This window comes from Panulirus ornatus, chromosome 58, assembly GCF_036320965.1.
Source record: "Panulirus ornatus isolate Po-2019 chromosome 58, ASM3632096v1, whole genome shotgun sequence".
NCBI classification, from domain to species: Eukaryota; Metazoa; Arthropoda; class Malacostraca; order Decapoda; family Palinuridae; genus Panulirus; species Panulirus ornatus.
Window position 1 is genome coordinate 11,528,883 of NC_092281.1, and position 144,179 is coordinate 11,673,061.

General features: G+C 40.1%; 4 protein-coding genes across 26 annotated transcripts in view; 2 read left to right on the forward strand and 2 right to left on the reverse strand.

The window, feature by feature from the left end:
- Positions 1 to 18,441, reverse strand: part of LOC139766502 (transcription factor MafK-like) — a 24,289-nt gene extending 5,848 nt beyond the window's left edge. For 2 of the 9 annotated variants that reach the window (XM_071695174.1, XM_071695173.1), the window contains exons 1-3: positions 18,286 to 18,441; positions 13,054 to 13,132; positions 7,664 to 7,717 (exon numbers count right to left, since the gene is read on the reverse strand). In XM_071695174.1, the coding sequence (XP_071551275.1) occupies positions 7,664 to 7,717; positions 13,054 to 13,059 (60 nt within the window). In that variant the 5' untranslated portion in view covers positions 13,060 to 13,132; positions 18,286 to 18,441. Of the gene's footprint in view, positions 1 to 7,663; positions 7,734 to 13,053; positions 13,133 to 18,285 lie in introns of all 9 variants that reach the window. The other 7 variants (XM_071695179.1, XM_071695178.1, XM_071695170.1 and 4 more) reach the window with 6 other exon arrangements.
- Positions 18,442 to 21,539: 3,098 nt separating this feature from the next.
- Positions 21,540 to 36,287, reverse strand: LOC139766500 (uncharacterized). Of its 2 annotated transcripts, none has more exons than XM_071695165.1 (6): positions 36,225 to 36,287; positions 32,905 to 33,014; positions 31,730 to 31,796; positions 29,007 to 29,194; positions 27,564 to 27,743; positions 21,540 to 27,048 (listed from the first exon to the last, which is right to left on the reverse strand). In XM_071695165.1, the coding sequence occupies exons 1-6, from the start codon at positions 36,241 to 36,243 to the stop codon at positions 26,203 to 26,205; spliced, it is 1,410 nt and encodes a 469-aa protein (XP_071551266.1). In that variant the 5' UTR covers positions 36,244 to 36,287; the 3' UTR covers positions 21,540 to 26,202. The 2 variants fall into 2 exon arrangements, with proteins under 2 accessions (XP_071551266.1, XP_071551265.1); XM_071695164.1 differs by having other exon boundaries at positions 36,148 to 36,286.
- Positions 36,288 to 36,796: 509 nt separating this feature from the next.
- On the forward strand, positions 36,797 to 119,913 carry Gyg (glycogenin 1). 11 transcript variants are annotated; one of them, XM_071695181.1, is made up of 8 exons: positions 36,797 to 36,865; positions 107,784 to 107,922; positions 109,606 to 109,780; positions 112,468 to 112,739; positions 114,175 to 114,352; positions 117,689 to 117,736; positions 118,129 to 118,209; positions 118,956 to 119,913. In XM_071695181.1, exons 1-8 carry the CDS (start codon positions 36,802 to 36,804, stop codon positions 119,106 to 119,108), a joined length of 1,110 nt encoding a protein of 369 aa, XP_071551282.1. In that variant the 5' UTR covers positions 36,797 to 36,801; the 3' UTR covers positions 119,109 to 119,913. The 11 variants fall into 11 exon arrangements, with proteins under 11 accessions (XP_071551282.1, XP_071551286.1, XP_071551287.1 ...); XM_071695189.1 differs by lacking the exon at positions 36,797 to 36,865 and adding an exon at positions 39,462 to 39,509; XM_071695188.1 differs by lacking the exon at positions 36,797 to 36,865 and adding an exon at positions 91,450 to 91,501.
- Positions 119,914 to 124,215: 4,302 nt separating this feature from the next.
- LOC139766505 (protein ERGIC-53-like) overlaps positions 124,216 to 144,179 on the forward strand; it is a 32,652-nt gene continuing 12,688 nt past the window's right edge. For 2 of the 4 annotated variants that reach the window (XM_071695192.1, XM_071695193.1), the window contains exons 1-9: positions 124,216 to 124,392; positions 127,744 to 127,898; positions 130,278 to 130,447; positions 130,980 to 131,079; positions 133,070 to 133,612; positions 136,686 to 136,820; positions 137,359 to 137,492; positions 139,432 to 139,534; positions 140,876 to 140,975. In XM_071695192.1, coding sequence (XP_071551293.1) covers positions 124,239 to 124,392; positions 127,744 to 127,898; positions 130,278 to 130,447; positions 130,980 to 131,079; positions 133,070 to 133,612; positions 136,686 to 136,820; positions 137,359 to 137,492; positions 139,432 to 139,534; positions 140,876 to 140,975 — 1,594 coding nt within the window. In that variant the 5' untranslated portion in view covers positions 124,216 to 124,238. The remainder of the gene's footprint in view (positions 124,393 to 127,743; positions 127,899 to 130,277; positions 130,448 to 130,979; positions 131,080 to 133,069; positions 133,613 to 136,685; positions 136,821 to 137,358; positions 137,493 to 139,431; positions 139,535 to 140,875; positions 140,976 to 144,179) is intronic. The other 2 variants (XM_071695194.1, XM_071695195.1) reach the window with 1 other exon arrangement.

A 144,179-nucleotide genomic window follows, 5' to 3' on the forward strand; every position in this document is an offset into this window, starting at 1 on the left:
TCTTTGTTCACCTTACCTCTTTTAGGGTATCTTCAAAAATAAAGAACTTGTTTTTCAGTACAAATTCTGTTTGATATAAGATCATCTAACCAGTGGCTTATACGAAAAGCAGACCCAATTATTACATTGGAATATCAAGGGTCAATCGAATATATTCAAAGGTGCATGTCTATGGGTGACGGTTGGCATACATTAATCTAAAACCAAACCAAACATGATCTTTATACAGAGTACAAATAAGCTGGTTTTACTATACCAGAAACTTCATGCTTATCACAGAGAAGTTATATCTACACTACATAACAATACTGGGTCATAAGGTATCATGCTCTACAAACCCCTACAAATACTCACATCAGAATATGGGAATGAACAAAGAAATGCTAAAGTATTGCTGATAAATTATCTCACTCATTTGCCCACTCATATGTCAATCATAAGCACAGTCATTCAGTCTTATATCAACTTTGAGTGATCAGAAAAGCATTCACCAATTGCTGATCTTATAAAAAAGACAAAACGAATCCCTGTATTCTAATCCAACTGGCAATTATCAATTGATTTAAACAGCAAAAATTAATTAAGGGTCAGAGATAAAACATGACAATGAAAAGAGAGAATTACGTTTATGAAAGCAACATATCTGAGAGTAACATGCCCCAAATATAATAAGTCAATCAACATGCCTGAAGATAACAATAACCGAATATAATAACAGAATCAACATGCCTGAAGGTAACAAGAACTGAACATAACCAATTTACTATCAGACACTTATCATATCCCACTTTAAACTCCACCTCTGAACAAATCTACAAACTTCATTACAAAAAAAACAATAACCTTTTTTCAAATAATTCATTAAGATACATCACATACTATTCTTCCCACTAAGTTACAACAACCCTAAACTATGATAAATCATCAAATTATAAAAGATGCAGACTCCAACTGTTACAGAAACTAGTTTCTCTAATCCACAAACCCATGTGTAAACAGAAAACATGTGCTTTCACATAGGTGTTATGAGACTCAGCCTCTAATGGGTTATACCATGACACCATGAATGGGAAGCCACCTTTGGCAAGGCTGAACCATTGTGAGTTGGTGGAAAGGAGTAGAGTCATGTCAAGGACCTTCTCATTCCAAAAGAGCCCATTTCTTTGCTCCTGCACATAGCGCAGCTTCAGAGCTACAGAAATTCCTTAAAAGGAGTCCCAGTGTTGGATAATGATCACAATACTTTTACGTGCATGCCAAAAGATGATTAAATGGAATTTAGCAAGAGCTGATGCTGCTTGTATTCAATCTTAATATGTTTTACATAACTTATGATTACTATCCATATCCACTTCTCTATAAATGTTTGATGCACAAAGAAGGACCCTTACACTTTCAATCAGTGAAAACTAGTTCCTGATTTATCTCCAAATAGCTAGTTTCCTTCCGGTACTATAATGACTTTGAAGTACCTACATGAGTGATAACGAGGCTGTGTCAATAGACAACAATATAACATCTCTGAGTATAAAATGAAAATCTTTACCAATTCAGAATCCAAATCACACACAAGTTTTCATAATGACACTTGCTTCTTAAGAAATTTAGAAAACATACTGAGCATAATATACTCATACAATAAAAAAACACTGAATATAGCTTCTCAATAAGCTGAATCTACTTGGATCTTAAAAAATATACAATTCTGCAATGGTTTCAGACCAGGTGAACAAAACATAACCCTATCAAATCAACATACCATTTCATAAACTTACTTTTGTAAATTCTCTTCTATGTTCAGCTCCAACACACATTAAAATATCAACAAGCTGGTTAATATATGAATAAGGGTAAATGTTAAACTTTTCCCTGTGAAAGTCTTAATATCCACTGTACATCCTGTCTGTGGGATATTCTCAATTATTCTATATCTCCAACTTTATTACAATTAACTAGAACACAATCTTCTAATCTAAATAATATAAAACTCAACCTGGTGAAAAACTGCTTTCTTGCGCAATGCACCTTTTAAGTTAACCTGCTCCACTGCCAGCCATATGGGGTATGCCAGGAATACTGTCTGGTGTATGTAATGAGATGTGAGGTATTTTTGGAGGTAATTTTGTTTAAAATAAGTATAATTACTAATTGTTTTCATTACTAATGTCTATTCTAATTTGTAAGTTCCACAGCTTCACAAACTATTACGTAACCAGAAGTCCATATTTCAAACAGGCCTCCTTGATATTTTCACACAAGTTGACATATGTATGGAAAAAATTAGGCTGTAGCAACTGGTAATAATGCATGGGGTCCCATCATCAGCATTAATGTCTGCATATTTCACCTAATGGTACAGGCAGGTGATTCAAGAATTCTGATCAGACACACCAGCCACAGCAAAAGGGTGAATGAAAAACAAATAAAACAACACTTTTAGTAAATTTCAAACTTTCTTTCCAACACCCTCCAGCTCATCTAATGAAATACTGCATTCAACTTGGATGAAGTGGGGATTAATGACTAAAGGATGGATCTCAAGACAGCCATCACTTCCAGGCATACCTCTGTAAATACCTAGAGATATGACTTAGTGAGCTATGATTCATCACATCTCCTATACTCTTATCCACTTTACAAGAGGATATTTCCATAACTGGTGAACTCTGATGCCACTTCTCAGCCTATTAGTGCCTTACCCTTAACAGGTCACTTGCAGAAGGCAATGCTGGTGCAGTGTTTCACAGGCTCCTACTGACTACTTCTGGCTATTGTGTCTATATACTGTTCCTGCCTACTGCTTCAACTTACTACTACCTAATGCTCCTACCTTATGTTCTTACCAACTTTCTATCTTATCTATCTTTTTCCTACTTAAGGCTCCTGCCTAGTTTTCCGACCAATACTCCTACCTATTGCTCCTATCATTTTGCCTAAAGGCAAAAAAAATAAAGTTATAAAGAATGAGTTGTGTGAATCAAATGTTGTGTGTGACAAGGAGAGACTGTATGTTTGTGGACAGAACACCAGCAGTCCACATGTATGTAAGGCACAATGAAAAAACAGCTACCTGGGTCAAAAGAATGCAATTTCACAATTATTGTAGTGCTGACTCACTACACAGCCATCACTGACCCTCAATACCCAGGAGAGTAGTACTGGTAATATATCTCCCTGGTAAAGATCTGTAAAATAAAGGCCAGTAAGTGTTTAAGAAAGTAAGCATTCAGGCGAGGTTCAAAGACTTTCGAGAGAGCAGAAGAGACAGCAATGCGGTAGCAGTTGGAGGGGTTAGAGCATTCTCCTTTCACTCCTTTCAGAAGGATGTGTAGCACCATGCAATGCTTCCAAGCAGACAGAAATGTTAGGATTTCTAGACAGAGGTGAAACAGGCATGCAAGGATTGATGCTAGCTCAGAAGCACACTCCCTTAGAACTTGAAGAAGTATGCCATCTGAGCCACAAAACTTGTCCACCTGGAGCTGGGAAAGTACTTGAAAGATATTTGTGCAAGGAGAATATAGGAAATGGCATGAGTTTAGTGGGAGGAGATGGGAGTGGAGGATTAGAGGCTGAATCATCCAAAACTGAGTTTGAGAAAAGTAAGTTACCAAAAAGAGGAGCTTTATCAGTTGGCGAGTTAGCAACATATTAATATGGTCAGAATTGAGTTGAAAAGATGGAATTAGAGAAGATGTGGGAGAAGTTTTTGGTTAAGGACCAAAGGAGATCTGTCATTAATGAAAGAAATCATGTCAGCACATATTCTTTTAATGAAGGTGTACCTGACTGCAAAGAACAGTTTTGCCCTGATTTCGAAAAGAAGTGAAAGTATGATGTGTTTCAGGGGAGGGAAAAACTTTCATGCATCAAAGCAAGAGAGATCAAACCATGATTGGGAGGAGTGGGAAGATGTAGAAGATGAGATGCAGGACTCCATCCCCACCAGACAAAATCTGCTGTGCATTCAGTACAACAAAAGTTATCCCAACAAGAGATGTAGTTCCCATCCCAGTGAGTCAATAAAGATGAACCCTTTGAGCTTTCCCAGTGTCAAATTTGGTATTTCAAGGGGGATGCCAAACTAGAATCCACAGAAATAAAAGTGAGGTCAGAGGACCCTCAGGGAATAAAGATGCTGTATGAATAAGAATAAACACTTCTAATGTTCTATGTCATTTCCAACAATCTTCATGCCCTTTATACATGGGTCATCATCCATCAGTAAATTTAGCCTGACCCCTCGTGTTATACATATTTGATGTAATTATGACAAAATATTTACTTTCTCCTATATGATAAAGTTCTCTAACCTTAAAAAGAAGGTTAAGTTCAATTACTACTGAAATCAGCCCAGCATATGTTTTGCACATCAACAACACCTTTCCATGCTGACTTCCATAACTGAAAAATTGCAACAGCTCACAAATCACAGAAATATACCAAGTACCTCATAAGATGCAACACTGCTGTGACAATGGTAACCTATAGTCAATCTGAATTTGAAATAACCCATTCACAACTCAGTATATATATATATATGCAGACACACATAAGAAGATCTTTCTCAATAAGATTTCGGTAACCTTTACAAAATATCACAGCCAGCCATCAGCAAATTTAGATTTACCTTTCATATAAAATTAATGCCATTTATGACTGAAAGATGACTTGTTTTTGAGGTCACAACAACAACTCAAATACATGAACAGAAACCTACTACCTCCAAAGTCCTCTAATGCCTAAGATGGAAGCAGAAGACAACAAACATCAAACTAGTTTCTTCCATAACTACTATATATCATCAATTCTTAAGCAAACATCCAGCAAACAAATAGACAACTCTGAACTAAATTTTTGTTAATCCCTTGACCTCTCTCAAGTTTCACATGTAATAAGTTCCCTTTTCAAATGAGCACATCACTTACCTACATGCATTAAAACTTCGGACAAAACAGCTTAACCCTACACACTTAAGACATATTCATTCCCTGAGGCCAATTTACACAGATGCAAAGAAATCTCTGTAAAGCATGCTCTTCTATACCAATCAAATAAGACAATGATATTCATGAGAAAAAGCTATAGACATCCAATCTGCCATCATTTTATTGTTTTGCAATGATTGCACAGACATCCAATCTGCCATCATTTTATTGTTTTGCAATGATTGCACAAGTTTTAATTCTTCTGCACAAGTTTCAAGTTCTTAATACCTCTATGTTATTAAAAAAGCTTCATATAATAGTTATCTTATAACTACAATGAAATTCTTAGCATAATCTGAAGTTAAATCTATTCTGAAGTACCGAAGATTTCTGTATATGAATTATGAAAATGTTAGCATGTCATTTTTTATGTGATAGACAAAATAGAACACACAATTTAGAAAGTCAGGCTGTCTTACAGATCAGCTATGTCTTCAGCATTTAGCCTGTGAATTCTCACTGATCACATACTGAGATGACAAGAATCTGTATATCCAATTGCACTCTCAGTTAACTCAAATACCACATACCCTGAAATACTTACCTCCATATAAAACTGCAATCAGCTCTTCAGTTAAACATAATTAATTAAGAGATAGAATGCTAAAAGAGTAGTTGCCCTGATAATCACAACCCTATCATACAATAAAGTGGTATAATGATGCTCCAATACCATCATGAGTCTGTCAATATAAAAAAAAGGTCTATATCTGTGTAACACCACCTATAAGCTTTCTTTACTATCATACAACTTTTTGAACTTTCTCAAACTCTGCATTCACCATTTTTTCACTTCGCTTGTTCCATCCATCCTCCAACCTATTACAAGAGAAGTAGTGTATTCAAATCTTTTATGCTCTCTTGCTAACCAGTTTTTATCCATTTTAAAGAACTCTTCAATATTCTTTTGAAAGCTCAAAGATGTAATCATGTCCCCATTACTTTTTCTTTCTTATGATAAAAGTACCAAGTTCATCTCCCTGTGAACTTTCCCTGACAGATCTACATGTCTCTCAGAGTAAAGTGTTTAAACCAATGATACATACATTAGAAAAATGAAAACAGTAATTGTTTTCCATTGTGGGTAATGCTAAAGCCGCTATCATCTACCTGTGGCTCATATCCTCTAGTTTAGATACAATACTTTTGGCCTCTAAACTCCAGTCTTTGTACCATTTCTATGCATTCCATCAAGCAGGAAGACAAACTCACAATGTATACCCTAACTGGCTCTAACACAAATGGGGAAAAGCAGTCAGGTGAAAGCACAGAATCAATCTGTGGGGTTTTGCTTTGGATGGTGGGCTCTGGTTTCAGTGCCTTTTACATGACAGATAACGTGGTATAAGAGCAAATGAGGCCATTATTTCGTCTGTTTCTGGCACTGTTTTGCTAAAGCAATAAATAGCAAAAAGCATGTAGGGCGAAAGAAAAAAATAAAATTCCCTTTCCAAAGTACTTACTAATACTTCTGACAACAGCTTCTGAGCTTTCCTTCCCTTACAGCCCTTCTAAGTAAGTTTTCTAGCAAGAATCTGGCCACTTTGTCCATCCCTACAATGTTCTCACTGGTTTACTTTCTGTAAATTGGTGTCAAACTATGTTCATTTGACTCATGCTTATTTCACCTTTAAATGTAAAAAATATATGTTCATGTACTCATAATCCTAATGCAGCTTTCCTTTTCAATAAGTCACCTGTCCTTAAGAAGTCACTTCTTATCACAGCAAAGTTGATCACACAAAACACTCCCAGACTTTTTTAAATCTGAAGAAAAGCAATGTAAATTATTTCAAAACAAAGCCTAAACACACAAGCTAGAGCTAACTCTATTATCTAACATCAACTGAGAAGTGCTTTTAAGACAATCCTTAATGCACATTGGGGCTGCTTGCTGCCACAATTAAAAAGGATGATCAGTCAGAAAGGTGGAATATAAGATTACTGTTATGATTTTTGTTATCCCAAAATACAACTGAACATGAAACATAATAATATTAGTATTTAAATAAAGAATAAACAAACCAAGAGAGATCATTTGAACAAGATTATCTGACCCTAAAAGGAGATACTAACAGTCTACTGGTAGTAGAAAGGGCAGAAGTAACGAGATTCAGGATATGTGAGTGTCAGTTAAAGTTCAAACATGTTGTAAGCTACACAAGCTCTAAGAAGATTCTGTGTTCAGTATTATGCTCAGGTGAGAAATGGCTCATTCCAGGTCATAAGTTTAATGAGCTACTTAGTACAACATTATCATGATCAATCTACTGCTAACGGCCACATTGCAAGACTTCTCACTAGTCTTCAATGTGACTGGTCAGGTAGGATATAGCTCTCACATGAAACTTGTGCAATAACTATGACTAACAGCAATGAATGTCACACTTGACAACAAAGTAGGCAGATAGTTCTACAGCAAGTCTCACATACAAAAACAGAAATGATCACCAGCATATGCAAGAGATGTACTGAAGTCCATCAATAAACTCTATATACCCACATTATTACCCTCAACATCAAGGCTTACATCATTAGTTTCCCTCATATTCCCCCACTCAGTACAGTAACAACTGAATAGGCAAGCACTTTCAGAGACAGAATACGTATTAAGCTGACTGACTTTAGTTCATCTCCTGAATATCTGTCTTCAAACACAAGTGCGTGATTCATACCCAGGCATCTTCTTTGTCTGAGGCGTGCAGAGATGAACCAGCAAGGGAGGTATTCTGTGAAATCACACATCAGTGTGGAAAACAACATCAATGATAAAAAAAAGGAAAAAGAAGAATACTTCATCATATTGTACAAAACAGGTTGGCTTACTCAGAGAGCAACAATTCATCAGGAATATGTATGTGATTTACAAATATCTCATAACTCTAGGAAATCTACCAAGCCTGGTGAAGTTGAAGAAAACTAAGAAAAAAAAAAAATGGTAAAATCATCTGTGTCTACAACAAAGCATGTTTATAATCTAGGCAAGTATGAAGAGAAATAAAAGATTTATCTAATTTACCGTATATACTCGAGTAACCAGCAATCTCAAGTAACCGTAACTCAAGATTTTGGCCATAATATTCTTCATTTATCATATACCTCATTTAACAGCTGACCCCAGTTTAACAGAGGCCTAAGAACACTGAAGTGATGTGAGAAAAATGCTTACTAATCTAACAATAAAACTTAAGACACAAGAAAACTCCATTTACCATTGTAGACAAATTAAATTAGTTAACACATTTACACAGTATGTTAGAGGCCCATATGTAGGATTATTTATGGGGAGGTGAGTCTCATTCAGCAGGACTTAATGCATTATCTAGTTATACATGAAAAACATATCTGTATTAATGATATAAATAAAACAGTAACCATTTCGTAAAACATTATGTTGAAAATGCAACAATATCCTCATCCACATGGGTAAGTATGGTTGGTAAACAAATTATTAAATGGTCTGCTGGTAATCCCAATGGTACCAAAGCACCAACCAAAACTAATTTTCTTTTTATAGACACTTCTGGGATGCCAATTTTCATCACAATATGACTTATAAACAAAAAGGTATTACAGAAATGTGCAGACTAAAATACAGTTATACATTGGCAGAACAGTGCATGCCACCTTCACTGCCCCCCAGAATGCTGTTTTCCCTAAGGAACACTTTTTACCCCAGATGAACACTGCCCTTCTGCCCCAGTTATGGGCCTGCTGTTTTCTTGAAGTTCAGTTCTCCATTAATAAGGCAATTAAGCAATATTTCAATAACATAACGTTAAAATTATTTGGTAAAGTTTTAAAGGTAAATGCAGACTTTGTTTTGTCAACAATACCATAACTATTTCACTCACTACATTGTTAATACATTATGGTATATGTTAAGTCATTCATTAATCACAAACACCCTCGCTGTCTAGGGAGTAATGTCATCACCTTTGCTACCTGCCAAAGAACACTGGTTCCCCTAAGGGAACACTGGGCTTCCTCCTGGCTATGGCTCTAGTTTTCCTGAAGTACAGTTCTCTATTCATAACTTAGATCAGAAATCTTTCATGAACATTACAGTAAAATTAGTGGTCTACTTTCAAAGACAAACATAGGCTATACTGTCAACACTACTCAGACCACTTCACTCATCAAATTACTCACACATTACAGAACATGTTAACTCATTCATCATACACATTAAAAAGAGTCAGTAAATTACAGAAAGTTAGAACTTATGTACATTTGATAATACAATGTATCAGCCTAACACTATAGACCATTTTATAAACAAATCCCTCATCTATGAAATCTCCAGACTGGCTATAATGCCATCTATTGGTAGAACACCTTACTACTTATCCTCTTTGAAACATAAGACAATACCATAACATTTTAATACTGAATACATTTTTCCATATTCTTTTTATGTTACAGCTTTGCCTCATTCTGTGGACTAGTAGTAAGGTCTTTGTAAGCTAGCTTAGACCTTGACTATTGTAATGAAAGGACTGTGAATGGTGATGGTTGCTTTGTAAAATTTAATAATGATGAAAATTCTTTGTTCCTCCATTCTTTATTATTTTATATCAAATGGATGTCTGTTTAAGATTGAGGACTCTTAACTGGCCGTGCATTTCTAACTCTTACAAACATCATTTTTGAAATAGTCGAACCCCCAGTTTTAGACTACAAAGTTTCTCTCAAATATTTGATGGCTACATGGGTATATACGGTATCACACAAATTTTAATGACCATCAAAGAACCTTTGTTATCCATATTCACTTAAAATGGTTCATCCAATGTCAACTATTTTTTCATGCATGCACTTAACATGACTCTCTGAGTTATAACAAATTTATTTCTGTAAACCCTTATTGCTCATCTGGTGTGAAGCATTCATATACACTAAAACCTCAATACTTTAAACCCCAGGGGTAAAGGTAAGATGCAACACACCCAAAAATTCATATGAACAAGTAAAATTTACACAAATTATTTGGCTAATTTCAAATGAACATTTAATCTGCAAGTACTATACAACAAACAGTTTTGACAATCAATACTGATAGTCGGATATAAATAGTAAAAGTGGTCAATATCAAACTAATTTTCAGTAAAAAGTGGGTGAAACAGATAGGTGCAGTAAATGTATGGCAAGGTCATTCAGATATTGGCACTCTTAAGGGTGAAACAACTCGTCTTGTCATTAATTTGTCAAACTACAACACTTACTCTTTTGTTTGATTTATCAGTACTATTCATAATTTTATCCACCCTTTTGAATGTATTCCAGTGCAAAAACTTGCTCAACAGTTCAAGAGAAGCTATCGAAACTGCACACACTAGAGATAGGGTTAGAACTGAGGAGTAAAATCAGACCCATTCTACTCTAAAGGCTGTAGGTATGGGTAAAAAACCAGGGATGACATGTAATACGTGGGTTATGGTCTTCGACATCAGACTTAATTCAACCAAAACCCCTCATGATTAATTTCAATGAGTTAAATGGAATTTTAACCTTCATTAATTTGTGTGAAGTATCAGGGAGTGGACTTAACATCGAATGGAACCATGGAGGCGGAAATGAGTCACAGGGTGCGGGAGGAGGCAAAGGTTCTGGGAGCGATGAAAAATGTGTGAAACTAGAGGATGTTATCTCAGAGAGCAAAAATGGGTATGTCTGAAGGAATAGTAGTTCCAACATTATCATATGGTTGCAAGGCATGGGCTATAGATAGGGTAGTACGGAGGTGGGTGGATGTTTTGGAAATGGAATGTTTGAGCACAATAAGTGGTGTGAGGTGGTTTGAACGAGTAAGTAATGAAAGGGTACGACAGATGTGTGGGAATAAAAAGAGTTTGGTTGAGAAGGCAGGAAAGGGTGTGATGAAAGGGTTTGGACATATAGAGAGAATGAGTGAGTTGACAAAGAGGATATATGTGTCAGAAGTGGAGGGAACAAGAAGTGGGAGACCAAACTGGAGGTGGAAGGATGGAGTGAAAAAGATTTTGAGCAATCAGGCCCTGAACATACAGGAGGGTAAACTGGACGAAGTGGTACACCAGGGTCGACGTGCTGTCAATGGACTAAACCGGGGCATGTGAAACATCTGGGGTAATCCATGGAAAGGTCTATGGGGCCTGGAGGTGGATAGGGAGCTGAGGTTTCAGTGCATTGCACATGACAGCTAGAGACTGAGTGTGAACGAATGTGGCCTTTTTTTGAAGTCTGAAATAATAGATTTTCGTGTGTGTGTGTGTGTGTGTGTGTGTGTGTGTGTGTGTGTGTGTGTGGGGGGGGGGGGGGGGGGGGGGGGGGGGGGGGTTCCTGTAGGGCTGCTGTCATTTGTCTATCAAAGGGAGAAGTCATTCTACGCTAATATTTTCCTATGCCTCATTTCCAACTTCTCAGATTTTCACAAGACCCAACTCATTGCCATAGATACCTCTTTAAAAGTCTTAATTGTGAATAAATCCTGAGGGTGAAGTTGAACCCTACACCTCCAAGAGCATACATCTTTTATAGGGTCTCAATGACCAATTCCGTCAGCTTCATTAATTTGGTTATTCACTAAGCTGGCATGGATATACTTGTTCACCATGTGGCTTATAAGTCCAGCAAATTAGGAATTGCAGAGAAAAAGCTCCAAATGAAAATGCATCATTTGTTTTTAAACTTTACCACATTTAAAAGGTTATGCTAAGTTGACACATTCCATTATCTTAGACAAAACTAGTTTCCAATGGACATTATATGTACATATATGCTGAGGTAACTGTATTCAAATCAAAGATTTCACTTTCATTTTCTTTCCCTTGACCTGATTTAACATGATACCAGGTCAGTGTACTGTAATCAACTCTGAACATATATAATGATTCAAATAAACAAGAGCTGTTCACTGCAAAATAAACCTGTCACCCAAAAAAAAAAAGAACTTTATATAATAAGGTGTTTATTGCTTGGGCCGACAGCTTGGACTATGTTAAGCTTATGACCAGCCATCAGAACATTTTTTGAAACCAACTGCATTACAAAGTCATTTCTACTTTTCTCTAGACAACTAATAAACCAACAGAAAAGTATATCTAAGCCCATGTTCATGAGAACCTTTTGTGCTAACATTCTATCTCTGACATGCTTCTCCTAAACTTCTCATCAAAAGTTACAGATGCTTGAATACTGTAATTGTAACACTGTTGTCTAATAATCCTAAGATAAAATTGGCATGTATAGATTTTCCTTCAATATGATTTGATTTATTTTCAAAAATGTTTCCCCATTTACAAAAACAATGAGTGAACTAAATCCCATATATTCATAAACTATGATTAAATTGCCACAGCCTTTTATCTCTAAGAACCAGCTCTTGCCATTTCTCCAATTCTGATTGATATTAAAAAACTCCCCTCCTATATAAATAACAACAGTTATACAAGTGAATTATATTTTCTCATGATCTACCAGGATCTTTTAACTACATATGGCTGATGTTTGTGACCTAAACATCAAACTAAAAATCATTTTTCTTAATTGTTGTAAGATTCATATGGACCTGATTACGCTTATCATCTTTTTCACAAAAGTCTGGTGTGATTCACAATGATATGAATTATCAAAATTTAAGAAACAAACTGTCCCCTTCATCCTCCTACCAACATTTGCATGTGATGAACCCAGTTTATTTTTGCAATTAAAGAAGTACTACATCTCTTTCCTAACCATAAATACCAATATAAATACGGGAGTATCAATAGTCTATACCAATAGTCTATACATTTCCAACTGCAACTTGGTATAGCATTGTGTTGGTGATTCAGTTAAATACCTTCGAGTCAGCTACTTGTGTCAGTAACCAAAGCAGGCTTTTTGGGATCTAAATCTGCATATTAAGATCAAAAAGTTATGAACTCCAATACAATTTACAAATATAATCCATTACAGTACTATCATATTACTGTCATGATTTGATTTAATGCAAGCTTAGTGCCAAAAATTGAGACAACTCTACACATTCCTTTGTATTACATAATATATCACAACAGGACAAACGAGCAGTCACTTCACTAACCATCATTGATGTTCTGGAAAGCTGGTATGATGGTAGGCTAAACTTCTAGTTGTTTTGTTTAAACAGATCAATCCTGGTTCTGTAATACAAGAGAATCTTTAGATGCTAACACAAGCAGCAGTCTCTTTGTACAGTTCATGTGGCCAGCATTCCACAAGGATCTTTTAAAGTTTAAGGCATATGAAAAAGTAAATCTAAAATTTCTTTTTACATGTATCACTGATAATAAATCTCCATACATCAATGAGATGAATCAAATTGATGCTTATAACATAACATGCAGCCATAAAGTATAATAATGGATATATAAACATGCACATATGAAGACTGATTATATCAACAAAATCTGCAAACCACTGAGTTTTGGCTACAATATAAATTTACCACTTTCTACAGGACTAACTTAAGTTAATATACAAACAACTTGTGCTATAGTAGTTTCACTCAACCTTATAAAGACAAATGATTTACACTGTTTTACTTGTTTTACAGAAATCATAGTGCTGTACTTTACAGTGGTGTTTCTTCATATATTCATTTTTCAAGCTCAATACTTAAAAATGTTTAATCCTTTCACTCTTAAGCTGTGTCTATTTTAACATTCCCCTAGCCTAATGCTTTCTTCCCAAAATATAAAATGTTACAAATAAGAAAAATTACCTCATATATAAATTCAATATAATGTGTAAAAGCCAAAATATGAAAGAGAAAAACTCATTCGTTAGTAACTGTAATTCCTTTGTGGTATAACAGTTTGTAAGCCAGTTTCCCACATAAATGTCATCACAAGGCCCAAATAAAACTTCATAAACTTCATCATTATAATCATATTCTTCCTACATCACTAATTTTCATTAAAATTGCTTCTTATTTTTTCCGATGTTACTGTGTTTATGTTTGTGGCTGCCAGATACATAGGTGTCACTAACAGCTGCCAGATGCATGCTCCAATATGTGTCCTTTAGCTACAGTGTTTGTGGGGTAACTAACAGCTGTGAAAAATCTGAGGATGAATTGTTATTACTGCTAGTGATATATGGTATCTATATTTGATATGGCTTATGAGGCTGCCCCGGTAGATCTAAAATGGGGCAGGAAACATAAGCAAGTATATTTCATGTCTACAGGGCTCTGGTCCCAAGTGTACAATGTACATACATGTACAGTACTTAAAAGGTTAAAAGGATGTGCCACAACGATCATGCAAATACATTCCAGAGTAAAATAAAAATTCAAAAACTACATGCCATCTAACGTAAGAACTCGAAAGGGGTTCCATGGAACACTTGTGACTCCTGATGTTTTGCTGATTTCTTACATATAAATTTCACTATTTTACATTATCTAACCCCATATTTTCCCATACCATTCAATTCATTACCCAATTAGGTTATTCAATATTGTTGAATATGAAAGTATCTGTACAGAATATTATGCAAAAATCTAATACAAAGTTTAAAGTAAAATTTCAATTTAGGTCAGTTACAAATATAGCCTTGGAATATAAGAAATGATAGCACAGTGTGTGAACAGAATGAGAGTAAAAGAATATAATTAGGATAAAACTCAACACATATAAAAACCTCACAAATTTAATCATACTTCAGTATTTTCCTAAATTTTCTTTGATATAGTCAAAATATACAAATAATGATATAATCGGCTGCAACACACAATAAGGGGAATAATGTGCTGGAATGTGTGTGTGCACACAAAAGCATGCAACATCAAATAACTGAATGTATATGTGAAAATTAAAAAAGTTAGATAAGATTTTCATATGTTCTGTTGATTCCTAGACATGTTTCACTGACTTCAAAATTTCAACCTCACATCTTCCCTGGTTTTCATGGCCTTCCCAACTACTGATTTATCTATCATCACAGTCTATCAGCCCAGTCCTCTGTTCTTAACGCTACCTCACTAACGCAGGAAGTGGGGAATAGTATGAAAGAAAAAGAAAGATATTTGGGAGACCAAATTGGAGGTGGAAAGATGGAGTGAAAAAGATTTTGAGTGATCGGGGCCTGAACATGCAGGAGGGTGAAAGGCGGGCAAGGAATAGAGTGAATTGGAACGATGTGGTATACCGGGGTCGACGTGCTGTCAATGGATTGAACCAGGGCATGTGAAGCGTCTGGGGTAAACCATGCAAAGTGTGTAGGGCCTGGATGTGGAAAGGGAGCTGTGGTTTCGGTGCATTATTACATGACAGCTAGAGACTGAGTGTGAACGAATGGGGCCTTTGGTGTTTTTCCTAGCGCTACCTCGCACACATGAGGGGGGAGGGGGTTGTTATTCCATGTGTGGCAAGGTGGCGATGGGAACAAATAAAGGCAGACAGTATGAATTGTGTACATGTGTATATATTTATATGTCTGTGTGTGTATATATATGTGTACATTGAGATGTATAAGTATGTATATTGTGCAGGGGTGGACATGTATGTATATACACGTGTATGTGGGCGGGTTGGGCCATTCTTTCGTCTGTTTCCTTGCGCTACCTCGCTAACGCGGGAGACAGCGACAAAGCAAAATAAAAAATAATAATAAAATAATATATATATTATCCCTGGGGATAGGGGAGAAAGAATACTTCCCACGTATTCCCTGCGTGTCGTAGAAGGCGACTAAAAGGGGAGGGAGCGGGGGGCTGGAAATCCTCCCCTCTCGTTTTTGTTTTTATTTTAAATTTAAAGGCCTTAGTGATGTGCCAAAGTTTAAATGTCCAAGTGGCACTATTCTTAAATGGCTGAGGTTGTTCAACCCTTTAACTGTGCAATTCCCCAGAAATTCTCCATCCTAAGTATGCAAAACAAACTAAAAAAATCTAAAACTTATCCTTCCCTTAACTTCATGCGCCTATATCATATTCAAGATAATACTCAAAGCAGCATTATACTTTTGTCTATGCAGGTGTAAGTGGGTGATAAGTGGAATGGCAGGGGGGGGGGATGTGCTCATGGCATGGTTGTATCTTATCTATATAAGCATGTATACGATATCTATAGTGTTTTCCCAGGTGCGATGTTTCATTTTACACGCCTAAAGACATTACACCCTTTACTTATCACATACATTTTCTATATATATACATATCTTTATACGTTAGTTAAATACACAAAACTTTGCTTACATTAATAAATGAACATCTAACTTTTTTTCACCAAAAATAGCAATATTGAAACCAGAGAAACTGTCTATTCTATTCTAAATGTAAGATAATGAGCACATAAATATGGAATCATGCCCAGAAGACATGCAAACTGACTTGATGGTATGTGGGTGACTGAGATAGGAGAATTGTTCCCGTTATGACATTAAGTTGCTAGTGATATCTACGGGTAATTAAAGGAAGTAGACATGAACTAAGATGTTGAATGATTGCAAGAGCCAATAAAACATCATATTATACAAAGAGTAGTAGCTTCACAGTACATAATATGATGCATGGAGGAAGCAGTGAAAGGGTGTATATGACATACTTGCTTTTTAGTACTTTAAGTACGGCTAAAAATTTATCATCTGTGGGAGACAACTTTCCTTAAATAATCTATCTAAAACGGGTTAAACATACCTTACAAAATACATGAGACAGTGGCTGGGAGGTCCACAAAGTGTACACCAACAGTACATTATCAAATGAAAAGTTATTTTAAGTTAATGGTGAGCAGTCAAAAACTCCTCTTTTAACAAATCTGGATTTTTTTTTTTTTTTGTAGTAATTTTGCCAGCATGATGGAACTGGGAGGTAAAATGGCATTTTGGCAGTACTGAGTGTTCTCCCTTGTGTTACTTCATTACTGGATTCAATTTTTCCAAAGAAAGAAAATCTTTTATAAATATTGATATTCACAGAAATATCATTTCTGATAGGCAAAAAGTTTATTTCCACTTTACCCAGCAACTATAGAAGAGCTTTCATCTATCAATACTTTGAAGTGCAAGGAAACTGTTTGTATAAAACAGTCTAACCAATCAAATTTACTGAACCCTAACCCCCTACCTATAGCATAACTCAAAAAACAAAACAGGATAAGAACCAACAATAAATTCAGTAATTAACAGGCAAAAGGAAGGTAAACAGTATCATCACAGTCCCATCTTATCAACTGGAGCTAATATTTCCTCTAGCCAAATAACCACTTCAACTGGATTACTAATATAAACTGCTTCATAAACTGCCAGTTCCGCTATGCATCAAACCTTGATTTGGACACTGAAAGATTTTGTTCTGCAACGGTAGTGCACGATGATAGTTAAAGAACAAAATAAATTCTGCTGAGTGTGACTTTGAGCATTTTATCTTATTCTATGACATTAAATAAGGCAATAATAATAAGAGTTATGAATATCAAGGAAAATGAGGAATCAACTAATGTATAAATACTTGTAATAAATCAATAAAACCTATGAAAACATCATTCAACTTCTCCATGCAGCAAAGACGTGTAATTTAAATCATATCATCATTAACATGGTCTGCTGCTAACTACTTGTGGGAAGGTTGAGTGATGATGTAAATGCCCAGACAAACTCTCATCTGTTTGTTGACATGCATCTGCAGCTAGTAGAGCAAGGCTTAATTTAATATCATGGGTGTATCTGGTATAGTTTTTCTTGAATACTGTTTAAAAGTACAGTAAATCTCTAATGTTATGGAGGTTTGGTTGAATCTTCTGAATTTATGAAAAATTGTTTTACATGTGCTATGTCTATTGTTACATAAACCCCACAATTTTCTTAATATTCACAGCATTCACCAATACCATATTATCTTAAATTATAAAAATATTATGATGTTCTGCAATTTCAGCTCTATACTCAAAGCACTATCCTACCAAGACAGAAGTACCCAATACTCAAATCTAATTTTAGTATGGCTTAAGCAGTAAATTATCATTGGTTTATTCAATGAAAGACAGATGTCAAGTGTAATGCCACATGGCTGGCTCTCCATCTCAGAGAGTACCTTTGGGTAGTTTTATGCAAACCAAAGATTAATCTAAGTACTAATTCCAACATAAAGCTCGATTTGGCTTGAAGACCCTGAGACTCAGCCCCTACATTCTGCACGACCTAGTACCAGACCTCCGGACCAACGTGAAACATGATACCATATGGTGTTCCATCGGACCCATTCACCCCGGGTCTACCCTAGGCTGGGAGATTAGACCATCCCATCCTGACGGCACCCGTATTAACCCACGTTATAACAGGTCTCACTCACCTTGACGGTCCTTCTCTCCATCTCTGGGGTAGAGCAAGGGTGGCTTGAGCCCGGGGAGACGAGAGCAGCGGCCAGACCCGGGAGGACGAGGAGGATGAAACTGCTGACTCACGCAGCACCACCGTCCACCACTTTGTTTACATTGTCATGCCTCCCAGGCTCGCCAACCCTTTCGATAACACCAACTCTTACGTAGTATTAAACCCTAGAGCCTAAGCTTACCTTTATAACTAAAAAAAGATCAGTCAGTCTCTTTCAATTCATTAGATAGTTAACATATGCTGTTTTCCTGACAAAAAAGACTCACTCCTCGGATGGTTCATTACACAAGGCTGCCAACTCTTCCGGTACAACTGCCGCATTCCAAACGCAAATAACTAAGATTTTATAGGTAACCTGAGATGGAGAGTTCCTCTTACGGTTAAAAGACTCCATTATTTGCCTAGATATATGATCCGGAGGATATCTCTTTCTACCTAAATACTGTAATTGAGAAGGTTATCCCCGTGGTATATATCATTTGGTGTTATTCTCGTGTTATTTGGTGCAGGTGGATGTTGGTGTGTACTGGTGTCTGTACGTGTGTGTGTGTATAGATGAGCATGAACGTGCTGGCGCGTGTGCAGCCAAGCTTAACAGCACTTGCGAGGTCAGACGCTTTTATTACGGTGAAAGTCCAGTAACCAGAAATTTCAATGAGCAGGGTGACGGGAGGCTGGTGAGGCAAGGGCTGAGCAGGACCCCGCTGGGTAACACTGCTCCCATCAACCCAGTTTTAATGCAATCAAACGATCGGAGACCATAGTGCTTGCCGTATCATCTTAAGTTGGGTCACTCACCTCTTCAGCATCTGTTTATACACACACGTGTCTTTAGCACGATTAAAGTGAAGTGACACAGACATGGGCTAGACATGGATACCTGAAGTATGGTTCACTTTTCTTCCTCGGCGAAGTATTAGTCTAGGTGGATTGTAGGGTCGACCAAAGGCTACCTTTGACAGGTACCATACGAGAGCAGCTTTATCCCTCCTTGCCCACTCAATGATTGGAGGCATTTGACGTGAGGCACTCCTTGCCTTCTCATACGTTGGGACATATGACATTGTAATGCTTTGTATGTAGTAACATCATTTGTCATATGTACAAAAACGGCGCTCAAAGCATCATGTATCTATTGATATCATCTATCAAGGTCAGAATGAGTTACTTTACGAATAAAGTATGGTTGCGAGACATGGGAAATGGATGGAAATGTGCAGAGAGAGATCTCTGGAGGCATTAAGATGAAATATTTTGAGGACAGCATGTGGTGTGAGAAGGGTTGATCTAATAAGTAATGATGGGGTGGAGAAGAGGTGTGGTAATAAGAAGAGCATAGTTTAGAGAGCTGAAGAAGTTGTGTTGAAATGTTTTTGATCATATGAAGAGAATGAGTGATGAAGAGTTTAACATAACAGATATACTTCTCAGAAGTGGAGTGGACAAGGAGAAGGGGGAGACCAAATTGGAAATGGACGAGTGAAGTGAAACAAACTTTTGAGTATTCAGGGCCAGGACATGCAGGAGGGTGAAAGGCATGCACAGGATTGAATGAATTAGAATGATGTGTACGTGCTGTCACTGGACTGAACCAGAGCATATGAAGTAGTCGGGGGAAACCATGGAAAGGTCTGTGAGGACTGGCTATGGATGGGGGGTTGTGGTTTCAGTGTAGTACACATGACAGCTAGAGAATGAATGCCAGCAAATGAGGGTTATTCTTTGTCTGCTCCTGGCACTGCCTTATTAAGGTAAGAAACTGTGATCAAGAGTGAAAGACAAAGAAAGAAAAATAAATCTTGATAATGTTACATTCAACATGCATCATATGAGGGGCAACATTTTCTTTTCTTTTAATTGGATAATTGTATAACTAGCATTTATTATTTTTTCCTGGTCCTTTGTCATGTAGAAAAGTACAAAGGATCAACAGGTCATTGGTAGATAAAATATCAAGTAACATGTGTTTGTGTTGATGTTGGTTCCTCTCTTTCAGATCACCAAAATGGCTTTTGTGGAGTATGGTCTATGTGACCCACCTGTGGTTATTTTGGTGAAATTTTGTCAAGGACCTCAACATCTCTGAAGCAATTGTCAGGATGGGACATAAATCTTTGCTTTTTATACTTCTTTCCTTTTATTTTTTGTTTCTGTTTGATTATTGTAGTTGTTGATAGAGTAACATCGTCCTCTTAACCTGTCAAGTGGTGTCCCTCAGGGTTCTGTCTTGTTGTCTACTCTCTTTTTTCTGTCCATAACTGATCTTTTCTCTGCTTCCAATCCTATTTACCTTTATGCTGATGATCCCACCCAACTCACTTGAATTCACTGCCTTCTCTCATCACTCCGACATTCTTTTATGTGCACCAAACATATTTCCTTTCTTAATTTGGTCCTTTGTAACATCATAGAATGGGAAAATGGTAACTTGATTAGATCCACTGGTGCCAAAATGCAATTCCTTATCGTTACATCTTTCTAAATCATTATTCTTTATATATATGTGTGTGTGTGTATGAGTGGATGGACCATTCTTTGTCCGTTTCCTGGTGCTACCTCGCTGGTGGGGGAAACAGCGATTATTATAAGAATATATATATATATATATATATATGCCTTCCATTATTCCCAATACTTTGCTTTAACTAAATTATTTATAGTTTAATCTTATAGCACTAAAAATATTATTTAAATTTGATTAAGTTATTGGTCTTGCTTAGTAGGTATCAAAAACTGTATCTAAGCAATACAGTAACAAAATTTTATTTTAGTCTTTTGAGTATGATCTCATAGATTGCCATTCAAGAAACAGTTTTCAACTGTTGAAGGTGTACAAAATTTTTCTATATTTTTGGGAGGCAACAGGTTTCTACACTTTTTTTAGTATTCTATAGATTCTCAGAATTTTGTGATGACAACATTGTAACCACTGGTCTGTTGTTATATGTATTCCTGTTATGTTATTAGGTGAGAGGAAAAGATAAAGGAGTCAAAGAGAGAATAAACAAGTATGAAAATGGGACACTGCAATACTTGAATGCCATTTGAATATATGTGGCAGACCAACAACCAAGGCACCAATGTGGGTGTGGTATTTCAAAAAAAACAAAGTTGTTGTACTATGAATGAACATGACCAGATATTACCTACTTAGCCTTAAACAGTTTAATTCTGGCTAAGAAGGTGAATAAGGTAGGAATGAAATTCAAGAAAGGTAAAAAGACACAGATTAGCTTTAATGATATAATGTAAATACAAAACCATTTAAACATCAGTTGCAAGAATTACATATGTTAATCACAAGAAAATCAGAAATTATGCCTGACACCGTATCAACCAACTCACATGTTCAACCTAGGCAATGATACAGAAAATATGTATATATTTTCATAAATCAAAAATAAAGTTAATACAGCATCATTATACTCCAATTGTTACAAGGCAAGTGTCCATACATGTGACAGTAGTAACCATATTAGCTAGATGCCATTCCACACAGCAGTGTGAACTACTACACACTATGTAATACCATTATCATGCCACTCTACATGAAATTGTGACAATCTATTCCTCTATCATCATCATTTCATTCCTAACACTATGGAACAGATTAGTTACCCAGAGCTTCTGATATCGCTCACACACATTCTCAACAAATAAACAATATAAATGGTGGCACTCCACAAAGCAATGTGATACTGTGCACAACAAAGGATGACACAGCATACAATACAAACTGGGTAACACTTCATATATTAATGCAATGTTGCACATCATAAAAATATAGTGACAAGTCACATACCAATGTGACATAGTACAAAACACATAGCTGTGTGACACAGTGCATACCATAACATACCATATGACACAGTATGCACCACACACAAGATGAGACTCCACACAGTAACATTACACAATGCAAACCATACAAGTGTAAGGAGCTGCATAGTAGTGAAACATATAGTAACACTTCCATTAATGAAATGTAAAAATGTACAGCAAAGCATGACAGTCTGCTTTCCAGTGTGATAAAATTTACAGCATAGAAGTAGGCTGACACTCCATATAGCAGTGTGACAGAGCACAGGATAGGTGTGACACTCCCCACAAGACCATAGGGTAACTATCTGCCAATTTGCACAGTGCATGTCCTACATGAAAGGTGATGTTCCACACCACAGGTTGAGACGACACATAATACTGATACAGTACATCCCATACAATAAGAGCAGAGTGACACTGTAAGAATGACAGTGCACACCATACAAGGTGACACACTTCACAGCAATATGACATCACACACCATACTAGTAGGACAAAACCTAAAACAATATGACAGTATACACCACACAAATAGGATGACTGACCACTCAAAGAATGTGACTTTATACACCACAGGGTAAATCTCCACACAACAATGTCATTGAGGTGTACACCACAGAATGACACACTACAAGGCAATAAGAGTGCACAACACAGAAAGACACTACACACAACAGTGTGATACACATTTGAAAGGATGCTACTCCATACAGTAATGTGAAACTGTGCACCTTAAGGTAACACTCTACACAGCATAAGACATTACACATCATAGGGTGACACTATACATAGCAATGACACACTGCACACTATAATGTGACACTCCACAAAGCAATGTAATATCAAACAACGTAGGATGATACTCTGCAAAGCAGTGTAACAGTGCACACCATAGGGAGACAATTGACACCAGTGTAAAAGCATACATCACTGAGTGAAATCCTACACAGCAATGTAACCATACCATACTGTGACAAATAATACACGAGTATGATAATACACACTATAGTGTGACACTCAAGACACTACACAACAATTTAATAGTATACACCACACAGTGACACTCACAGCAATGTAACAGTGCACACCATGGCATGACAACCCACACAGATTTGTAACTCTACACTGTAATGTAACATTGCACATCTTAAGATCACACTCAGCACAGTAATGTAACTGCACATTATAAGGTGATACTCCACAAAGCAAAGTGATGCATGGAAAGGCATTAATTAACTGAGGGTATGAAACCACAGAAATGTGGCAAAACAGAGGCCATACAGTAACTTGAGGGGTACAGACCACAAAGCAATGAGAAGCAGTGCCAGCCAAAAAGTAAGTCATAAAGGGATGCTCCACAGAAGAGTGTGACACAGTGGAAGCCACAATGTAATCTCATGAGGTGAAACTCCACAGCAACAGTCACGTGACTGTGGACGCCATTTCTTTAATCCATAGGGTGACAGTCCACAAAAGTGTGACACTCTGGAAGTATGAGTATCTTGTGGAATAACTCAACAAGGCTATGTGAAATCATGCAGACCATAAAACTGCAGTGACATTCCACACAATGCTAGAGTACACACACCATACATATTTGGCAGTACTCCACACAGCAATGACACAGCAATAGCCATACAATCACTAACATTACATACCATAATATGACATTATGCATACTATACAATCACTTTGAATATCATTTACTGGTACAGGCAGAAGTTCTCCTGTCCAAATTCCTACGAAACAAGCAGTGTTTCAATTAGGAATAGTTTTCTATTTTACATACCAGTCTTTCCAAATGGGTCTTCTAGTTTTAAATGTTACATGTGTGTAATAATGTAAATATACACCAAATAAAATAGTAATACTATCTCTTGACCTCACTCATTATTCTTTCCTGTCTGTGCGTCAAACAAGTGTAAGATAAAGCAAGGCATACATTGACAGTTGCATAAGATGAAGTGCTAGCGATTGGATACTTGTTGAATATAGGCAGAATAAAGACAAAAGCCATAGAAATAGTTAGAAAAACCATTAAGCACTACTATCATACATTCAAACTTTGAAAACTTAAGACACCAATTTGATGGAAATATTTAATATGTGGGTTTCAGATTTTGGATATTTTTAGACAGTAAATAATCAGACTGGTGGTCTTAACAGTACCAAGTAATTATCAAAAAGCGTCTTTTATATTATCCTTCAATTTCCTGGGTATCACTCTTTCATGAAGCTTTGGACAAATTAAACTCATGAAACATGGTCAGCAAAAATACAAATGAAAATAAACTAACACAACTTACAAACCTGTATAAATCAAAAAAGGTTTATAGAGCCCTGGGAGTAAAAAATTTCTGGAGCTAACATCATTATCAAAAGGGATAGAGAGAGAGGCATTGCTGTACAAAACTTAATAATATCCACCATCATATTTATTTACGATATTATCTATCTACGTAACCATTAGCTCCTATCACAAATTTCATGGATGGGATCAAGTACATACAGCTTCTGAAGCATACAATTTTTAACCCATGGTTAGTGTGCTATAACACAATATGGACTTTCACTCTTACATGAGCACTTCTTGCAATTTTGCTTTGCAATATAAACTGATTTAAGTGAAAGCAATATTTATATACACAGTAACTTCACTCTCAAAATGCTTCCACTTCCCAATGTTTCTCATCTTTTCTTCCACCTAATTCTAACTATAGCATACAAGTTATCCATTTCTATCACTCTCATCCCTGACCTACAAAAACTTAAGTTTCACATCCATACATATACATATGTATATACATACATATACTTGTACGATTCTTGCACACTCAATGCTAAAATTTTCTTGTGGTTAAAACTTCCTGGAAAGCATTCATATTCACTTTATAATATGCTTTTTCACCCCATACATGTCTGGTAAACCTACTTCTTCAAAAATTTCCATACAAAGTATACAAGAGCCAAAATCTTGTTTACATCTTCCTTCCTAAACCTATCCTCTTCTTTGCTAGCAAGAGACTTGCTAATTTTTCGACATGATCAATAACTTTAACCGTTAATTTTGTCAAATATCTAAAAAAAAAAAACCCTCTGTAATTTTTACAATTACTGGTAATCTCCTTTTCTTTATATAGAGTAGAACAAGTACTGCCCTTGTTCAATCACCAGACACCTGAGTATCTTTCCATGATTCCATACACCTTCCAGATTCACCCTAAGGTATTTTTACCTTCACTCTACACAATCTTGCTCACCAATGCATGTATAACCCCAGCTTTCCTGTTCTTTAAAGCCTTTATCTTTTACCTCCACTTCTGTAATGTCTTCTCACTTACTTGGTAAAAATTCATTTATATTTTTTACCTCTTCATGAAAAGACCAAACAAGACCATATACCAGATACATTCTTGCATAAGTGTTAACCTTTTTATAGAATGTAAGCATAACTAATTTCAAGAGCTAAAATATTACAATCACTTAATTCATTTAGAACACAAATTATTACCCATAAACATGTCCCAGAGGAAAAATAGTTAAGTTTACTGGTGTATTTATCAACTTGACATTTTTCGAGGCACTAAGGTCAAAACTCAAGCCAAACAGTACACTTATGGTAATTTTTGAATAATTCAGGCCTGGATTTCCTATTCCACAAAAATCATCCTTAATTAGACTTGCATACCTATAAGACCTGTAATTGTTAGGCAAAAGATATTTCCTAATCTGAAGTTCAATCATACAATGAACATAAAAAAGACGTATAAAACATGGTAAGCAGTTATAAATACTATAATATAAAATAAAGTATAGCATACAAAATGCAAGTTATCCTCAGTAATAAAATATAACTTTACAATACAAAATATTATTATTTTGTTTTTTGAGGACAAGGCCCACAGAACTACATATCATCTAAAATACTTTGAAAGAAAAATTTCTGCCTGTACTACCTTATACAAATTCAAAACTCTAAGTAATGTGATTTAAGTTTATATTTCAGCTCTTTTCTACTGCCTTTGTCATAAACATGCTACTTTGAAAACAAATCTCAAAAGCCTTTTCTGTAATACTGGGTTGACTGAGCTGAAGGTGGAGGTGCATGATGGGGAGGAGGCCCAGGAGGATGTGATGGTGGAGCTTGAGGTGGTGGAGTTGACCACTGAGCTGTTGAGTACTGCCCTTCATACTGGGGCCGACTGCCATATGAAGTTGGAGGTGGGACAGTAGGGGCTACACTTGAGTATGGAGGAGGTGGAACAGTGGGATTTGGTGGAGGAGGGGCAGCAGGGTTTGGTGGATATGTATACTGGGCAGTTTGGGTGCTATATGGTGTAGTGAAAGAGGTAGAATATGGAGGAGGTTGGGAGTGTGTTGGAGGAGGCTGGGTGTGGGCCGGGGGTGGGCTTGTGAATGTATGAGTTGGTGGTGGATGAGTTGGAGGCATATGAGGAGGAGGAGGATGGGTAGGTGTGGGATGAGATGGCCCAGAATGCTGGAAAGATGAGTGAGAGGAGTGATCTGGAGGGTCCTGCAGTGGGACTGTAATGAGATTAGTCCTTGCTGTGGTCATGACAGGAATAACAGGGATGTGATGAGAAGTTCCTTGGTGACTGGAAGGTGACTGGTGGGCCTGTGAGTGACTAGTGCCAAACTGCCCAGATCCCTGACGAGCAAACTGAGAAGCAGAATATGAATCACGGTGTTCATAGGCTTCCTTTCCAACTCTGGGGTCTGACATTGAACGTGGGTCTTGTCTAGCTTCCCCTCTTGGGTCCCCTCTAGGCTCACGGCATTCACCTCTTGGGTCTCGGTGGCTAAGGCGTTCCTCCTTTGTGTCTTCTTTGGGGACTCCAGGAACTCCAGACATTTTCATATGGCGATGATCAATGTGGGCCTGAAATCAGGACAATGTTCATCATTGATCATAAATAGTATGAGTGTTCACTGCTGTCTATAATAACAATGGTAATACCAAGGACTGACTTGGGTAAGTGTTATCTTATATTGTTTATTTCTCATTACGTAAAGATAAGAGTGTTTTCATACAACTTAATAAAGGGGAGTCATACAGAAGTCGATAGATAACTCAATTGAGATGTGAGAGGGATAAATTATCCTTCATGCTGTCTGCATTCAATCAGCCTTATTAAAGCTGCAAACAAATATATTCCCCCCATTTGTAATGACAAACCTTACACTACTATTTTCCTAAAAGCTTCGGCAATATGTCTATCCTTCAAAATTCATGTGACACTCAGCTTCCATTCTACCATCAATGCTAAAAGTATAACTCTTATATCTAAGCTCCTGCAATTTCTCCACATGTTGACCAACCAATCATATTTCAAACTCTGACTCATTTTTCAAAAACAAAACAAAACTATTTCTGCATTTAATAAAAAAACATACCTGTAAATCTCTCTGAGACAAATAAGTGCGCTTGCACACAGCCTTATTGATTGTGTAGTTACACATGAATACTGTGCCTAAGCCAGTTTGTTCCACTCTGGCTACACGCTCCCCACATCGAGCACACACCCGGTCCTCACTTCGAGCACACCACAAACAAAAGACATGTTTGCACGGAATCTGTGAAAATTGGTATATTTATCATAATAAACCTGTCTGGAGTTAGCAGCAGTTAGATTTTGGGGAACTGGTACTTTTAATAAAGAGAATTTTTTTCTAGCACTGTGTTGATGTCTGAACTAGAAAAGAAGGCACAACCAACCAGACATAATAACAAAGATATAAATATGGCAACCATTTGATTAAACTTTAATAGGTGTCAGCCAATTACATCCCAACGTTTTAACATGATAGTTTGTAAAAAAAAAACACACACACACACACACACTTAAAAACTAGCACTAAGCTGTCATCTGTCAACTTCAGCTATGCCAGAGATCAACTGTTACTCTAAAAATAGGCCAGGACAACCATATAAGAATGAGGTGAGTGAGAAGTATATCACCTTCCTTCTATTTCATACACTGTCAATAATCATTAAAAAGTCTCCTTTCATCAGAATTACTTTTCTGTCATGGACAGCAATATTCCAGCTTCTGATTAGCAGAAAAATGTAAGTTGAGGAGTTCCTCCAGTTACTGGATCAGACAACTGAGTGTATACTTGCTAGAAAGATCTGTATAAGGCTAACTACTGACTGATCATTTGCAGTGATTTTGGGGACACCTATCTTTTTTTCCAGGTTTATTATGTATTCTTAAGAACAAAACATTTCTGGGAAGAGAAATTTCCCTCCCCCTAAAAAAGTAATCATTCTGTCTAGAACTGCTTTTCCCACTAAAGTTAATGCAATCAAGTTAAAAAGTCTTTAAAAGATATGATAACTGCTTCTCAAGTGTGGTTGCTACACTTAAAGACACACAAAAAGGTAATAGAGAAGGTCCTCCTGAAGGCAATAAACATGGGACCAGAATTAAGAAAGCTGAGTTACAGAGAAAGGTTAGAAACCTTAAATTTGCCAAACTTGAAAAAGAAAGGAGTGAGGGGGTGACCTAATCATAACCTTGAATTTCTAAAACAAGTAAAAAAGTGAACAGTTCATCAAAAGATGTAGGGACAGGACAATCAAAGGACATAGCATGAAATTAAGCAAGAAACTTGTTAAAAATGTTGACAAGTACTTTTATGGTATACAAGTGGAGGATGAATGGAATAAACTGACTGAAGACACAGTTAATGTACACAGCATACATAAGTTTAAGAAGTTGCATGATAGCAAAGGATGTTCAAGTAATGGTGCCCCATTAGTAAGAAGGCCCTACCTATCCAGTTCAAATAGGTCAACAAGGTAACAATCTAAATATTACAAACTTTTTATCTTACCATTCGCCCATAGATAAGTATTGGTTTGTTACAAGCATCACATATATGGATCCTAGGAGAGAGCACTTTTTCTCCAATCAAATTAACCGGGTGATCCCAAGACAACCGTAGCATAGGTGCAGGTGGGCCTCGGTCCAATGTTGTGAATGTTGGAGCTTCCAGAGATGATATGTCACAATCCTGATCATCTACAGGGAAAAGAAATATATCAAATGATAGCAAACTAATCATTACAGTGCAAATATCAAAAGAGCAAAGGGAGTGGGACATCATCCCATAAAGGATCTTTAAATCATAAATAAGCAATCACTGACCACTGAAGACCTCCCAAGTCTCTAACACAAAATTCTACTGTTTAATAACAAAAATATATAATAAGAGGATTCTATTGACGTGTGTATTATGATTTAGTCTCATATCTACATATCTTTATATAACAAAAAAAGACATTTTAACTATTTGTTCCAATATTTCACGTGATAAGGCGTGAATATCAAAATATCTCCTGTAATGCAAGAGTAACAAAATACTTTCAGGACATTCTTCCAACAAATATATATGAATTTCAGAATCAATATTTTTTGCTTTTCTAAAATCCTAATCTTACAAAATGTGATCTAGAAAGTCATTCCTCTTAATAAATAACTCTGAATCATTAACTTTCATTTTCTTTAAACATTATTCTGAAAGACCATGTCTTTTAATGATAAATAATTTAATAAACTAACATGATAGGTAAGCATTTCTGATAATGGTTTACTGATACAAAACACAGGTCTCTGTTTCTGTTCTAAATATTCATTAGTTCAACCATTATATCCTTCTTATGAATGAAACAGAAGCTTTATGTCTGGATGTAGCAATACATATGTTTAATTTCATAAGCCTTCATCAAATTCACTGTTTATACATCCTCTTTTCAAATGCAGCTGAGGATTATTCATTTAATGATCCAATATTATGAGTATCATCAAAAGAAAGCCTAGGTTCTTTTCTCAACAGCTTAAAGCATTTAGGCTCAAAATTCATCGTGAAGGGCTTCATTTTTCCATTCAGTACGAGCATATTTATCTCTCACAATACCTTTGGGTTTCCCTACTTTCTACTTATACATAGTTGCTGAGGAAACCCTGATCATTTCTCATATCGCTAGTTCAACGTGCTAACAAATATCTAACTAATGCTCCCCTTACAAGATGGTCACATCAGATACAGTCCTTAGTGAATACATTGTGTTTCGAGTGGACCTTTCAGACCCGCATGTATGAAAATGTTTGACAACTGTAGTTCTTAGGGAAGATTTCTGTATTCATCAGCCTGTTGTCAATGGAGAAGCTGTAAAAGATATGGAGAGATATAAAAATAATACAATATGAAGACAAGTTTTCCCATACTCCATCTGAAGGTTGCATCACTCTAAGTTGAGGAAAAGGGACAGCCTTGTTAAGGAAAGTTTCACTCCAAAGAAGTCCATTATTTCCCTGCTTCTGACTGTAGCACTGCTTTGAAGCTGAATGATTGCCAAAAACAGGGTACTGGGGTTAATTCATTTCATGCCTGCTTGTTTCTGACTTCAGTGAGGAAGTGACAAGAACAAACTAAACAACTTCATCTCCTGACGTCCACAGCCAATTCCCATAGACCAGCTCCATGGTTTCTCCTGACTGCTTCATATACCATGGTTCAACACACTGACTGCACAGTAGTGCTTCAAATAATACATCTATCCAATCTACTCTATCCCATGCATGTCTCTCACCCTCACAAATGTTCAGGCCCTTATAATTCAAAGCCTCTTTCACTCCACCCATCCATTTCTTCTCATCCCTCATACTCCTTCCATTTCTGCCACGGATACCCTTTCTGCTGGTCTTTCTTCACTCATCCTCTCCAAATATCCAAATCATTTCAGCATACTGTGGTCAACAACATCAATCAGACTGCATTTACTTCCAAATCTTGCTCTTATACTGTTATTCTGTACATGATCCACTCTCCTCACAGCACATTCTGTCTTCAGGTATTTAATTACCACATCCACAATCTTCTGCTGTTTTGCTAGCAGGATTGAAAGACACATCCATATAAAATATCAGGACAATTGTACTTTCAAACATACCCATTTTTGCACAAACAGGCACTGACCAACCATTCCACACATTCCTAAATGCACCCTGGACCTTCCCCCCCTCTCCCACCATGACTCATTTTAACTCACATGGTTCTGTCTGCTGCCATATCCACTCAACCCATCTTGTCTCAACCCATTGCCACACTTCACTAAGTCACTTTTATTCACATAAATTTTCAATTTCGTCCATTCACTCTTTTTTCCCAAACTCTGATACCAGTTTCTGCAGCATCTCTCTCAAGTCTACCAATAGATCTGTGTCATTTGCAAACAGCAACTGACTCACTTCTTAGGCCCCCCCCCACCACCTTACACTCAGCATGCTGCAGACCCATCCCCTCTCCATGACACTTGCATCTACCTCCCTAACCACACTGTTAAAAAACAGAATAAACAACTATAGTAACATCAAACACCCTTGATGAGACCCACCCTCACTAGGAACCACTCATCCTCCTCCCCTCCTTCTCGCACACGCACCTTACTCTCCTGAAAAAAATTCTTTTCTGAATGAAGCTGCTTTCTTGTCACACCTGAGATTATATATATAAAAATAATACGTGTCCAAAACAAAAATAAAAATCTGACTTACACTGTTTTATCTTTGGTGGCTCATTCTCATCTGGCGTTGGTTCTTCTTCATCTTCTTCACTCTCTATCTGTCAATCAGTACCAGAGATATTAAAAAAAAAAATGTGACATAGTGCTGTTGGTTTACAGTTCTGAACATCGACAAAAATTCAGTTGTTTTTTTATTTAATAAGCAAAGAAGTTTAAAAAAGAGCTAATGCTTCAATAAGAATTTCAACATCAAGTCATTCATAACTATGAACTTTTAGTTTGATTAAAAGAAATCCTTTTAAGGTGGTTTTACTCCAGAAAATTCCTCTAGTATGATACAAGGTTTTCAAAAAAAGTTATCAGTATTCTGCACAATATCAAGAATCTCTGAACTCAAGAATATATAAATCCAATACCAAAACAATAATCAGCTGTTGAGCAATAATGTGCTACCTTAGTTATAATCACCAATCTTATCAAACGATCTCTTCCGAGGGTTGAATTGCAATAAGGACTTTCATGAATTAAGATAAAGCTCGGGGAAGAGTATGCAAGGATCTTAAATGATGCAATTCTTGTCCTACTTGTTATTTCTGGATGCGAAACGTCAATTTTCAAGTTAATGTAGGGGTAAAGAAAAAAAAGCAGAACAGAAATGGATAACTACATAATACACCAAGATTTGGAACAAGCTTAAGGATGAATTAATGCAAAAAATGTGTAGTATGAAAAAATCATAAAAGTACATGGACAGAAATCATAAGGGATAGTATAGCTAAGATATACGGAGGATCAGAAAGACACAGGGAGAAACCTGAGAGTATGGATGACATAATGAAATGAGTGGATGACCTAAAACGGGATAGGGATATTGCAAAAGTTATGCGTGGAAATTGAGTCGTAGTTTGTGCTTGTCTTCTTTATGGTAGAAGCAGTGTAAACATGTAAAATCTTGGGATATGATGAAATGGTGTTTGAAGTGTTGTAGTGATATCTAATGTCAAGAATGTAAGTGGGTTAGTATGACTTGAGTCTGTCCGGTGAGTATGCTTTCTGATTGATGTAAGTCTGGTTGGTTGGAGTTTAAGACTGAGTAGGAAGGTCAGTTGTTCATATATATATATATATATATATATATATATATATATATATATATATATATATATATATATATATATATATATATATATATATACGGATCCTCACCATATTCCTCTTTTTAACACGAAGCCCTCTTGGGTGTCCCTTTGATCGTCCTCTTGGTCGACCCCTCCCTCGGCCACGGCCTCGCCCTCGTCGTTCCTCATAATCCTTAGCTGAAACAGATGCTTAATTGAAAACCCTGTGGTTAACAGGGTTAAATATCTTAAGCTTAAGATCTGAAGAGAGTTCAAGAACATTACTCAAGTCTTAAGGAATTCTTTTATTTGTTTAAAACAGTATTTAGTTGGAAGATCCAAAATGTTTCATTATAGTATATCCAATGCTTTGCATCCTTCTTACACATCATGGTGGCCTCTATGAAAGTCTCCATGCCCGTGTTATTGTTGTCAACTTTACCTATATACTCTTCATCAATCCTTCCTTAGAAGTTCCATTATCCCTTTACCCAACTTTCTCAATTAAACCTTCTATAATTCCATATCTTTTCTGTATTACTGTCTATTACAAACTTTGCTTTTTCAAAAACATTCCAATCAAAAACCGACATACTATCAGAATAGTAAAGAAATTATCAATTTCTATTTTTCCATTTTTATTAAAAAATCCTAGCCCCTCAATTCACTCGCTCTCTGCTTCATAACACATTCCTGATGCATTTTCCCAGCAAATTGGAACACAGATGGTGTCATTTCCTCCAAACAGTTTCGATAAATGTGGTTCTCAAATCAAATTTCTTTCCATAATTTGTTTTTATTATTCTTGAATGAAATTAAAAAGAGAGCATGGGTAAATCATTAAGAGGTCCTTATACCCGTTGACTGAAGAATAAAACTATATCATTAATATCTTTTAGCAACTATAAGTATAATTTCACTCCATCTTTCCACCTCCAATTTGGTCTCCCTCTTCTCCTCGTTCCCTCCACCTCCGACACATATATCCTCTTGGTCAATCTTTCCTCACTCATTCTCTCCATGTGCCCAAACCACTTCAAAACACCCTCTTCTGCTCTCTCAACCACGCTCTTTTTATTTCCACACATCCCTCTTACCCTTACGTTACTTACTCGATCAAACCACCTCACACCACACATTGTCCTCAAACATCTCATTTCCAGCACATCCATCCTCCTGCGCACAACTCTATCCATAGCCCACGCCTCGCAACCATACAACATTGTTGGAACCACTATTCCTTCAAACATACCCATTTTTGCTTTCCGGGATAATGTTCTCGACTTCCACACATTTTTCAAGGCTCCCAAAATTTTCGCCCCCTCCCCCACCCTATGATCCACTTCCGCTTCCATGGTTCCATCCGCTGACAGATCCACTCCCAGATATCTAAAACACTTCACTTCCTCCAGCCTCTCACCATTCAAACTCACCTCCCAATTGACTTGACCCTCAACCCTACTGTACCTAATAACCTTGCTCTTATTGACATTTACTCTTAACTTTCTTCTTCCACACACTTTACCAAACTCCGTCACCAGCTTCTGCAGTTTCTAACATGAATCCGCCACCAGCGCTGTATCATCAGCGAACAACAACTGACTCACTTCCCAAGCTCTCTCATCCCCAACACTCTTCATACTTGCCCCTCTTTCCAAAACTCTTGCATTTACCTCCCTAACAACCCCATCCATAAACAAATTAAACAACCATGGAGACATCACACACCCCTGCCGCAAACCTACATTCACTGAGAACCAATCACTTTCCTCTCTTCCTACACGTACACATGCCTTACATCCTCGATAAAAACTTTTCACTGCTTCTAACAACTTGCCTCCCACACCATATATTCTTAATACCTTCCACAGAGCATCTCTATCAACTCTATCATATGCCTTCTCCAGATCCATAAATGCTACATACAAATCCATTTGCTTTTCTAAGTATTTCTCACATACATTCTTCAAAGCAAACACCTGATCAAATTCAGCTAAATTAATTCAAATTTAGGGTACTTTTTAACCTATACATTAGTAATTTACATTAACCAGTTATTCAACTAAATTCTTCTTTTATCAAGTTGGTAAAATCATAGCTGAACACGTGCCGAAAAAATGACAGAAAATGGTGATTCTGATACCTATGGAATCCTTACAATATTTAGAGTGCATACAGGGTGTGGCATTTCCGGTGAAGCATCTCGATCTCCATCACCTTTTAAGTTTCCATAAAGTGAGCAAGGCTTTACAAGGGAAGTAAGGTAAAACCACTCAAAGTAAATAATCAATAACACAGTCATAATGCTCATTCAAATCCAGCTAATAGTAAATTAACCAGAGAGACGCCTATGGCATCCTGAAGTCATTCTTTTATTTCTTTGTGGCATGTGCGAGGACATTAGGAAAGTAATCAACTTTCTGGCAGATGACAAGAAAAATTTGCCTGGTGCCTGTTCAGATTCTAAAATGCTATATAAGGCTCATTTGTTAATACGGATAACAAATGAAGCTGTAATGCAACAGAAAACTTGACTGTTGAGTCTAGAAATGCCTTCCTTTATCATTGATGTATTCAACTCGTAACGCTTGAGCCCAAATTATATAAGTGTGTCGGGTGAGTTCAGGTATTATCATAAATCAAGATCTAAAATCAATGTGTAGAAGATCCATCCCTATCAAGATTAAGATTCCTATACTTTAAACATCTCAGCTCATTACTTACCTCCCAAACTTATGGGTTCATGGTGCTTCAAAGTGAAGTATATGTTTTGATAACTATGAAATTTCACCGATGACATAATCCACAACTGCCATGGTGAAAAAGGAAAGTTGTCTTAATGCATTTATACTTGATAATATTATGGCACAACTATTATTGAGCCCCATATTTTTCGTCCCTTATAAACCTACCACTTATGATTTTTCTAATATCGAAAGATCAGTCTTAAGAGTGATTAAGGAAACTCTTACTCTCTGACATCACTCTTTACAGTGGAAACGACGATTTTGTAGAAGGGCACATCATGTTTCAAGAAAACGCGGTTCCGTATTTCATATATATATATATACTTTCTTTCTTTCATACTATTCGCCATTTCCCGCGTTAGCGAGGTAGCGTTAAGAACAGAGGACTGGGCCTTTACAGTAACCCTCGATGAACCAGGCCACTTCCATTAGTTTGACATATATTCATCGTTCTCAAGCCAACACATGCTTCGCTTTCCACATGGGACATTAACCTGCCAATCATTGTGTTCAATATCTTCCATCATGGTCCTACCCTTCAACCGTAACCATATCAACATCCATCTCATATCTAATGAACTTACAGTTTCCCCTGCGTCTTGAGTTCATAATAACCTTGCTCGAAGTTAAAGAAAAGGTGATACGAAGGTGATTTTCTCACCTTTTTCTTCCATAGGCATGATGATAGACACTACCGGCCAATTGCTGTAAACAAGACTGCCAACGCCAATCGATTTGTTTACTACCGGATCGTAAAACAGAGAATTATAAAGATTTATAAGAATCATAACCAACAGACAATAACTTATCATATGTTTTTAACCATGATGTTATATTGTATTAAGTTATCTTTTTTCGGAATAAAAAATGATAGTGCAATATGCCATTCTTACAAAATTGTATATAGAGTAATACGGATATAAATCTACTACAGAGGCAGATGCATTCATGTTTCATTCATAATAATGAAACTATAAAACTAAGCATGCAATCAAGTATTTGTGCATTATTCTATACTATGTATTACCTCAGAAATAAGTTGATATGATATAGGCTTAGAAACAAATGTAGATAACCACAAATCATATTGGAAATTTGGTTACTTTAACGACCACCTGAATTAATGTCTGATACAATTAGAGAGAAATTATTTCATGCAATTATAAAAAACAAGTTATACAATGCAAGAAAAGTTTCTTTTCTAGAAAAAAATTGAAACCTTTTATCCCGAAGTTCGAATGATATCAGGGACAAGCGTGAAGGTCACAGACGTCACTAGCAAGTGTTATCGGGTCGCTAATAGTAAGTACAGAAACTCTCCTATTTTCCATTTTTCTTGCTCCAGCAATGATACACAGCCACATAATGCTTTCTCTGAGTATCTCGTATGGCTTTTCACTTATGGGTATGATTGAATACGTATGACAAGAAGCAGGAGGGAAAAATTTAATAGGAGAGGTATTGGGAGGATGGCACAAACAGGGGAAAAGCCTTATCTGGGATGAGGGTGTGAAGACCCGGTCAGTGATCGCTCACAGTCCCTTATCTGTAGCCTGTTGACGCCATACATGGTTCACTTCAAATAGAATTACTGAAACTGCCCGATTTTTGTATATTATGGAAAACGTGAGACCTGAACATCTTATTGCATGTGAGTCTTACGTAATGTCATGGTAGCGGAAACCAGATTTTCCATTTTTTTTACCATGGAATTGATATTAGTTTGTCAAAACTATCGTCGGATGTAATGTATTACATTTGACATGAAACGTGAGAGGCCTCAGTAGGAGCGTTAGGGTGGTTTTAGACTTACCAGTTGCTGATGTCTTGGCTTAGTCGCCTTACCAGTTGCAGATATTGTCTTCGCCTAGTAAATAATATCAGTTGCCGATCTTTTTTTTCTACATCTATTGTTTCAGAAGAGGGAGACTGGATAGATCATATCCATACTTTAGACTCCATATGAAATTAATTGGGAGAGCATGTTATAAATCATTTATTATTTTTTCGTTTTCATGAATGAAAGATGGATTAAGTGTGCAATTAGCCTTACACTGCACACTTACTCATGCTGAGCGTATGTTCAGGTTGCTTCAGTAGACAAAGGCATCCTGATTATGATAGCACTTCCTTATTTATAACTTTACACACTGAGTTGCTCTTTTACATAAAACAACAGTCTTTGCAGAAAGTCAATAGTTATTACCAGGCATTTTTATCTGAAGCACTTCTAGCAGAGAGCGGTTCATATTGATTGCCTCTATTCTGTTTGCCTTTATTGCTATCAAAGATCATCAACTTATGTCACTCATCCTCCTTGACCATATCATCTTATAAGGTTTTCACTTACAAGTTTTTTTCACATCTAATTTTGAATATACTTCATGGGTTATCCATCTCTGCAATTCTCATTTTTACCTGTATGGATCAAGGAAAATTTAGATTTCACACTGATGAAAGCTTTCCTTTATGCAAGCTCCTTGCACTCTCTACATCTAGATATTTCCCATTCACAAGAATTCTCAGCACATCTCCAATCCAGTCCACCTGCATACCTTTGCCCTCATCCTCAGCTTTCCTCAACTACTCCATAAGATCATCTCTTCTAAATACTTAAACTCATAAAAGATTTCTCTTTCTTCTCCAGTCAAACTAATATTACATGGCAGCTGCCCGCCTCTTTTTGATTTAGCTATCAAAAAAGCATTAACTACAGAAAATAGTTATGGTAGCTTCTGTTCTGTTTCATTATTTTTCAGTTCTGCCTAACAGTTGTCTTACCTTTCTCTCATCTGTCATAAATGCATTAAACAGCCTTCATAGCATTACATGCCTTGTTACACTGCCCTTAAACCATTTCCCCATACTGTTTCCTAACAAACACTTCTTCCTCTTTAAAACCTTATAACATTTTGAAATTTTCCATGCACACCATGTTTGATTAAAACTGATGAGTACTGGGTGGCACTAGGAAGTATTTTTATCACTTGAAACACAAAATCCTCCTTTAGAAAATATTTTCAGCCTTGCCAAGCTGAAATACTGTGAATATTCAAATGAAAAGTCATGTATACATCACAACATAGTGCAAATATGTTATATGTATAATAAACCGTGCTATGTAAAGAAAATTCTTTTGATTTAGGACTTACTAAGGATCTGGTTTTGTTAATGCAATGTAGAAAGTGTATTTTCATAATCTGTAATGCATCAAAGCACTGGTTATTGGAGATGTACTTGCGGGATGAAGAGTTAGATGCTTCAGATGATAATTGGCTGTTAATTGAGATGTTAGCAATAATCCTCACTTTAGAATAAGAAACTGTAAAATGAGTGAAGCTAGGTTTAGTGTTTGTGATTTCCCATACATTAGATTCAGTTGATCAGCAAGCAGTTGTATAACTTATTTCCCAAATATTGTATAGATTTGTTAGTAGACATCCTGTTTTATGCAAAACTGTAGCAGTACATGAGTAGTTCAGAAGGATGTAATGTTATATTTATAGCACTCAAAATATTGGATAATCATTATTAACACATACAGTAGTGCATTGTCTCATGTATGACAATGGAAGAGCATCAGTTCAACTCTTAGTTCATTAATTTAGCTTTGATGGTAAAGCTAATGAAGACCATCATGCAGCTTATTGAAATGATATTATTGAGAAGTTGAAGACATTGAGAAGAAGGTTGCCCATGAGGGGAGCAAGCAAAGAGAAGCAAGCGTAGGTATGAGATGCTGGCAATGTTTGTGAAAATTCTTCACTGAAAATGCTTAAGAAAGAACTTTGTATATAAACCTCTTATGATGGCTGAGACAACATGAGTGACAACTGAATGACCTGATCATGTCCATCTCATTTGTGCTACATTTACTTGCTTTTCCTTGCAGCTGGAAATGTAGTGCACCTTTATGCTACAGAACCCTGCGGAAAGAGGTCCAAGGGTAATTATAAATATACAGTATATGTATATGTATTCATACATCATACACACTTGCCATTTCATAAATCAGTGAGGTAACATCAAGAATGGATGATAGAGCCATAGAGGGAAGAAGCCTCACTTTCTTTTGGAAAGTAATACAGGAACGGAGGATTTTCTGCCACCCGATCCAGCCCATCTTAGTCGCCTTCTATGACACCCAGGAAATACATGGGCCGTATTCTTTCTCCCCTATCCCAAGGGATATATATATATATATATATATATATATATATATATATATATATATATATATATATATATATATATATTATCCGCGGGGATAGGGGAGAGAGAATACTTCCCATGTATTCCCTGTGTGTTGTAGAGGACGACTAAAAGGGGAGAGAGCGGGGGCCAAGTGAGGATATTCTCTCTAAGGCTTAGTCCTCTGTTCTTAATGCTACCTCACTAACGCGGGAAATGACGAATAGTATGAAAGAAAGAAAAATATATATATATATATATATATATATATATATATATATATATATATATATATATATACATCTTTTGTTTTTTCTTTCCTTTTATATATATTTGCCATCCTGTTTTAGCAAGGTAGCATCAAGGACAGATGACTTATCCTGAGAGGGAAAAATCCTTACTTGGCCCCTTCTCTGTTCCATCTTTTGGAAAACTTGAATAGCAGGGGAAGATTTCTGGTTCCCAACTCCCACCCATTTTAGTCGACTTCTCCAACGTTGGGGAATACATTGGCAGTATTCTTTCTGCCCTATTTCCAGGGATAATATATATTTATGTATTTTTTTCATACTTGTTTGCCATTTCCTGCCTTGATGAGGTAGTGCCAGGAAAAGACAAAGAAAGGCCACATCCTTTCACATCCATTCTCTAGCTGTCATGTGGAATGCATTGAAACCACAGCCCCCTATCCACAACTAAGCCCCACTTATCTTTTCTTGGTTTATTACAGATGCTTCACATGCTCTGGTTCAGTTCATTAACATCGACCCCTGTTCCAATTCATTCTATCCCATGCACGCCCTTCACCCTCCAGCACGTTCAGGCTGCTATTGCTTGAAATATTTTTCACTCCATCCTTGCCTTTCCAATTTAGTCTCCCTGTTCTCCTTGTTACCTTCACTTCTGACATATCCTCTTTGTCAGCATTTCCTCTTACATTATCTCATTTGCTCTTTTTACTACACCCTTCATACCCATTCGTTGCTTCACTCGATCAAACAACCTGATGTCACACATTGTCCTCAAACATTTCTTTTTCCAATACACCCACCTTCCTCTGTACAGTCATATGTATAGCCCATTCTTCACATCCATATAACAATATTTGGACTACTATACTTCAAACATCCATTTTTGCCCTCCCAGATAACAATCTCTCTTTCCACACTCTTCAGCGCACCCAGAACCTTAACCCTTCCACACCCACCATATGACTCACTTCTTCCATGGTTCTATTTGCTGTCATGTCCATACCCAGTTATCCAAAACACTTCACCTTCAGTTTTTCTCTATTCAAACTTACATCCCAATGTAATAACCTTGCCTTAATTCACAATTACTCTCAGCTTTCTCCTTTCACACACCCTTCCAGACTCAGTCACTTCTGCAGGAGTCCTACCTATCTGTGTGAGGCTCCTGCAGCATTCAGGGAGCTGGCCGCATCCATTTATCAGACCACAAGCCAAAAAAGTGTTGTGATGTTTGTCTATATGCAGAGAGTAGAGAGCAGGTCAGAAGTCTCTTCATGCTAGTTGCAACATGTTTGTGAAGGGTCTTGGGATATGTTAGCATAGCGTTTGTGGTGATGGGTGATGTCCAGAGCATAAGTTACATAGATACACAGACCACACATACCCAAGGTGCAAACGAGGTAGTCTGGCCTGAACGCCAAGAGTGAGTCGTGTTTTGTCTAGGGAGTATGGTTTTTTGATAGATGTACGTCTGGCGGGTTGGAGTTTAAGAGAGAGAGAGAGAGGGGGGGGGGGAAAGTTGGTTGTTTAGTGCTTGTAAGGTTATTTCATTGTGCGTTTTGCCATTATATTTGCTAGGGGTGGGGGATCTGTCAGTAGAGCTTACTGAAGTGTGATGCATGGGTGAATTTGGAAGTTAGTGATATCTTAATGAGTGGTTTGGATGGGAGTGATCTACTACTTTTGCATAGAAATGGATGTCGAGTATGGTGAGGCAGATCTTTATGAGGAGGGTAATTGTTTCTTTGTGAAGGTGTTGAGTGTTTGTGGTGGCTAGATAGTCATTGAATATTCTAATTGTTTGTAGTGTGGTGGTAAAATGTTTGGGATTGAAGTCATGTTGTGTGGGTGAGAGTTGGATGTCTTTGTTGATTCTGTTGATCATTTTTCTCAGTTTGTTTACTGAGGATAGAAATAACAGGACGGTAGGAGGAGGAGAGTTGTATGGTTTGGAGTGTGGCAAAGTGCATGGAACTGCAGTTTGATATATCACAAAAGGGGTGACATTAACGCAGCAAATCACTTACACTAATTTTGACTTAACACTACCCACATACAGTACATCCAGTCTACCACACATCAAATAGCTACCCACATACACTACGTCCAGTCTACCACACATCTACCACATTATACACATCCCCCATGCTACATACTATGTACAGTGTTTCAACTAGCATTCCACACCACCACTCATACTACACACAAGCCAGACACTACGTCAGACAGGAGACACCAGACACTACACACTTGCGTCTCCACACACTACTGACGAAGTGTGACTTTTATCTGGCATTCTACGCTCGCCGGAAGCCAACCACACCACACACCTCACGTAAAGATTCTCTAGGCATTCCTAACTTTAGTAGTAGTAGAAGAGATAAGAGGTTTTGAACCCTTGGATAGACTGGAAAGTAGTTACAGTTTGCATGTTCCATATGTATATAAGATTTTCGATATACGTTTCATTTTTGCTTTGGTAAGGGTAAGTTGATTTTTTGTTCTGTTCTTATAAGGCTTCTCGTCCAAAACTGAGTTCTCTTCCTTCTTTATGTGCCATATTCATAATGATTCGCGACGTGACCTCGATCCTCAAGGTTTTTCCTAACGTTCTTAACTCTTATGTTCTGCTTCTGTCTTATGTCTCAAGGAAGATGGTTGGTTACACAAGCATTTTAGCCCAACTGCCATGGTCATGAAGACTGTCCACATCAAGGTATAATAACCACCAATCGAAAGATCTTGAACATCTTTAGGTGTTATAGATCATTCTGAAACAAAACACACATTTTTGACATTCATAACTCTTTTATTATTTGTTATTTGAGTTTTCCATCTACCGACCGCAATGGTCCCATTCTGATTAGTTGCCAGGGTCGTTATAGCCGTTGATATCAAGCTACGTCCACCAACGGAATAATTTTTTTCTGGTGTTGTGGATAATTGTAAGATAACATATACTGACACTTTATGTTTGACCCATGGGAAAGGCATGTACGGGGTTACAGAGAACTGGAGCGATACTGAATACCGTAGGTGTCGTGCTGTCAGTGGACTGAACCAGGGCATATTGAAGCAGCCGGTTGAAATTCTCAAATTCCACCGTGAAATGCCATTGATAAAGGTACAGTACACATGGGTACATATGTCAGCTATTTTTTTCACCCTTAAATGCAGAAGGATGTTAAGAAAAAAAGTAATACTAAACCATCCGGTTACTGGGCGTCAATTTCTACAGATGGACTTCCAGTTATATATCACATTCATGGAAAGATCTCGCGATTATGTTCCTATCAACAGGCGAGATTTGGCAGATTGTTAATATTCTTGTGTTAGTCCAAACAGCAAGACCGGGAATATAAAGGTAGCTCATGCTAAGTTATACAAGGTTGAGATAGGCTACGTTTCATTAGGATATGATGTTAGGTTAGGGTAGGTTAGGTTAAGTTAGGTTTTACCTATTTTGGAATAGACGTACGATGAACGAGTGTTCGTCTGTAGCGTGAAATTCACTCGTGAGGACATGCAGCTGGGGAAGTTGGCGCCTTGGTAACCAGACGTAGTGCTTCGGGGTAAGAAGAAATAGTTCTTGCCAGGTACAGATTTAATCAGGGAGAGCAGATGATGAGTTCCCTAATAGGGGACACAGTGCGACGTGATAGGTTAGGATGCGGTTGAATTCAGTGGCTGTCATCAAGTAATGGTAATTATTAAACCAGATTCCATACCATACATAGTAACTTTTATTAAGTCAATCGGTCGATCACCTTGACTGGGAAGTTGAGGCAAATATGAAGCTTAGATATAGTGACAGTTAAAGTAGATGCCGTACTGCATATGAGAATTATAAGCATTTAATGCAGGAATATATTTTTTTTTCTGGAGAGCCACTAAAGAGAATCGTGTTGATCGCCAGATTCTTGTAGAGCTGGACATAACTGAGAGATGCCGCTGCAGATAGAGACTGTGTTAATGTATAATATTCTTAGTAACTGGTACAGTTTTAACGCTAGAATTACACAATACTGGGAGACATTATTTATCATATATATATATATATATATATATATATATATATATATATATATATATATATATATATATATATATATATATATATATATATATATATTTATATGTATATATATGTGTGTGTGTGTGTGTGTGTGTGTGTGTGTGTGTGTATCCTTTTTAGCACAAATGCAAGCTGTTCATCATTGCTATTCACCTCACTAAGTTCCTCATATCCCCCAGTTATATCCTCAATGCCACTTTACTGTCGCATTTAAATCAACCATCGCTATTACCTGATCTCCTATCTTCTGTTTTCTCATTCAAACAACCCAGCTTGAGTCATCAAGGAGGATGAGCACTCTTCTCTTGGATCACTCTTTTCCTTTTAGAAACTGAAATGGAAAAAGGGGTGGTGGGTTCGAAGTCCCCCCGCTCTTGCTCTTCTTGGTCGCTATGTGCAACACGCAGGGAATACGGAGGTAGAATTCTTTCTCCTTACCTCAGTGATACGTGTGTGTGTGTGTGTGTGTGTGTGTGTGTGTGTGTGGAGGAGAAAGCAAGAGTGGGATATCCGGCTGGTAAACATAGTCAAAGAAATCGTGTCCCGGTGACAGCAAGAGGCGTTACCTAACCTCACGGAGCAGGTTGCTGGGTGGGGCGGGCAGGCAGGCTCGCCACCCGCCCTCGTTCCGCTGAGTGACCAATGTCACTGCACAAGTCATGAAGGTAAAGCTTCACCTACTGTACTGGTCATGGAGGTAAAGCTTCACCTACTGTACTGGTCATAAAGGTAAAGCTTCACCTACTGTACTGGTCATGGAGGTAAAGCTTCACCTACTGTACTGGTCATGAAGGTAAAGCTTCACCTACTGTACTGGTCATGAAGGTAAAGCTTCACCTACTGTACTGGTCATGAAGGTAAAGCTTTACCTACTGTAATGGTCTTGAAGGTAAAGCTTCACTTACTGTACTGGTCATGGAGGTAAAGCTTCACCTACTGTACTGGTCATGAAGGTAAAGCTTCACCTACTGCACGGGTCATCATGAAGGTAAAGCTTCACCTACTGTACCGGTCATGAAGGTAAAGCTTCATCTACTGTACTGGTCATGGAGGTAAAGCTTCACTTACTGTACTGGTCATGAAGGTAAAGCTTCACCTACTGTACTGGTCATGAAGGTAAAGCTTCACCTACTGTACTGTTCATGAAGGTAAAGCTTCACCTACTGTACTGGTCATGAAGGTAAAGCTTCACCAACTGTACTGTTCATGAAGGTAAAGCTTCACCTGTACAGATCATAGGAAAACGCCATCTGTCGCAGAGCCCAACTTTAGAACCAGAACTGCAAAGCATTGTAAGAATGTTCCAAAAATCCCGAATTTTGAAACACTGATGGTTGTATTGTTGTCATGAAGTAACAAATTGGAAGGTATGGAAAAAGGTGAAAGGACGGTAAACGATTAGACGAAGAAATACAGGTAAAGTAGAGAGCAGGTGGGCTGTAAAGCCAGCTGATGTGATGTTGACACTTGACAAGATGGTGTTGTGCCCGATCAACAATTGTCTCATGAATGCTGTATTGTTAGTATGGAAAACACCGCGACCAGTCATTGACATTTTGTTCTCAAGTGTGTATTTTATGATTGAGGTCATATTTCATGATTTATGTTTTACGTTAAAGATTATATTTCATAGTTTTACTTGACCTCCGGTACAGAAAATGGATTTAGAGTCAAAGGCAGGGTGGAGTCCATTATTCTTGGTGGAGGCTAACGATGGAGATCCCTACCCCTCCCCTCCATTCACTCTGTGGCATTTGTAATAAATCGTCAATTCTTGATATACGAGCAAAGCATTGTTAATTCTATTGGGTCAGAAGAGGAGAGGACGAGGGGATTTTGAGTGTTCGATACCAGAATATGAAGAGGGTTACACCCGTACATGGGTTAGAGTGAATTGAAGCGGTATGGTATACACGGGGCGACCTGCTGTCAAGTGGACTGACCCAGAGCATATAAAGCGGCCGGGGGAATCCATGGAATGGTCTGTGAGGCCTGGTTGTGGAAAGGGGCTGAGTTTCTGTGCGTTACATGTGACAACCAGAGAATGGTTGTGACCGAATGGGGTTATTACTTCGTCTGTTCCTGGCGCTACCTCGCTAAAGTGGGAAAAGCAAACAAGTACCTGATATATATATATATATATATATATATATATATATATATATATATATATATATATATATATATATAAAGATGAGGGGAGAGAATAATATTTCCAGAATTTAGCTGTCGAAGGAAAGAAGCAGATAAGAGAAACTAAGACGCACAGCAGTGCTGAATATTGAGTTAAAGTTTGGCAGATGGAAGATTATCATGGTTGCATGCTAGTGTGTGAGGACAATGTTTTGTCTCCCTGATTGTCAAATATGAGGCAAAAGAGGTGCCAAATGTCAGGAGCCACAGTGTTGCCAAGTGTCAGGACTGATGTTGCCAAGTAAGAGAGTCCACAGTGGTGCCAAATGTCAGAAATGATGTTGCAGAGTAATAGAGTCCACTGTGTACGAAATATCAGGACTGGTGTTTCTAAGTAGCAAAGTCCTCAGTATTCCAAGTGCCAGCACATGTGCTAAGTAACAGTGGCCACAATGTGCTAAGTCAAGGGAGCCACAGTGTTGCCAAGTGTCAGGACTGCAGTTGCTGGGTAACAATAGCTGTACAGTGGTGCCAAGTGTTAGGACTGTTGTTGGTAACAAGACACAATGTTGCCAAATTAGAGGCCATGTTGCCGAGTAACGGAGACCACAGTGTGCCAAGTAACAGAGGCTGCATCATTGCCAAGTGTCAGGACTGGTGCTATTAATTAACTGTAGCCACACAGTTTTGCCAAGTGACGCCATCAATAGTAGTTACCAGCTGTCAAGAATGATCGTTATGGAGTGTCCACAGTGTTGCCAACGTTCGGGACGCGGCATTTATTAGTGTCAGGTTCATCAGTGATACCATTGTCATGTATTAATGGTGGTGATGAAGAGGCCAGGGTCAGCATAGAGAGGGGATTAGTATATGGTAATGGCTGGGCCGAGTGAGTCATGGCAGATTTAGGAGAAACGAGGACCGGTTGTGTAAGGGAATCAGGGCGCCGTAACTTCTTAGCTACCTCGCTTGGTGGTGGTGCTCGTCTGCTGGGGCTGTGTATGTGTCTGTGTTCGTCTACCTGTGTGTGTGTGTGTGTGTGTGTGTGTTCCATTACCTGTTTCCACACACATAGTGGAGGTGGGTGGGGGTGTCACGCTGGTGGAGCCTCGTATCTCGTTAAATAATTTAACTTCATTATGTTTTCAGTAATCAGTTTTAGTTCACTTTCATACTTTCTTTTTTATTACGGAAGTCCTTCATGCATCGCTCGTGGTTCACGTCGTATAGTTTAAGTATAATTATTTTTGTGAAGAAGTAACAGACTTATGATATATGATATCCAAGTACTTGAAGGCATTGCTTTCACTAAGCACTGTATATATATATATATATATATATATATATATATATATATATATATATATATATATGTGTGTGTGTGTGTGTGTGTGTGTGTGTGTGTGTGTGTGTGTGCCACATATTGATATCGAAGCCTGCTTTTGGTCGTTTTGTAAATTGCCATATGCCTGAATACTCCTCACTCCTCTTATAAGTAACGTTATTGGTCAACATATCCAGTTATGGCTTGTGTCCTGATGAGGTATTTATAGTACACAAATCAGAAACAGCAGCAGCCTCCAGATTAAGCCAAATGAGACGCCATTGGTCGCTTTAGCCTAATAAGAAAAGTCAAGTTCCCAGCATATGTCCTTTGCCCTCTTGTAGGTCATTTCCCATCTACCTCAGGGTCTCTTCTGATTTTTAATGTACCCAAACTTGTCTCACGTTTCTCCTAACCTGTATCCTTCTCATGACCCAACTTTCCCTACCCATACGTACTCCACCCATCCCTCCCCTTTCCTCACTTTACCCGTCATAAACTACTCTTTCACACACCTCTCGACTCTATCTACTTAACAACCTCCTCCAGCACCTCCTTAATGCCCCCCCTCCCCCCACCTCCCTTACCGGCCACATAACGGCTGAGGTAGGTTTCTTAGGCTCCACCTGCTATATATTACGTTCCCCTTCCCAGCTAGGCTTCATGGTGTGTGTGTGTGTGTGTGTGTGTGTGTGTAATCCTAACCTACCTTTGGTTATAGCCTCGCATAGGTGTAAGTTAGTATCTGAGTAGATCTTTATTTGATGACCTTTGCTGAACTTTTAAGACTTATTTATGGTCCAACCACGAGCTTATCTTTCATCTTTCATCGTGTGATTTTGACTGTAGGGCATCTTGTATCTAAAGCTCCCCCCCCCCCTTTTTTTTTGTTCCATGCGGGTAAAGATAGGAGGCCCTTAATTCAACGATAATCGTGTCCATAAACCTGGTTAAACATGTCTTAAAACTCGTTCATATGAACCCTGGCGAGGGACAGATGCCATTGGCCAGGCCAGGAGCAATGGCCATACGTCACCATTGTTATTTCGAGGTTTTTGGTTTTAGTAGGTTATATATATATATATATATATATATATATATATATATATATATATATATATATATATATATATATATCACAGGAATGTATCTCTTTCCGTCCATTGACGACGCTCGTGTGATTGTATTATATATGTTATGTTTTCCATGACATTGTGACAGGATAACCATATAAGACAGTACAAAGTGGGAAGTTTTTGCGACGAACAGAAAATGTATGGCGTAATTAACTAAACTTCTTTGGTGAATTGAGGCGACTCGTAATTAATAGTAGAAGGGCTACAGAAAATATATTCTGTGGATCATTCGTTAAATAGATTCATTGTATAGCAGGGATAATGAATGAAGTAAATGAATCAAGTTCTTGTCAAGGTTGCTGTGCCACAAGCAGTGTGTGTGTGTGTGTGTGTGTGTGTGTGTGTGTGTGTGTGTGCGGGTTATCCCAGAGTACGAGTCGAGTCCATCTGTGTTGTTGTGATTATATGAGTCTGTGAGTACGTGTGAGGTGCTTTACATCCTGCGCCAGGCCGGAAGAAGTATTTTGGTGTCTGTTTCTCTCTGCAAATATATATATACGGAAAAACATCACAGTTTATAGGTAGTAGGATTATTAGGTGAGAAGCGTAAATTCAAGAAGCAGAAATTAGGGCGACAGTTTTACGTATGTTGATGACATTCACCATGTTTGACATGAGGCTGTGGTGGTGGTGGTGGTGTGCATGATCTGTGTTGAGTTGGATGCTGCTCTGCTGGTGCTGAACTGCTGACCGAGGACGAGGGATCTCGTTTGGTTCAGAAATTTCTCCTCGAACTGTTGGTTGAGGTCCAGGTGATAGGTGGAGAGAGTCGGGAGGATAAAATGTGTTGAGCGCCTCTTGAGAAGAGGTTTTTAAGAGGGATCGAGGAGTCTTTTAAAGTATTATAACGTCGTGACGTATTAAGCAATACAAGGTCTGTTAGCCCGAGAATGCACAGGCTTTTTATTCATATCGTGTTAGCATGTGTTAAGGCTGGGTTCGTTGTTGCTGGGGTGTGTTCAGTAGTGTTTATAATGTACCGGATTTTGCTGCTGAATTTGTGGGAGTGTGTGTTCATGTTTTCTTATAGTGGATTTATCTCTGGAAATATATTGTTTGTTAAAGTTGTGAGAATATATTGTAAATATTGATCAAACTTAACATCTTTGAAAATATTGTAAATATAGATCATTATCCGTTGACTTCTTTAGTTATACATATTGTAAATATAGATCCGTAATTGTTGACTTCTTTAAAGATATTATACATAAAGATCAGTAAATGTTGACATTTATGAAAAAAATGTGTAGTAGTAAATTGACGCAGGATAACTTCATGGGCGATCGAGTTGAGGAAGAAAAAAGATTTGAGTTTGGGTTAGAGTGAAGGGTACAATGTCTTGATGTTTCTGAGACAAGTGTGGATTGTGTGGAGCAGCCATGAGTTATACAAGTAGGGGGAAGAAATATTGAGAAGTGAGAGAGGTTATTTTTAGCATAAGTGTCCACCATCGAACGTGTTACTAGTCGAGTGAGCGAAATATTTTGAATCGACGTGGGTGTCAGTTAGAATTTATCACTGTTATTTGACTGGCATCCCAGAATGTGCTATAGTTTAGGTGGTTTGAATTTGAGTTGCCTAATGTACAGCTCGGATAAAGTTTTATGAGTAATTTTTTTTTCTTTTTAAGAAAAGAAAGAGTATGTATGTCTGGGTGAGCAGGGGAGGAGGGGGGCAACGCAGGTGTGTGTTGTTAGCTAATATGGCCACAGCTGCGGCTTGTTGTGTAGTGAGTGATGGCTTGGCTTATTGTGTTATCCCTGGCCGACCTTCCCCACCGACCGTGAGGAGTGTGTGTGTGTGTGTTTGTATGTGTGTGTGTGTGTGTGTGTGTGTGTGTGTGTGTGTGTGTGTGTGTTTCTTAATGTGCGTGTTGTTTGCCTCTGTGTGTGTTTATTGGATTAAGTGCAAAGGCAAAAACTATATAAATTGTACAGTATAAACGATGTAGCTATATGAGAACGGGGCAGAGGTGATTATTTGCATGTATACATTTCGGGAAGGGATTTCTACACTCGTGTGCCCGTGTCTCTCATCCTATCCTAACTACTGTAGTACTCTGAAATACTCATCATTTACTATATTTCTTTATGAAATTTTTTTTTTTACCATCCAACCACTCTTTCATTACAGTAGTATTGCCTCGCATCTTTTCTAACTCGTTCCTTACGTATTTCGTATCAGTTATTGTAGATCGATTCTTGCGTGCCTCTAAGACCAGATCAATACGACATTGTGAGAAAGACTCGGGACTCAGACGTGCATTTGTCTCCACTACCCCAGCCAGCGTGGGCAGTTCTGTGGCTGCGGGCTGGCGTCTCCCGTTGGCTCAGCTGACGTACGTCACGTAGAGCGGTTGCTGTGCTCCCCTAAGACTTGTAGCGGATCCATATATCTCCTTATGTCGGGTGGTCAGACTAGAGGTGGATGATATGGCTATGATACATACTGTAGATGGAGTCCACCTAATACTGGCTTGTACTCGGGATCAGTTTTGACAGCCCTGTGTTATGTTTTTAACCTTCAGATGTTTATTATGACCAAAGGCGGAGGTTGTCTGGGGTTATGGCGGTCGTTAGGAGTAATCTGGTTCTCAAGCTTACCATCACCCGCGCGCTTACCTCTCTCTCTCTCTCTCTCTCTCTCTCTCTCTCTCTCTCTCTCTCTCTCTCTCTCTCTCTCACTTGGTGCCAGGGTGGTAGGCAGCCACTGACCGGGGAGGTATATTACCAGTACTACCCGCCTGGGTGTCAGGTGACCAAGTGATGGCTGCGCGCTAAGCCAGCACTTCAGTGACTGTCTGTTTTTACTCCTTAGTCCCAGCTAAGCTGTCTTTCCTTTCTACTTCATCCACGCGTGGGCAGCTGGCTTTCGCTCCGTAGAACATGCAGTCTCCCCATCTCACGCATAACGCACATTGGCAAGATCTCGTCGAAATTAAGTGTCCACTTAACCCATGAGATCTTTTGTGTTATCTACCTTTCCCACGTACTCTTATACAGCATCTCTCGCTCCTCTCACTTCATTGCTCATGTCCAGTGCGGGGCGGGCTTCCACGACAGGATGGACGACCACCTGTTACCAAGACGGACACTGGTGCCCTTGACCCGGCCAGTGGGACCTTTTATCATTACCTCCACCTCCCCCCGAACCCCCAAGACTCTTTGTTATCAGTGACTACATTCCCCTCCCCACCACAACCACCACCTTCCACACCTACCCTTACATACCTATACATGAGTGTATGGGGAGCGTTAAGGTCGAACGATGAGGTCAAGGGTCGCTGATGTTTAGGATACTGTGTGATAGCCGTGGCACCACAAGGTGTCTTATCGATGATAACACTATTACCCACCTGTCAAGTACGATGGCTAGGTCTTAGGCTGCCGTACCACCTGTGGAGGGCCGATTTATCTCGTGCGATAATATACCTACGCGTGCGATATATATTCTTTAATCACGTGTTTGATATCTTAATCATCACAATTGTCAGATTATAACCTCAGCCGGTTAAAGCTTACAGACCTTTAAATAAGATAAGTCTTGTGGTTTTCCCAGGTCATGTTGCCTCCCCAGTGGCTTTTGGCCTTACCAAAGCATGTGGCATTCACATGTCTTTGAGGCCTTACCGTTCCTATTCATAGTAGACGTGCACTGACGCAAATGGCGTTGATACGTACAATGTCGACTATTTATGTAAAAGATGATGTTCAGGTTCATTTCAGGGCTTTGACAAGAATGGTGTGTCATTCAGAGGTATCTTTATTTTTGACATTCAATTATGATTAGCTCATGTATTATTACAGATGACGAGGGGGGGGGGGGTTATTGTATGTAGTTCAGACGCATGCTCATAGATGGCGTTCGTATATTTTTTTTTTTTTTTAGATGTACGTCTTTTGGTTCTCCCGTCTTTGGGAGGTGATTGTTTTATCGTGTTCTTTTCTGCTTCTCTGTTATGTGATCGTTTTATTTCCAATCGTTCCATCGCGGTGGTCCCTCATAGGGCGACTTCTCTTTCGTTCCCTTCTTCACGAATAATCATTTCCCTTCAGTATTCAATCATGATATCAGTTACGCTCTGTACACTTCAACCCTCCCTCGCCTCCTTACGTGGATTCTCGACCTTTAGTCACGCACTGAACATGATGATCAGTGCGAGAAATGAAAGCATTGCGGTCATTGTTTCCACCAGGTCACTGTCAGATATCATAAACGTGTTGTACACAACCAAAGCCTCTGCTCGATCTGGTAAACCCCTGCATTGCTGAACGTGACAAAGTCTGATCTCAAAATCTGGAGGTGCTGCATGGGTGTTGTAAGTATATTTTTCCTACGAGCAGCTATTCTATATCTTGGGGAAATGATTGTTCGCATACCTGAAGCGGTTCGTCTTCCACTTCTCTCCGATGTGGAATTCAAAGTCCATTCACCGCCTTATTAGCTTTCCCGTTGTCATATGTCTGTCCGTCCTACGTGATGTTGCTCCCTATTTTACAGGTATTATTTCGGCCTCTACTCTCATGAAGTGTTTGTATGTATCTCAGCCCATATGATCTGAACCCTTGGCTTGTGTGTGGCTGCTGCTTCCCATAGCTTTTGTGTAGACACCTGCTTCACGAGGATTGACCGTGGAGATACATCTTTACTCTCACAGCGACACTGTGGAATACTCTTGCGTCTTTCGGGTTTGCTTATAACTTCTCAAGCTATAACTCAGATCTACAAATACCTGAGGAGCTCAAACGAGTCATTTCTGCGGGGTTTTTTTTTATTATTTCTTTACCCCAACTTTCTGTCGAGATGGTCATGTTTGGGGCATTCTTTGTCAGTGCCATATCAGATTATATGAAAAAGAATATGAATAAAAAAGGGCATTATAACCAGATAACATATGGACAGAAAAATAAATACCTTTTAATTCATTTAATGTTTTAAGGTTCCATGAGCTTTTAAGTATACTAGGCATGATATACTAGATATGCTAGGGGAATTACAATGACTTCTCTGTGCGAGCTGGACTAGAGAACCTAGGTGTATAGAGCGAGGGGCTAGGCTTTGTTGGCGAGGCTATGGAGTGGAAAAGTAAGAGACGCTTGTCTTTATTCCCGTGGGCTAATTTTAGGAGTTTTCTTGTCGTAAGCTCGGGCGTGGACGTAAGTGAGCAGGGCGACTGAGAGGCAGGAGGAGTAGATTTGCCGGTGTGGTAAGGTTCTATTGTGATATGTTGGGTAGGGTCGCGCGCGCTCTGTCTGAGCGAAGTAAAGGTCTAGTATTGTGGCTAGGTTAGGTTTCATGCGGGATACACCTTCTCTCCACCAATATACAGCTAATAGAATATTTGAGAAGACCGCTATTAATGGTGGCTGGTCTCCCAAAGCGACTTCCCTGCCACTGCCGTGCTATTTTTACTATTCATTCCACGTGGAAATCATCCTTAGAATTCGACTTTTTCTTCTGTCTCATTTTACGCCACTTTATGTGTGGTTATATTTATTTTTCTTATAGAAGAAAAGATCCAGTTAGAGTCCTTCAAATCTCTGGTTTGTGCATGAAAACGAGTCTTAAGATTCATTGGAAAATATTTAGGCCAGCGGGAGTCACCGTGAGAGTGTGGCATATGGAACGTAAAGACCTAACCAAACTCGTTTTCAGAGTATATATATCTGCGTATATCGTTGAAATTATTTGATATATGTATTCCAAATATATATATATATATATATATATATATATATATATATATATATATATATATATATATATATATATATATATATATATATGTGTGTGTGTGTGTGTGTGTGTGTGTGTGTGTGTGTGTGTGTTCGGAATACATATATCAAATAATTTCAACGATATACGCAGATATATATACTCTGAAAACGTTTTTTTTTTTTCTAGTTTTCCAAAAGAAGGAACAGAGAAGGGGGCCAGGCGAGGATATTCCCTCAAAGGCCCAGTCCTCTGTTCTTAACGCTACCTCGCTAACGCGGGAAATGGCGAATAGTTTGAAAGAAAATATTTATATATATATATATATATATATATATATATATATATATATATAATGTTTCAAGATACCGTAAACCAGTCGGCAACCTGTGTATAGGCCATAATCAACACACTATATTTTCAGAAATTCGTCAGAACCGCGAAATCTATAAGAGACGAGACACCTAGATTTCATTTCGAATTAAAGACATTATTAAAACGTTTTGTAATAGAGCACATCGTCTACGAACAGTTAAGGTCCCTCAAGACAACGGTATTATATACTTAAACTCACTAAAATGAATTAAGGTGATGCGATGTTTACACTTATTGTCAAAGAAAACAACTTTATTAACTGCATTATGCTCGCCTTACCGTAATGTTTTTTAAATGTTTTTTGAATATTATTATGGCAGAGGTCAGTCACCTCTGGATTTGTATTATTTCAGCGACAACAATTTTCTCACTTGTAAAATAAGTTATAAAGAAACAGGCCAGCTATTGTTCCAGCAGTGGGCACCGTTTCTTAACTCGTATATCTTACTGTTCTAGCAACAATCTTCTCGTCGTACCTCGTTTATAAAACTGCTCTGACAATGTGTTCCATTAATTAACTCGTATAATAATGCTGTTCCAGGCTTTGGGTTTCCATGTTAAACTAATACTATCTCTAGACGTTACAGGTTACCGCAGAAATAAGGGAGGAATATATCTATCTATCTGTCTATCTATCTATCTATCTATATATATATATATATATATATATATATATATATATATATATATATATATTTAGATATAGGTAGATAAAAGAAAATAAAGTATCTTAGTAATAAGGGAATATCTGACGAATACTGGGGTAAAATAAGGTAACACTGGAAATAATGAGCGAGTATAGAAATAAGGTAAACTATAGCAACACACTGAGGAGTGGCTGGAGAAATAAAGGTATTATTAGAAGAGCAAACAGGGCAAACATAACAAGATGACCTAGTCTGTAGCGAGAGTATTTGCCTAATGTTATTATTAGGTTTACTACATTCCCAATAGACGAGGCAGTATGTACGCCATCTCTCCCCTTCCCCCATGAAGACAAGAGCCGCCAGAATATAGAATGGCAGGAATAACTCACAGTTTTTTAATACAGGCAGAGAACTTCACTGGAAAGTTATGCTGATTTTCACACTTACGTCGGTTGACGGAGACATGTCCTAGTGTTCTAGTGTTCTAGCATTTCGATGTAAGCTTCTATACCATTTGTTTCAGTGACTCTCTTGCTTCGTAATTTAGAGAGAGAGAGAGAGAGAGAGAGAGAGAGAGAGAGAGAGAGAGAGAGAGAGAGAGAGAGTTAGTGGAATAGAGACCTTGAAATGTGGTCCATTCTGGCACCTGAGGCGAGCGATCGGTCGGGTTAGTTGGCCCAGAGCCCACACGTCCCAGTGGGGGCCTCAGCCGAGCCGGCCCCTTGCCACCAGGCACCCCAACACCCTCGTAGTACACCCACTCACCAGGATGACACTGACACACACCAAGGTATCTCTCTCTCTCTCTCTCTCTCTCTCTCTCTCTCTCTCTCTCAAACGTTTTAATTAAAGCTTCACTGCCTATCAGAAGAAAATGGGAGGGACTAAAGAAGATTCCACGATACAGAAAGCAGGGATTCAGTCGAGGAAGGTGAATGGAGGAAGAAAGCAATGACTGAATCGACGAAGAGAATGCAAGAAAACAGCAAGGGAAAAAACTGAATAAATTACGGACAGAGAAATAATGAAATGGCAGATAAGAACACAAAGAATGAATGAAGAAATAACCTGTAGCGTGGATAGAATCCACTCGTACTATTCCCGTGTGAGAACAAAGAAGCTAAAATATTGGATGTTCATAGTTGGAGAACAGTATGAAAATAACTCCACCGAGATGTGTTTAATGCCATCACACCAGTGTTAGTCAGCATTCAGGACAAGGAACGTGGAATAGCGCCAGGAATAGACGAAGAAAGACCTTATTTTATCATCTTTTATTTAGGTGACGTGTCGTGCACCGAAACCACAGACTCCCCCCCCCCCCCCCCCACCCATCCACAACCATGACCTTCCAAACCTTTCCTTGGTTTCTTCTGGCTGCTTCATGTCTTGGTTTAATCCATTGACAAGACGTCACCCCTTGTATACCGCATCGTTCCAATACACTCTTATCCCATGCAGGTCTTTCACCCTTCAACATGTCAAGCCCAGAGCTCCATCCTTCTATCTATAAGGTGGCCTCTTTCTCTTACTTGTTTTATTTCTAACTACCCCAAGACTAATTTCCATGAAAGAGTCCCGGTGTTACCTATGGCGTTTCTAAAGATTCTTGCTGCCCGAGGATGCACTACTTCCTGTAGCGGGGAAACGTTGACTCCTTTGGAGTGAGAAGTTCTTTGACGAGACTGTGTACCCCCAGCGACACAGCCTTGCCAAAGGTGACTTCACTCGCGGTGTAACTTCGTGCTGGCGGAGCCCAGCAACACGTGTATATATATATATATATATATATATATATATATATATATATATATATATATATATATATATGTGTGTGTGTGTGTGTGGTATATAGTTGATGCGACGATAATGGCTTTGGAGAAGTTGACGTAAGTGGAGAAGACGTAACAACAGCATTTCAAAACAAACTCATCTTCGAGATCGAATGGAATACCAAAAATATTTCGTAAGAAAAACAAGAAGTCTCTGGTCAACCCAGGGTTGTCTGCACTAAGGCGGGGCTTGGATGACTACAGCGTAGCGGCAGTACACAAAATGGCCTGCGTATCGTCCGTACACAAAGGAAAATAATAAACGTCTGCCTCGGTGATATACATACAAACCTTTAACGTCTCATGCAATTGGAAGTGTTGGAGAGGTCGATCAAACAACAGTACTGACACGCTTTATCAGGCTTGGCCACTTGAACGAAGGCTAACATATACAGGTAAGAATAGACGAACAGCTGTTGTAAACGCATTACGAGGGCATTAATGTAATAACTGATGCAAGGAGCGATTTTGGATAACAAATTTCTCAACTCTGCTGAAGCGTTTGTTGACGTAAATTACAAAATTCCTCTAGCTTAAGTTGAGAGATAGAACGTAAAGGGTAAGATAGTAGCTTAAAAACATAAAAGGTAAGAGTAACTCAGTGAACACGAAAGGTAAGCCAAGAAAGTAGCTCAAGGAACATGTAAGGTAAGAAGTAACTCAAGAGCATGTAAGAAAGTGACTTGAAGGAACATAAAGGTGAGGTAAGGAGTAGGTCAAGGTACATTAAGGAAAGGTGAGAAAGCACCTCAAGGAAAGTCGTACAGAAAATTGAAGGTGGTGTATCCTTAGGAACAGTGGTTGATGATGTATTTTTACGAAGATGGTGTTTGACCTTATATACACAACGAAGTAGGAGAAAGCGTAGTGACAACAACGAAGTAAAAGAAAGCGTAGGAGATATTTTGCAGACGCCCTCCAGTGTGAGTTCAGAGGGTGATGAAAGACAAATGGATAAGCTGGAGCGAAGCCAGAAACATTTTGAATACAGAATTGATGAAATGTAGCAAATGGACTCGTAGAAGGATTAGATAAATGCATGTATGTAGCCATAAGAGAACCATACATGATGATAGGAGCAGGCCAATAGTAGAACAAGTAAAGGTAAATATACAAAGAGAGTAGTGTGATTAATCTGGACTTAGATACTTGGGAATGTATCAAATACATGTACAGAGGAAAATTTGCATATAACTCCAGCAGAAAAAGATTAGTGAAAGGTTATTCAATGTACAACCAAGCGAAGGTATAGGAGACGAGTACAAAAGTCTTTTAAAGGAAATAAGCTCCCTGGCTGGAAAAAATAGAAAATTGCAGTACATACGATTGACAGCCATGCAACGTGCGTGGCAGCAGAGAATATCAGTACTCTGATTTTTATGTGTGTTGGTTTACCGCAAGGAACTTTGTGGGTTCAGTACAGTTTATGGTAATTAGAGAAATACATAAGCATAAGAAAGTTTAGTTATAGGTCTTACTAAATGACACCCGAGTCGGAACAATGTAAACATTAGAAGACAGAGAAACAATGGGTAAATATTAGATATAAATGGGTAGAAGGAAACTTGACAAAGTTCACTGAAGCAAAATGTGAACGAATAATTAATATAAAAATAAAATAAGTATGAGACACAAGATAACGAAATACTTCAGACTGAGGTGGGTGTTGAAGATCTCGGAATAGTCTTCAAAGAAAAAGTTACAATGACGACATTGAGACTCGTATCATCCAGCTATCAAATGAGTCTTGTAATTAATCACACGATCAACTCCCAGTGATCTGGGCAGGATTGTATACACTGTGCAAAAGAATTACCGAATACTTCTGTATTGTATGGTCGTCACGTAAGCAATCCGAAATGCAGTTCAGAACCTGCGAATACGAGTCAGTGGAATGGAACGCGGAAATAATTATAGGGGTTATGTTGAACATACGCTGAGGCTACCTTTTGTGGAAGGTCCATGTGGTAAGTAAGACATTAAATACGTATGGGGATGGGTTCCCATCTGGGGTGTGATGGTGACATAGGGTAATAGGGACATAGTGTAGTTACCTGGAGGATTGGTTGGTGTTCTTACCTGGTGTTGGGTAACAAGAGACCTTGGCAACATTTTATCTGGCTCGAGGCCAAGAGATCCTCTTGGCCAAGAATTCACAAGGTCTTTCTTCCCGTCTGGGGCCGTGTCATTTACGGCCTTAATTTCCGCGTCTCCGGGAATGTAAGCAGGGATAAGATAGGATTTTGTTATAGCCACTGTTGTTTGGGCTAGTCTGTCTGTTGTTTGGACCAGTCTCTTGTCTTATTTGGGATAGTTCCTCTGTTGTTGGGGTAGACAAACGTTTACCTATTGTTTGGGATAGTTTGTTGTTTGGGCCTGTCGGTCGTGGTGTGTGGGTTTGCTTGCCTGTGTTCAAGACTAGTTTGTTGTTTGGGCCTGTCGGTCGTGGTGTGTGGGTTTGCTTGCCTGTGTTCAAGACTAGTTTGTTGTTTGCAAACCCACGACCATTATTAGGACTAGTATTACTATTGTTACTAATATGCTACTGCTACGTTTTTACTGCAACTACTACTACCATTAGTAGTTGTAGTATTACTGTACTGATACTACTATTGTACTTCTTCAACTATATAGTTACCAATTTTTTCCCTTTTTCGTTGGAGGCTACAGTCACGGACAAAAGTCCACATCAAGGCCGGGCATTAATCGAAATATAGAGAGGTTAATGAGAGGAAAAGAAGAGACCAAGGGAAAAGCGTTTACGAATTTAGGAGAATGTGAAAAATCTTTTTTTTATGTGCCAGGTCATTGATATAGGAAAAGGTATGAGACGGTAAAGAGTTCCAAAGCTTCTAGGTGTAGGAAAAGAAACAGTTATCAAAATGGCCCACCCTTGAGTTGCCAACGGCCATACAGTAATCATATGACGCAGCAGCTTGCTTAATATTACGGGGTCTAGCTAGTGATAGGGGGCACATAAGCAGCCAGCTCTCGAGAGCAAAAACCACATTAGTACCTATAGAAGAGGGAAAGTGAACCAGTATTGCGGCTTAGGGCAAGCGGGTCAAGTTTTGAAGTTAGTCTGGGAGAGTTCATAAGTCGGACCGCTTTCAACTCTGTCAAGGAAGGTTACAGAGCTAGAACTACTACCACAGATTTAAGAGTGGTACTTAACAACTAATCTACTGTCACTACTACCGCTTTACAACCACTAAACTACAACAGCTACTTACGAAACTACTATTGCTACTTCTACCACTACCCCTCCTACTACTCTGCTACTACTAGTGCCATTTATGCTGCTACTTACTACGACTACTAATTTTGATGATGCTGTTACCACTACTGTTACTGCTGTTGCTATTAGGACTACTACCACTACACACACCTGTCTTATAAGGCTTGTAGACAAGTGCAGTACTAAGAATACTCACTTATACAACAAAAGCAGTCTTAAACTCGTGTCTTTCAGTAGATTGAGACCGTCCAGGAAAATTGCCCTGCGAAATTGGTGGCAAATTGGAGATGAAAAATAGGTGAAGGGATTACAATGGTCCTCACGACAATTGGTGTTTGTGAGAGAAGCTGTTGTGTGTAGCTTGAGGTAAATATATCTTAAACTCCCGCTTGAGTTCATTGGTTCGAGGTATCGGGGTTACAGGGCTTTCGGGGGGGCAAGACAAGGTTCTCCCCTTGTGAACGTAATGTTGGAAATACATACTGTCAGTGAAGATAGAGTGTGTATCGTTATATTAAGTCACTTTTTATATGAAGATTTTATAGTTTATAACTTTTAGTATATATATATATATATATATATATATATATATATATATATATATATATATATATATATATATATAGTGTGTTTGCGTGTGTAAGATAGATAGACAGGAGCCACTTTGAGGGAGGTAAACGGGAATCACGACCATCACTATGGTTGTGAAGAAGTGGGAGAATCTTTACAAGGGTAGCCAGGCTGGAAGACACACCACCATCACCCACTGCATACCACCAAATAGTCAAGTGGGGAAACACCACACTTGGTGGTCAGGTCATACAGATCCTCAGGAGCATAAGGTAGTAGTAGCCAGGGAAATGATTTTAAAGATAAACTTATCTTTATCTCGAGTTTAAAGAAAAAAAAGAATCCCTGAAATCGTCAGAAGCGCCAGTATTAAGGTTAAACACACACACACACACGCACATAAAAGGCACTTCATGGCCAACTGTTTGAGCAAGTGAGCGATGATAAAGAGAGGGAAGGTTATGGCTGAGGAGCAGCAGCCCGACTGGTCTGTAAAACTGGACCAGAGGTTAAGGAGTGGTAAGTAGGCCGAGGTCTTGAGTTTTTGCAACGTTCAGACAAGTGAAGGTTTTTGTGTGATCACAGATTCTTGTGTGTGTGTGTGTGTGTGACGGGGTAAGAGGTCAACGTTCGTGTTGCCCTATCTCCCAGCCTTGTATATACATGTACTGTGTCTTAACACAGAGTAAGCCAGGTACTCATTTGTCGACTGGCTCTGAGGAAAGGATGAACAGCAGTGTTTTGACTGTGGGGCTCCACTGCCGCGCCTGAGGATTCGAATCCGTACGTGAATCATGGTCAGCAGCGCTAACGTCTACAGCACGGAAGCCCGTGAGTTTGCGAGTCGATGTCTTATCCATTTATCGGATGATGATCCTGGCATCACACAGAAGTACGCTTTATGAAAAATGATCCTCGTGACAGATTTGTGGTATAACCTCCGTGCACAACGATACGACCCTTGAAGTGGTGGCTGGATTCCAGCTTGTAGCTGGAAGAATGATAATCACAACGTAGAGAGCGTGATAATATTAATGACAACAATAATAGTAATCACGTAAATGAAAATGATAAAGTGTGGAAGGTGTCAGTCGCAACACTTGCGTGAGAAGCAAGCCTGAACAGGAGGCACTGTAATATTTACCACATCATCTTCGCTTGTAGATATATTTGTGGTAAATTCAAATAATTAGGGACTGTTGTATGCATCACTGTATATCAATGATATAGGAAAGGGCAAAAATTGTCGTTTAAAATCAGACAATCCACATGAGAAAAATAGAGATTTTGCTTACAGTGGCATAGCGTATTAACATTTCGTAATTTATTTTAATTGTCATGTTAACAGTTAAAGATTAGAAGGAAGACCACTACAGAATTCTTCTTGTGTGTCTTGATGCTTTTAAATTTTATGGGATTTTTTGCTGATTTCCTTTATCCTCGCATCTTTGGCGAATAAGAAATACTAAATTATATTTTATTTTGATTCGTTGTGATTGACGAGAAAAGCCACATAAGAATGTAGAAACTGTTAAATAAACCACTTCGAACATGCTCCTCATTCCATATAAGGTGTCTCTTTTTTTTTTTTTTTTGAACAAAACAGGTATAGTCAAGGAGTGCATGATTAGATAATTTCCTGAATAGATTTAAATTTTTTGTGCATTGAATACCTGCACTTGCCATGTGTGATAAACACAAGATCATCATGACGTCACGGGGAAGGACCAGTCAAGCACACCAATTTTAATGAATTTGACTTCGATGATGAGGCAAAATGCTCCTCTTAATTGTTATGATAATGATATTCAGCACGACGGTAATAACTTGTTATAACTCCTGAACTGTAACGTTTAATGGAGGCCGAGTTCCCACGAAAAATTAACCGAGTTTTGTTATATTTTGTTGGGGAACACAGTAAACTTTTTAGAATTCTTCTCCCTAACTTTACCAGGAACTGCTTAGACTAACAACCCAACTTTACCAGGTACTGCTTAAACTAACTTTACCAGGTACTGCTGTAACTTCGACCTAACTTTACGAATGCAATTACCTGGTGCAACTTAACCCAACCTAATTGTAACCTAAACTAACCTAACTACCAGATACTGCTTGTTTAAATTGCCAGGTGGTGCATAATGTAAACTTGTGTACCTTCATTAAATGACCCTAACTTAACCTAACTTTATTAGGATCTGCCTAACCCGACTTCATTTTAACCTTAAACTGGCCTAACTACCAGGTGCTGCCTAATCTTACTTCCCTTTACCAGGTGCTCCTAACTTACCCTCTCCCAACTATACTATACCGGGTGCTGCCTAACCTAACTTAGCCTTAACTAGAGGGTGCTGCCGAACTTAATTCAGTGGAGGGTGGGGAGAGAGCCTTTGCATTGCTGTCCTTTTCTTCTACTGTTTTCTGGGGAATTACATCTTTGTCAGCAGTGGTAAGGCCAGACCACCTCACTTGTACTTTAGGTCTGTGTATTTAAGTAACTCTGACTTAACCAAACACAGCCTAACTGCACCATCTTTGAATGCTAACTGTTATAACCAAATCAAGTCAAGCGTAGCTCACATTGATTTGGTTAATTAGGAAGCGTGTGGTGAGTGTGTGTGTGTCGGCATTAAAGAATGACAGCTATGCGGAGCACGTCGTCATGTTTTAACTGGTAAATCTTGCAAGTTCGCTGATCCAGACTTGCATCACCCTGGCGGGAGGAAAGAAGACAAACGGTTGGCGTGGCCGTGATCGGATCGGCTCCGTTGCTGCGTGGAGACATTCACGACCGCTAGCTATATCCTGCCGATGCTGCTGCGGTGCGTGGCCTTCAGACACCCACGCGGGCCTGGGCCAGCACAATCCCCGGTTACCATGAGTACCGGACTGCCCGGCAACCGGACACCCCCCACCCCCTCACACACTCACACATTGTAATCCTTCGGTATGCGCTTACTGGCTGGCAGCCTAGCACGTTAGCGGAAACGGAGAACCAAATACACGGTCTTATTCTCCCATAATTTCATTTCTGTACCAAATTAGAACTCAAGTACACTGACGCATACTTATATGATGTCTGCCACTATCTATATCTGTTGTATACTTATGTGTATTAGTTGGAGATATATTGTATATACATGCATAATGTTTCGAGAAAATATTCCTTCGGACTTAGCGTAAACCTATAGTTTTCGAAGTGGATGTTTGTTTGCGTTAGGTTTCGTTTGTCAAAGTAGTATTGGTTGGGCTTCGGAAGAAAATCCAGATTACACCATTCGCCCTTTTTAGCTACTGCGTTCATATATATATATATATATATATATATATATATATATATATATATATATATATATATATATATGTGTGTGTGTGTGTGTGTGTGTGTGTGTGAGAGAGAGAGAGAGAGAGAGAGAGAGAGAGAGAGAGAGAGAGAGAGCTGGCACAGCAAATACTCATTTGGCTGAAATATTTGGGGGTTGTGTGCCGGTCTGAGGCGCCAAGAATAAAAAAGAAGAAGGTATGTGAGCCGAGCGGTGTGAGGGTTGGCGCTGGGGGGTTGTGTTAGCTCGGGAGTGGGGGTGGATGGGGCCGTACTGTCTTGAGAGGGGAAGTAGGGCGTGTTGGAGGAAGGGAGAAAAGGACTACTAGAGTGTTGGAGAGCAAGGGAAGCAGCAGGTAGAGTATTGGAGAGCATTTTGTGATGATAAGTTTGGGTTATACTGTAACTACACTGGACCACACTAAGGTTGATGGGGACTGCACTGGACCAGACGAAGACTGATTGGAATTTCTAAGGACCAGAATGGGACTGATTAGACCATATTGCAATTGATTGGAATTTCTAAGGACCAGAATGGGACTGATTAGACCATATTGGTATTGCAGTGGAACTGATTAGGCCATATTAGGATTTGGTACTGAACCAGACTGGGACCATCTTTGGATAGGTACTGGATCCTAATGGGACTAACTGGGACTTTTTGAGATTGCATTGAACCAGACAAGGGCCTTGAATGAGTCATATTGACTTCACATTGGGTTCGGCTAGGCTTCCCTTACCGTGGGGTAGGTATTAGTCTCCAGAATCCAGGGACATTGGTTCGATCCCTTCTCCGCGAGTCTTAACTCTATAACCGCCCTTTAATGCCGGAAGACCATCCGGTCGGTGTTGTGTCGATAAACCTAAAAGAACTACAGTGTTGTCGCTGGTGCTCTTTGAAACTCCCCTTGTCTGACTAAGAAAATGAGGGACATCCGTCAACGTAACTTCATGTATCCGGGGAAAGTATTTCAGGTATCCGGCACCGAGCATTACAAAGCCGGGAACTGACCATAGGTATTCGCTAACAGACTCCAGGTATCCGGTAGCGAACCTCTGGTATCCAGGATCGGATCTCAAATATCTGGACGTCTACTGATGGCTTACGCAGTGAGTGAACCAGCACTTCAATGGCTGTGTCAAGTCTCTCTCTCCTTTGGCCCAAGTTAGCGGTCTTTCCTTTCTGCCTCACCCACGAGTGTGCTGCATACAATCCACCCCCATCTCACGCATCACATCCCACGCTACGTAACTCACACGACGCGCCAGTTGGAACTCCCAAGATTTTTTCTTTCTTTTGGTGAGCACGGCGCGTTTTCCCAGCCAGCCTGTTGGTCAAAATTCGTGGAAAGAACTCGTACGTAATTGCTTGATTATTTAAGTACTGGTGTGAGACCGAGGGGTGCCATGATGGTTTTGTACATGGTGGTATACCATGCACAGTCGTCAGAATGGTTAAGGTCAGCTCTCTGCCCTCTCGGACTGTCCAAGTGTAAGGTGACGTCACGCCACACCCCCAGGCTGATTCTAGTGTGATTCACTCACGTCACGCTACACCCCAGGCTGATTCACTTTACACCCAGCTAAGTGCATCGCTCAGGGTACGTTCCTAGCTCTATGGGCGTCCTCGGCACACTTCTTGTAACGAAGTTTCGCGTCATGACATGTTTATTATGTTCGTGACTTCATGGGTAGGTATTATGACGGTGAAGGACAGCCTCATATCAGGGAGGTAGGCAGCCATATATCATGCTGGTGGGCAGCCTTATATCAGGGTGGTGTCAGCCTTATATCCTGATCGTAGACAGCCTTATGTCATGGTGTTGGACAGCGTTATACCCTTTAGTAGATAGTGTGTAAGCGAACCTTACATATTAAATATGTACTCGAGTGATTGCGCTGATATGATGACATGACTGACTGTTGAGAGTTGCACACATTATCGCATGGGATTAACTCGTGAGGAATTAAACTTCGGTGTTGTGATGCAGTTATGTAAGTGGGTGTTGGGTTTGGGTGGGAGGTAGAGGAGAACCGGAGCTTGCTGTGGACATGACAGAACCCAGGGCAGCGGCCTGCCCTATGCCAAGACTGCCTTGTGTAACCTCCTTGTCAAATGTTATGTAACGGTAGTGGTTGCTTGCTGGCCTGGGTAGGGGGGGGGGGGGAGAAGGGACCTTTGCCCTCCTCCTCTCACAAGCTTGTTACGTTACCGATTTAAGAATCGTTACTATCTGTTTGTTACAGTTCACCAGCAGGTGACCTCGTCATAGACTCATCAGGTCGTCAGGTATCTGGCCCTCTCATATGGGGAAGTTAATTAGATTTGACACTAAATTTATACCCAAGTTTACAGGTATTTATATCATCAGTAACAGTTACTCGGGGACTCGTGTTTTTCCGCCTAAGTAGAGTGGGACGCTGCCTGCTAGAAGTGTAGAGGCGAAAACAATGGCTAATCTGGCCTTCCTCTTTCTGGAGACTTTATCGTCGAGGAAGTGACAGGTAGCGAGGTTTGGATCGCTATGGACTTTGATATTGTTGCTAATATCGTGTCGAACCACGTTGAACCTCTGTCGAACCCCCCCAACCCCCTACCAACCGTCGAATCCCTGTCCAACCCGCGTCGGACCCCCGCCGTAGCCATACGGCCGCACTGCGTCCTTAGGTCTGGCCATAGCTAGCCAAGGTCACACCAAGGACGTCTTGCGTACTAAAGCGGATAGGTTAGGGGGTGGCATGTGTGTCATGTGGGAATATAAAGACGCCAAGACCGGCATGGAGAGCATCACTCAGCCTGGGGTCCTGTCACCTTTGCCGCCCTTATGACTTGACGTGACCCATTTTTTTCAGACGTTTATATGACACTGGGATTAATATAACGTACTACGTTTCTCTCTCTCTCTCTCTCTCTCTCTCTCTCTCTCTCTCTCTCTCTCTCTCTCTCTCTCTCTCTATATATATATATATATATATATATATATATATATATATATATATATATATATATATATATATATATTTTTTTTTTTTTTTTTTTTTTTTTTTTCCCTTGTCGCTGTCTCCCGCGTTTGCGAGGTAGCGCAAGGAAACAGACGAAAGAAATATATATTACACATGATTGCCGTTTCCTGCGTCAGCGAGGTAGCGCCAGGACACAGACGAACAACGGCCACACATATATACACACAGATATATACATATTAGAATAGGAAAGACTAACCCATTTTCCTCCAAAATTGATAGACTTAGTCATAGTTATGTTGTGTGTGATTTCAGCATTCTCTTAGACATGTTGAGTGAACACGACAGCCAGGTAAAGACAGCAGCAGCTGACAGCCTGGTATAGACAGCAACAAGAGACGGCCGAATCTGCTTCATATTCATTTCATGAGCAGGAGTAAGACTGGAGACGGGCGAACCCCAGACCTTCATCTAGGACACACTTCAGGCTTCAGTCATCGGTATTTTAGTGTACTAGGAATCTCCCGTGTTCCCGCCTGTCTCTTCTGCTAATGAGAGGGAGGGTACGTATACCGCAATAGTCCATTGACGCGTATATCGTGTTGTGAAGGCCAGACGACGAGGTACTTTTTCTGTCTAAGTCTTTCTGCTTTCTCTCATACCTCCGTGTTGGCTCTCCCGCTGGCTGTACTTGCTGGACATGCACCACAGGACATATTTCCGCTCGATAAGATGGTGATATCCTTTGCCCCTCAGGCTGAGAGACTTGTGTTGATGTCACCCTCAGTTTCTTAGCGGATGTTGCCGACCCGCTTGATGTGGTGCCGTTGGCATGACGCCGTTGATGTGTTTCTGTTGATGGCTTACTGTTCTGTTAAGGGGTCGCATGTGGTATGAATGTTATTGTATCCCTGTTGGTGTATCTGTTGATGTATCATTGTCGTTGTCTCATAGGTCAATGATGTTTCTGTATTGTTCTGGTACTGTTATTGTATCACAGTTGGTGTGTCATTGTATCACATACAGTAATGTATACCCCACCCATACAGTAAGTGTGTGGAGGGGTGATGTAGTTGTTATACCCCTGACCACTACGATACGACCCCTGAGCACAACGGTATGGCCCTTGGGTATAGCCCAAGTGGGTCGTGCCGTCGTGCCCACAGGGTCGTCGCGTCGTGTCGTAGGGGGGGTTGATTTTCTTACCTGTCGTTTTGCTGACGACCGTCCCTTCCGGTCCAGCGACGCGTCACGGGAAGTTGTAAGAGGCAAGGGTTCTGGAGTCACGTCCCCGGGACGTGCTGGTGTGGCAGTCCTCCCCTCCTCCTGGCTCTCTCTATTACCACGGGAAGGTGACGCTGTACACGTCCACGTGCCTGTGACGCGGCACACGTACACTGAAATGCATGACTCCTTACCGCCCTACAGAGTGCTAGGTTGCCCCTGTTATTGTACACGTTACAGTACAGTCCGGTACATGGTGCTGGGCCTCCACTGTTATTGTACAAGTTACGGTACAAGGTACAGGATTCTTTAAGCCCCAGTAGGTATGGTGTGTGACGACCAATGTCTTTGTAAAGTCATGCCGAACCATCCGAGGAGTTCGTGTGTTATCCTCTCCTTTGACCCAATCACCGACCCTTCTCTCTCTCTCTCTCTCTCTCTCTCTCTCTCTCTCTCTCTCTCTCCTGGACCTGCCTTAAGAAGGCGTCAAATGCGTCAGGTATTGGTAGAGGAACTAACGTATTATACCATCTGTCCTTCGAACCCAGGTACGGTAGTTTGTAAAGCGACTTAATAGAACTTTCTCTCTGTATCTACCGAGATGTGACCTGTATCTCTAGGCGAGGGCTACAGGTAGCTGTGGAGTGGGTGAAGGGACGGTACGTGTACGTACAAGATGGCTGTGGTGTGTTAGTAGGGTAAGAGGGGGTTGTGGTGGGGAAGGGAGGTAGTGGGTGCTTTCAGGCGTGCTGCACTGTGTAGTACGTATGTACCAGGCCGGAGATGCAACCTCCCTCCTCCCTGCTGGCCCGCTCCTGATGCTGCTGCTGGTCTTGACCAACAACATCACGGTTACTTTGCAAATTATTAGTTACTGCTACTACTACCACCACTACCACTGCTACTGTTACTATTACTACTACTTCCACTACTACTGCTACTACTACTACTACTACTACTACTACTACTACTACTACTACTACTACTACTGCTACTACTACTACTACTACTACTACTACTACTGCTACTACTACTACTACTACTACTACTACTACTACTACTACTACTACTACTACTACTGCTGCTACTACTAGTACTACTACTACTGCTACTACTACTACTGCTACTACTACTACTACTACTACTACTACTACTACTGCTACTACTACTACTACTACTACTACTACTACTACTACTACTACTACTACTGCTACTACTACTACTACTACTACTACTACTACTACTACTACTACTACTACTACTGCTACTACTACTACTACTACTACTACTACTACTACTACTGCTACTGCTACTACTACTACTACTACTACTACTACTACTACTACTACTACTACTACTGCTACTACTACTACTACTACTACTACTACTACTACTACTACTACTACTACTACTACTACTACTGAGCTACTGTGAATATTGGCTGTTCCACCTTCATGAAGTCTTCCCGCTTCCTTATTAATTAGCTTCCTCCTCCCCTCTACTACCCCGGGGATCCTCCACCATCTTACGCTCCCCCCCCACCCCACCTCCCCTGGCTCCCCCCTTCCCCTCCACCAAACCCCCCCACCTCAACAACCCCCCTTGACTCCCCTTACCGACCGGATTACATCATTATTTTTTTTTGTTTACCACTTGTCACGTAGACATTGTTTACGGGGCATGACCGACACGGGGGGATTGGCACGTCACCCCCACCTCACCTCACCACCCACCCCACTCGTCAAACCCCCTATGTCTGATCCATAACCTCACCTTTCCCCCGTCTCCCACACACACACACACACACACACACACACACACACACACACACACACACACACACACACCATCCGTGGCTCATATGTAATTATGATTTTGTAATCAAAGAGTATAGAGGAAGATCAGCCACGATACAGTGAGGTGGCTGTATAGGCTTACAGTTACTGATAATGCCAGTTGCTTCCAGCTGTGTAGGTACGTGGGGATCGCATGATGAGAGCTGTGAATGTATACATTTATACATTATTACCCCAGGACCTCTTCCCAGCACCTCATGCTGCGTAGGGCTGCGCTACTTCCCGTAGCAGGGAAATGTGAACTCATTTGGATTGAGAAGCGCTTTTGACCGAGACTGCTTCACTCCCAGTGATACAGCCATGCCAAAGGTGACTTCTCACTCGGGATATAACCTTGAGCAGGTTGAGTCCGGTAACACCAAGTTATGCAGATTGTGACGTATCAAGTATATGACATTTGCATTATGAAAGGAACGTGACCTCCTGACATTATCACGAATATAGTCTCCAACATGAGTTATCATTATATCATTTAAATGAAATATTTAAATGACACGTATGTATAAGAAAAAGCTGTCACAACTAAGATACAATCACCCCAAAAAAAATAGTATTACATAAAGAAGTACAATTGTGTCTAAAAAAAAAATATGAACATAGTTTAACGTCTTCGAAAAACGTTTTCAGTTCGTGTATTGGCTTAACTTATCTGGTGTTGCCGATCACTCCAGTAACAGATAAAGTTGTACATGTTTTGAGGGCGAACGGTAAGTGACGCTTAACAGTAACAAGGTGTCCCTAAAAGTAATGGGATGTCCCAAAAAAGGAATAGGATGCCCCAAAGTTAAAGAAAAAATAGATATATTTGAAAACGATATTGGTATATGGTAGTTGCTGAGTTTACAGGATCGGTCACCTCACTTGCATACATACATACACCCGGACACACAAGCCAAAACTCATTTATAGTATGATGTAACTCATGCTAATGTCTACGAATTTATAATATGTAAGATACCGGTAGATACCTGTGATATGTATAGCCTATCATAAGTATGTAAATAGGTTCGACTAGTGGTAGATTAATTAAGTTTACGTCGATTGAATTAGGTTAACTTTTGATTTGTTTTATTCTCTTATCGGTATTTAAGGAGGGAATTGACCCTGGGGGGTAAACAATGGGTAAACCTTAGAACGGAAGGGAGGGGACTGACCCCGGAATCAGACAAAACATGTCAGCTTCTCTGTTTTGCTATCATTTTCCCGCCTGTTTTAAAGTGCTGTTTGTGTACATGTTTACTGCAGTCGCTGGGGAAGGTGTTGTCTTGTCAGGACCCGTTCATTATCATGTGCTTGGCAAGGCTTCATAGTGTGTGTGTGTGTGTGTGTGTGTGTGTGTGTGTGTGAGTGTGCCTCACGTGTTGACTGACCCCAGCAAATGTTCCAGGATATTAACGCCTTTGGGGCGCCCCCTGCCTCTCGCTTGAACATTCTCTGCCGTGGCACGTCTGTATGCTGTCTGTATTTATTATATCCTCATTCATTTAACTCCATTCACCCACCGCTCTTCTACTACCAAAGTACCTTTTCCCCCCCATCTTCTTTAAGTTTCTAGCTTAGATTTATTGTCATGTATAGAAGAAATGACCTGAGTTATAACGAGAGGCCAGAGGCCATAAGTTTGTTCACCATGGAAGAGAGAAGATAAAGGGGGGAACTTGGTAGGAACTTGGTAGCAGCTTTTAAGTTTTTAAACCAGTTTGATGACGTCGACAGTGAACAGCTTTTCGAAGGACGCAAAGATTAAACATCGAGAGACCATAAGAACGCGTTAAAAAAAAAAAGATGTCAAGAAGTACACGTACAGTTTAGTAGTAGCAGTAGTAGTGGATGAATGGAGTGCATGAAGCCATGAAATTATAGATGCCAAAGATGTGTGATGCTAGAGAATGGTCAAGAAACGGGGCCCCAGAGGTGCTAAAGAATCCCCTTCCTCACCCTAGCACAGGACAAACACATGACCACACAGACACCAGACAGTCGCTGGGTGAGGGAATTTCTTGGTGTGGGGGCGGTTCAAGCAGTGTCAGGGGAGCCCCGCCGCTGGGAGACATCGGCCCCCTCCTCCTCCTCCTCCTCCTAACCCTGGCACTGTGCCTGTGAGTGCCGGAAGTGTCGCCAGACGAGGCTCAGGTAACCCGACAAAGCGCTGCCTTTCCCTCCCCACTTTCACCGTCCATCACCATTTATCACCAGTGTCACAGACCTGTAGGGGAGAAGGCTGGCTAGGGGTGATGGGGCCTCCTGTAGGAGGGACGGGTCGTCCAGATACCTCGGTAGTGTAGACCCTGGGACCGTAAAAAGGGCTGTGGGTGTTGAGAGGTAAGTCTGTACACACACACACTGGGATGGCAATCTGATACTACTGGTGTTCACAATGGTTGGGATGGAACTGGTCTTTCAGCGGTCTGTACGAGCTCGGTGCGGTTGTAGGGCTGTACTGTTGCCCAAGCAAGGGGGATCTTTGATGGCAGGAGGCGACGATGGGAAGGATAATGTCGAACTGCAACTCAGCGACGAGGGATCTCTTGTGGCAGGAGATGGCGATGGCGAGGACTGTGATTCACTTCTTACAGGGAAGGGAAACTCGAGGCAGTGCGCGTATTCTGTGCAATGATGGTCTGAGATGGAGGTGAAGCATGAGTTGTACATGCTGGCAGACTTGCAGTAGTTGGCTGGCCAGGAGTTTAGATCACGCGAGAGACCTGATGACGGAAGGTCGAGAACCACTAGACCCGACGCTCCTCCTGAAGGAGAGACACAGTAAAGACAATGTCCTTAGTAAAGGCGAGGCATTGTGAAGACGGGCCGTGAGTGTGCTCGCGTCTTGCACCAGACACACACACACCTTCTGGACCGGATGATTCACATAAGGTTTCAGACAATTGATGGCGGAGAGAGTAAGATGTAATAATATACGGATGACAATATTACACTCGAACATGATATTCACGATTATGACATATTGTCTGGATTGAAGATAAGAAGAAATGATGTTAGCAGTAATGTTGTTAAGAGTTTTGAAGTGTATTAACAAGGTGGTTGATCCCTAGAAGGAAACAGAATATTGTTGATTGATGCCCAAAGTAATAAAGTCAGGCGCAGTTGGCAGTTCTGTAATGCAGACATGTCGGTATATTATGCATTGGATCCCTCCTCTCGTAGGAGGAGAATATCTAAAATGGAAGTGAAGTATTGAGGTTAGTGCGAGCTCCTCCACCTTGTGGGGGTGATGAGTGGTGACACTTATGCCATGGGCGAGGGGGTGTGCCAGGCACTGCGTCTGGCACGCATCTCGCTTCACCCCAGTTGGGGAGGCCTACACACGTGCCTGAAGAGTCACGCTGCCGCAACACACACACACACACACACACACACACACACACACACACACACACACCTGTAACTTTACCACGACCTGAAGCAGACAACAGTTGTGTGGCGGGGAGAGACACCTCAGACACCTATAAAATTTGTCTCTAACTAGCCAGTTGCATTTCTGTTGCGTCTCCGTCAGAGAAGTGACGCAAGTTGATCGCTTATGTTTCACTTGCTGTAGTTCTTTGAGAAACCTCAATAGGCGTCGGAGGGAAGTTCAAGCCAGTGGTAAGGCTCGGGGAAAGGCAGAAAGCGTTATAACATTTGTCGAGGCTTGAGGAAGGAAAGGGGGTTGGACAGATGGGCCGCTGTTTACGCCCAGGAAGAAGGGAACAGCTGGGCTGCCGGAGGTTCTATATATATACATAACTGAAGACAAACAGGGCACTATGGTGCTTGCTTGATGCCTCAACCCTCACACCACCAGCTGAGGCATCACCTCAACACTTGCCAAATGTGTCGGGCACACACGTCATCGTGACTCGAACCCGCGACTCTCAATAGTTGGTAATCCACCTCAAAGCTCCGCCAGGCCCCCAGCTCCACATGTAACCCCCCCCACGTCGGTTGTGTAGAGACAGGTTAATCAACACTCGGGACTCCCTACACCTGAACACACAAAGGACATCTACATAGCTTTTATTTTCCCCCAATCTCTCTCTCTCTCTCTCTCTCTCTCTCTCTCTCTCTCTCTCTCTCTCTCTCTCTCTCTCTCTCTCTCTCTCTCTCTCTCTCTCTCTCTCTCTCTCTCTCCCCGCGGAACTGAGGCTGCTGGAGAAGTTAGGGAAAAGGTCATGCAAGGTCATCCTCGGTCCCTCTGACACCCACCACCTGATTTAGAAGATCAGGAAGGAAGGAAGGAAGGGATAAAGATGAGGAAATGTTTATTTAAAGATTCCTGTGGTATGACCGAATGCAGTTTCCTTGATTTAAGATAGGAGAAGAACTGGTGGTTATAACCAAGACACAAGGGAGTGACCTGCTACGATTACGTTTGACTTGGATTCAACCCAGTCAGAGGGTACTTAGGAAAGCTGAGAAACCTAAAGGCTTGGTGGAAGGCAGTGGGGGCGTTCATCAGATATGATTTATCAAAGGAAGACAGAAAGAAAGACGAAAGAGTACAGTCAGAAGACAAACTTGAGACCCCCACATGAGGCAAGAGGATGGAGCATCCACTACATGGAAGACCAGGAGTGTTAGGAGATGGTAATGTGGACTGAGAGTAAAGTATTCAAATATTGATGGATTAATATTTAGTGGTAAAGATCTGGAATTCAAAGTGAAAGAAGGTTCCAGTTGTGATCATTATCTAGCTGGAAGGAAATAAGCTTCAGGACTGTGTGGGTGAGGACTTGGGAGTCTTCATCGTCCCATACCTGTCACCAGATTCCCATAGTACGAGAACAGTTGGGACAAACTGTGTGTGCTGGCAAGTACTAGAATAGCTTTCAAGTATATTGATAAGGGAATAGTTGGCAAGCTGTTCATGTCGTCCGTAAGGCCAAAACTTGAATGTGCTTTTTCAAGTTTTTGGTCACCACATCTTAAGAAGCGCAAAGAGCTGTGAGAGGAGGGGGGCAATACAGATGGTACCAGAATTAAGACAGCGAAGTTATAGGGAAAGGCTGGAGGATTTAGATTTGCTCGCGTGGGAAGAAAGAAGAGTTAGGGTTGATCTGATCACAGCCTTTTAAGTTTTTAAAACAACGTTGATGTGGGCAGTGACCAGTCAGTTATTCGTGAGAGTTAGGGATAAAGCAACTGCACCACATAACTTGAAACTGAATAAGAAACTTACTGAAAAACATGTGAGGAAGAACATGAATAGTATAAGCTTAACAACAGGTGGATGAACGAAACAGAATGACTGAGGACGTAGGTAATTCGGAGATCATACATAGATTTACGTTGTATGATGATAGAAAGTGTTCCAGAGATGCGAACTCACTTACATAAAGCTCCTTCGCCGTACAAATAAGTCATTACACACTGGTCGACTCGCCTCTCTCCAACCATCACTAGAACCTCATCCCACATAGCTCGGCAAGTCGTAACTGCACCATCCCCGCCACTGTCACCTCCTACCACCTGAGATCCCGTGTTCCAAGGGAATAAGGAGCCAGGGCTTCACCCGTCACCCATCCATGTATCCTGGCCTCATCCTTGGTCACATCCGTATGAATAGCGACTCATGGTAACTGTGTCAGTCTTTCCCGGATGTCCGCCATTTAAAAAAGTCTCCAGCGATCGCAACCACAAGGTCGACCTTCATATACCGTCAGCAGTAGAGAGCCAGAAGGTCGACCTTCATATATCATCAACAGTAGGGAACTAGAAGGTCGACCTTCATATATCATCAGCAGTAGGGAGCTAGAAGGTCGACCTTCATATATCATCAGCAGTAGGGAACTAGAAGGTCGACCTTCATAATCATCAGCAGTAGGGAGCCAGAAGGTCGACCTTCATAATCATCAGCAGTAGGGAGCCAGAAGGTCGACCTTCATATATCATCAGCAGTAGGGAACTAGAAGGTCGACCTTCATATATCATCAGCAGTAGGGAGCCAGAAGGTCGACCTTCATATATCATCAGCAGTAGGGAGCCAGAAGGTCGACCTTCATAATCATCAGCAGTAGGGAGCTGGAAGGTCGACCTTCATATATCATCAGCAGTAGGGAACTAGAAGGTCGACCTTCATATATCATCAGCAGTAGGGAGCCAGAAGGTCGACCTTCATATATCATCAACAGTAGGGAACTAGAAGGTCGACCTTCATATATCATCAGCAGTAGGGAGCCAGAAGGTCGACCTTCATAATCATCAGCAGTAGGGAGCTGGAAGGTCGACCTTCATATATCATCAGCAGTAGGGAGCCAGAAGGTCGACCTTCATATACCGTCAGCAGTTTGGAGCCAGAAGGTCGACCTGTAGGTACAACGAGGTTGTACCTTAACTTTATACAGGGTTGTACCTTAACTTGGTACTAATAGACGCGCTCATAACTTAACTGGGTGGAGGTATGCGTGGCCTTACGTTTGGGTTTGACATGAATATGACATAATTGACGGTACAGTTATCAGCTTTCTCTCCTTTCGCTCTATATCTCTTCATGCCAATTGCCCACGTACGTAGTTTTCATCTTAAGCCAGAATTTATATTCGCAAATAGTAGCAGCCAAGTCCCGGATGTTATTTATAGAGTTACTCCAAAGATAGATGGATGAATATAGATGGAGTGATAGCTGGTACATTTCTACCCTCACGTAAGACAGCATCACTCTAAAGATACACAGACCACCGTACCTTATCTCTCTCTCTCTCTCTCTCTCTCTCTCTCTCTCTCTCTCTCTCTCTCTCTCTCTCTCTCTCTCTCTCTCTCTCTCTCTCTCTCTCTCTCCCAACCCCCAACCAAACCGTCCGGGCGCCAGGCACCCGCCCTGAGGTACGTCCGCTTACGTAACGTCTTCTGGCGGGGTGGCTGCGAAAAGTCGTGGACGGACCCATTCACCCTAAGAGAGGGGGAGGGGAAAGGAGGTGTGTACTCTCTCACTACTCCCGCCCGGGGCACTGGAGGCAGTACGTGGTATGCTATTAAGTGGTACTCGGTGTCATAGTACGAAAGCTGTGATACCGCTATGAGTGTTAAGGTACCGTTATAGAAATCCACCGGTGGTCATAGTTGTGATGATAAGTGCATTGTATATTGATAGGAAGTTGATAGGGGCCTAGAGTGTGATAGGAGTGTTGATAGAGGTTACCCGTGGTTTAATATGGGCTCTGTGATATACAGTTTTTTTATGTCTTTTTTCCAACACTTTACTTAGTTCCTTATTATGGCTTTAGTTGCTCTAACTTTGCAGTTTTTTCGAAGAAATGTTCACCGTTGATATCGTCAGACCAAATCATAACCTTGAAAGTTTTGATCAAGTCACCCCTGACTCTTCTTTCTCTCATGGTTGAGAGAGATATATGGTCTGTAACCTTCACAGTAACTCAGGTTTCATTATGATGAAACCATCTCAGTTGCCCCTCCTCTAGACCTTCTCTATTAGTTCTTTGTGCCTCAGTAAGTGCGGTCACCAAATTTGAGAGAGACATTCTGCTTTTGTAAGGTTTACAGATGGTGGGGACAATATGCACAGTACCTTTGGTTCTCGTGTGCTTGAACATCATTTCAGTATGGGCAGAAGCAGACAGTTTGCCCTCACTGTAACTCTCCATAGCAGCATCTCTGCCCACACAGATTACGACACCTTATATCCTGTTCGATAATGATTACATGAGTTTACGTGAGAAAGACAGACAACATGAGGCCCTAATTGGCCCACGACTGAGTTACCTGGTAAAAGAAAAAGAAAAAAACCGGATTCACTTATAGGTTCAGTCCTCTTGGTAAGTCGCTTACGTAGAGCGAGAAAAGCAGTGGTCCCAGGACTGAGCCCTGTGGTACGACACTTGCTTCGAGAGCGCCGAAGGTAACTCTCTCTCTCAGTGGAGGAAGTCTCCCCTCTTTACTCCTGCCCGAAGACCTAGCCTCTCTACCGACCTCATATGTACAGTGTCTCTCAGTTGCAATCTGGCAGGGCACCCAGCCTCCTCCTCCTCCTCCTCCTCCTCCTCCTCCTCCTCCTCCTCCTCCGCCTCCTGCTCCTCCGCCTCCTGCTCCTCCTCCTGCCCAACGCGAAGCCCAATCTCTCAAAAGTTTAAAAAAAATGTTTTGTCTCGCATGACCTCCTTTCTCTGAGTCCGTGTTATCTCTCACTTCAGGTACTTTCTCCTCTGCCAGGCGAGTGTGTGCTGGCACGCACACGCCCTTAGGAGACTGAACGGTGTTGGTGAGGCCCAACCTTGTTACGTAACAGCACACCAAACGGTCTCCCTGTTGAGGGAGAGAATCATTCAGACTCGAATTGCTTTTCCCGGAGGGCACTCAAGCTATGGATGTCTCTCCTGGGGGGTTGTTAAGGAATGGATTTTGGTCTCTGTAGGCGTCTGTAGGGTAGTTATCCAAGGGTGTCGTTATGAGTTACGTAAGGTTCTTGGGGGTAAGGTGGTGGGGGAGTGTTCATGATCCTAGCTGGAAAGTGCCTGCGAGGCAACCTACCGTCTGGCGACCCCACATGAGATGCTGTTTCTCTTACTGTTGGTGTGGATGTTGGTGGAGCGGCTGCTGGTAGGTGATGGTGGTGGTGTGGATGTTGGTGGAGCTGCTACTGGTAGGTGATGGTGGTGGTGTGGATGTTGGTGGAGCTGCTGCTGGTAGGTGGTGGTGTTGGTGGTGTGGATGTTGGTGGAGCTGCTGCTGGTAGGTGGTGGTGGTGGTGTGGATGTTGGTGGAGCTGCTGCTGGTAGGTGGTGGTGTTGGTGGTGGTGTGGATGTTGGTGGAGCTGCTGCTGGTAGGTGGTGGTGTTGGTGGTGTGGATGTTGGTGGAGCTGCTGCTGGTAGGTGGTGGTGTTGGTGGTGGTGTGGATGTTGGTGGAGCTGCTGCTGGTAGGTGGTGGTGGTGGTGTGGATGTTGGTGGAGCTGCTGCTGGTAGGTGGTGGTGGTGGTGTGGATGTTGATGGAGCTGCTGCTGGTAGGTGGTGGTGTTGGTGGTGGTGTGGATGTTGGTGGAGCTGCTGCTGGTAGGTGGTGGTGGTGTGGATGTTGGTGGAGCTGCTGCTGGTAGGTGGTGGTGGTGGTGTGGATGTTGATGGAGCTGCTGCTGGTAGGTGGTGGTGTTGGTGGTGTGGATGTTGGTGGAGCTGCTGCTGGTAGGTGGTGTTGGTGGTGTGGATGTTGGTGGAGCTGCTGCTAGTAGGTGGTGGTGGTGGTGGGGATGTTGGTAGCGTTGGAGCTGGTGATGTTGGGGAAGTTGCTGGTCTTGGTGGAGATGGTGCTGGTGGAAAAGCTGCTGATGTTTGCGAAAACTGGTGGCGGTGGTGATGGTGATCGTGGTAGGGTTGGTGTTGGTGATACTGTTGGTGTGTGTGTGTGTGTGTGTGTGTGTGTGTGTGTGTGTGTGTGTGTGTGTGTGTGTGTGTGTGTGTGTTGGAGGAGCTGATGATATTGATGGAGTTGTTGGTGATGGTTGCACTAGTGTTTACTTCTACTGTTCTTTCTGCTGTTGCCTGCTTGTCTGCTGGCCTGGCTGGACGGCTGTTGCCTGCTTGTCTGCAGGACGTGTTAAGCGCAGTTGTCTGCAGGACGTGTTAAGCGCAGTTGTCTGCAGGACGTGTTAAGCGCAGTTGTCTGCCGGACGTGTTAAGCGCAGTTGTCTGCAGGACGTGTTAAGCGCAGTTGTCTGCATGTCTGGCTGGGCGGCTGTTGCCTCTATGTCTACTTGCCTGGGTGAACGAATTTTGCTTGTTTGTCTGCTGGCCTTGCTAGGCGACTCATGCCTTCTCGTTTGCTGGGCGGCTGTTACCAGGATATCCTGGGTTATGCCTGAGCCGCGGCGTTACGTCACGCCCACCTCGGTAACGCCCGTCACCACTACCGCTCCCGTTACGCCGTAGAAGGGGGCGCTGGGGAGCTCCGGTCCCGCTGGTGTATATGGTCAGGAGGAGGGAGGGAGGGAGGGAGGGGCTGCACCGTTGCTAGGCAGCCGCCAGCCCCCAGCAACTGGCTCCCTCCTCCCCACCCGTAGGTTTGGAGTCACCCTCAACACCCTGGTTATCTCCCCTCCTCCTACATGTCACCCCAGCATCAGGCTACCTTCCCCCGTAGGTGTGGGATCACCCCAGCATCCAGGCTCCTCTTCCCTCTCCTGCATGACTGGTGTCGCCCCAGCATCTGGCTTCCATCCCCCTTTATATCTGGAGGTCGCCCCAGCAAGGCCCGCACAGCCCGCACAAACCCACACGTGCGAAGTTCAATCGATGGAGGAGGTGGCTCGGCCCTCCCCTGGTTGGCCATGTGGGGGAGGAGGGAGCTCGGCCATTCCAGAGCTGGCCAAGTGGGGGAGGAGGGAGCTCGGCCATTCCAAGGCTGGCCAAGTGGGGGAGTAAACGATAACAAAGGAAAGGGGAGGAGGAGGAGAAGGAGGAAGAGGGGTGAGGATCAGGTAATGACAGACCTGCCTGGCACACGAGTTTTCCCCGCCTCAAGACCCCACCCACGCCTAGGGGACGCGTTCGGCGGCGGCCGGAGGTCTGGCCTGTCAGTAGGGATCGACTCAAGCAATCGCTTGTGCCTGGGCTGAGGGAGGAGGAGAGTGCATGCAGGGCTATAAACAGAGCCGGGGGAGGAGGGCGGGGGATTGGCCCGCCTCTTATGTAACCCCTGGTAGTGGTAGGGGAGACTGGAGGCATTGCCGGAGGGGAGAGAGGGAGGGAGACGCATTGTCACTAATCACGTGAGGGAGAGAGAGAGAGAGAGAGAGAGAGAGAGGGTATGGAGGAGGAGGAGACTTTTCAGTGAAAGACTTTGAATATATAGGTGAAAGGAAGATAAGTAAACAAGAAAGATTGTGGGACGGGAAAGTGCAAACAGGCGGCAATAGAAAACGGAAGCCAGTGACGAAATGGTGAAAGTTCTTTGATGTATATAAGACAAGGAAGAGAAGTAGGATAGGAGTTATCAGAGCAGGAACGAATGAGGGATATAGTGAGAGACAAGAGATGAAAGGGAGGCGAAGTGGTAGCTAAGTGGAGTAAAGTAGGGGAGACGTCTGACGGTGGCCAGATGCCGGGTGAGGGAAAAACCGCTGCATGGCAACTCTTTTATTGGTCAAGATGCCAGCTCGCGACGGCGTCAACATTACATCCTTCAGTGTCAACATCACGTGTATTGGTTAATCTCTCTCTCTCTCTCTCTCTCTCTCTCTCTCTCTCTCTCTAAATAAGGTACAATCTCCAGGAATGTCTTGGATACAATAGCACTATGATCGTGTATCTATCGAGAAATACACAAAGAGAGCCTCGCCAGAATGATAGGAAGACTTTCATTTGTTTTGTGTCTCGCAATTTTACCAAGAATGGAATAAGACAAAAACCGTTGCTGGATGACTGGCAGCGAGCAGCCCCGGGTGAACCCGGGAGTGACACCTATGCCGTCTTTGGCGGCAGCTAACGTCAGTGATACGAAACACGCACTAGATATGCGGTCAGCGCCACGCGCGTCTCTCTCTCTCTCTCTCTCTCTCTCTCTCTCTCTCTCTCTCTCTCTCTCTCTCTCTCTCTCTCTCTCTCTCTCTCTCTCTCTCTCTCTCTCACACACATTACATGCTGAATGCTCCCAAAACTTAAGCTATTGCGAATGGAAATCATTTAAATCAACCACCTGACATTTAACATCCCATTTCGTTAAGAAAACAAATGCACACCCGTTAAATGCCCAGACGCCGTTAGTATAGTGGCATTACTTTACGAAATTTACATCCTGCCACTTTAACATTGCATGTTAACACGCAAGCGCGTTAACATAGCATTTTAACCTATCTTGCGTTTAAGTAAAGCATATTATACTAGCGTGTTCATTCAGCATTTTATACTGGTTTGTAGGCATAGCATAATATTCTGGCATGTTGACATAGTATGATACAGTGGTATATTAACTTATCATACTGGCATGTTGACATAGTAGACGGCATTAACAACAGAATGTTAACATATCAGCTAGGTTGTAAGGTTGATATAAACTTTATATGAATATAAGTGATAAATTCGTCACATGCGAAACTATGGTTAAATTTTCTCATTTTAACTTTGCATACATGCATACGAACATATTAAAGTCCCCGTCTTAAGATTTCTCAGTAATAGTAATGTAAAGGTATATTTTGGAAAGTAGGTTAAAATTATAACACATTATTGATTTTGCTTATTAGAGTCATATAAAGTAGGTCAAGCAACTTAACATATTTACATAATTTTAACATGGTGAGACCTACATATTAACATATACACTTGTTGAATAACTGGTGTTATTCGTCCAGTAATCCTCCATGCAGAATATGCAAATTAACTTCATTGTACCGATATTTTAAGAGAAATATTTGTTGGTTTGGCGCCGTTGGAGAATAGCTATGGTCAGAGAGGTAAGTAGAGAGAGGTGTGGAAAAGTAGAGAGAGAGAGAGAGAGAGAGAGAGAGAGAGAGAGAGAGAGAGAGAGAGAGAGAGAGAGAGAATATGGGATGTGGGGGTGGAGGGTGTCAGGTGGTGTTGCATGCCCCTGGAGTGGAACGAGACAGGTTGGTGACTACTGCAGTAGTACCCCCGTACACTCCCTTCCCCCCCAGGCCTTCTACAGGAGAGACCAGCCCTCCGTCACGGCTGCTGGTGTAAGCTGATGTTGCCGTCCCGCCTGGCAGGCCAGCTAGCTGTCTGGTCGATACGGCCATGAAAGCTGTTCTCGACCCTCACACCAATGGTGGAGTCGTTCACGTACTTCCCTCGAGCAGGTTCCTCCATCAGGGCACATCATTTATAACAATGAGAAAACACAAGGGCCCCAGTGTTGTGCCCTGCGGGACGCCACAGGTGAGGGGACCCGAAGGTGGAGATGGACCCTCGGGAACCTCCCAGCCTGGCGACGCTCACTGACGTAGTCTGGAAGCCATGGAAGGAGAGTTGTGTATAGCGTAATGGCTCTGTTGGTGATTGAGATTTTCCTGTCTGGGTCGAACGTTTTGGTGAAGTCAGTGAGGATGAGAGCCGCGGAGGCCTTGCGTCTCTCTCTAGGTTGCCTTTAGATAAAGTCTAGGAAGATGACGAGGTAGCGGGTTGATAGAGGAGGATGTTACCACACGACTGGGGTTGTGTGGAGTTGACAGTGCCTGTGTTACCCCAAATCTTTCACTGGGTCGCTTGGGGATCGGGGTGTAGCCACCCGAGAGATTTTGGGGCAGTTGATTTCAAAAAGGGGGGATACTTACCCTGTTTTCCGATACCTGTGGTATTTATTAAGTTAGGGAGAGAAACGTTGATCAGTGGAGCAGTCGTCTAGCAGTTAAGGGACAAAGATCTGGTGGCAAGCTGCTGGATATTGTGTGTATCGTACTTTAGAATGATGGATGTCCACGGAGGGATCCTACCTGTCTGGCTAACTTGGGAGATGAGAAAAACTCCGGAATGTGGCAGAGTTCTGTATGTCTGATAAACAGACGTAAAATACTCTTTTTTTTTTTGGGGGGGGGGGGTAAGTATTCATCGTAATACCTTCTGGCTGGATGATCTTGGGTTCATTCTGTGTCCTTGAAGATACTGTCCCCCACCTTCCACACAGTCCCTAACTCGCCCAGGACCTTAAACCCCGCCCTTCCTCCATTATATTTTTGGATTCTTTATTGAATAATACAACCCAGATGTGAAATTTTTATATTGTACAGAGAAAAAGGTAATGGAAAGAGGAGTTATAGTCATTAGCGTGTTTGCCGATGTGGCCTTGTGACTGGTTGTGGGTGTGTGTCCAGAGGGCCGTGTGTATGTGTGTGTGTGTGTGTCCAGAGGGCTGAGTGTGAGTGTGTTCAGAGGGCTGAGTGTGTTTGTCTACCCAGAGGGCTGAGTGTGTGTGTGTGTGTGTGTGTGTGTGTGTGTGTGTGTGTGTCCAGAGGGCTTAGTGTGGGCGTGCTGAGTGTCGAGTGTTTGCGTGACGACGGCCGAATTGTGTGTGTGGCCCGAGGGGCCGAGTGTGTGCTTGCCGAGGGCCGAGTGCGTGTATGCAGAGGGTGGAGTATGTGCGTGCTGCGACCATTACCGTGGGAAGTGGCTCTTGTGGTGTTTGGCGTCGCCCGGCAACAGGGTGATGTCCTCCCTGAAGACCGTCTCCCACGAGGATGTTGCTCCCTGATACCACAACGTATACTGGTATCATGATACAGATATATAGTCAGGAATATCCTGGAACTGTTGAAAAGTTCCCTGTCGTAAATCACTAGTTTAAACACGTAATGAGTGAGAGCTCCGACATTTTTTTTTCGTGTTTTGAAGAGCAATCGTTATGCTCGCAACAAAAGAGGGTTGCTTTGTTTTCTACTGTATCTTTTGTACACACGAAGCATCTGGCTGGGTTACTGTGAAATGTTGTCCATGCTGCCGAAGCCAAACTAACGTGACGTGCCTCGAAGCGTCGTGGAGGGAAGCAGCCCCCCATAAGGCCAGACTTTGAAGAAGAGTAAGGGACGTGAGAGTGGGATTACGCGGCGAGTGTTTGAGACGTTGGAAAGCTAGTCTTTTCGAAAAGGATTAGGTTCGGAAAGACATGAGAAGGTAAAGGGTTCCAGAGTTTAGCCATGTAGGGGAAGAAACAGACATCACAATGGCTCACTCATGAGATGCCAACGACCATATGGTAATCGCATAACACAGTGCCTTGCCGAGTGTTACTTCTCTTAATCACTATTTACACTAATGACTTTGGTATTATCCTAAGTAGTGGTTCTATCGACTGCATTACACTTAGCCCTGACTTCAACCATATAAGCCACACCAGTGACATGGAACTATTATTCTCCTTCGATACACCTCTAGCCCTGACCAACAGGTGTGTAGGACCCAGGGCTCAGCAGGGTACCGTCTTTAACACATAGAACCTCCGGCCAAGGACTCACTCTCCCTCTCTGGTAGGTTCCGTGTGACATGGAGAGAGTGTGGCAACCTGCCGCTTGACGAGGTCAGAGGCTTCACGAACCTGGGAAAAGGCAGGTGAAGATGGGAGAGATGATAATGTTAGACGTACACAGCTTAAATAGCTTATTTCCGCTAGTAATGCTATAGCTAGGAACCTCTGTTACGTGGGAGCAATATCTATATGTAACAGTTTCGAAGTTGATGTTATTTCCATTGTGATGTCTTTGGAAGGCACTAAACGTACAGCAACAGTTGAGGAGACGAGAGACAGCAAATGGCATTCTTGATGTGTTACTTGTTAGGAAACCTCTTCGTTACGGTGGCTCGAGGGGTTCGAAACAATGCTAAGATTGTCACGCTTGGTGTACAGACAGGCTCTCTCGGTATCCCTGATATACAGGGAATGGCACCACCTCGTCACGTACCTCGAGTGGTCTGGGTGTGGTCTGCTGGGGAAAGACCTTATCCACCACAGAACCCATTCTCTATACTTTTGATCACTTTATCATCGTGTGTGGTGGTGGCTATGTTTAGTCTGTGGCTCGTATCTGTGTTCACAGTCTGGGGGTTCTGAGGTATATATGTACATACGTACGTGCATTTTCTTTCTGTGGCTGAGTACAGGTGTATGTCCTGGTGTGTGTGTGTGTATGTTCACGAAACACCTACTGGTTTAAGGCCAGATACCAGAGCGTCATGCCCATGGGTCGCACCGTCGTGATCAAGGGTTGTGCCATCGTGCTCAAGGGTCGTACCCCGTCGTTCTTAAGGGTCGTACCGTCATGTGTAAGGGTCGTACCGTCATGTGTAAGGGTTGCACCGTCGTACTTAAGGTGTTAGTTAGTACGAGAGCTGAGCCAGAGGGAGAGGTGTACAGCCCACGTTACAACAGACTTGCCAATATCAACACAACAGTTCTCTCAAACAGAAGTCATCTGTCAACAAGAACACACAACGGAAACTAATCCAAAGAAAACATCATAAAGAAGAAGTCTTCATGGTTGCTCATAGAGCAATAACGTCATGGGCCAGAGGAACATGATGGGAGAAGAAATGAATGAAGAGAACGGAAGAAAATCAAGGAAACCTGTGACAGGAGAGATGCACGGTGAAACCCCCTTCCCCACGTAAACAAATGGGTTATCACACACACACACACACACACACACACGTTCCCAGGTCCACTCCCACGCAGGAGAGGAGGAGGAAGCCATCATTTAGAACAGTGTTGTGCCAAGTGAATTCTGGGAAACATGAATCTAACTACTCCCTCCCCCACCTCACACACACACACACACACGTCCGTCTCTCGTGTATGTTTCCCTCACTCAGCTGATCCCCACCATGGGAGTCTGTTTACTGTGATCAGCTGATCATTTCACACTCTGGGACTTTTTTTTCCCCTGTTTCATAATTTGAACATTTGCTGATCGTTTGTTCGCTAGAGAAATATGCTTATATATATATATATATATATATATATATATATATATATATATATATATATATATATATATATATATATATATATATATATATATATATATATATTTTAATCGTTTACCAGGACCTGTTAATTCTTTCTGTTTCTATCTTATTGCAGAGTAGCGTCGGGAACAAACGAACATTGGACCCCACTTGCACACGTCCAGTCATTGCTTTCATGTTTAATGTTCTGAAACCAGAGCCTCCCCGCCCGCTTCATCCATAAGCAAGCCATATACATTATTCCATGGTTTACCCTGATTACTTCTTCTGTCATGATTCATCCTATCGATAGGACGTCGCCCCCCATATACCACATCGATCTAATTCTTTCCATCCCATGCAGACCTCGCACCTTCCTGAACATTTGGCCCCGATACCCGAAAGCCACTTTCAGTCCGACTACTATTACTACTACTACTACTACTACTACTGCTACTACTACTACTACTACTACTACAACTACTACTACTACTACTACTACTACTACATCTACTACTACTACTACTACTACTACTACTACTACTACTACTACTACTACTACTGCCTGAGGCCGCGCCTGCGCACTGCCGTCCACAGGAACATGGAGGACGGTAAACGGTGCGAGACATGACGGAGGCGGGTCGGTCGCTCCTCAGCTTCCACTTTTAGGTTTTCTAGGGCGGCAATGTCTCTCCCTCGGCACCCCCTCCCCTTCCCCTCCCCTTCCCAAGGGACGAAAATACCCGGTAGCGCGAGTCACGAGAGACCACGCGGTCCCCCCGTGATGATCCCCCCCCCACTTTGGCCCCACCGCGGCCAAATGCGTGTCGTCGTCTTACCCGGCGGCCAAGAGGGTCACGTGTAGCGGGCGAGGCCGCCATATTGTATACGGTGAGGGTAGTCATGATGGGAGATGTGTAGTCGAAGGCACGACTCATGACCACGACGAAGGCACGACTCTTGACCACGACGACGGTACGACCCTTGACCACGACGACGGTACGACCCTTGACCACCATGACGGTACGACTCGAGCACGACGGTACGACCCTTGACCACCATGACGGTTCGACCCTTGACCACCACGACGGTACGACCCATGAGCACGACGGTACGACCCTTGACCACGACGGTACGACCGAAGAGCACGATGTTACGACCCTTGAGCACGTCGGTACAACCCTTGACCACCATGACGGTACGACCCTTGAGCACGACGGTACAACCCTTGACCACGACAGTACGACCCTTGAGCACGACGATACGAACGATCCTTGCCCACGACGGTACGATCTTTGGGTCATCATGGCCTGGTCTTTGACCTGACCTTTAACGTTAAGTCTGGGAAAGAAAGGCCACTCCAGCATACCCAAGAGTCGTGTCGTCGTGCTCAAGGGTCTTACCGTCATACCCGAGGGTCGTACTGTCGCCCTTAAGCGTTGTAAACCGTTACGGTAAATCCAGTGTACTTTTACACATTTGTATCAACAGTGGTTCTCTCTCTGTCTGTCTCTGGTATTATGAAAGTTATCAGAGAACCACAGATACAGCTGTTGCAACCTGTAGTACCACAGATACAGCTGTTGCAACCTGTAGGACCACAGATACAGCTGTTGCAACCTGTAGTACCACAGATACAGCTGTTGCAACCTGTAGTACCACAGATTCAGCTGTTGCAACCTGTAGTACCACAGATTCAGCTGTTGCAACCTGTAGTACCACAGATTCAGCTGTTGCAACCTGTAGTACCAAGGCATCAGTGACTGTACACGGAGTTTGTATCTTAGATTTCAATAATATCCTTCTGAAAGAAATGAGTGTGTCTTTATGTAACCGTCAGACATCCGACCGTTAAAACCGTTAAAAACCGTTTACAGTCGTTCGTCTATAACCTCACACCACACCCCTCAACAGGGGTCATAATATGTGACGCCTTGGGATTAACAGAAAAACCGCATCCCAGTTGAACTGCTAGGATGATGGAGTAATCTTGTCTATATAACTCACGTCTTTAAGATGAATATGCAAAGACAGAAGAAGACGAAGAAGAAGAAGGAAACATACACGATCATTTCTCCTTCAGTAAAGTTAGCATTTCAGGAGTAGTCTAGTGTCTGTGACAGTTGGGATAAGAGCTAATACCTTTACTGTGACGTTGCCCCTCCCTCCTCCTCCCCGGTGACGCCAGTGGCGGTGTGACGCCACCTTGCAACACACTTGACTTATTTAGAAACAAAAGTATGATGTCACGTCTCCCAGGAGTCACACCTATGTTTACTGGCGGTATATACCACACGTGGCTCTGAGGTGTTTATGCTTATTATGACTCATTTTATGACCCATACTATTATATGACTTGTCTTCTGCATACCCCATTGATTATATATAATATATATATATATATATATATATATATATATATATATATATATATATATATATATATAGGGTGTGAAAAAATTCCTCAGTAATATTTACCTTATATAATCGTAGTATACAACTATGTGGTACAGTAATGATCGTAGAACATTAAACTTCAGAGAGATGGATGATTAAAGCTGACTGGGAAAAGAAAAGAAAGTCTGCACAGCTTGTGTTCCTCCCTCGCCCCGAACAGTGTTGCTAACACAGCCGGAATGAGCAAAACCTCCCTCCTCTGCTACGGGGATGTCTTGAGTTCTCACTCGCTGTTTTGTGATGTCGTTTCACTTGCGTCAGGTAACGGGACGTTTCCTGAGTAAATCTTGGCCGTGTGGAGATTGCCAAGATCTGCAAGGACAACTCTAAATGATCTGACGTAGACGTTCCTCCCTACGAGCACCAACGGCGAGGCAAAGGCATTTCCTCCACCTTTCGTTTGTTGATCCACTCCATACAGTCGCTCGGTCAGTCTCTTGTGGGTAAAGCTGATCACACGAGAACAACAACTGCATAAGGATCATATTTTGTCGTGCTTTTGAGTTACCCGGTTAGGGAGGATGAGCTCAGCTCCCACGGCTTGGGAGATGGACCGTGAGTGTCTCCAGCCTCCGTCAGCAGCTCCGCTCATCCAGCTCTTCCCACGCTGTGAAGGCTGAGGACCTAGACTTACCTTGGGACCTCTCCCACGCTTACCTTGGGACTTCTCCCACACATTAACTCCTTGAGTACAAGAGTACGGCTAAGGATCACTACCACTACTGACTTTTTTAAGTTACACCGGTGCGACACTCGGCTACGATGCCCCAGATATATACTGAGAAATCTTTAGGTTTGAGAATCTCTCTCTCTCTCTCTCTCTCTCTCTCTCTCTCTCTCTCTCTCTCTCTCTCTCTCTCTCTGTCTCACCCGCGTTGTGTTCACGAGCGTAGTAGAGCAGGACGTCAGATGTTATCATTTCTCTTTCCCCCCCCCCGGGGAAGATGAAGTGTTCTTGGCTTGGCCGCACATCTCCCTGAACTTGGCTGCTGTGTGAAGGTTCAGGCCATCATGAACTAACGAAGATGATCGCGAGTAAGTCGGGAGTTCAATGGCGAGTCGGGAGTTCAATGGCGAGTCGGGAGTTCAATGGCGAGTCGGGAGTTCAATGGCGAGTCGGGAGTTCAATGGCGAGTCGGGAGTTCAATGGTATCGAGAGGTTTACACACGACAGTGCCAGGCAGATTTCACTGTACGTTAAGATTATGAAACAATATACGAATTGCCGTTCTACAAAATGTTACAGATTAAGCGTAAGATCAGGTCCGTTGCCCGGATGAATATATGAACACACACACACACACACACACACACACACACACACACTGCCCCCCTTCTCCCCGGCGGATAAAAATCAAAAACCTTACTGCATAAGAAGTCCCTCGTATCCTTGTGAGGCTCCTGCAGCACACAGGAAGCTGGCCACGTCCACCGGTCGTGTCCGTAAAGTAACAGCAACAACACTGGAAATGTAAATATGGCAGTTAATTCACAAAAAGTCTTATAATGATACTATTCAAGAGACCAAAGGACCGTGGGTTCATTCGTACCCCTGCTGTCTGTGGCCCTGAAGATATATATTTCATGGTTCATCATATAGACTCCTGTTGATGAGATCTGTACCCACTACCTGGTTTCCGTACCCACTACCTGGGTACACTGGGACACAGACGACATTCCCGTGTGCTATAGGGCGGTATGAGCGTCACTTTACCCAAACCCAGGTTTAGCGTTTCTTTTATGTATGAAATTATGCCTGAAGGAAAACAGCAACATTAAAAGTGACGATGAAAATAATATCAATAAAGATCTAAAGGTTATTTCATTGATATGGATCACAACATTCCCTAAACCCCAATGTATTGATATTTACATAAGCTAAATATGAAAGGTATGGTTAGCTTCAACGGTCATATCATTATTGATATATATATATATATATATATATATATATATATATATATATATATATATATATATATAACTGGAAGTCCCTGTAGGTCGTCTCTTGATCAAGGGCGCTGGTAGCTGGGATTTGGGTGGGTGAGGGTCGGACGTCCTCACCCTTCCCCACCCACGATGATCATAAGGCGTCTGTGTACTCTTAACTCCCCTCCCTCCCGGCCGGCTGAGACCAGCTCTGTCATTGGTCTGGTGTGGTAGGCTCAGTGTGGGCACAACACCCACCCCGACCAGGACCAGGCTGGAGCAGCCACCAGGCCGCCACCAGTGGTATGTGTGGTGTACCCCCTGACCCCTAAGCTACCCTCCAGCCTACACCAACCCAGTCGTGTATATATATATATATATATATATATATATATATATATATATATATATATATATATATATATATATGTTTATTTATTTATTATTCATAAATATCGCTAGAGCTCGGTGTTAGGGATATGATCTCCGAATATCGCCTGTATGAGGTTAAACGTAGCAGGTGAACATGAAGAATTTACCCCATTGATATTATTTGCATGACGTTCAGGATGTAACGTGTTAACATCACCAGGACAGTGGTGTGAGTTTAACATTTATATATATATATATATATATATATATATATATATATATATATATATATATATATATATATATATCGCTTGCAGTGGGTTATTACCCTTACTTGGCTGGAGGTCACAGTGTGATTCGCCGTCATGCAAGGACACTGGAAAACCGACTAATTATGTAATTCTAAGAATATCTTCCTTGCCAGAGAGATTGTGGGTTGCAGATAGAGCCTATCATCATAAATGTGGACAACCATTCACAATAAATAATATTACGTCTCTGCCTGACGTATGAAAATGGTCGTTTTGGCCAACCATTGGTTTCTTGTCTTGCGTCAGCCGGCAACAAACATATAATCATTTGTATAAAATTTTGCCAACAACAATTGTACTGGACGGAGGAAAAATTCTCGGTTTTATTTTAGTGGAACCCACAGCGTCTCATGCAATGAAGACATCTTTGAAACCTGTTTGAACAGAATAATTCATAAACTCGGTTATCTATTCTTCCCTCCGCTACCTCAGCCAGCCAAGCATAGACCTCCATACCGGTAGCTCACCAGCCACTTGCCAACCAGCTTTCTGGTCCGCCTCCTCAAAAACTCGTCTTAACATGAATGACCTTATTTTTTTTTTTTTGACCTTAGGGGATGAAATTATAACGGCGCCAGCGCACTATAACACATCTAGTTTACTTTTACAGTTATGATTTTAGAACAGAATGTGTCATGTTAGGTAGAGTTGTAACAATAGGACTGAATCATCATTGGTAACCTTTGAAATTGAATTCATGATCAAAGCTTGATAAGGCAAAGATATTGTACATCCCCTGATGTGACGTGGCTTCCAGCTGTTACAATGTCCATTCTTCCTTCCTTTGTCGTAACATAAAAGAGCGGCAGCGTTAGCCAGTACACTAGTGCATAGGCTATTTCTTGTTACCATATATATATATATATATATATATATATATATATATATATATATATATATATATATATATATATATATATGTATATATTGAAAAGTTGCCGTACGTTAGTTCAGTATGAATCACGTATACGCAAGGTCTGGCTGGTACCACGAGCCATCACCAGGGTCCGACTGCGTTCAGGGTCCACCTCCAAATATTGATTGATATCCAGCATTTTACCGCAGCCGTTTCCCTGGGGTTTACTTGTTGTGTAGGAGACTTCCCGGTGATCCAAGATGGTAGGGTCATCTACTGTCCTACAGCGTTTTCCTTTTATTTCGGTGATGGTCAAGCAGAATCCACAATCGTTGGTGTAATGCAAACTCCTCACACGTGCAGATCCGCTGCCACGTGCGTGCGTAGTTAGTGTGTGTGTGTGTGTGTGTGTGAGTTGCGTACGTCCGGCAGCGGGGACTGGTTGGAGAGCGGGAGAACTGTCGTACGCATGTCTACGGCCGCAACACACACGTTCACAGTGAGTCACTGCTGCGTGGAGACAGCGTTACATAAGGTGTTGAAGCATAAACATGAGCTCTTTTTAACCTTTGTCTTGGACACATGTAACGCCAAGCCACTCATGCAGCGCCAGATGTTGCCTTTATTTCATTACGTCTTTGGAATTTTTACCTGTGTATAACATTTCAACTTCGAAATTAAAGCACTTTCAAAAGAGTCTCCATTTGCTTCAGGGTTAGTTTCTAGGAAACTCCCAGTTTTTCTGAAGACTTCTGCAGCCAAAGGCAGCGCTACTTCCAGTAGCAGGGAAATGTAGCCTGTTATCGCAAGGATAGTCTCACCAGAGGTGACTTTTCACTCGCGGTATTTCTTCGAGTAGACGGAGTCAGGTAAGAAACACAAACATGCTGTATATATATATATATATATATATATATATATATATATATATATATATATATATATATATATATATATATATATATATATTTACAAAACCGAGAAACTTTATACAGTGACTCGCCACGTCACATACAGTATTAGGATATCAGAGGACAGTTTACGTGAAGACTGTAACCAAATGAATGTCAAGTTCTTATCTGTGCCAATGTATGGAGGTCAGACATATAATGAGATGCCACTAATATTTATGAGGGTGTTTTGTGAAGTTGACGCGGAGGACCGACCTGGACTAGAGATAGCAGAAGCGACTTATCGCCATGACGACCCAGGGGATGCCATCTTGGCGAGTGGGAAATTAACAGACATGCTTTGAGAACGAGCTGGCACCGGGTCCTGTAGATAGTCGAGAAAGGTAACGATGTTATGAGATTGCGTCCTGTTCATCAGGGGATGAAAGCCCACAAAAAAGGGAATATTGTTTGAGGTTTTATGGGATTATCATAGCATCTCCAAATAGCCTACCTGGTCAACCTTGTATATTCTTACATTGTGTTGCTTTTTCAAGATCCTTCCATGTTTGATGTTTCATGCTATACCGTGCATAGGAGGATGTCATATCCCGAGTTTTCCCTGGCTGTGGAGGATGACAATATCTGATTCATCATGTGCAGCAACTGTAGCAAATATTGACTATAAAACAATATAAAGTCGGATTGATCTTACGCCCGCCACGGTCGCATGATCAGCGACTCACACGTGTTTATGGATTCAGTACTTGACCTATAAATGCTTATCATCGCTATGAGCTGCTTTAATGTGATGTGTCATTCGCTTGCTGTGAAACACACATACTTAAGAAATATGCCTAGGTGTGCGTTGCTCCTTAATACTGGTATACAGGGTGCAGTGTGAAGGGCAGTAGGAGCTGAGGACTGTGGTGCCAAGCGTGAGAGGTGGCAACACCTGTAAGGACGGCAGCCCATTTATCTCATTGTTGGTTGAGGTCAGGCTCTCCAACCTCTGTAATAAACCACTGAAAACCCTGTCCGGTTTACTTGCATGACTATCAACTCCGTTGCTGTTGTCAAATACCATCCATTTATATATATAAATCGTGTGAATAGTGACACCATCGTTCACGCCAGTGGGAGGGCCGTTAAATACAAGACAGAGAGGGAGAGGCTTACGTAAGACTGTAAGTGCATGATGTTGCATCGGTATAGTAAGGCCGGTTGTCATACAAATACCGACTAACAGAACATACCACCACAGCCCCGTCCCTCATGTTTCATGTGTTTGTCATCACCTTGACTGGGGACATTAGCCAGTACTAGGGAGGGCATTCAAGTCATCAGATGGAAGGACCAATGAGAGGGCGTGGGGGTTATGCGGTTGGCTCCGCCCCACCATGGCTGCCTGGCCGTGATGTAGGCTGGGGCTCATCGCTTCTTCCCAGTCGGCCGGCGACACCGTTCGTTTAAGGACGTGTGCACAAGTCCAGCTCTGGTCGCTCCTGAACTCTGCAACACACACACACACAAGTACTGTGGACTTTAAATAAGTGTTCTAAGTGAAGCTGTTTGCACCTTGAGTCAACTTGTTTCATTGAGAGTATTTTGTGAAACTAGTGCCGTATGTGTTGTTTTGTGGGTTGGATGCGTGTGAATCGTTCCGAGACAGGTGTGAGTGGAGGTGGCAAGCCAGATTTGGATGGTTGTAAGACCATAGTGAAGGTAAAGTGAGGAATTTCCTGTAGATCCTGCATTATCGCACCGCCAGCGGTAGGAGGGAGCGTGGTGGCCACTCACATGTTGTGATATCCAGGTTGAGCTGGTGACAAGTTTCGTTCTCTCGACGTTTTTAAACGATGTGAATGTCGTGATTACAGCCGAGAAACTAATCTAGGCTAAATTATAGGGTGGAAAACAGAGTATCCGGTTCCGTAGTATGTTTTACTAGTGTAGTTTTGCCCTTTAACTGAAAAGTGACTATCCCTTACGTTGTTCTGTCAATGATACTCCGCTGGTGTGAAGTGGAATTGCTTTGTGTTCGTTATCTTGAATGTATCTGTTACAAGGAAAGGTCATCTGTACTTTGAAATGTCAAGTACAGTGGCCGGTGAGGGTTACAACAATCTCAGACCGCGTAATCCTACCCGAGGGTTGGTCGATTGGTGGAGCTAGAGTAATCTTGGCAACTTGTTTACAGTCCGTTTTATATTTCATTCGGAAATTTGTATATGATAAACAAATATTCTTAAGTTGCACAAATTTTAGGTTACCAGGTACATTTTGTAACATTAGTATGGGCTTGTTTATACCAACATTAGGACGGAAACTGAAAAAAAATGTTTGTCTTTAAGAACCCATTCTCTGTGAACTAGGAGCTTCGTTATAGTGAATGGCTGGGACAGGATGGACTCGGAAGACTTCGACGAAATTACTCGTTCAACTGACGTCGACACAGTCGTTCCAAAGGTAGCTAGTCACTGTAACCTTAAGCTGCCGGAGTCCGGTAGCACTGTATATTACCTGTATTTGACATTCGGGTTGCGTATCGGTCTCCTTCTTACATAAATATGTGACTGAAATGATAGTTAAGCAGATGCTTGGTCCCTGGATTCGTTTTGGCAAACGGAGGAACAAGTTAGTCGAGTAAGGAACGAGGCATGCAACCAAATTCGTAAATGCCGGCTGGCGTAATCCCCAGTAGCTAGGCGAGGTGGGGAGCAGGCAGGTACAGAGCTGGTGTGCTGGCGGAGCCGCTAATAGCCTCAGTAAGAATGAGGAAAGTGCGTGTTGGGGTGACCGTGGAGGAAGCTGCCAACACGGGCGTGGCCTTGGGTAGCTTGGCGGCGGAGCGCGAGGCAAGACTACCGCAGAAACCTTTTCCTGTATGCATCCCTGTCACGCTCTAGGGTTGTACCCGGTCTGACATGCTTCATATAGTGCCAGATATGATTGGCCATGGTTAAATACTATATCTGTATTAATGAATCTGACTGCTACACGTGGACAAAACCTTGCACACGTGGCTGATAAAGAATTCACTTAATATAGTAAATAGAAGCTAACGTTACCTGTGGGAGCCATTTAAGATTTTCGTATGAGCTCAAAGATATATTTACCTTAAAGGCCCGAGGTTCCTGGTCCATAGTAGAGATTATCCGGTTTGTGTAAATTGTATAATTCCCATTGGCCAGACCAGGTGTTGGGACGACGTGTGTTCACAGGTGTTGTCTGTCGCCCAGCCAGTAGGGGAGTCGTGTCCGGCAGTATAATGAGGCTCTAGTTTCCTTACTGCGTATTTGTCAGTATTTTGTCAGTACACAAGGGAACGTATGAGCTGCACACGCTTGTTCAATCCTTGGCAGTTTGCTCTGACGCCAGATAGTAAGGCGTGAACTCGTTTGTGGCCAAACTTGGCCATCAGCTTTATAATGTGAACGTTCCGACGTCACGCGCCCAGCCTAGTTCGGGTGTGGCGTGCGGGCGGGGATTATGTTTTATTACCCGTTATCCTCCGGCAACTCCTCCTCTGTCGGCACAGAATATCTGGTGTTGAATTCAGATACGGCCTGGGTGTTATTGTTTGTCAGTAGTAAAGGCTTCTTCCGTAGTTCATCATTGTTTACTCGTGGTTCAGAGAGTAACGTTCCTAGTGTCTTGATAGTTTATCAGTCATTTTTCGTACATATTTGCCATTTCCCTCTTTAGCGAGGTAACATCAAGAACAGAACTGAGCCTTCGAGGGAAAATTTTCATTCAGCACCCTTCTCTGTACACTTTGGAAAAGTACAAATTGGAGGGAGGGGTTTCCGGTCCCCCGCTCCTACCCATTTTAGTCGCCATGTATGACACGCAGGGAATACGCAGGAAGTATTCTTTCTACCCTATCCCCAGGTGTGTGTATATATATATATATATATATATATATATATATATATATATATATATATATATATATATATATATATATATATATATATATATATATATATATATAGTATAGTCTAACGGGTTAGCCCACCGAAACAACATAACGTGGCCTTGCCTCGCCTGAGTCACTTGTTGCGTCTTAAACCCCGGCAAGGTTATGGGCATGCGGCCTGCACCCTAACCCCGACTAGGTTGCCATAGGTGGGTTATGGCCCGTACTGCTTTATTCCAGTCGCCAGTTTTGTTTGGGAAAGTTTCTGGTATAGTTAATTGGCTTGTAAACCATGGTTAACCTTGAGGTACGACAGCTGTAGAGTTAAATTCATGCATGAAAAGGCTCAAAGGAGTGATTTAAGTTCGATGTGGTTATATCCTGAGTTATGGACCTTTACTTTACGGTTATAGCCTGTAGTATGCGTGAGGAATAGCCAGTTTTATTCATAGGGACCGTTAAAACTTGGAAAAAGGGAGTTTGTTCATAGTAATGTTCTATTTAAGAATGAATCAATCGAAGATCACACTTTGTTAATGGCTGGATACGTTGTTGTTTGATCTATTTCGACACAACACTGGCTGGCCAAAAATATCGCTAACCTGTGGAGCAGTTTGTAGTAGTCGGATTCACTTTCCAAACCTGAAATTGATTTGAGTAATTGGCAACTGATGTGACGGAGGAGATTGTGATGGTCAGTTAAGTTACTCTTACCTCACGCAATGGCCTTACAGGCGATACAGCTGTAATAGAGGGCAAACAGTGCATGCTGTGATTCTTTAATTCGGCATTGAAATGTATCAGATCTTGAATATCAAATTTTTCTCACACTTTTACATCATTGCTGTTTGGTTTGTTTTCTGGAAGTGGTTGTAGCTTATGGGGAAAAGCAAGCTCGCAATGTGAACTCTGCTGTTACGTTCTAAAGGTAAACACAGAACCAACAAAAAACATTTTTAAGTAGCATCGATAATGAGGTACCTTTCGGTTGCTCGGGGAGTTAGATGAGTCTTTAGGTTTTGTAGATTTTAGAAATGTTGATGTACGTTAATAATATTAATAGTCCTACCTATATCGACTTCTTGCAGGATAAAAAAAATCTCAAACATGCTCCTGCAGTCTTTAATTCCACAATAAATCTTTCAGTTCTGTATGAAATTCATAATTTTACAGGTAATGTGGCACTGAAGCACACTTTCAAGTGTGTAAAAAGGGATGAAGTTTCACTTTAGGTCTGAGTAGAATGTTCCAACACGTTTCAGGTTCTGGTGTGCTCTTTTGTAGTCATGGAAAATGAAGAGAGCCATCAATAAACATTTTATGTTGGTGTCCCGGTAGGTGTTGGGTGGTGATATTTGCATGAAAATTAACATATATGGTCTTTGCTTGAGCTTGGAATTGAACCAACTGATTACATTAACCATCTGTGTGGTAATTGGAATTTAAGAAATTATTGTCTGGGATGTTTGGATTAATTGGATTATCTGCGTTTAATTGGTTGTAAAATAATTTAGCAAACGTACTTCGTATGTCCTGCATCTTTTGAAGTTAAGGTAAATGGTAAAGGAAAAGTAAGGTGGGGAGAAAAAAAGATGATTTGCAAACCGTGGTGTCAGAGTTGTAATGGTCAGCGTTCCTTTAGATTGTGCGTGATTGCAAGTAAATTTAGCTGGAACTGTTTCTTGTGGCTTGAATTGGCAGTCTGTGTTAAGTTTTAGACGGAGGACCATCAGTGGACCAGTTGTCTGAAATATTTTTGTAGAACACTAACAACAGATTATGAATTGGCAGGGCCATGCAGAGCTGACAGGGGGCGTTGGGGAAGTGTTTGCATTTTGTAGTCCCTAAGGGCTATCCCAGAGATGGAGCTGGTGGTCCCAAGTGACAATACTATATATATATATATATATATATATATATATATATATATATATATATATATATATATATATATATATCCTGTTTGGTCACGTTTTTAAAATTTCATCTGGTCACGAGTTCAGCCCCACCAAGGACTGAGGACTTTGCTTCGCTTTCTCAACCCTCACTGTGCCTACGAATAGGAAGTTCGTTTCATTCAGACACCGTCTTTGAGTGTCTGATCCGGTCTTCTGTGTGTGGGACGCCGAGCGCTCATATTGGGGTCTGTTGGGGGAGGGGGGGGGGTAGCTCAGTGCCGCGTGTTTTGTCTGGTGAAGCTGACGACGTGGATAGTTTAAAGCCAATTGTTGCCCTCTTCAGTCTCCTGCTTTCCTTTAAATGTTGACCCAGGGCCTATATACTCTCCACTGCTAGGGACTGGTGACTGTGGGATTAGGTTAGCTAGGTCCAAAGGTCCCATTTATGTACACTATCCTGGTGAGTGTGGGGTCACCTCGGGGCCGTTATTCACGGCAGCTGACCACTTACTTGGCGAGGAACCCATGCCTTTCCTGCTGACCTCGGGGTTTAACTTTGGGTGGCGTTACTCTTCGCATGTGACTGGTTAGCGATGAACTGCGTCTTCTGCAACTAATCATGGAGCTAGTACTGGTCACGTCTTCAACTCAGGATCACTTTGTTCTTCCACAGCTGACCACGAATGCAACCGGACAGGATGTGGTCCCTTGCTGCAGGTTACAAAGGTTACCACTTAGCGAGAGGCGTGACTGGTTGGCTGTGCGACTCTGGTGTAACAGGAAAGTAGATAGACGAGACAGACGGCGGGAAATGACCAGACCTACCAACTTTCACACGAGAAGCAGGACAAGTTTTGTTATCCGTGGGGTATACCTTCTCGGTGAACGGAGTCGGCCTGCTCTGCCTTGGCAAATGAACTTTACCATATAAATATGGCTCCATATACAGCCATATTCGTGCACTGAAAATGCCTGGCTGGGAAGGTTGGTCATATGAATTGAAGTTTTTAAAGTCGTATATGATTATCATCTTGACCGTTTCATTAGGTTGGTTCTAGCCATAGGAAAGGTAATAATGCAAGTACGTTCCCAGGTGATTTACAATGCCACTTGAAGTAATAAGGTAGTGCTAATGGCATTGTAAACATTATGCAGTAGTGGCAAGATGGTAGGCTCTTTCGAGCTAGGCTATCTTGCACTAATTTTAAGATTCGAGTATGCTTTACTGTATGTGTTATGTGGTTGTCCTTTCAATCTCTCTCATTCGGAATTTAGATACCCTTCATGAAATTTGCTTCTGATGGCAATGTCGACGTTCATACACATGTCGTTTGTCGGTACGGCATCTGTTGCAAGCCGTGCGTATGACCGTCTTGGATAACTCCTGAAACATAAGCAGCTACAAGGCTGAGGAAGGACGAGAAAATTAGTGTATGTATTTTAGGAATTTTTTATTGTAATTATCTTCAGTGCGCTTATAAAACCTTGCCTGGGTTATACGCATGTGAACTGACAACTAGTATATGGGACTTCACTGAAACATTCATATCGAGATGCCCCCAAACTAAAAGCAATTCTGTATGTTGTTTTATCGGGGCCAAGGATGTAAGAATAGAATACGAGCAGTACATTCGCCTCCGCATATTGACCGTGTGTGTGACCCTTGATTGTCACGATATTATGAATGAAAGTTTACCTGAACTAGTTACTGAATCCTGGCATGGCTGAAAGTGATCCAGTAGTACGAAATTCTGACCGTGTGCATTAGAAAGTTTGTACGATCATTGGCTCTGAGTATTCATGGGTTTTTATCTTAACTGTGCGAGGATACTAAATATATCGATGGCGGTAGTGTGAAAGTGAGGTTGACTTGGCTCGCTCATACCCCGAGCTTTACGTAAGCTCCGGCCTGAAGTTTTCTGTCATCGCTAAATCGGCCATGTTTTCGATCATACTAGTATGTTTTTGTGCTTTGTTTGAATGTATGTAAAGAACATATTCAGGCACGTTCGTATTTAGTGCTTCCATTCTTATACATTACTAATCTAGATAGATTCATGCGTATTTCCATACTTATGTATTCAACCTGATCTGTAGCTAATCGTGGATTATATTGAAAGGTACTTTGAAATAAGAAATCTAGGGTGCTGTAACGAGGAACCTTGGTCCTGTTACCGACCTGGACCAGTCGAGCTAGCCGTAACCCCGTGCCCTTCTATGGACTACTCTGAGGGCAGGTGGGCGAATGTGCTCTTACATAGTAAAGTTGAGCAGGTGTGACTTGCCGCACGTGTGACTTTAAGATAAACTTTATTTTTCTATAATCTAAATTAGACGAATTGTTTAAAGCAGTTATTGTTTTAGGCTGAATTATAGAGTTTTTGATGCTTCAGTTTGATGCACACGTAAGTTTAGAGCATGGTAGTTAAAAGTAATGGTAGTAAAATAATAATTGAATCATGTTTAGTTAGGCTGAAAGTGGAGAAAATAACTACTACAGGACAAACATTAAGTATTGATGTTCAAGCCCCTGTTGACTCGCACTGGATGTGGTTTAAGATGTGTACTTCTTTGTCGTAGCACGCATGATTTTTTTTTTCAATCCTAAATTTTTTCCTTTACCTAAATTAGCTTGTACTGATGTTTCCCTGAACTGATGGAGTACAAGACTTTCTCAAGAATTTGGGTAGCAGAAGTTGTGTTAACTAGAGTTCAAAAGCACTAGACCGCGTCTGATACCAATTCAGTACACGTACTGAACGAGATGTTGCCACACTTGTACACTACGTGTACTTCATCTGTATGATCTCCACCCACCCCAATATGTTTTTGTACTTCTTTTCTGTAATATCTCGTTTTTCCTGACGCGCATTTCTAGAAAGACCCGAGTGTCATGACTCGTCTCTTATCTCTTGTGATAACTGACTGGTCACACTACGGCAGTTGAAGTGATTAGGTGGCACTGAGATAAGCCTAAACGGCCTTGTAGACATTATCCCATCTACTTAAGTAACTTTTAACACTGATCTCGGGTGCGAGTGATGCCTGGGGCAATACTAAAATCAGACGAAGTGGCATCTGTCACGACTTTAATGGTCTAGTTTGCACGGGGTGACGAAGCTGTCTATTCTTGCTGGAGGCCTCTTTTTTTTTTTTTTCTTTCTTTTTACTGAGCGTATTACCTTAGGCTGCGTTGCCTTGGCCATCATACCTGATCCTTTAGGCATATATCTCCACTTTTGCCTTTTTTTTAGTTGTTGGTCTTGCGTAAGTGTTGCACCTCTCAGCATTTTTGTTACAAGTGTTTAGATAATGTTGACATAGAAATCGAAGACTTTATTTAAGTTAAATTATACTGAATGCCAATTAGGAGTATCTTCCTTGACGTGCGAGTAACATAGACTTTTATGGAGAATCTTACGAAGTATTTGATTTTCATATGTAATTAGTCTTTAATATGGCATTGTCCAGAATGTTTAAGTACTTAACACTTTGAGATTGCTATTAGATACACAGCAGTGAACTTCTGCCCTCTACCGTAGAAGGGGAACAACGAAAGCTGGGTCGACCTTGGACAACTTTGCAGGTACAAGCTACTGTTTAAACCCGTCATTGCCTTTGTGTCGATACACTAGGACGTCATTCGTGATTAAGTGGAGGCTTGATCGATGTTTTGGTCATAATTAAACAGGTTCCTGAAGAATTGGCATGTCAGTCGAGTTGCCAAGACGTGCGACACTTGCTTATGTAACACTGCCCGATAAGCAAGGTGGAGTTCTTGTTAGCGGGGTCCTTCAGTGCGTCATTGTCTGGTACCACTTGAGTTGTGGCCTCTTACATAACTCACTCCTCTTGTGTATTTGGAAATTTTCTGGTTATTTAAGAGCGTCCTTCAGATGCTGGATGAACAGAATTATCTGCGTTTCATTAATCTTTTGTAGATAGGGTTTAAAAATTGATTTTTATTTTTTCGACAGGAAATTCTGATTGTATATCTCGTTCTTGTCAAACGTAGATCGTGGAGTTCTAAAGCAAGGCAAGGTTCGTTTTCATGTTTACCCAAAGTGCACCAGATGAAATGGTGTAATTATATATATATATATATATATATATATATATATATATATATATATATATATATATTTGTGTGTGTACTCGGTTTACGAATCCGCACTGTTTAAATGCAAGGACGTAAATTTGCCTTTTTTCAGTGCGCGCGCGCTTGTGTGTGTGGGGGTTTTTTTTTGGGGGGGGGGGGACAAATTGTAAAAGACGATATTTCCGATTTTATATTGGTTATTTTGTGTTGCTTAATTTTGACAGTTTGCTGTGATTTATGTAACGAGCTGACTTTAAATTTAATAGTTTTGGAGCAATTTTACGTGAATGTATTTTCGAGGCTTAACCCCTAACTCGTATCTCTTAGATATGACTTGCAGTTGAATTCTGTGTAGTCCATGAAATCCACTCGATACAGGCAACGTAAAAAATGGTTCAGACTGAGATTTTGGATACCACGTTTTTCCCAGAAACAAAAACGAGATTACGGATACCACATTCTCATGAAGAAAAGCACTACTTGCAAAAATAAATTCTGTAAATTAGCTACTTTCAAGTATAATTTATGCAAAGATAGGGTACGGTACCTTCATTAACAAGTGGATTGTTGGTTAAAGTTTGCATGGTTCGACTCGGAGGCAGGTACTAAGTCGACAGCTCAAGTAACATGTGGTTCTAGGTTACCCCCATCCTGCTGCCATTGTACAATTCTATCCTGCTAAAATGGTAGGAATGTCTCTTCTTCTACTAGCTGAACTTTGTCTAATTACCAGCCAACCACACACTCCATGACTAGCTGAACTTTGTCTAATTACCAGCCAACCACACACTCCATGTTTGGCTATGTCTGGTCTGGCCTGTGGCCGGAGCTGGACGGACGTTTGGTTGCCTCTGCGACGAAACTGTTGTGTGGGTAATGCACTTGTTAAGAATGGGAGTCTTTTGCAGGCGTGAAGATTATGTTGCATATTTATTGTAGTATTAACCCCCTGTTGTTTTATGGGCGATACGTCGCACCCGTGATGGTTGTGCACAAATATGATTGATGGCAAACCTGCCCAGCTGGTCCAGAGGCTGAAGAGGAGTCTTTTGTCTCTGAATCGACTGCCCGCATTCTTGGTGATGTATTTGATGCCCATTTCCTGGGTGTATGGCTGTTGTTAGGAAGGGGGTCGTGAAGGGCCGAGTGACCCATGCCTTTAATGGCCACACCCCAGCAGCACACATGGCGCCAGGACTAAGATATAGTGCCGTCATATGGTGTATGGTGGGGGAGTGATAAGACTCGTATATTTAGTATGGTTGCTTTAAAAGACTTCGCTTTTTGGAATTCTATTAAGGATAAATATGGTTGACCTTGCGAAAAGTTCCTTGGATGCAACGCGTCCAATATCATCGGTGTTAACACTCATGATTTAGTAAATGTTATTTTTTTCCTGTATTCTGAGGAGTATACGGTAGCTTATCATTTACTGTGATAGTAAGTTCCCGTATCTTAGAGAGTCGACAGTTGTAAGTTAGGCGTTATATAACCTGTTGTTGGTGGGGTGCGTGTTGGGTTTGGCCCGGCGACAGGCTCCCGGTTATATCACCTCGGGAACAGGTTGACAGAATGGAAGATGGATATGGAAACCAACATGTTAATGTGGTACAGGGGATTAAGGGCCATCTACATCACCTGTGGGTGGCAAGAAGGTCTATCGGCTAGGTAAATTTTGTTTGACGTGAAACTTCAAGCGCGGGAGCACTAGTTGCATCCATATGAAGATGAATAGAGAATGTATGTAAAATGATGGAAGATAATTTGCAAAACGGGAAGGTCGTGCTAGTGGGCAACACTTGGTATGGGACGACTCCTCGGCGCCGGTTGAGGGACGTGAGAAGGGGGGCGCTGGTTGGGCTACCCAACCCAACTATACCCACAAACATCCTCGCCCTTCCTGTCTACATACCGGCCTACCATAGTAGCCTCGTCCTGTCTGCATCAGTCTACCCCGTCACTGCTCATGTACAGCCTGCCTTCTGCAGCATGATTTCTCTGGTTCCTACAACACTACTCTTCCTCATACAAGACGTTCTACAGCAGTGGTTTTCTTTAGTCTTACTCTACAGCTTTGGTCTTCCTTTATTCCAGCCTATGATTTTTTTTCTTACTCCCTTTACCCCAACCTATTACCATTGTCTTCCTTTATCCTAACCCACAATCTTTATCTTTCCTTTAGTATAACTTAAACTTCAGTCTTCCTCTTTATCTCGGCCTACATCCGTGGTGGTCTACCCTTTATCCCCACTTACACCATTGGTCTTCCTCCCTGTATCCCAACTCTCAATCTTGGTCTTCCCATTATCCCAACTTACAACCTTGTTTCTTCATCCTAACCTATAACCTTGGTATTTATGTGAACCCACAACCTTAGTCTTCCCTTATCCTAGCCTACAACCTTGGTATCACTTTATCTCAGCCTACAACCTTGTCCTTCCTCCCTTTATCCCATCATACAATCTTGGTCTTCTTCCCTGTCTCATGATCAATAACTTTACTCTTCCTTTATCCCAACTTACAACATTGGTCCTTATTTCAAACCACAACGTGGTCTTTCTCCTTTTATCCCATTGTACAACCTTGGTTTTTATATCAAACCACAGCATGGTCTTCCTCCTTTTATCCCAACCTACAACCTTGGACTGTAGCCCACCCCACATTTTTGGTCTTCCTCCCTTTATCCCACAACACTGGTCATCCTCCCTCATCCCACTTTACAGCCTTGATCTTTCATCATCCTCATTTCTAATATAATCCTATTGTTACTCCCCATGGCCCAGCTTGCAACGCATGATTTACTTCCCATGTCCCAGTCCGCAACCCATAATCTTGCTCCCCACACCCCAGTGCAACCAAGTCTTGATCCCCGTACCCCAGCCTGCAACACAGCCTTGTTCCTTATGCCTTGGTTTTAAACCTACAGTCTTGCTTCCCATATCCAAGTCTGCAACCTAAGGTTTTTCTCCCCATGCCCAGACTGTATCCTATTTTGCTCCCCCAAACTTGTCTATATTGTATGGTTTTGCTCCTCGTGCATCAGTCTGTAGCCTCAGTACTGTATTCCTCCTTGTATCCCAGTCCTCTACCTGAGTCCCAGTCCCAGATCACGTTTCCTCTACATACATCCCTAGTTCTGTATTGCTTTCCACATACCCAAGCATATATCATCTGTTCTGTATTACTCTCCCTTCCCCCCAGCTTGCAACATCAATTCTTTATTGCTCCCAATCTCTGGCATGGAACATAAGTTCTCTTAGTTCCCCATACTCCATCATACATCCTTAGTGTTGTACCCCATGCCCCAGTGTACAGCTTTAATTTTGCTCCTTCACCTTAGTCTAGGATTTATTCGGGAAACCTTGCCAGTAGGGTATATTTAACATATTTTAGATTTTGAAAGTCATTATTTTGCATTATGATATTGCTAAGGGCATTTCACATTGAAGATTCATCGTTGGTGAAATGGTGGCTGTATGTGGATGTGGTATGAAAGTGGCAAGTTGTTTGTGTATGCCCTTTGTTTAAGCAGTTTTGTTGCCATGAGCAGGGGTACCTGGTACTCTGTCCCATCATATGCTTTTTACTAGCATTTTCATAACTAGTTTCACTTGTTCACAGGATGATACTTAAACTTAATGTAAAAGAATCCGTTTCTCAAGTTTGATTGCTAACCAAGTAATTATTGATTTGATAAACTCCATTTTAGTTGCTCATTGAAATTCCTTATGGATTTTGCTAATTGTATGTTTACATAAATGTTTAGAAAATAAAGCTGTCATTGTGTTGAGGTTGAAGCAAGTTGGCCCAAGTTCTGCAATTTTAGTTGTTAGTGACTTAAAGTAACTGGAATCTACTTCACATGTCTTTGGTATTTTTCCATTAAGATCTAATATTTTGATAGGAAATGTCATGAGACTCCACCTGCATGAGGTTACGTTACTAAGGAAAAGTCACCATCCATTGGCATGGTGGTATCACTCTTAAGTGGATAAATGGAGTACAATCTCTGTGAAGAACTTATTCTAAAGGAGTTGATTCCCCCAGCTACTAATTATAGTGCGACCTTTTTGTCTGCAGTAACACTGAAAAAGCGGTTCTAGGATTTTATGATTATTATGATTTTGTTTTCCTCATTGAATAGCTGGTGAATGCTTGTTATTAGTTATTGCATGTTTTTGTTCATAGTTCATATACCAGTTACTTCATGTATCTTTTATCCTTGCTACCATTGCAGTGTCGCAGGCATATGTAACCCTTGCCACCAATGATGGCTATGCCATCGGAGCATTGGTTCTGGGTCACTCTTTGCGGTCCAATAACACCACTCGTGACCTCTGCATCATGATCACCCCAACTGTCTCTCCATCAATAAAGTGAGTTCCTTTGATGTGTATGTGCATGTATCTGTCCTGTTGGATGGAAAAATGTAGTGTTTGAAGTGAATATTTGAAAAGGTTGATTTTGAAAATACTTTTGTATGCAAGGGTTTTCTTGAATATACATGCAGAATGGATGATTTTATAGTTTGGAAGGCTTCATCTTTGGATAGTGAAAAAGGTACTAGTTTTTGAGAAATGGTGATTTGTGACAGATAGGAGTGAGAAATGGCATACCAGAAAGTAATGTATTTGGAGAAGGTTATATGAGAAGTTGATAGTTGCTTAGTCTTACAAGTTGATAAACTTCACTGCAAATATTAAATAACCACTCTGATAATTTTTACATTGTAAATAAATTACAAATTCTTAATCAGAATACAAAAAACTTTGTTTCTTACTTGGTATGACCATTTTTCATAGAAAGTGTTATATCACCAAGCATGATTAAAGGACTTTAGAATGTATTTAACAAGCTTTTCAAAAATAAGCTTGTCAGGAAATGTTAGGGGAGGAAGTGGAAGGTCATAAACCCCAGGAGCTGTGTTTACCCTCGTGTATTACATCATGCTGACTAAATCTATCATCATGAAATAAACGCTTTATATTCTATATTCGTCCTTCTTTCTTTAATCACTAAAGATAATTTTCTTTTAATATATCCTTCAACGATCACTGAATTGAGAATTTGTACTTTCCTTCAAATCCATGAACAATGACTTGAACTCAGTCCTCATAGTGTTTGTTTTAAAATGCCGAGTGTATTTTTACATGAATGAAATAATTTGTCTTGACTTTTGCCACTTTCCAAAACTAGGTTTTTGTTCTAGTCTCGCATGCATTTTGTGCACAAGAATGTGCAGTTGATCATTTCTTGGCTGTCGGTGATAATTTTTTGAGATTGTTTTTCTAGAATATTGGCAGCCTGTTATACTGATTGATAGCCCAAGAACTTAAAATTTTGTGACCAAAACATTGCAAAGGTTTTTTTATGCTTGATATTAAGGTAAATGGCTTTTTGTAACTGCATGATACAAATAGCACACAGTTCTCCCCTACTAGAATTTCCTTTTTGTAAGGCATAGATAGATTTGCAAAATTTCCCTCATACTCCTTCACAAAATGTCCTTATAAGAAGTTGGAGAAACTTTGTAGTACTTTTTTTGGCATTCTGTTGGTAATGATATATTTGTGCCTTTTTCTGAGACATGAGCATTGAAATGAAAGTTCAGATGAATTATTATAGTGATAGTTAGGTATCTGTTATCGATAGTTATAAACTTCCCTCTCATTTATGTTGTGGATAAAGTGTACTTGGGCATACTTTTTTGGGAGCCCAGTTTTGCAGAATAGGCACTCAGCTTTGTAATTTGACAAAGTGGAGCAACACCTTGGGTGTAGACTTTCTATCGGTTTGAAAAGAGAGTTTAAACAGTTTCAGAAACAGACTTTGTATGAGATACATATATACAAAGAGTCACATTAGAAGAGAAGAGTTGAGGAAAGTTCAGAAATTTTCCCTGAAAGCATCCCTATTCCCATGACCATGATAGAACTCGTTCATACTTTTAGATCATTGCCTTTGTGATGTAACCAGGAAATAGTTAGGATGCATCATCCCTTTGTTGAATAGATATGAAATCAAAAGGTATGTTTCCAAATGTATTGCAATTCCCACAGAGCCCTGTTGCATGGTGTATTCAACAAAGTGATTAGTGTAGACGTCCTGGATTCTGGAGATTCTGCCCACCTGTCCCTCCTCAAGCGACCAGAACTGGGGATCACATTCACGAAGCTTCACTGCTGGACACTAACAGAGTACTCAAAATGTGTCTTCCTTGATGCAGATATGTTGGTAGGTAACATCATGCAGTTTATGACCATTTGTTTGATTATAGCTAGACTTTGTAGAATAAAAAGGCTTCGATATTGATGGTGGGCTCTCGTTACCATACTTGTGTACAGTTAACAATCTGTTCCTTGCATGTCGTAGAAGGCGACTTAAAGGGGAGGGAGCAGGGGGCTGGAAATCCCCCCCTCTCATTTTTTTTTTTGATTTTCCAAAAGAAGGAACAGAGAAGGGGGCCAGGTGAGGATATTCCCTCAAAGGCCCAGTTCTCTGTTCTTAACGCTACCTCGCTAACGTGGGATTTGGTGAATAGTTTGAAAGAAAAGAAAAAAGAAAAATCCTTCAGAATTATAAAAGATTGTTTGGTAACCAGCTTGTTTCCTGATGATGAATCCATACAAGCACTTTAGTAAATGGCAATATTTTAGTTTTCTAATTCTGGCTGTGCTAGAAAAAAAAATTCCATGTAAATGTTGAATGAAGAACACCAACAATGAACTCGGATAAATGGAGTATAGAATTTTTTTCTGAAATCAATTGTGGATTTAGCACATTTTGAGATCATTGAAATACATTTTGTAAGAACCCCCAGGAATACACCTCAAAAGTATGCTCTGTATATTCATTAGATATTTCAATAATGCAAAAGTTTAGTAGATAATGCCAATAGTTAAATATAAATTGATTTTTCCCCTTAATCCCAGATACCCTTCCTTGTTCTCATATAAAAAGTTTGTTCTGCCAAAACTAGGAACAAAGCAGTTTACTGAAGTAGTTCTATCAGTAACTAAACTGGATTATCATACAAATTTTATAGCATTATGCATCAGGAAAATGTAATTGCAAAGTAGTACAGAATTGAAGCTGGGACACAGTTGGTATCACATATGACTGCACAGGAAACCCAAACAAATTCATGGGTGCGTGGGCATGTATAGTAGATTGTTACAATTTAAGCATTTAAAATTACACATCACTCAACTTTAAAATTTTACACAGTTACATGAAATGGTATTGCATAATGCTAAGCCAAGCAGGAAGAGATTTGGTGTTTATTATGATTCACCATTTGTTGAAGGGGAAATAGTATATTTTGAAGCCTGAAGATAAGACACCTTGGTGCACATGGGGATGAACTATTTTTTAGTATTCTCTTGTTTTTACCAGAAATTGGAGTGGCAATTTTTTTAAATGTGCTCTTCCATTTGAAAAGCAAATGCCTAATGCAAGCTACACTTTGAGGGAAAGTTGTTTAACTGTACAGGGTTGTCTCATAAGATGGCTGATTCTTTGGGAAACAGGTGGATGTTAGCTTGCATGTGTTGATAGTGATGTACCTTTACTTGCAACTCAAAGAAAATGTACTAGTGGCTTTTGTTATTATTACTGTACAACACCAGGGACTTGTGCAGCCCTGAGGCTGCATTCAACACAGCAGGGAAATGGACTGTTGTGGAGCAAGAGGGTCCTCAAGACTGTAGTTATCCATTGATGATTATACAACCTTGCTAAATGTGTTGTCTTATTCCCCATGCAACCACGAGCAGGTAAAGTCTGGCATACGTGAAAGTTAGTGTATGGATAGAGCAAGAGATCATGGCTCATCTGTTGCTGGCTCTGCCTTATTGAGGTAGGAAACTTTGAGCAAGCATGAATTTTTTTTTGACAACAGTCCACATCAAGGCTGGGACTTAATTGAAATATAGAGAGTTACATGAAGAAGAGATAAGGAAAGTATTTATGAATCTCTGAGGAAGTGAAAAACCCTTTAGAATGTGCTGGTTATCATTACTGGGAAAGACATTAGAGGCTAGGGAGTTCCAAAGCTTTGAGGTGTTGGTATGGAAACTGTTTCTAATGGCCCACCCTTGAGTTGCCAATGGCCACACTGTAATTATGTGATGCAGTAGCTTCCTAAGTATTGGGTGGTCTAGCAAGTGGTAGGGGCACTTGAGCAGCCAGCTCTTAGGAGCATAAACCAAAAAAATACCTATAGGAGAGGAAAAGTGAACAAACATTGCAGCATAGGACAAGTGGGTCAAGGTTTGAAGTTAGCTTGGCAGAGTTAATTCAGACTGCTTTCGACTTTGTCAAGGATACAGAGCAAGAAATATACCCCCGATGTTTGAGCATATGCAATGCAATTCCACTGATACCATTAATGTTTTGGTATTTTGCAGGTTGTAGTAACATGGTCAGGGTTTGTTGAGTACACTAAGAAAAGTATTTTCCTGGATGGGTGTGATGAATTTAAAACTGATCTGTATGACTGTGTTGTCTCAGAAGGGTTCGTAAGCATGTATGTTAGACATTTTCCTCATAATTGTGGAAGCTGCTTTTTATAGTTATTGTTCTAGAAATGGGAAATAACTATAACTTGACAGGAAATTATGCTAATGATTGATTTATTAGGATATCATGAAAGCAGGGCCATCAGTGTGAGGCCCAACCAATAAGCATTTCCCAAAAATCTTTTATGGTTCCCTATTGTTTCTAACAAAAAGGAGTTTTTTCTTTTTGCATGTGTATATCCCAATATTGACAGTATTTAAAAAATTACGATTGGATGTGCCCATGTTAACTAGAAGACATAATTGTACTTTAGTGAAATATATTTGAATTAATTTAGATATGAGTGAAGTTTTTTCTTTATACTAGTTTGTAAATCTACGTTGAAAATTATTTCTTTACAGTGTGTGCAGAATCCTGATGAACTATTTTCCCATCCAGAACTTACAGCAGTTACTGATATTGGATGGCCTGACTGCTTTAATTCTGGTATGTTTGTGTTTGTACCCTCCCGAGATACATATGCCAAGCTCCTCCGAGTTGCAGAAGAGAAAGGTAGCTTTGATGGTGGTGACCAAGGTCTTCTCAATACTTACTTCACCGACTGGCACCGCATCTCATTTGTTTTCAATATGGTTGCTTCAGCCACGTACACCTACTTGCCGGCATACAAACAGTGAGTTTTTACTAGTTGAATTCATATGAAAACATGTCTCCTAACTCTGTTTATAGTATAATTGGATTTTCTTAAGAGGTTAAAGCAAAATTGGAAGACTTACAGATGGGATTTCACTTAATTGAAAACATGAGTAGGGAAAAATGTTTGACACGCATAATTCACCATTTCAGATATGAAAAAAATAATTCCTTGAAACATATACAAGGCTCCCTTGCAAAATATTCTGATTAGCTTGTTAATCATGATTGTTCCAATTTGCTTTCCCTGTTTTACTGAAATGAAAAATTCTTTGTAAATGTTAGGTTCATCATTGTGTTGCTGGTCCTAGTTGGGCTAGAATAACCTTGTACCCTCCAAGGAAAAGTAATGGGGATTGGTTTGTAATAAGATATAAATATTGTGATAGGGATGTTTAGGGATGTTCAGTGGATGATCAGTCAGGATATGGCCTTTTAGTGAAAAGGAAATAATATTGTTGAATTAGACAAAAAGAATTTGATGGATGTGTATTATTTTGAGTTTTATTGTGCAGTGATTCTTGTCGATACTATTGTACAAATGTAAAGTGAATGCTCTAGCTTTAGAGCAGTGATGGGTGTGGTTGTCATACCATGGTTGTAACAGCAAGATTGCCACAAGCAGCAATATTATATTGTAGGAAGGAGTATAGGTAAACTTTAGTGCACTTGATGATATGTCTGCTGAAAATGCAGTGGGTAGGGTGAGTATGAGGAGGATGGGACTTTGGATGGACTTAGTCCATGGATTATATAGTTTGCAAAAAAAGGACAGATAGCTCTGTGAGTTACTTTAACAAGTAATTAGTTTGTATGGATTGTAAATGAAATGGCATGAAGGTCTTCAAAATTCAAATTCAAAGCAACCAGATTGTTATATGCATAGATGAAGTTTGTCTCCAAAATTTGAAGACTGCTTGGTCCCATGCCAGTTCATATTTGGAAATTTTACCTGTAATGCAAGTGGCAAGAATAGTTAATATTGTATGGCTGTGAATCCGCTGTAAATGAAAAATGTATGTGAAAGGGAATTTTATGGGTTGACTGGAAATTCCTTCCAGCATGTTTACATTGTTAGAAACTGTTTGAAGATTCCCATATGGGTGTTAGTAACCCCACAGCAGATTACCTTTACAAATTAATAATGTGCCAGAGGACAAGGTTTACTTTAGTTGTTATTGACTGAGAAATTGAGCCAGGAAAAGCATAATGAAAGGACTTTTCCAAAAGTGGCACGAGATTGCTCCCACATAAACCTGTGAGACTGTCATCGCTTGTCCTGAACTTGAAACTTGCTGGTACATGTAAACTTCAAAATAAGGACACCCACTTGGGTATGAAGCAAGTACTAGTATAGATATTTGATTATAAACTAAATCTTCTCATTCATCAGAACAAGAGGTTTTCATCCACAGATTTGGAGTAAATGCCAAGTTAATTCATTTCCTGGGATCTATGAAACCTTGGCAGCATCGTTATGATGTTACCTCTGGTAGTGTACAAACTCCAGCTGGATATCATCACCTTGCTCCTTACCTCAACTCTTGGTGGGCCATCTATATTCGTCTTGTTCAACCAGGTATTCCAGAAATGGTAAGTAAAAGTTTTCTTTTAGTTTTTCTGTTGTCTTTTAGTTTTTCTAAAGGAGCACTTGAGATTTGTTTTAAATGTGAAGCTTTGCACCATTATCAGAAATTTAGGTACAGCATATTCTGATGTTAAAGCATGAAGATACTGTTAATAATTTTTATCCTAAAAACGAGTAATATGTGATTGTAAACAATAGTTTTTTCTACTAGCTATATCTATTGGGTGTTGATCATTAAAGCAAGTCTCAAGTGTTGTTGTAGTGACTAGCATGAGAAAATTACACACATTAATAGGTTGAGTACTAATGAAGGAAACTCCAACTTTCTTTTAATTTACTGGTCAGGAAACACTTGGCTGTAATCAGACTTGGTCCTGTCCATTGGGATCAAAATCTTTAATGCACTTGAGTTTTGCTGATTATTAAAGCAGGTCTCGAGTTTGTTGCAGTGTCAGTTGCATGCTTAAATAATATAATAGATTGAGCACTAATGAAAGGGGAATTTCATGTTTTCAAATTATTAGGTGGAAATATCTCGGCTGTAGTCACATTTTCAGGGCTGTTCATTAGGATCCAAGCCAGTAATACACTTAAGCTTTCCGTAGTTAGATTTAATATGTGGCTATAGTCAGTTAGGTATTCGTCAACCAGAATACTTTTCAAAATGGGGTGAAGAAGTGCAATATTAGTTTTCCAGTGCCACATTCTTTTATCTAATTACCAAATAGCAAGGAGTAGATGCAGATTTTTTTCAATTGTTTTTCATTCATTAGACTTATAATTTGATAGAAAATAGAGGTGATTCATGCATATCTTTAATGCTCCAGTGCTCCCCATCAGTGCATTTTTTTAACCCAAACATTTGTATTCGTAGTGTGATATGGTTACCTTAATTCTTCACACCTTTCAAGGTTCCATAAATACCCTTGATGCATTTGTCAGTAGTTCAGTTTTCTTAGTGTTATTCATTGCATATTTTTATGGTCCCTGCATCATGATGATGTGTTCCTGAAAAACACAATGGAAATGAATCGCCTGATAGTGACATATTTTACCTTCGGATTCTTTGGCCATAAGGGAGGGAAGTTTCTCGACTATAAAAGATTAATAAATGAAATGACCAACAGTATAAAGTACTGGACAGGTACATTATTGGTGTAAGCATTTGAAGTAGAATAATAAGCTGAAAACACTACAGAAATGATACTTACCTGAAGATGTATTGGGCAAGTGAAAGGTTCTGGTGAGCAGCAAAGTCCCTCTAAACATCAAAGTTTTCCTCTAAGCTGATGCTGTTCTTGCTCCTTTTCCTAGAACCAAAAAGACCAAGGCACTTTTCAACTATGGTGCTCTATAGGTTTAGGAGGATATGTGCTATCTACAACTTAGGAAAGTGGTTTGTATGTCCACCGTAGCTCTCTTACATTGGACTGGTTGCTGCAGGGATGCTGCTACTTGCTGGTAACCAATCACCCGTGAATTGCTCCCTGTTCTTTGCACAATGCGGCCTATCTTTGTCTGTTCCTGGCAGTGCCTCGTTGATGCAGAAAATGGCAATAAAGTATGAAAACAAAATTAGCATGTAATGTACTCTTTCAAAATTTACATTATTCCATTTCTCTTTATGGACAACAAACGGTATACTATATATGCCTTGATGACATTATCACTTGCCAGCAAGTTGTTACAATGGTGAGCAATCACTTTCCAGAGTAATAGCTTGCTGTTGCTGCATATGGATTTTTTATCCATGTCTACATTATTTTTTTCATGTGCACTGGATAAACAGAACACTAGGTAATTGGATATCAGGTAGTGGGGACTAGGCATAAGTTGTACTAATTCCTTAGCAGCTTGTTGCATTGTTCTGAAGTGCTTTAAGCTCTGTAATTTAGGGCAAACAGTTTCTTCACTACAGATGAAACAATAACTGCCTCCTGTTGTATTACATAGATGCTGAATAAGCCTTTAGCTTTCTAGTTTTGTCATAACTTCATCATGACTAAGTTGAATGTCTAATTTATGTACAATACGTTATAAATTTTTTTTGCTTCGTATTTACCAATTCGTGATTCTCATATCTCGCTGAAAACTTTCATTTCCATACCATTTTCTTTGCCATAGAATCCTTTTTTCTTGTTTAAGCAGTTTTTCTTTTACATCATGCCCTGGATTTTATTGGAGACTATTGTCTTCCTTTTGAATGAATTTCACAATGTACATCTTTACTTGAGTTTTACAGATATTAAGATTCAAGAAACAGAAAAGCAGGTAATTTCGTTTGAATTGCACCCATTTGTACTTTATGAAAGTTTTTATCTTTTAACTTGATAAATTGTATATTTTTTTGTATTGATAGCAATGTTCTTAATTGAATTTATCATTCTAGATAGACAAAAAAAAGATATTATAAAGATTGTCATGGTATGAATTAGGTTTCAAACTGTAAATCACAGTGGGACTTGGCTCAGTAAAGCTGAAAATTGGAGGGAATGATCTGTGAGGGGGGAGTTTGTGATAGATAAATGCTAGGCTTGATGTGCTTTGGCTGTTATATGAATCTTATGAATGAGCATCTCTCTCTGTACAATGAAAACTCTGAGAAAGGGAAAAATGAGTGCTGATTTTTGTAGACTTGAGAAAGTGGGAGTAAACATAAATGGGAGACATGTTGAAGTATGGGATGCTAGAAATTTGTGCTGGATTAGGACGAACATGGACGTTACTGGGGTCCATTACAAACTAAACTATTAATGGGTATGAAACTACATGCACTTTCTTTACATGGAAAAGTTTCATTAGTTTAATCTCTTAAAAAAAAAATTATTACGAATATGAATTTAGTTTTTCTTAAGTTTTCAAACGTTTTGATAAAATAAAAAGATATAATCACCAGCATTGGTTTTTGTAATGTGATATTCATATTTTTGATGTACAATCACCAGCATTGGTTTTTGTAATGTGATATTCAGTATGATTAGAAATGTGTGTAGGGCATGATATAACCGTAATAGAGAAGTTAAATTCCGTCATTTTGCCCCATATTCAATTTAAAGTCTTTGACAAAGATCTTCATTGTGTATTGGTAAGTTTTCATTTGTGCATATTTAGTAAGGATAATACACTCGTGAAACTTTAATTAAGGAATGCATTGGTGTTTGCCGTTTGGTATTGTATATGGAATGGTGTGATTATATAATATGTATTTACTGTTTGAAAATAGTTTGGTCATGTAACTCTCAAAACTTAACATTTCCATTTGGTCTGCTGTTTCTCAAGCTACCATGGTAATTTTGTGCTTGATGCATGAATTAATCTTGTGATAATATTTTCTCACACAGGATATTCCAAGACTATTGGCTGTGAAGTCTCCTCTTGAAGATACGAAGGTAAACCTTGTGATTTGTAGAAATTTTAGTGAGTTACAAAATGTTGCTTTTGCAAATACTAATAACTGCTTCAATTAGAAACTTTAAAGGGATACTTGTAAATATCATTATTCATAGAGATACCTAAAACCAGATTTCCAGTAAATCTGGGTCTCAACCTTTAGACCTAACAAATAGCTTATAGGAATAAATAATGCCTCATGATCTTTAGAACTAATTAGGGCTGAAAGTAATAACTAATGATACCTCATAACAATAAACTCAATTAGGTCAGAGATATGTCAGATAACCTTGAGAGGGCAAAATATGTCAAATAACTAATGACTAGTATAGCTGACCTAATAGTTTAGCATACTAATCCATTGTATAATTCCTTACATGCGGCTATTCAGAAAATGGATATAAGTGCAATTGACTCTAATGAAGGGCGCAGTCATTCATATGGCCACTACTATTTACGTGGTGGTAACGAGGTAAAGGATAAACCCGATGTTCATAACAGAGTAGTCAGCAGTTTGGAGCAGCATAATCGGTGTGTATCTAGTGGAATCAGTCTTTCTAATGATAAGGAGTGGAGTGGCATTAAGGAGAGTGAAAACGTAGAATTGGCTGCTCCAGATGATAGCATTGAAGAGGAGGTAAACATAATTTAGCACTACAGATCTTTATGACTTGGATTGGGGCAAGAAGGCTAAGTTTTGAATACTAATGAAGACTACGACTGCTCCAGTTTAAGGTGGAGGACCTTACCTGTTGAGTTGCTAGCTTAAGAGATATGCATGGGATTCCTTTATTACCCTTGGTTTTTCTTAGTTTTTCTGATTCTTGTGTATTTACCTGTGCAAGCTGAAAATTGATTGATTTTAAGTTTATCTGATGTATGAACTGCTCGGCTGTGATCAATTAGCCTTGGGAATTCGCAAAAAATGTATGTTAACTTTTTTCAAATTATCAACAGATATTTCTCCAACAGAGGCACTAAGCAAGTATTGTATTCGTTTCCTAAGTTTACGATCCTAATATGGTTTATGGAGTTTTTGTAACTGAACAAGCAAGGTTGTAGAATTCTGTAGTCAAGGGGCATTTGATTCTGAACTTGAGAGTAAGAAATTCACAAGTTGATGTTTGACTTAAATTTGAATACTCTAGTTAATCTTAATATACGAACATATGCATATATTCATAAAAGCACTAACTAAAACCTGTATTACCCTAATAGGTTGCACAGCAGTTAGCTGGACTGCACTTGGGACAAGAAAGCATTCAGGAAGGACTCGCCAGATGGGAACGAGGAGAACCGGATTATCTGGGACGTGACTCCTTTGCAAACATCCAGGCCTACATAGACTCTAAGCTGAAAAGTGGGAAGTAACTATACAGAACAGCTCTGTGCACATTTTTCTCATGGAGTACTGAATGAGTGACTGTATGCAATGAAGAAGTTGAGTATCCAGATTGAGTGAATAGTGGAGAAAGCTTATTGGCCTATATAATCGATGTTTTATTGCTAACATGGTACAAGCATTTAGTGTCTTGAAAGCCTTGACCCTGTTTGCATTCATAAATCATATATGCCAAGTATGACTCATAAGCATTGGGATATGCACATCAGCATCCTAGTTTGGATGTTTAATGCATTATTTATGCAGCATTAAATTTAGACCAGGATATTCAAACTTTTTTAATTACAAAATGCCTTTTTTGTCAGTATAGCAGGTGAGGCTGTCACCATACAATATTGTAAGCTTCCTTCAAAATAAAGTTCCCCTCCATTGCTTAAGCTTCATTGTTAGGTGAAAACTGTGTCCATATTATCACTTAGTGCACAGTTTATGATTTTGATCTATAGGGAATCTCAAGTTTTTTGTTTAATTGGATATCTCTAGTCTAATTTGTTGCTCAACTTTTTATATAATGTAAGCAATTCAGTGCCTTTGCCAGATGTGTTAAAGGGTGCAGTAGGTACTTGGGTTATGGCTATATGTTATTTCCCATGACAGCTTGTGACGTTTGGTAACCTTGGTAATAAAACTACCATATAAGACAAAATTGGAAGAAATTTCTTTATTCAGACATTCCGCATTGCCCAAAATGTTTGCACTAAAGGAAGTATTCCTGAATTTATAGAATGTGCCAAATTGGTTGGTATGTGCCACTTGAATAAAGACTACATATTATTGACATTTTTATTATCCCATTTTCATATTAATGCTTCATGGTAGACATTACTTTAAAGAGGTTTCAAATGTAAATTCTGAATATGCAACCATGGTTCCATACAGAAAAACTGGTACTTAATATTTTGTAATAGATAGTATATAAAAGCACATCAATGTAAAAAAGTGAATGTAATTTTTTTCAGAATTTTAAAGTTGGATCATGCATTCCAGCACTACAATTTAAACTTAGCCCACCTGAAAAATTAACGACCTACAAATTGAGTCATCTAAATAATAAGTACCACACTATAAATACTGTACATCCAACAAAGTACTGTTTTACAATGGGGATGTAGCTGTTTCTTTGGACCACATTGAAAACTGTTGAAATTGATTTTATGCAAGAATGACTTTGCTACACTTGGTCTCTTTTACATACTCTTTTTATGATTTCTGACAAGCCTATAACATTTTATTTTACTCATTATTCCCCTAATTCAGCAAGAGTGTGCCAAGAACAGCAAAAAATGGCTTCATGTGGTGAAACCCCCTTAGTCATGTTTAATGCACTAAAACCAGAGCCTACCATCCACAGGAAAAACCCACAGACCAATTCCATGGTTTACTGACTGCTTCATGTGCTGTGGTTCTAATTAGACAATATTTTCCCCAAGTCCCAACCTCACTCATGTACCACATTGCCCCAATTTTCTCATCCCATCCTTGCCTTTGGGCCTCCTAAATATTCAGGTCCCAGCACCTTGCCCTCTTTTACACATTTCTTCCATACCCTCATCCACAGTTCTCTTCTTCCTTTGCCTCTAATTACACACAAACCCTTTTTGTCTGTTTCTTCATTTTCTTCCTATGCCCAAAATATTTCATCTGGTCCACTTTCTTAATCAGACTGCACTTACTTCCACATCTCTTACTCTGTCATTTATTACATGCGTGATTAAACTCTTTTACACACCACATAAGGCTGCAAGACATTTTATTTCCAACAGATCCATCCTCTTAGTGAGTTCTGGGACCAAAAGCCTCTCCATACAACACCACTGGGATTCTTATTTCTTTAAACATAACCATGTTTGCCCTGACAATGTTGGATAACCTCTCCTTCCACTCACTACTAACCCAAAATCCTCTCACACAAATGTGTAATTACCCTAGACTTTCTTCCCTTGCTCCCACCCTATAATTTCGATCAGGTCCTATGGTTCATCTGATCCAGGTGTGTAAAGCATTCCTTTTTCTAGGTATTCCCAAAAAATAATTACTTATATATTTCATGTGCATTGTACGAGTTTGGGTTAATGGCCATCTAGTAATCGACAGATGTAATTCCAACATACACAACTAAAAAATGCTGATTATACCCAAACCCAGAATCAATTGGGTTTGGGAATATTTTGTTGGAACTTTTTTCTGTGTTTATAGTGAGAAAAAAATTGGGTGTACAGGGACTTCTACCAAGAGAATTTTTTGTCTCGATCATTTTACCCATGTATTTCATTAACCTAAACTGTACTGTAAACGCACACTAGTCCTGGGTATCTTGACCCCCTTTCCAGACAAAATTTACGTAACTTGTTTTGATTTCTCCTTAATGAACAATGACTATGTTCCTATGTTACACTTATGGTGTCTAGAGATACTGTCCATGCTGTAACTATAATTATGGATGCAACTCTTATAGTGATTCACATATTTCTTGTGTATCATCTCTGCTGGTTTTAGGATATGGATGCTAAATATACATAAAAATGCAAAGTTGAATTTGAAAATAACTGAAAAAAAGAGTACTTACAAATCAGACAAGTTACTACTATAACATAAAATTTTTAATGATTTTAGAGAACAGAATTGAGATATCCAGACATGAGGAAGCCTGAGAGTGGACCAAAGCAGTAGAAAATAGGAATGCCACTGAGCAATTAAATGCACTCCATGCTTCATTTTTTCTGGTGTCAACAAAAGTCCACATCAAGGCCAGGCCTCAACTGACACCTAAGGAGCTTAATGAAAGGGAATATATGAGAAAAAGTATTTAGGTATTTTGAAGAAATTGAAACGCCCGTCTTTTAAGAAGTGCCAAATGATATTTATTAGGAAGGACATGAAACGTAAATTTCCAAAGCTTTGAGGTGTAGGAAAGAAACTGTCAAAACAGCCCCTCATTGAGTAACCAACAGCCACATAGTAAACTTGTGATGCAGTAACTTGCCATGTGGTCTAGCTAGTGGTGGGGGCAGACAAGCAGCCAGTTCTCAGTTAAAAAAAACAAAGGGATACCTTCAGAAGGGAGAAAGTAAACAAGTATTGCAGCAGAGGGCAAGTAGGGTCAATTTTTTAAGTTAGTTGAGGAGAGTTGATATGTCAGACTGCTGTCAACTCTGTCCAGTAAAGATGCAGTGCTAGATCCACCCCAGATGTGAGAGTAGTACTCCAAACAAGGATATATTAACTTTCTATGGATGGAACACCTGTTCAGAAATTTTTTTTCAACATTTAAAAACTCCCAGATTCTTAGAGGCAGATTTGGCTAAGCTACATCTTCATTACACCCTCAGCGTCACCAAACTACATCTTCACTAAATCCTTGACATTCCTGTCTACTGATTTTGAACTTTACAACTCAGGACAAAGACCAACTTCACCACACCATCATCTCCTTTATTCCTTAGACAACAGTTGCCTTTGACTTGATCCACACGGTGCTGGTCAAAGGCCTCTTTACTAAATCAGTGACACTAATTGCCTTTAACACGAACCATAGCGATCAAGACACTGGCAATCTTCACCAAACTCTCATATCAATTACATCCTCAACACCACTGGTCTTAAATGTGATCCTTTCAGGCCTTTGTCCTGACTCATGAGAGTCATAACAAAGGACTTCTTCACTACATCTCAAACATAAGTGGCCACAAACGACATCATCACTTATATAATTAAACTCCAATTAGGAAGAAGTTGATGAAAATAAGTTACTTTGACAAGTAATGTCAAGAAGTCCTGAACTTGACTATTACATATAAATAGAGAGAGGGAGAGAAATGATTTACAAAAATCACAAGCCTTTCAATGGAATTCAAACATAGCAAACGTATAATTTATCATCATTACACCACTAATTTAACGGTCATAAAATATCAAAAATTTAATTTAGATCAAGAATATGAGAATTTTTATTCCCATGCATAACAAGCTTCTAGGCTCTGCTGATCCTAACACAAATTAAACCTAAAATTTTTTCTTGTCCACTAAAATAACTTTTATTTTCAAACCCGATTAAATTTGGACGAATATCTAGAGACTGTAAGTACCTTTTCCCTTACATTAAGTGATAAATCACAGAATGATTGACACAAGAGGAGTAAATAATCATCAAAACGAATCAAGAAGAGGTGGTGTGGGGAGCGACAGATGGTCGCACACTAGTATGAGGGTACTGGACAGACATGATTCCCCTGAATGAAGTCCTGGAAGGCCATTACACGAAACCTATTGATTTTACAGTTACAAGGTTCGCTAAATCGAAGGCATTAGAGAAGGTTCAGCTTAAAAGTTTCAAGGAAGAGCTGAAGAAACATTTCATTAGCAACTGAGAAGCGGTAATGCTGTAAATGCTGACTAAATTCTGTCTATACAGTAGACATTAGTTCAAGAATGGGTCATTACACGGTATGAAGCTCCTCCCCATGTGAACAAACTGTTAATTAAACAACCTATCAGCTAAAGAGAACTGAATTATTTAAATTCATTCTCACAGACACAAGGTACTAAATCATTTCGGATCAAGTGATTCAAAACAGTTTTACAACCCACTTGCCTGTTTACTTATTACGATTGTTCTCGAGAAGATATGCAATAACCATTCTTTTAAGCTATTATGCATGGAGAGTACGAATTCATATAGAAATTACTGATGGGTAGGTTTCATTTTTTGTGTCTTTGATATATAGCTTATACGATTTTCTAAATATCGGGGTACAATCGATAATGATGTTTAACATGGTGGTATAGTCTAATAGTAAATCTCTGAAAATTGGCAGAACTATGACTTCCTTATAAGAACGCTTGGAAGGTATTCCTGTCACAAATACTGATCACAAATGAATCACTTTCTCAGAACTAAATTGATATTCATGAAAACTACACCGTTTTTAGTTTATTTGATATTGTAAATATAATTCTCTAATTATTAGTCATATATTAAAAACAATATTTGGTTTATTCATAAATATAAAATATTGAACTACAATAGCTTTTGTTTTTATTTTTAATATTTGTGACGTGTACTTGTTGTTTTGCCAGTGGACACTCAACAAGTATCGGAGATGGACGTTTGGTGGACTTTCGCTTTCCTTTTATTTCTGCTATCGGTCACCTATGGTCAAAATCCCCATAAAAGATTCGAATATAAATACAGCTTCAAGGGGCCGTACCTAGCGCAGAAGGACAATCAGGTTCCCTTCTGGCAGTACAGTGGCAGTGAGTAAGAGTATTCTTGACAGTTACCTGACGTGTATGCCGGCCAAGGGATCGTCTGCTAACATATGTTCTGGGGCCACAACCTTCTGTGTAGTCTGTAGCGGCTTGACTATCTCAGGTGCTACAGCTGCAGGCCCAACAGACATTAGGGAGGGACTGGGTTTAATGCCCCGGAAATATTGGCCTGCCGATGGGCGAGTGACTGGTTGCGTCACAAGAACAGCTGATGACCCATACTTTACCATACATTACCCATGAGGAGCTCAGATCTGAGGCAGTTGTTTACGATGAAATATTAAGGTCAAAGTCATGGTTAACAGTCGCCATTTGTTTCCACGCAGTGTCAGGTCCATACTGCAGGAAATATTCTGGGAGATACTTTGTCATTATGAAGATTAAGGGCACCACGAAACTTTGATAAGTCTTTGATTGTTTTGTGTTAGTAGTGTAGTGTATAGAGAATGGAGTATGGGCTATTGATCACTGTAGCTCTGGATATAGAGCAAATTCTTGTGCTGTGCCAATTTAGTGTTTAGAGAATATTTTGTTAAACAATTGATTAGATGATAGTAGTGAGGTTTATGTGTATCAGTAAAAGTGTTAGGTACTTTAATGTAAATGTAGATGTGAAAAATCAACTGAATCTATAAACCTCATGTAATTTGACCCGGTAGCCAAAATGATTGTAGAAATATGTCAGCATGAAATACATCTGCTGCTGGGGATTGCTTAGCTGCTTGCTGTCACGTCTGTTTGTTAACATTTGGTGATATATGCAGGGTACTTAGTCATGTGTGGCTGGCATATGTTGATTAGAATATTGATCATTAAGATGGATCTTGACAGCTAGAGAGATCGTGAGTATTTTTTTTAAGCTCTGTTTAGTATTTACATGTTACGTGCTTTTACCTTAACCCCACGTTTTTCTAAATAACCAGCTTTTGCCATAGTAACATTGTGTATTAAGATGTAATGCACAAAATCTTGATATGCATGTCACTGTATTCTTTAAACACAACATTCACATTTCAGAATAAAGATTGACCAGTATTTATGGGTAGTAGTGATGTGAAGCTAAACTGACAATTGCTACAAGAAGATTGGAAGACCTTAATTTTCGATATTCTTTTTGAAATATGCCAGACATACTCATGATTGAGCATCTCTCGAACTCATGACAAATGTCCACACACAAAACTATGCAGCTGTTCTCATCATTGTCCAAACTCTTCTGAAAACTTGGAAAAGGTCATGGCTTGGAAGAAGAGGGAAATTGAGTTTCAAAAGTAATTATAATTAAAATCATATGTGGAAATCTTTGTGTACTTCCCTAGGAAGTGGCATTGATATACTGATTATAGTTATTTATTACTTATATTCTCCTTATTTGCTCTGTCTTCCTTGAAATTAATCATTTAGTATTATGTTCGTCAGTAATAAATGAAATTTTCAAAGGCACATCTTGAAATACCCTTTTATCCGATAAGGTTGGACAAGGTCATATGTTGCCTGAGACATCTTGACATGGGCCAAAGTTATAGTTGAACAGGCAGCTTTTTACCTTGGTGAGGATTAGGTTTGATATGGTAGGGCTTTTCACCTGGTTAAGAATTGGGTTTGTTTTTTCAATATTTAACCTTGTACCTTTCTAGTCTTATAAAGGCCTTCCCACAATTGTTGAGGTTTTTTGCTGTAATAGCTTTCCAGAGAAGTTTGTTACTGATATCAAAATCATGTTTGAGAGTGAGAAAGACATACTTTTGTTAAGAAAAGAAATACCATGGGTAATATTACAGTTTTTTACATGTTTAACTAGCAGTCTTGTTTGGCTAGAATCTATCCTTATTACAGAAGCTGCTTCTCATCCTGTTACACATTGTACATTCTTTTTCATGGAAATTTGTGATGTTTGCTGCTGCAACACTCACACTGTAATGTTCACTTCACTTATTTGCAACTTGTTCCTTGCTATAAACATTTGTTAAGTGGCAGTTTAGGAGAGGAATGTTGGAGATGATTGCATGAGCAATATATTCAACATCATTATACAGTTTGATATTCTCTTGAGCATTGTCTAATCGGAATAATCCCTCATCTGACAGTTTTTTATTATTCCGCTCTTTTGAGCATGTAAATGTAAGAAGTAGATTGATGAGCAGTGAAACAGTTTTATGAGCTTCACTACTTTGTAATTTTAGGAAAACCACTTATTATTGATTTTATGCTGTTTGAAGCAAGAGCTTTGATTAATCTTATATAGTTCATTATGGAGACATTGCCAGACTCCATTTGCTTGTGGCTTACTATAAGTTGAAAAGTCACCTTAGAAGTCAATTACAGTGGTTGTATTATCAAAGTACAATCATGTTGAAGAATTTTTCACTCCAAAGGAGTCCATCCTTTTCCTGCTACTGATTGTATTACAGTTTTAAGCTGCCTGAACCTCTGAAGAAGAGGTCCTAAGGATACATATACAGAAGTCCCTAGCCTACCACCGTCTTAAGTATAAATGCTTAGAATACTGCATACCAATTACTAACCTTGGCATCAAGTTTTGGGTATCCATGGTTTTCATTGGCACTATCAAAATTTCAGCCATACATTGGGTGAGCATCATGTGGCTACAGGCTGCTTTTAACCCTACTCGGCAGATCATTTCTAGGGAGAGGTAAGAGGAATGTCATAACCAGGCAGTGTTGCTTGTGCAAGTGTTGAGGTAGCCTTTTGTGTGACATAGCTACCTGGCTGCTTTGTAGGACTATGAAGATGACATATTGCCTTCATATTATTACCTTGCAGCTTTGTACATCATTTCTTTGTACTCTTATAAAATAAGCATGCTGTTTTGGAATTATAATGCTCACTTTTACCTCTGAGTTGTTCAATTTAAGGGTCATTCCCCCTAACTCCCCATTTCCTTTAGGCCCTGTATATTCCCAACCACGATTTTGCCATCCATAAGCTCCTCCAGGAACAGGAACATTACCCCAGTAGTTGGTAAGGGACTTTGGTAGTAAGATAACATATTCAGGAAATAATTTTTTATTTCTTTTTCCCTTGCCACAGGGTAGAATAGAATACTAACCATGTGTCTCCAACATTTTGTAGAGGGGAACTTTATTATCACTTCCTAAGAGTAGGAGCAAGAGGAGTGGAGAGAAGATTGTACCCCGATAGGTCAGTTGATAGCACAACCTCACTTAGGTGGGGCAAGGCAACCTGGTCTAATATAAAATTCAGTTCTTGAGAAATGCATGAAATTATATCAACTTTCATTTTTGTTTATTGTATTTTAAGTTTTATGAGGTACTTTATACTTTATTTGTAATGTTGACACCTTTTATTTTGCAGATGCCATTGCCAGTGAGGAAAGTGTTCGTATCACCCCATCTCTGCGCAGTCAGAAGGGTCAAATATGGACCAAAATTCCGACAAACTTCGAGTGGTGGGAAGTAGACTTTGTCTTCCGTGTGACTGGACGAGGGAGAATAGGAGCTGATGGCTTGGTTAGTGGACTCATCACTCTGTGTTTTATAAAGAAGCATATTAACATATTTCACTCTCGTGTTACTAATGAACCTCTTTAGACCATAAGTTTTTCTGTTGGTACTGGTATAGGAATATTTACAGTGTTCATATGTAGTAGATATTGTTAGAGTGTTTGTTTTATCTTCATATTGTAGGTATTAATGCAAGTACTAATATTTGTTATTGATATTGATCATGGTTTGTATATTTCACAAGTATTGAAAAACATGAACCAGAAATACAATTTATAGTTTCCGTATCATACCAATATTTTTCATTGAACTCTTCATCTTATATATACCAGTTAGTATCCTGCAGGAGAATAGAATGATCAGTGCACAGTCTTCCCCACGCACTATGATCAGTTTGTGTTTCAACAGATCCCTTTACCAAATTTCAAAGGAGCAGCCCTCATTCCAGATACACATATGGGTCTTGTACACTAGTTATTATCTCCACCCATTTTTCTTTTTTTTTTTTTTTCAAAATTTCCTCAGACTTTCAAATAGATTTTTATTTTTCCCAATCCACATTCACCCAGCAGCACTTTCCCAGACACATTTCTTTCCACTTTGTCTTGAATTACCCACTTTCATTTAAACTTAGAGACTTTTTAACATTCTCTTTTTTATTGATATTGTAGATTTGGTTCTTATTCACTTAATACAGCAAAATTGTGAAAATACAGGAACCATGTCACAAAATAAAGATCACATGGGCACCAGCTGAGAAGTTTCAGATCTTGAGGAGAAAGGTAGCCAGTCACAGCATTAGTGGAAAGTAACATGGCATGACCTTGTTAGTCCCTATCGGTATTTAAAACATTTTGAGATTGTGTGGTGCCGAGTATTAATATATGGAAACATTTTGTGAGACATTGTCATAACTGCATAACTGAGGAAAACCACTTTAGCCCAGAAGTGTTTTGTGTTTTTTTTTTTTTTTATTATTTGATATTGATGTAAGACTCACCTCTGTTAAGTGATGAAACTAGAATTCCATCCCACCTGACATATACCCATCAGAAACCACACTCCTGATAAACATGAGTCACACTCTCGTGCTTATGTTCTAGACATCACCCATCACTACAAGCACCATTTGAGCATATCCTAAGACTCTTAATGGCCACAATGCAACTGCAATAAAGAAGACACCAAGCATTTACTACTCAATTGCTTTCACATCACAACTCTTTATAACCTATCATCCCAACCATTGGATGTGGCCAGCTTCCTTAGTGCTGCAGGAACCTGATAAGGATAGAAGGGACTCCTACGACAAGAAGGTAGAGGACCAGATCCATGAATGCCACATACAAATTCCTCTCTTTCTCGAATTTCTCTCGATTTCTTCATATCCCCTGGCTCAGCCCATCCTTGCAAACCATACTGCTTCAATTCGCTCTTTCCCTTGCATGCTTCTGATCTGCCTGTATGTCCAGGCCCTGTGCCTTCAAAACATCTTTCACTGCACCGTTCCACATCATACTTTGTTTCGCTGTTTTCCTTGCTTCATCCACTTCTGACATATATACCCTCTTAGTCATCCTTTCCTCGCTTATCCTCTCTCCATGTCTAAACTATATCAGCACACCCTTTTCAGCTTTGTCATACATACTCCTCTTACTACGACATCTCTGTTTTCCTATATCATTTTTTATTGAAGCAACCCTTCTTCCATGACATACGGTTCTCAAACATTTAATTTCCAACACATTCACCATATCCTTAACATTTTTGTCTAAGGCCCATGCCTCACATCCATATAGCACTGACTGTATTACTATACCATCAAACAAACCCATTTTTGCCCCTATAGATAGTTCTGTCTGTCCACACATTTCTCAATGTTTTCACAACCTTTCCCATCTCACCCACCCAGTGGGTCACTTCAGCTGCCAGTGTTCCATTCTAGGTATCTAAAACATTTCACTTCCTCCAAGTTATCTCATCAAACTTGCATTCCAAATACCCTCTCTCTTTTTGCTGCTAAGGATAGTAATCATGCTTTTATTTGCATTTACTCTCGATTTTCTCCTTTCATATAATCTCCCAAACTGACACCAGCTTCTGCAGTTTCTAACTCGATTTTGTTGCCAAAGCTGCGTCATCAGCAAACAAGTGCTGAATCAGTACCTAGATCCCTCTCTGCCACCACCAGCAGACTGCAAACCTGCCCCTGTCTCCAAGACCCTTGTATTTACATCCCCAACCATTTGCAGGTTTAAACAGCTATGATGATATCACACAAGTCACACTACCCTTCAATTACAACTTGAAATTGCATTTATGGGAAGGAAGGAAGATTAAAAGTATATCTTTTATGTTTCTGAATCTAAATTTTCTTCATGACAGGCTGTCTGGTTTAATGATAAACCTGCTGGGGAAGGTCCAGTGTTTGGAAGTGAAGACAAATGGAATGGACTTGGAGTCTTTTTTGATTCCTTTGACAATGATAACAAAAGGAACAACCCATACGTCATGGCCATGGTCAATGATGGGACTAAGGTTTATGATCACGAACAGTAAGTGTTTACTCAATACAGTCATTAATTCACAGGTAAGAGTAACAGGGTAGCAGAATCACTTCCAGGAAAGTGTATGTGGTGTCAGATGTAAGTCAGTTATCTCACTGAATGGAATGTCAGGGTGATAAACTTTGCATATACCAAGATGGAAGTGCTTTGATAAACATTGTATGGAAGGGTAATTTTGATAGGGGTGTGTGTATGTTAAAGGTAAAGGGTAGTGACATTTGACTGGGATTAAGGGAAGTGTTTGTGATCAAGCTTGTTAGGCAGTACAAATGGCTACAAAGGAAGATGTGGGAATTTTATTAAATGATAATTATTTTGAAAGTTTGTTGATTGCAGATATGTAAGTTATATATTTTTAGCAATGAAAATTTTTTGATGGACTCTGTGTTACTGTGAAAATCATAAATGTAGTTAGTTTGATGAAATTTTATTTATGTTTCTTGATACATGTTAAGAATACACTCTGGGTGTGATGATTTTGGTTTTACTGTTACATTTTCCAAGTAATTTTTCTTTCCAGTGATGGCTTGAGCCAGCAACTTGGTGGTTGCCTTCGAGACTTCCGAAACAAACCTTTCCCAGTTAGAGCGAAGATTGAGTATTACAAGAATGTCCTAACTGTGAGTTACAGATAATTATCATATTTTACAAATTGGTGAATTTTATTCATTTAGCTTGTTTTGTTGACTATTGTATTCTTTTATTTGAAATATAAGTCTGTTCTGTGCCTAAGGTCTTTACTGCATTTGAATTTCATGTACATGAATTAGTGAGAGTAATACCTATGCGTAATAAACAGAATATTTTTTCCTATAGGTGATGAGAATAGTTTCTCGTACTCTTTTGAAACAATTTCCCCCCTTTTTTTAACATCAGTAACCCCGCCTCTTCTGCATTATGTGAAATATGTGAATGATAGCAAATTGGTGCCTTTTGTTTATGATGATCTGTTCGTGTGTTTTGTAAAGTTAGAAAATATTATGGGGAGAGGGGGTGCCATTTCGTGTGTGGTGGGGTGGCGACGGGAATGGATGAGGGCAGCAAGTATGAATATGTATATGTGTTTATATGTATAAAACTCTGTATGTATATGTATGTATACGTTGAAATGTATAGGTATGTATATGTGCGTATGTGGGCCTGTATGTATATGCATGTGTATTTGGGCGGGTTAGGCCAATCTTTCGTCTGTTTCCTTGTGCTACCTCGCTAACGCGGGAGACAGCAATAAAGTAATATAAAAAATATGCAAAAAGAATTGTGCAGTACATTTGAATGTAGTGGATTCATTGGTAGTGCAGTATGAAGCTGGTTTTCATAGTTGACTCCTGTTATTTCGTGTGTTTTTTTTTTCATATTAACTTTTAATTTTTTGATCTTGTGTTACTGTGATAAAGTGGTCATCTTTTTTCTGTATAGAATCATCATTTAGTCACAAAACTCCCATTTGAAAAGCTGAGCAGTTAATCATATTTTCTAATGGGTAAGACTTTTTATTGTGAAATAGTCTTGTCATTTGTTTCTTTGAATTTTGCAGAGGCTTTTTTATTTCTCTCAATTTTGAAGGACATGAATATTTAATTGAAATTCTGCTCCATTACCACCTTTTAACAACAGTAGCCCCAGTTTCCAGTGATCTTGTGTGAGATTCCTTGGTATATCGTTGTGAGGAAGCTACTGTAATATACTTGTGATTCAGTGAATCTTTAGAATCTCCATATGGCTGTCTACCCTGTCATTGTGAAAAAAAATTGCAATTGATTTTACTAGTATCATGTTAACAAGACTTTATACTTATTGAGTTGCTTGGCCGTTGGATGTTAGAAAAAAAAATTGCATGTTAATCTTTTAATTGCTATGGATGTATATATTTGTCCTACCCTGTGAGTGCTGTGGACAGTGAATGGAACCATGGGATCTGAAGTGATCCATAGGCTGGGTGAAAAGGCAAAGGTCCTGGGCACATTAGGGAGTGTATGGAAGGAGAGATAACATTTTATGAAGGTAAAATGGGTATGTTTAATGGTTTACTTGTTCTTTAGATCACTCCTTAACTTCTCTGCTATTGTCCAAATAAATTAAGGTAATCACATAAGATGGTATTGCCATGAAGGAGACATGGCAGATGATAGCTAGGTTGAGACAGTGTATTGTAGCATAGTAGAAGGTACAAGAAAAGGTATACTGTAGATGAGTTGCTTTGAATTAATTGATTGTACTAGAGGTATTTAAGATGTTCACGGAATCCTTTTTGGTCACTTAGACTTGAGTCATTATGTCTGCAAAGGTTGTTTGAATGATTATTTTAATGTTATGATAAATCAACTTAATGTGTAGAGTGAAAAAGTAGGAGATGTGAATGTGATGTAGGTGTTCATGATTCACTCTTACACATTGGATATGGATTAAGGATGTGTGAGTGAACTGAGAGGCAGTGTATACTTCCTGATCCACGACATGTAAAGGAGAACAAAGTTTAAAATATTAGAATATTCAGATCTATGTGTTGCATACATTTTGGTATCTTGATAGAATAGTTTAATTAATGGTATATTTTTGCATCCTCACTTTTCTTTGTTATTAGATTTTATAGTTTTTATAATGACACAGGTAATGATACAGCAACTTGAGTTTGATTATACCAAACTTGAGGAAAAAGAAGACCAAGATGTAGATTCTGTTAAACCTGAGTCAGAAGGTACAAAAGTATCAGAAGATCAGCCATCAGCTGCACTTCCTCTTGCCAATGATATGACGACACCTTCACCATATGCCTACGAGCATGAACTGAAGACCTCAGAGCCCCCAGATGATATTTTTTCGACCATATCATCAGCTTACCAGAGTTTTACATCAGAGAGTACCCTGCCATCAACATATTCTGATAGTGAGTTGACTGCCCCAACGACTGTGTCTACTGCAGTAGCACCAGATGATGAGTATACCAAAGAAGTTTTAGATGCCAGTCACCTTCTTATAGAAGCTGTTCATGATGTTGCTGAGGAGGAGCTATCAACAGGGTGGGGATGGTTTGGGAGCGAGCCATCAGTGTCTACAACTACACCTAAACCTCAAAAGAAGAGGAGGAGAAGGAAGAAACAGAGGAAGACTAGGGGAAAGAAGAAGAGGAAGAGGGTACAGAGTGAGGCACTGGTAGGAGGGCATGTTGGGATGAACCCTGAGTGATAAGAGTGCAACCTAATGTCCTTTATATGGAATAATGGAATGCTTTCCCTCAACTAGGGTGGATTTTTTTTCCCTATCAGCTTTGTGTTTTAGTTTTGACCACATTGCTATGACTGCTGTCAGTTTATGAACTAATTGTGCTGTTGAAATCATGTTAACTGCTGACTTCACTACTCAGGGACCAAGGTTTAGTTCAAGATACAGAACAGTTAGTTTTAATGGGTGCTTTAGTTTCTATCAACATGTTCCAAATTAGTGAACTCAGAACTGAATATTGTTTAGTCTAAGCCTCTGAGATCCTCAGAAGTATATATAATCTGTGGAGCACATTATTTACACATGAAATGAGCCTTTATGTGTGCTGTTATATCCACAAAACCATTCAAGCAAGTTTAGCATTGGAGTTATGCATGAAATAATATCCCAGTATCTTGGGTCATTGAACATCTTAGTTCAAGTGCAAAACATACATTGAAGAATTTGGAATCATTTAGTGGACAACTTGAATGAAACAGACTTCCCTTTACTTCAGGTAAAACATGTAAAGCTGTTGTACTGTAATAGGTGGCAGATTCGTTATCCTTCAGTAACCTTGGAAGCTGTATTGAGGATAAAGCTTTCCATCTCCAATCAATTGATCTTTTTCTCTAGCAACATTTAGACTACAGTCCACTTGAGATGTGGCACATAAAGTCAAATAAAACAATATCACTACAAAACTTTCTGAAAGTATCAGAGATTGGTTTTTTCTTGATTCAGGTTTGTATATATATTAAGACATGTAAGGAAAAAACTTTCCAGTTCAATTTTTGCACCTTTTTATGTGGGTTCCATTTAGATTTTATTTGAAATTTGGAGTTAATTATAAAGGATCCATCTTAGCCATCATAATCAGCATCATATTACAAGAATGGCTTGAATTGTGTAGACATTGAAGAGCTAAAATGCTCTGAAATTCAAGATGATTTTTGGCGGTTCCTCTATATATTACCATGAAATTAGGTAAAGCAATTTTCTTTATTTAGTTTCTTAAGTTAACTGAAGTTTATCCTAACAAGGCCATTTATTACTAATATTGTACTTAGGGTGACTTTTGTATAAAGTAATTTGAAATTTGCAGATTATTTTTTTTTGGCACACTATATTTAATGACCTTCAGCACTAGCCGTGGTTTTTTGAACGACTGTATCTTGCCCAGCAGAGCTTTTAAAAGCATTTATTAATGGTGGATAAAGGTATAGTTTCACTAAAAGTAAGCAGCTTACTGTGTGTTTCCTCCTTACCATTTAAAGTACTCTATATAATCATTTATATTTTAGATAACATGAATGGTCTTTTGCATTATTTTTATTTTTTTTTTTTGCTTTGTCGCTGTCTCCCGCGTTTGCGAGGTAGCGCAAGGAAACAGACAAAAGAAATGGCCCAACCCACCCCCATACACATGTATGTACATACGTCCACACACGCAAATATACATACCTACACAGCTTTCCATGGTTTACCCCAGACGCTTCACATGCCCTGATTCAATCCACTGACAGCACGTCAACCCCAGTATACCACATCGATCCAATTCACTCTATTCCTTGCCCTCCTTTCACCCTCCTGCATGTTCAGGCCCCGATCACACAAAATCTTTTTCACTCCATCTTTCCACGTCCAATTTGGTCTCCCACTTCTCCTCGTTCCCTCCACCTCCGACACATATATCCTCTTGGTCAATCTTTCCTCACTCATTCTCTCCATGTGCCCAAACCATTTCAAAACACCCTCTTCTGCTCTCTCAACCATGCTCTTTTTATTTCCACACATCTCTCTTACCCTTACGTTACTTACTCGATCAAACCACCTCACACCACACATTGTCCTCAAACATCTCATTTCCAGCACATCCATCCTCCTGCGCACCACTCTATCCATAGCCCACGCCTTGCAACCATACAACATTCTTGGAATCACTATTCCTTCAAACATACCCATTTTTGCTTTCCGAGATAATGTTCTCGACTTCCACACATTCTTCAAGGCTCCCAGGATTTTCGCCCCCTCCCCCACCCTATGATCCACTTCCGCTTGCATGGTTCCATCCGCTGCCAGATCCACTCCCAGATATCTAAAACACTTTACTTCCTCCAGTTTTTCTCCATTCAAACTTACCTCCCAATTGACTTGACCCTCAACCCTACTGTACCTAATTATATCTTGTTTTATTGATTATTTCTTAAGTTATTTGACTAGTGTGGTTTTTTCTGATGTCCCAGAATTTTGTCTGTCTGTATGTATTTGTGTGTGTTTTGACTGTGGCACTAATGAATTTCTAACTGATTGAATTTTATTGATGATATTTTCTAAATATAGTTACTTACCACCATTTATTGACATTACATTCGAAAGATCCGTAGGCATTTATTATACAAAGATATTCTTCTTTCAATACTTTCTCTTTAAAATGCATTGTGGTTAGTTGTTTTGCAGCTTGAGATTTAGACATAGAAAAGATGACTTAATGTTCTTCATTTGACAGTTAGAAGATATAGACATTTTGTTAATGTTTGTGCTTACCTGATTGGACATTTACAATGGAATACTTTTTGTATTCTTACGTCATATAATACTGAGTAAATGGTATGTTTCCTTTACAGAAATTCATGTGTTACGTAATTTCAATGTACAGCAAAGAATTCAGAAATTAGATGAAAATTACAATTTCAGATTTCAAAAGTTTATTCCTGAGAAAAGGGACCTCATCCACAATTTAAGTGAGGTGCCTGCATTATAGTATTCTCATTTGTAAATAGCAACATGCTTGTAAGCATTGATTAACCATTAATTAACAATGTTCATAAACATTATTTTCAGACTTGAGAAATGTTTGATTCCGTGAATAAGTTATTTGAACATGATCTGATAGATATTATTTTAGCATTGATTGATCAGTTGGAATGTTGGGTTAAAATGCTGATAATTTGATCCAGACCCATGGAAAGGGAATGTATGATAGTGGACAGAATATACAGATGATTAATATTATTGATTTCAGTTGCTGATACACAGTGGAATGACAAACAATGAGAAAGATTATGAGATATGTATGCGTGCAGAGAATGTACATCTGCCACCATCGGGCTACTTTGGAGTGTCTGCCGCCACAGGTGGCTTAGCTGATGACCATGATGTGAGTTGAATTTTTTTTTTTTATTATATGCCTTTTTATTGATCTTATGCAACTTACATTCCATATACTCATACCCTTTTTACCGCATCAATCATATCACATTTTCTCAGACTCCTTATCCTTCAGCTTTGGTTAATTGGCTTATATGCTCTTTAATTTGGATTTTCCACTTTTTTATTTGTGTATTTTTAGCTGACTTAGTGAGTTACTGTCACCACTTTGCATTTGTCCTCTTCATCTATTTGTAAACTTGTTTGTTTTTCATGTTTGTCAGCCAGAGTAATTTTCAGATACTTATTTTCCTACATAATATCTGTTTGATATCCGAGTTGGTACCATACCATCCACAGGGAAGCACAGTCTCGTATCCAAACCTCTAAGGTTACCTTTCAGTCCTCTGCTCATAAATTTTTTAAAACATTTATCTGTCATAGTATATGCAGTAAGGCTTTGAAAAAATACATGAGGGAAATCCAAAAACACAAGTAGTTTTTTATGGAAATGTTCATTTGTGCTGATATCTTCTTTCTGATTTTAGGTACTAAAGTTTTTAGTGTCATCAATGCGTTCTCCTGAAGAAATGGCAATGCTGCAGACCAATCAGGAGGAAGAAGAAAAATTCCGGCAAGAGTTCAAAGAGTATCAGGAAAAAACTAAAAAGGCTCGTGATGAGTGAGTATTACTATTTCATATGAAGCTATTAGATAGAGGCATTGGAGGGATTAGACTTTACAAGTTAAAGGGCTTTGTTTATTGTAATGTTGTACATCATGTATGTCATAGTGATAAACATCAGCATATTGTTATTGTTGATATTATTGTTATCATTATCACAAGTTCATGTATAGTACCACTGTATGAAGTTAAGGGGAATAAAGGTGAGTGTTCAAGCTACAGAGGTACAAGCTTGTTGTTTGTACCTGGTAAGTAGTATGAGAGAGTAGAGATTGAGAGGCTGTACAGAGCATCAGACTGGGAAGAACATTGTGGTTTCAGAAGTGGTAAAGGATTTGTTGATCTGATGTTTGCTTTGAAGAATGTGCTTGAGAAATACTTCAGAGCAACAGAAGGATATGTATGTGGCATTTATAGATCTGGAGAAGGCATATGATAGGGTTGATAGAAATGCTTTGTAGAAGGTTTTAAGGATATATGGTGTGGAAGGAAAGCTTTTAGAGGCAGTGACTAGTTTTTATTGGGTGCAATGCATGTGTATACGTTGGAAGAGAGGAGAGAGAGGTTCCAAGTGAATTTGGTCTGAAATAGGGATGTGGATAGGAGAGTCTTGAAGAGAGGGGCAAATATGCAGTCAGTAGGGGATGAGGGGGCTTGAAAAGTGGGTCAGTTTTTGTTTGCTGATAGTATAGTACTGTTGGCAGATTCATGTGAGAAACTGCAAAGGTAGGCAACTGAGTTTAGGTGTGTGTGTGTGAAAGGAGGAAGTCGAGAGTAAATGGAAATAAAGTAATGTTATTAGATTTAGCAGGGTTGATGGTTAGGTTAGATTAGGTGTGTTTGAATGGAGAAAAATTGGAGGAAGTGAAGTGTTTTAGATACCTGGAGGTGGACATTGTGGCAAATGGAACCATGAAAGTAGCAGTGAGTCATAGGGTGGGCAAAGGGGATGAAGGTTTTGGGAGCATTGAGGAATGTATGCAAAGAGAGATTGTTTATCTGAGAAGGCAAAAATGGGTATGTTTGAAGATATAGTAGTACCAAAGTTATATGGATGCAAGGCATAGGCTATAAATGAGGATGTGCAGATGAGGTTGGAAGTGTAGGAAATTTAATTTGAGAACAGTATATGGTGGTACATTTAACAAAGAAAAAAAGGGTAAGAGAGAGGTGTGGTAATAAAGAGAGTGCGGTTAAGAGAGCTGAAGAGTATGTGCTGAAATGGTTTGAACACATTGAGAGAATGAGTGAGGAGAGGTTAACAAACACACCACCTCCCCACAAATTGTCCTCAAATATTTCAGTTTCAACACATCCACCCTCTTCTGCACAGCCTTATCTATAGCCCATGCCTTGCAACCATGTAATATTGTTGGGACTACTATTCCTTCAAACATACCCATTTTTGCCCTCCCAGATAACATTCTTTCTTTCCATATGTTCTTCAGCACTGGTGCAACTTTTGCCCCTCCCCCACCCTGTGCCTCTCTTCTCATGCAAGGCTTTCACCACCTCTTCTTTCTTAACCAAACTACTACTGTGACTATGTCTCTTTGCATACATCCTACATCTGCTACTATATCATCAGACACACTTAACAATCCTTCAAACAATCCTTCAAAATACTTGCTACATGTGAAATGAATTATGTGATCAACAGTTTTTCCAGAATAATTTTGGCTTACCTCTGTAGATTTAAGCAAAAATTTATACCTTCTTGTGTATGCTATGTTTCTCTATCTATGGATATAGTAGTATCTTGTTTATAGAATATGCTGACTCTGGGCCAGTGGCTAAGAGGTAAGATATTCTGTCTACAGATTATGAATTTTATATCCTTAAGAGTGTGAAACACACAAGAGGGTTCTTGAACCTGCCCCGCAAAACTTCCAGAAATTACTGTTTTTAGGTTCATAGTGTGCACTTACTTTTTCAGGTATATTGCACAAAATCCTGATGCTGTTCAGAAAGACAAAGAGGAGGAATATGAGTCCTGGGAACAGAGAGAATTGCGTCAAATATTCACTGGACAGAGTCAGGTGAGGCATTTAAGTTATGGCAATTTTTGGCAAAAAGATTGAGGTGTAAAGGCAAAGCACTATTAAATCTGAATTTCATGATTGAGTTTCGTACTATGTCTTGGCTGTTGGTGTGGAGGCTGTAGGACTTCTTATATTTGTTGAATACCGCTAACTTTTATTGTAAACTATACCATGCACCAATTTATTTAAATGTAGAATATCACCACATTTTCATGTGCAGTGAACATAATCATAACATTTCGGAATTTGTCAGACATATCAAGCAGCAAATTTTACTTCAGCATTTAAGTCTTAAAGATTGATTACTTACCTAATTCAGGGTATTAGGTGGTACCTGCTCAAGATTTAGTGTTTTTGGGACTTGTTTGGGTACTTTACACTAGTACCAAGCATGATTATATATTTTTTTGATGAAATACATTTTTATTGAGAAAAGAATACTTTTTCTTATTTACCAAAATGATCCTGGTGTGTGATAGGTTACACATTCTGTTATTCTTTATAAAACTCACTGTGTGATATGTGCTGTGTTGCAAATATCTATGCTCATCTGTTCAGGTTTAAACCACACCTCAAACATGCTGATTTTTCCTCTTGTGAAAAATAAATTGTTTATCACTGAATTTGTTTACAGTGAGTAAACTTGTGCTAGACTGAAATAATTTTATAAGCCTGTTCAGAAATCCAGTGGGTATCATAGAAAATTAGAACGGAATGAATTGGATTTTTGTGGTTGGTAGAGTGTGACATACTGTCTTAAAATGGTAAGCAAATATGAAAAAAAGAAAATTGATAGATAAACTGCAAAATGTTCATTAGGGCTTGACTCTGAAATGAGGATATGGTTTCAATGCATTATACAATGCAGGTAGAGAGGGAATTTAAGCAAATGAGGCTGTCTTTTGTTCTTGGCAATACTTCACTAAAGTGGGAAACTGAACATGTGGGGAAAATTTTTATTAATATTTTCTCTGAAAGAAAGAAAACTACTTATGCTGTAATGTGTAGTAGAAGGCATCTGAAAGGATAGGGAATAGGAGGGGGTGGCTAAGAAACTCTCTTTTTTTTTATTTCAATATCCAATAGATGGAACAGAAGGAGCCAAGCAAAGGTGCTCATCCTCCTCGAAGGCTTAGGCTAGGGTGTGTGAATATGCACTGTTGCAACAAAGATGAGAAAATGTAAGAGATGGGTACTGTGTTTGGGGAGAGGAATGTGGATGTTGTGGCCGTTAAGTGAAACGTATGATTTGGGCCTGTTTCTTTGTTATTTTTTCTCTGATACACCTTTAGAGTTTTTTATATTAGAAAACCAGTTTCTTTGTTGCTCATTTTTCAGATTCATGAAGTTATACGAACGCTCCATATCAAAATGGATGAAATTATTGGCAGGCAGGAACGAACACTTGGTTTGGTCTCTGCAGTCCATTCAGGAATGGGTGAGTTATTTGCTGAAACTTTTGGAGAGTTGAAGGTAACTTTAGGTAAGGAGAACCAGAACTAACAAGTGTGGTTATGTGATCAGAAATACAATACAGTAGTGAAGAAATAAGAGAAAATGTAAGTTGATACATACACATATTTTATTAAAGCATAACTAGGGAAAATATATATATATATATATATATATATATATATATATATATATATATATAGGGGCAAGTATGAAGTCTGTTGGGGATGAGAGAGCTTGGGAAGTGAGTCAGTTGTTGTTCGCTGATGATACAGCGCTGGTGGCGGATTCATGTGAGAAACTGCAGAAGCTGGTGACTGAGTTTGGTAAAGTGTGTGGAAGAAGAAAGTTAAGAGTAAATGTGAATAAGAGGAAGGTTATTAGGTACAGTAGGGTTGAGGGTCAAGTCAATTGGGAGGTGAGTTTGAATGGAGAAAAACTGGAGGAAGTGAAGTGTTTTAGATATCTGGGAGTGGATCTGTCAGCGGATGGAACCATGGAAGCGGAAGTGGATCATAGGGTGGGGGAGGGGGCGAAAATTTTGGGAGCCTTGAAAAATGTGTGGAAGTCGAGAACATTATCCCGGAAAGCAAAAATGGGTATGTTTGAAGGAATAGTAGTTCCAACAATGTTGTATGGTTGCGAGGCGTGGGCTATGGATAGAGTTGTGCGCAGGAGGATGGATGTGCTGGAAATGAGATGTTTGAGGACAATGTGTGGTGTGAGGTGGTTTGATCGAGTAAGTAACGTAAGGGTAAGAAATAAGGGAAATAAAAAGAGCGTGGTTGAGAGAGCAGAAGAGGGTGTTTTGAAATGGTTTGGGCACATGGAGAGAATGAGTGAGGAAAGATTGACCAAGAGGATATATGTGTCGGAGGTGGAGGGAACGAGGAGAAGAGGGAGACCAAATTGGAGGTGGGAAGATGGAGTGAAAAGGATTTTGTGTGATCGGGGCCTGAACATGCAGGAGGGTGAAAGGAGGGCAAGGAATAGAGTGAATTGGAGCGATGTGGTATACAGGGGTTGACGTGCTGTCAGTGGATTGAATCAAGGCATGTGAAGCGTCTGGGGTAAACCATGGAAAGCTGTGTAGGTATGTATATTTGCGTGTGTGGACGTGTGTATGTACATGTGTATGGGGAGGGTTGGGCCATTTCTTTCGTCTGTTTCCTTGCGCTACCTCGCAAACGCGGGAGACAGCGACAAAGTATAAAAAAAAAAAATATATATATATATATATATATATATATATATATATATATATATATATATTCCCTGGGGATAGGGGAGAAAGAATACTTCCCACGTATTCCCTGCGTGTCGTAGAAGGCGACTAAAAGGGAAGGGAGCGGGAGGCTGGAAATCCTCCCCTCTGTTTTTTTTTTTCCCAAAAGAAGGAACAGAGAAGAGGGCCAGGTGAGGATATTCCCTCAATGACCCAGTCCTCTGTTCTTAACACTACCTCGCTATCGCGGGAAATGGCAAATAGTATGAAAAAAATGAGAGTTGGGGTGAGAGACTATCAGTAAATTTTAGGGAGAATAAAAAGATGTTCTGGAAGGAGGTAAATAGGGTGCGTAAGACAAGGGAGCAAATGGGAACTTCAGTGAAGGGCGTAAATGGGGAGGTGATAACAAGTAGTGGTGATGTGAGAAGGAGATGGAATGAGTATTTTGAAGGTTTGTTGAATGTGTCTGATGACAGAGTGGCAGATATAGGGTGTTTTGGTCGAGGTGGTGTGCAAAGTGAGAGGGTTAGGGAAAATGATTTGGTAAACAGAGAAGAGGTAGTAAAAGCTTTGCGGAAGATGAAAGCCGGCAAGGCAGCAGGTTTGGATGGTATTGCAGTGGAATTTATTAAAAAAGGGGGTGACTGTATTGTTGACTGGTTGGTAAGGTTATTTAATGTATGTATGACTCATGGTGAGGTGCCTGAGGATTGGCGGAATGCGTGCATAGTGCCATTGTACAAAGGCAAAGGGGATAAGAGTGAGTGCTCAAATTACAGAGGTATAAGTTTGTTGAGTATTCCTGGTAAATTATATGGGAGGGTATTGATTGAGAGGGTGAAGGCATGTACAGAGCATCAGATTGGGGAAGAGCAGTGCGGTTTCAGAAGTGGTAGAGGATGTGTGGATCAGGTGTTTGCTTTGAAGAATGTATGTGAGAAATACTTAGAAAAGCAAATGGATTTGTATGTAGCATTTATGGATCTGGAGAAGGCATATGATAGAGTTGATAGAGATGCTCTGTGGAAGGTATTAAGAATATATGGTGTGGGAGGCAAGTTGTTAGAAGCAGTGAAAAGTTTTTATCGAGGATGTAAGGCATGTGTACGTGTAGGAAGAGAGGAAAGTGATTGGTTCTCAGTGAATGTAGGTTTGCGGCAGGGGTGTGTGATGTCTCCATGGTTGTTTAATTTGTTTATGGATGGGGTTGTTAGGGAGGTAAATGCAAGAGTCCTGGAAAGAGGGGCAAGTATGAAGTCTGTTGGGGATGAGAGAGCCTGGGAAGTGAGTCAGTTGTTGTTCGCTGATGATACAGCGCTGGTGGCTGATTCATGTGAGAAACTGCAGAAGCTGGTGACTGAGTTTGGTAAAGTGTGTGGAAGAAGAAAGTTAAGAGTAAATGTGAATAAGAGCAAGGTTATTAGGTACAGTAGGGGTGAGGGTCAAGTCAATTGGGAGGTAAGTTTGAATGGAGAAAAACTGGAGGAAGTGAAGTGTTTTAGATATCTGGGAGTGGATCTGTCAGCGGATGGAACCATGGAAGCGGAAGTGGATCATAGGGTGGGGGAGGGGGCGAAAATTTTGGGAGCCTTGAAAAATGTGTGGAAGTCGAGAACATTATCTCGGAAAGCAAAAATGGGTATGTTTGAAGGAATAGTGGTTCCAACAATGTTGTATGGTTGCGAGGCGTGGGCTATGGACAGAGTTGTGCGCAGGAGGATGGATGTGCTGGAAATGAGATGTTTGAGGACAATGTGTGGTGTGAGGTGGTTTGATCGAGTAAGTAACGTAAGGGTAAGAGAGATGTGTGGAAATAAAAAGAGCGTGGTTGAGAGAGCAGAAGAGGGTGTTTTGAAATGGTTTGGGCACATGGAGAGAATGAGTGAGGAAAGATTGACCAAGAGGATATATGTGTCGGAGGTGGAGGGAACGAGGAGAAGAGGGAGACCAAATTGGAGGTGG

What these genes read in the sequence shown, in the direction of transcription:
- LOC139766500 (XM_071695164.1), bottom strand. Translation starts at nt 36,172, where the DNA reads ATGAACTCAAGACGCAGGGGAAACT. An exon ending in GTGTTAAAAAGAGGAATATG is followed by an intron (nt 31,797 to 32,904) that starts GTGAGGATCCGT and finishes ACTGATTGACAG; the next exon opens with ATAGAGAGTGAAGAAGATGA. An exon ending in GCCACCAAAGATAAAACAGT is followed by an intron (nt 29,195 to 31,729) that starts GTAAGTCAGATT and finishes TTTTCCCTGTAG; the next exon opens with ATGATCAGGATTGTGACATA.
- Gyg (XM_071695181.1), top strand. Translation starts at nt 36,802, where the DNA reads ATGATATCAGGGACAAGCGTGAAGGTCACAGACGTCACTAGCAAGTGT. An exon ending in TCCTTGATGCAGATATGTTG is followed by an intron (nt 109,781 to 112,467) that starts GTAGGTAACATC and finishes ATTTCTTTACAG; the next exon opens with TGTGTGCAGAATCCTGATGA. An exon ending in TACTTGCCGGCATACAAACA is followed by an intron (nt 112,740 to 114,174) that starts GTGAGTTTTTAC and finishes TTTCATCCACAG; the next exon opens with ATTTGGAGTAAATGCCAAGT.